The sequence below is a fragment of the Trachemys scripta genome, chromosome 1, assembly GCF_013100865.1.
Source record: "Trachemys scripta elegans isolate TJP31775 chromosome 1, CAS_Tse_1.0, whole genome shotgun sequence".
In the NCBI taxonomy this organism is placed as follows: Eukaryota; Metazoa; Chordata; order Testudines; family Emydidae; genus Trachemys; species Trachemys scripta.
The window spans coordinates 192,287,045-192,431,223 of NC_048298.1; the positions used below are offsets into that span (position 1 = coordinate 192,287,045).

General features: G+C 43.9%; 1 protein-coding gene across 4 annotated transcripts; it reads left to right on the forward strand.

The window, feature by feature from the left end:
- Positions 1-10,356: 10,356 nt before the first annotated feature.
- Positions 10,357-97,984, forward strand: PDE9A (phosphodiesterase 9A). 4 transcript variants are annotated; one of them, XM_034753485.1, is made up of 19 exons: positions 10,359-10,775; positions 25,592-25,662; positions 27,461-27,538; positions 31,421-31,464; positions 49,577-49,631; positions 50,487-50,557; positions 60,645-60,729; positions 69,514-69,595; positions 71,908-71,982; positions 79,310-79,396; positions 83,196-83,300; positions 86,467-86,549; positions 87,570-87,726; positions 88,785-88,898; positions 90,026-90,130; positions 92,843-92,971; positions 93,140-93,235; positions 96,980-97,066; positions 97,747-97,984. In XM_034753485.1, the coding sequence occupies exons 1-18, from the start codon at positions 10,707-10,709 to the stop codon at positions 97,028-97,030; spliced, it is 1,557 nt and encodes a 518-aa protein (XP_034609376.1). In that variant the 5' UTR covers positions 10,359-10,706; the 3' UTR covers positions 97,031-97,066; positions 97,747-97,984. The 4 variants fall into 4 exon arrangements, with proteins under 4 accessions (XP_034609395.1, XP_034609376.1, XP_034609386.1 ...); XM_034753495.1 differs by having other exon boundaries at positions 97,752-97,984; XM_034753504.1 differs by lacking the exon at positions 90,026-90,130 and having other exon boundaries at positions 10,357-10,775.
- Positions 97,985-144,179: the final 46,195 nt, after the last annotated feature.

Here is a 144,179-nt window from a genome sequence, read left to right on the forward strand (position 1 = left end):
CCTAGCCCAGTATCCTGTCTTCCGACAGTGGCCCGTGCCAGGTGCCCCAGAGGGAATGAACAGAATAGATAATCATCAAGTGATCCATCCCCTGTTGCTCACTCCCAGCTTCTGGTAAACAGAGGCTAGGGACACCATCCCTGCCTATCTTGGGTAATAGCCATTGATGGACCTATTCTCCATGAATTTATCTAGTTCTTTTTTGAACCCTGTTATGGTCTTGGCCTTCACAACATCTTCTGGCAAGGAGTTCCACAGGTTGACTGTGGATTGTGTGAAGAAATACTTCCTTTTATTTGTTTTAAACCTGCTGCCTATTAATTTAATTTGGTGACCCCTAGTTCTTGTGTTATGAGAAGTAGTAAACACTTCCTTATCTACTTTCTCTACACCAGTTATGATTTTATAGACCTCAATCATTTCTCCCCTTAGCCATCTCTTTTCCAAGCTGAAAAGTCCCAGTCTTATTAATTTCTCCTCATACAGAAGCCGTTCCATACCCCTAATCATTTTTGTTGCCCTTTTCTGAACCTTTTCCAATTCCAATATATCTTTTTTGAGATGGGGCCACAACATCTGCACACAGTATTCAAAATGTGGTAGAACCATGGATTTATATAGAGGCAACATGATATTTTCTGTCCCTTTCTTAATTATTCACAGCATTTTGTTCACTTTTTTGACTGCCGCTGCACATTGAGTGGATGTTTTTAGAGAACTATCCACAATGACTCCAAGATCTCTTTCTTGAGTGGTAACAGCTAATTTAGACCCCATCATTTTATATGTATAGTTGGGATTATACTTTCCAATGTGCATTACTTTGCATTTATCAACATTAAATTTCATCTGCCATTTTGTTGCCCAGTCACCCAGTTTTGAGAGATCCTTTTGTAGCTCTTTGCAATCTGCCTAGGTCTTAACTATCTTTAGTAATTTTGTATCATCTGCAAATTTTGCCACCTCACTGTTTACCCCTTTTTCCAGATCATTTATGAATATGTTGAATAGGACTGGTCCCAGAACAGACCCCTGGGGGACACCACTATTTACCTCTCTCCATTCTGAAAACTGACCATTTATACCTACCCTTTGTTTCCTATCTTTTAACCAGTTACCAATCCATGAGAGCACCTTCCCTCTTATCCCGTGGCAGCTTACTTTGCATAAGAGCCTTTGGCGAGGGACCTTGTCAAAGGCTTTCTGAAAATCTAAGTACATTATATCCACTGGATCCCCTGGGTCCACATGCTTGTTGACCCCCTCAAAGAATTCTAGTAGATTGGTGAGGCACGATTTCCCATTACTAAAACCATGTTGACTCTTCCTCAACAAATTATGTTCATCTATACGTCTGACAATATTGTTCTTTATTATAGTTTCAACCGGTTTCCCTGGTACTGAAGTCAGGCTTACAAGCCTGCAATTGCTGGTATCACCTCTGGAGCTCTTTTTAAAAATTGGTGTCAAATTAGCTATCCTCCGGTCATCTGGTACAGAAGCCGATTTAAATGATCGGTTATAGGCTACAGTTAGTAGTTCTGCAATTTCACATTTGAGTTCCTTCAGAACTCTTGGGTGAATACCATCTGGTCCTAGTGACTTATTGCTGTTTAATTATCAATTTGTTCCAAAACCTCCTCTAATGATACTTCAGTCTGGGACCGTTCCTCATGTCTATCCCCTAAAAAGAATGGCTCAGGTTTGGGAATCTCCCTCACATCCTCAGCCATGAAGACCAATGCAAAGAATTCATTTAGTTTCTTGGTAATGGCCTTATCATCCTGGAGTGCTCCTTTAGCACCTGGATCATCCAGTGGCCCCACTAATTGTTTAGCAGGCTTCATGCTTCTGATGTACCTAAAAAAAATTGCTATTACTTTTTGAATCTTTGGCTAACTGTTCCTCAAATTCTTTTTTTGGCCTTCCTAATTGTATTTTTACACTTCATTTGCCAGTGTTTATGCTCCTTTCTATTTTCCTCACTAGGGTTTAACTTCCACTTTTTAAAGGATGCCTTTTTGCCTCTCACTGCTTCTTTTACTTTGTTTAGCCACAGTGGCTCTTTTTTGGTTCTCTTACTAGGTTTTTTAATTTGGGCTATACATTTAAGTTGAGCCTCTATTATGGTATCTTTAAAAAGTTTCCACACAGCTTGCAGAGATTTAACTTTTGGCACTGTATCCTTTAATTTCTGTTTAACTAACCTCCTTATTTTTGTGTCGTTCCCCTTTCTGAAATTAAATGCTACAGTGTTGGGCGGCTGTGGTGTTTTTCCTGCCACAGGGATATTAAATTTAATTCTATTATGGTCACTATTACTAAGTGGTCCAGCTATATTCACCTCTTGGACCAGATCCTGTGCTCCACTTAGGACTAAATCAAGAATTGCGTCTCCTGTGGTGGGTTCCAGGACCAGTGTCTCCAAGAAGCAGTCATTTAAGGTGTCCAGAAATGTTATCTCTGCATCCTGTCCTGAGGTGACATGTACGCAGTCAATATGAGGATAATTGAAATCACCCATTTTTATTATTGAGTTTTTTATTTTAATAGCCTCTCTAATCTGCCTGAGCATTTCACAGTCATGATCACCATCCTGGTCAGGTGGCCGGTAATATAACCCTACCGCTATATTCTTGTTGTTAGAGCATGGAATTTCTATCCATAGGGATTCTATGGTACAGTTTGATTCATTTACGATTTTTACTTCATTTGATTCTACGCTTTCTTTCTCATATACTGCCACTCCCCCACCAGCACAACCTGTTCTGTCCTTCCGATATATTTTGTACCCTGGTATTACTGTATTCCATTGATTATCCTCATTCCACCAAGTTTCTGTGATGCCTATTATATTAATATCCTCATTTAATATGAGGCACTCTAGTTCACCCATTTTATTATTTAGACTCCTAGCATTGATATAAAAGCAGTTTAAAATCTTGTCTCCTTTTAGCTGTCTGCCATTACACAATGTAATTGAATGGGACTCTTCTTTTATTTGACTATTTCTGATCAGATCCTGCCTGTATTTTATCATTTTCCATCCTCACTAGGACATACAGATTCTCTCGGGTATTTTTTCTCCACACAAGGAGGGCTGGGTAGAGGGAACACACAAAGTTGCATAAGGAGGAAGCGGATTGAGGCTGGTATCATTGGTGGAGCAAAGGAGAGGGTGGATGTCTCAGTAAGTGAGTAGATCTGATCAATAATGGGGGACTAAGTGATGAAGCGCCTTCAAGGCAAAGACGAGGAGTTTGGATGGAGCAGGGAGAACTAGTGGAGGGGGGTACAAAGAGGAGGACAAGGAGGTCTAAGCAGTGAGCCAGGAAGATGATCCTGGCAGCAGCCCTTTGAATGGATTTTTGGCAGAGAGGGGGAAATGTGGCTGGTGCCAATAGTAGAGGTGCTAGAGGATGAAGGCTTGAACACACGCCTTGGCAACCTGGACGGACAGGTGCAATGATATCTTAGAAATGTTCTGTGATCATTGATTCAGCAGGGTGTAATCAGCATCAAATGTGATTGTTTCCAGTGCTGGCTAGGGGGGAAATGGCAAAGGTATCAAAGAAATGGGAGGAGAGAAAGCATAAGGGCTAGTCTACATGGGAAAGTTGTACTGGTATAAGTGAAGGTGTGAATTTAAAGGGGTTTAAACTAAACCAAAAAACCCTCTTTTATTCCAGAATAAGAGTATCCACACAGGGGGCAGGGGTGTGTGTTATGCCCAGTATCACTATCCCAGTATAATGTGTAAAACTTTCCTGTGAAGACAAGCTCTAAAACACAGATTAAGGGGGGAGGGGTGGAAATCTAGGAGAGTGGAGAAACTGAGGAGAAAAAAACCCCAAAGGAGAGGTGAGTGAGAAAAACAGATTTAGAGAGAGAGAACTGGGGGCGGGGGAGGACGGTGAGAGGAACATTTTTGAGCTTTGGGGCAGAGAAAATGACGCATTAGAATAAGTGGAAGAGTTAAAAAATATGGAAAAGTAAAGCAGTAAGACAAGGCCCTCAGGGGAGCCTGTGAAAGTCAGACCTGAGAGAAGCTTATAGTAGCAGTTTGGAAATTGGAAAAAGGACACAGGTGAGGCAGAGGAAGCAAAATGGGAGGCAGAGATACAAAATAGGCTAGAAAAATGTTTGATTTATTTTTAATAACCTCCCTGTTCTTTAGCCAAAGGGATGGCTAGGTAACCTAATCCCAAGAAATATCTAAGCTTCCTGAAACGGTTGGTTCAAATCATGCTAACACCAGCGTCTGGCCCTTCATGTTTCTGAGACCGATAATTACATTTCCATTTCCACTTCTCTGTGTCTCTCTTTCAGATGAAGCTTTAAAAACTGTGATCCTGTCTTTCCTGTATAAATGTTAGAGAACCAACTGTGCTTTCTGTAAGTACAGGGGTTTCCCCTTGATGAAAGCCTCCTTTGCCTCCCCTGGCAGGATCTAGTGCGCTGGATGGTTGAACCCAATGTCACAAAGGTCTGAGGTCCACACTAGAAAATGAAGTTGACTTAACTGTGTTGCTCAGGGATGTAAAAAATCCACACCTCTGAGCAGCATAGTTAAGCCGACCTAACACCCAGTGCAGACTGTGCACTAAAGCGATGATGAATCCTTCCATCAATTTAGCTACCACCTCTCGTGGAGATGAATTACCTATGCTGATGGGAGAACCTCTCCTGTCAGCGTGGGGAGTATCTACACTCAAGCACTGCAGTGGTGCCACTGTAGCATTTTAAACGTAGACAAGCCCAAAGTCTTATTCTCAAAATTACTTCTAATTGTCTGGGATAGGAATGCAGTCACATGGATTTGAAACTGGCTGGAGGCAGGGCCGGTGCTACCATTAAGGCGAACTAGGTGGTTGCCTAGGGCACCAAGATTTGGGGGCACCAAAAAGTGGTGCAACCAATTTTTTTTTACAGCATTCCTCCCTGAGCGCGTGGTTGCCGCTCCACTTCTCCCGCCTCCCAGGCTTGCAGCACCAATCAGCTGTTTGGTGCTGCAAGCCTGGGAGGGGAGGAGAATTAGAGCAGGGGCGGCGTGCTCCGGGAGGAGGTGGAGCAGAGGTGAGCTGGGGTGGGAAGCTGCCGCACGGCTCCGCTGGGGGGGAGCTGCCGCGTGGGGGGGAGGGCGCCTCAGGGCGGAGAACTGCCGCAGGGCTGGGGGGGGTGCAAGGTGAAAGTTTCGCCTAGGGCGCGAAACTTCCTTGCACCGGCCCTGGCTGGAGGACAAAACACTGGTAAATGTAGAGTAGGGAATAATATGCATGGGCCGGGAGCTGGATTAGATGGCTTTAGCAGTGCTTTAATTCTAGATCCACAAGAAAAGGACAATGGTACATGGCAATCCATCAAGTTGGAAGAGAGGTACAAAACGGGGTACAAAAGGGATTGGTGTTGGGTCCAGTCATGCTTATCATAGATTCCAAGGCCAAGATGTACCACGGTGGTCCTCTAGTCTGATCTCCTCACATCTTCATTAATGATCATGAAGAGAGAGTAAACAGCATGTTAAGGAAATTCACCAATAATTCTTAGTGTCTCTACAAAAATAGAAGTCAGGTTATAAAAACTAGGCTCAAAGGTAGATAGAAATACTATTGAAGTTGACTGAAGTTGCATGTGTAAGAGGACTGTTGTCCTCTTACTAAAACTCAGTTGGGGTGTTCTGATTGGCTAGCTCCCCGTATTAAAAGTAAGGGGAAGGGTCAATGGGAAATCAGGACCCTGAGACTGACAGTCCCCAGGGACAATGGGGAGAGGCCAATGCCCCAGGTTCTGTCCTCCATGTGAGCTGGAATTGCCTGGGTCAGACAGAGTGGGGCAGAGCTAAGGAGAAAGCAAGGGCCCAAGCTGAGCTGGGGAGCAGAGCAGACCCGGGCCAGAAAAGCAGCCCAGGAAGCAGGTCAGAGCTGGGAGCAGCCCACAGAGCAGACCTGGGCTGGGAGCAGAGCTGCAGCAACCGGAGCCAGAGGGGCCAGAGAAGCAGCCCAGGGAGCTGAAGGCAGAGCAGCAGCCGTGCTGAGGCAGAGTGGAGCGGGAGCTGAGGCAGAGTGGTGGAGCTGGGGCTGGGGCTGGAGCAGTCCGGAGCCGGGTATGGTGAGCAGCTGGAGAGAGCGAGGGGGACCCTGGGCAGCAGGCCCAATGCAGGGAGATGCCCCCAGCCAAGAGGCCTTGCAGGCCAGACTTGGAGGGGGATCATAACCCTGATGGGGCAGGGGCAACGCTGGGAAGAAGGGTCCTGCCACCTAGAGGCTGAGGGCGTGTGGCCACCGCCAGAGCAAGTGTCCAACCCACAGCATCCCTGCAGCACAGCCGGAGCCTGAGAAGGAGGCCTGGAACATGTGAGGAACAGACTGAACTTCCCTTATATTCATAGAATCATAGAATATCAGAGTTGGAAGGGACCTCAAGAGGTCATCTAGTCCAACCCCCTGCTCAAAGCAGGACCAATTCCCAGCTAAATCATCCCAGCCAGGGCTTTGTCAAGCCGGGCCTTAAAAACCTCCAAGGAAGGAGACTCCACCACCTCCCTAGGTAACGCATTCCAGTGTTTCACCACCCTCCTAGTGAAATAGTTTTTCCTGATATCCAACCTGGACCTCCCCCACTGCAACTTGAGACCATTGCTCCTTGTTCTGTCATCTGCCACCACTGAGAACAGCCGAGCTCCATCCTCTTTGGAACCCCCCTTCAGGTAGTTGAAGGCTGCTATCAAATCCCCCCTCATTCTTCTCTTCTGGAGACTAAACAATCCCAGTTCTCTCAGCCTCTCCTCATAAGTCATGTGCTCCAGACCCCTAATCATTTTTGTTGCCCTCCGCTGGACTCTTTCCAATTTTTCCACATCCTTCTTGTAGTGTGGGGCCCAAAACTGGACACAGTATTCCAGATGAGGCCTCACCAATGTCGAATAAAGGGGAACGATCACGTTCCTCGATCTGCTGGCAATGCCCCTACTTATACAGCCCAAAATGCCGTTAGCCTTCTTGGCAACAAGAGCACACTGTTGACTCATATCCAGCTTCTCGTCCACTGTGACCCCTAGGTCCTTTTCAGCAGAACTGCTACCTAGCCATTCGGTCCCTAGTCTGTAGCAGTGCATGGGATTCTTCCGTCCTAAGTGCAGGACTCTGCACTTGTCCTTGTTGAACCTCATCAGGTTTTTTTCTGCCCAATCCTCTAATTTGTCTAGGTCACTCTGTATCCGATCCCTACCCTCTAGTGTATCTACCACGCCTCCTAGTTTAGTGTCATCTGCAAACTTGCTGAGAGTGCAGTCCACACCATCCTCCAGATCATTAATAAAGATATTAAACAAAACCGGCCCCAGGACCGACCCTTGGGGCACTCCACTTGAAACCGGCTGCCAACTAGACATGGAGCCATTGATCACTACCCGTTGAGCCCGACGATCTAGCCAGCTTTCTATCCACCTTACAGTCCATTCATCCAGCCCATACTTCTTTAACTTGGTGGCAAGAATACTGTGGGAGACCGTATCAAAAGCTTTGCTAAAGTCAAGAAATAACACATCCACTGCTTTCCCCTCATCCACAGAGCCAGTTATCTCATCATAGAAGGCAATTAGGTTAGTCAGGCACGACTTCCCCTTCGTGAATCCATGCTGACTGTTCCTGATCACTTTCCTCTCCTCTAAATGTTTCATAATTGATTCCTTGAGGACCTGCTCCATAATTTTTCCAGGGACTGAGGTGAGGCTGACTGGCCTGTAGTTCCCCGGATCCTCCTTCTTCCCTTTTTTAAAGATGGGCACTACATTAGCCTTTTTCCAGTCATCTGGGACCTCCCCCGATTGCCATGAGTTTTCAAAAATAATATTCCAGAGACATTTCAGAGAGCACCCGGAGTGGGGACACCCTAGCCCCTGCCCTAAGTGACCATGACAAGGTTGGGGGTCGAGCCCCCCAGGAATCCTGGGACCAGCCTTGTCGGGTTACGAGGACTCTAACACACAGGAAAGTGGAAGGGGAGCCCTTGAGGTCAGGCAGGCCTCTGGGTAAAGGAAGTGGGAGCGAGGACTCAGATCAGGGATGGGTAAACGTTTTGGCCCGAGAGCCACATCTGGGTATGGAAATTGTATGACAGGCCATGAATGCTCACGAAATTGAGGGTTGGGGTGCGGGAGGGGGTGAGGGTTCCAGCTGGGGGTGGGGCTGGGGATAAGGGGTTTGGAGTGCAGGAGGGGGCTCCGGGTGGGACTGAGGGGTTTGGAGGGCAGGAGGGGAATCAGGGCTCGGGCAGGGAGTTGGGATGGGGGAGCAAGGGGGCAGGCTCCGGGCAGTGCTTACCTCTCCCGAAAGCAGCGGCCAGGCGGCTCTGCATGCTGACCCGTCCACAGGCACCACCCCTGCAGCTCCCATTGGCCATGGTTCCTGGCCAATGGGAGGTGTAGGGGCGACGCTTGGGGCAGGGGCAGCATGTAATGCCCCCTGGCTGCCCCTATGCGTAGGAGCCAGAGGGGGACATGCTGCTGCTGCTTCCAGGAGCCATGCGGAGTGGGGCAAGCTCTGGATCCCATTTCACCAGGGTAGTGTATAAGCCAGGAAAGTTCCCCACAATAGCGGGATCATTCCCCCACTTACACATGCATGGACAGAATTGAACCTGAAATGAGAACTGGAGGAACTTCTTGCATTTTTCTGAATGCTAACCTAGGCATGTTCCATTTGGTTGGGTGCTTGGGATAAGGAGTGGGTCTCTCCAGCTCAAAGTGCTAAGTGTTTTGAAAAGAACAGAGGACTGATCAAACTAGACAAACACAAAAACAGGTGAGTGATGTAACTAATACCCCAAGATTATTGGTTGAATATATGAAGATGCATGTGAGCCTCAGTAACAGAATAATGTGCTAAACAAATCAGCAGGGAAAGTGAAACATGTTGCTGAAGTGTGTGTCATGCCCCTTTCCTCTAGGAGTTACACTATAAATAACAACAGCCTATTACTGCGGCTATGTAATGGAGGTTTTCCTTTATTTCAAGTGTTGGAGTTGTATGGTTTGGTGCTAAATGGCCAGGATTCAAATCCTACTCCTGGCCTGTCATGAAGTTTGTTACAAGAGAATTTAAAAAATCTGCTTATCTTCAACCAACTTTTATAAATCTACAATGAGATTATGAAATAAGAGAGTAGACCTTCTAATAAAAGTGGTTTACTAAACTCTGAGATCTTATAAAGAGCTCTAGGTCATCATTTATAAAGATTGTCTGCCGACACTATTAGGGTGGTATTGATACAATTGTGGATCTGATTTGGACTTATTACTCGGGCAAAGCTCCCATTTAAATCCATGAGCATTCTGCTTGAATAAGGCCTGCAGGTTCTGACTCACTTTTGACTCTGTCCATGGTCCTCTTCCTCAGTTACTTAGGGCCCAATTCTTACACTTTACTCATACTGAGGAGTACCTCACTACACAAGTAGTCCCATTAACATCAGCTCATACAATAAGGGCTGTCATGTGAGTCAGAGAGGCAGATTTGGGCCCTCAGTGCATACACTGTTTCACATCTTCCATAGTTTCTCTCAGGCTGCCACACAAAAGAGTCAGGGAAATATTTTATTAACTCAGCTGCAGAAGCACTAAAAGCCGCAGAAAGCACTTAGAAATAAAAGTAACCTAATGTGCTATTTCCAGCAGCACTGCCTGCTCACAGCTTGCCTGATCATGTCTGCCTTGTGAAGTCAGAGGAATCGCTGTCTCAAAGTCTCTTCACACTATCACGAAGAATTACCAACCACTGTTCTTGTTCCCCATAGACACTGACAATGCAAAACAAGACAGACATTCAGCAGATGGCATTTGGAGTTCTCTTAGAATCAAACAGCAAATGTATTGCTCCCTCCAGTTTTTAGATTGTGTTTTCAAATATGGTACACGTTTCCCAGAGTACTTAACATTTACCTAAATTTATTTTAAACAGAGGAATTGCATTTAGGACATTGGTCAATAGCAACAGCAGGCTTTGTTTTCTTCAAACTTTATTACTGTAACTCTTTCTTGCCTGGCTTCTGTTCTACGCAATGATAACAAAGGCGGTATATAAATGAAACTGCTTAGTTTTAGCTGGGTCAGTCCCAGCTCTGGCTACATGGTGTTTTTAAAATGGGTTGGGTCAGCGTCCAGTGCAGCTGGGAGTCTGTCACACTTCTTAAAATGCATAGAAAGGCAACTGAAAGGATAGCTGTTAATTGATTATTCTGTTTCCATTTCACCATAAAATTAAGTGACACTGACTGCAGTCTAATGTAGAGGATTCTCCCAGTGATAAGTGGTACTTTGTCTTGTGTTTTGAAAGCAGCTAATCAAGCCCCGCTCTCCAGTACAGCATTACAGATTGATTGCCCACAGGCTCCCAGCTCTGAAGTCAAAGGGGGTTGCTATGGGAATCGTGAGGGCACTTGAAGACAGGATCTGAAGCTTGTGTTTCCCTGTCCAAGGCAGCTGGAGTCAGAGAAAAGAAAAACTAAGAGGAGGGGGCACACGCGCACACAGCCACAGCAAAATGCATGCATGTTAGAGGAGGGATCTTCATAGCATGAGACTGTGGTATATAGAAGAGCAAAGACACTAAAGGATCTGGCAGTGGTGCCTCAGTGTTGTTTGGCTAAACCTTTTTTCCTGCTCTATAGCTGACACTGAGAAAGTACAGTAAAAGTCCAATTGTAACAAGATGGGATCCGGCTCCTCAACTTACCGACCCAAGTGTATTTATTTGGATATTGATGGAAGAATTCAAAAGGTACTTTTTCTTATTTTTCACAAACTGGTGTCTCTTTCAGTAAGCAGCAGCAATAATGATGGCAGGCTGTATTTATTATGACAGGTTTCAGAGTAGCAGCCGTATGCTCTAATAAATTTGTTAGTCTCTAAGGTGCCACAAGTACTCCTGTTCTTTTTGTATTTATTATGTGATCTATAAGATATAAAAGGTGTTTATATTCAGCTCTGGCATGGATCTTGACTCTTTGTAAAATGCTCTTGAGGTACTTCTGTTTTGCAAATGAATATAGGGGTTGTTGTTTTTTTTAAGTGCAATTAGGACTCTCTGTGCTGCAGGGCTTTGTGTGTGTGTGTGTGTGTGTGTGTGTGTGTGTGTGTGTGTGTGTGTGTGTGTGTGTGTGTGTGTGTGTGTGTGAGAGAGAGAGAGAGAGAGAGAGAGAGAGAGAGAGAGAGAATTCCTGATTTAATAGTCTTCCAGGATTGCTCTACAAGAGCAGCCCATTATGTGTTTGCAAAGTTTTGCATGTGGAAAGGTGCTTTCCTGGTTTTCACATGATCACTAGTAACTGGAAAAGAAGCTATGTTGCATTATTTTGAGATTGTCTAGCACATGGATATTAACAGTAGGAAGACATTTTAAAATATATTTTAAATGGTATAGGAAGCTATTTCGTTATTATAGTGCCTTATGTATTTGTATCAGCAGGTAGGGATCCCCAATAACATTGGCAAAGTTCTTCTTTCATATCATTAAACTTTTATCAGAACTTCAGATATTGTTTATTGTGTGCTCAGTGCTACACAGAACATGGAGGAAGATGCTTTCCCTGCTCTGAGGAATGTTTAGTAACTAAAAAACATACAGCTCAGAATATGTGAAATATATTAGACATGCATTTTACATATAAACATCCTATTGTTTCTATTACTAATTTATCCTAGATCATCTTTCAGCCACAAATCTAGTGCCTTATCTTATACAGCAAATAGAAGACAGTAAGCTATTAAAGCGTGATCTCACTGTGGCTTGCAAAATTCAAAATAGCCAGCTTTTAAGATTCAAGCCTAAATTATTATTTTACCTAGCCTCAACTTTTCCTTAGGAAAGAAATAGCATTATGCATTTCCCCCCATGTTTTAAATGACCTTATAAACAGGTAATTTAGGATTAGCTGCCTACAGTCATATCAAAGTGTGTCACCTTTTCCTGCAGTTCTCCCACCTTCCCCCCGCCCCGACTGCTCTGATCACCTATTAGACTTAACCAATTCTCCTGCATAAGGCAAGCTCACAGAAGCATGCAAATAGAGAATCAGGAATGTAGTCAAAATAAGACCTTGGATAATGTAGAGCTGCACAAGTTTCCCCAGAGCAGAATATTATCACCTCATCAGTTTGGGGGCTTTGAGTTGAAGGTGAAATCTCTATTGCTGTCAGCTCTTCGTCACTAGCAGAAAGAAGCATCCAAACTCTGTTAAACAGGAGGGAGGATTTATGTTTTGCCACAGCGTAGCAGAAAGGTTTTAATTTTTATTTTAAAAAGATCAAGAGTATTTACATCATATTTACTTAATAATACTTGTCACTTCCTCCTGCTAAAAATTGAGCATTTCCCAGGATTAGTCTCTGGAGAGTAATTGTATCGCAGAAGAACACACCAGAGGCATGACTGCATGAAATAGTAATGCAAACTCAAGCAATATAAATTTTGCTCAATGAACATTATCTGTTTCTTTTGTCAGATGTGAAATTCCATCTGTGCAATGTTTGGAAGGATTCCTGCAGTAAAAATGTAGAGTAAATGGGGGTTCATTCAGGGTAAGCAGAGCATTTCGCAAAGCCTCATGCCTCCTAAGTAAAGACATAATTAGACGAAAGGAATCCATAATCTTCCAAGGAATGCAGTATTTGTGATTTCCAGAGGCAGCTCATTAATCTAATGCTGAACTACTCCTTACTTGACCCAGTACTGAAATACGATCATTATAAAATTGTTTGAGTCTGAAAGGATTTAGCCCCAAAGTCTGACTGTACCGATGAACATTTCAGAGTATTGTAATGGAGGAGGGCATCTGATGATAATGATAACAATAAATACTTTTGCATTTAAATGACTTGATTCTGACCTCACACCAGTTTTGCACTGGGGTACACCATTGACTTCTGTGGAGCTACTCCTCATTTACACGAGTTTGTCAGAGGACAATCAGACTCATTGAGTATTATGCCTGAGGATCTGTTATGTAGCACATTACACTTGAGGAGCTGTTAATGAAAACATTCACATTTAATTAAGCATCACATCCTAGCAGGTAAGTGTACTGTTAGGTAAACTGAGGCACAAAGCTGGTACGTGACCTGACTCGGTCTAACGGCTAGACCAGGGTGCTCAGTATATTGAGATCCTGGTAATCTGCAGAATGAAAGTGTTTGAGAACCCAGCAGTAGAATCATAGAATCGTAGGCTGGGAAGGAACCTCAAGATGTCATCTAGTCCAGTCCCTGGCACTCATAGCAGGACTACGTATTATCTAGACCATCCCTGATAAGTGTTTGTCTAACCTACTCTTAAAAATCTCCAGTGATGGAGAGTCCACATCCTCTCTGGGCAATTTATTCCAGTGCTTAACCACCCTGACAATTAGGAAGTGTTTTCCTTATTTCCACCTATACCTCCATTGCTGTAATTTAAGCCCATTGTTTCTTGCCCTATCCTCAGAGGTTAAGGAGAACTTTTTTTCTCCCTCCACCTTGTAACAACCTTTTACGTACTTGAAAACTGTTATCATGTCCCCTCTCATCTTCTTTTCACCAGACTAAACAAACCCAATTTTTTCAATCTTCCCTCGTAGGTGATGTTTTCTACACCATTAGTCATCTTTGTTGCTCTTCTCTGGACTGTCTCCAATTTGTCCACATCTTTCCTGAAATGTGGTGCCCAGAAATGAACACAATACTCCAGTTGAGGCCTAATCAGCACGGAGTAGAGCAGAAGAATTACTCCTCATGTCTTGCTTACAATACTCCTGCTAATACATCCCAGAATGATGTTTGCTTTTTTTGCAACTATGTTGACTCATATTTAGCTTGTGATCCACTCTGACCCCCAGATCTCTTTCTGAAGTACTCTGGCCAACTTTCACACACTCTTTATTCATATGAGTAGTCCTATATGAGTACCCATAGGATTACCGTTATGCAGTCTCTCTCAACCTTTCCAGATTATTGTATCCCTCTCAGGAATCTGATTTGTCTTGCATACCCCAACTTTCACCTCAGTTAAAAACGACTTGCTTACAAAATCAGACAGAAAAATACAGAAGTGTCACAGCACACTATTACTGAAAAATTGCTTAATTTCACATTTTTACTATATAATTATAAAATAAATTAATTGGAATATAAATATTGTACTTGCATTTCAGTGTATAGTATATAGAGATATATAAACAAGTCATTGTCTTTATGAATTTTTAGTTTGTACTGATGTCGCTAGTGCTTTTTCTGTAGCCTGTTGTAAACCTAGGCAAATCTCTAGAAGAGCTGATGTATCCCCTGGAAGACCTCTGTGTACCCCCAGTGATACACATACCCCTGGTTGAGAACCACTGCAGTTATGCATGGGAATAATTGTCTGCAGGATCAGGGCCATACTTCTTGATGGTAGACCCCTAAAGACAACAGCCTATGAAAAATAGTGCAGATCATGATTCATGTAATTTGTTTCAACTTTCCCTGTGACTCATCAAATTTCAGTGAATTCAAGGGAGCTGATAAAATAGTTTCTTGATGTCTAGTTATTAATGCAGCAAATTAAGCAATGCACATTCTAAAACACCCTGTCATGTTAAACTATTTGTACAGTACAGTTTAGTGAATATTTTTTAGAGTAAAGAATGGTTTAAAGCAGACTATTTAGAAATTTGGAAGAGGGGATCATATCAATAGTTAATGCTCCCCTCTGCATTCCTTTTAAAAGGTGGTATCTCTGTTTATGGTTGGGTATCTTCAGCATATTTCTTAGAGCTCCAAGCATTCCTCCAAACACTTCGAAGTTTAAGGCCACCATCCTTCTGTCCAGAAAGACTGCACAGGATAAATAAATATATGGAGATATACCTGTCTCATAGAGCTGGAAGGGATGACCTTGAAAGGTCATTGAGTCCAGCTCTACACCTTCACTAGCAGGACCAAATACTGATTTTGCCCTAGATCTCTAAGTGGCCCTCTCAAGGATTGAACTCACAACCTTGGGTTTAGCAGGCCAATGCTCAAACCACTGAGCTATACCTCCACCAGCTGTGAGTTCTTATCACTTCCTGTACCAGTCACTACATCTCTAAAAAGCACACAGCTTCTGCAGTACTCCTTCTTCCCAAGGCATTCCTGACCAGGAATCTAGCCTGGATCTCTCATGTGCCAGTGCTTAATTTGTTCCAGGGCTGAGCCCCGCGGGGCATTTGTCAGCTTGGCAGTTCAGAGCCCTGGCACTGTTGGACTTGCTGTGTCAGTTATGAAAGTAAAAAAATTGCTTGAACCCCAGCACCTAATTGCTTGAGCCCCGACCAGGGCCAGGGCCAGCTCCAGCTTTTTTGCCACCCCAAGCGGCAAAAAAAAAAAAGAAGAAAAACCCGATTGAGCTCCCGCCGAAGAGGAAGAGACGGAGTGAAGGACCCGCTGCCAAAGACTAAAGTGGGGCGCTTGAGCAGCTGCTGAACTGCCGCCGAAGACCCAGACGTGCCGCCCCAATTCCGGTCGGCATGCCGCCCCTTTCTATTGGCTGCCCCAGGCACTTGCTTCCTTAGCTGGTGCCTGGAGCCGGCCCTGGCCCCAGCACCTCTTTCATAACAAATTAAGCACTGATCAGTGCACATCGCCAAGTGCTCACCAGATAATTTCTCTTTACTGAGGGTTCCACCTGAAGATGTTTCTTTCAAACCTCTCAGTTTGTGGATATTAAGAAGTAGCAGAGGATAAAAAGTATGTTTGATCATACAGTTGTGTGCCTTGAAATCACAATATGCAGGATCTTTCTGGCTTCTGTGCTTCATTTCAGAATCACATGCTATCATTAGAAAAGTAATTATTTACTCTTCATCTGTGTACTGTGCTGAAGTGAATATCCTTAGAATCTGCCAATGTTCTTGAGACGAGACTGACCCATATAGGTGTTAGATCTCTGGCCCCAACTGATCTAACATCCACCTCTCTGTCTGATACACAGGCAATGTAAAAAGCTAGTGGAGGGTTTAAATTCTTGGACTGATGTTTCTCTCTCTTCCCCCACCCCCAACTAGAATTACACCTGCATAAACCAAGAATCAGGCATAACATTTTGAATAGAACATTTAAAACTTTAGTAGGATAGTAGCAAACACAAAATGAGCATCTTATCTCAGTGTTGTGTTGTATCCTAACCACGCTCAACAGGCATTGAAATCGTTTAGACAAGACTACCGATTATAATTATACCCTGCTCTTATTGGGTTTTTTTAATCAGTAGGTCACAAAGAACTTTACAAAAGAAGCAAGTATCATTATCCCCATTTTATAGATGGGGAAACTGAGGCACTGAGCGGTGAAGTTACTGGGCCAACTATTAATTAAGTTGGGAAATAAAGGAGAAACAACCTGATATTTTGGATAGGAATAGGCTCAAGTTACACTACTTGGAACTCAATTTCAAACACTAGTAAACTCTTGGTATTTAGAAGTGAGGTTTTAGATGGGGCTTATCTCTATGTTTGGAAAATATAACTGATAAGATAGGTAGTCCTATCAGTACTTTCTCAGCTTGTCAAGAACACCATTTGATTACAAAATTAGAAAAGAAAGTTTCTTCTTTCCCAGTGATTTCAACACAGTAGTATGGCGGATGGCACCGTTGAGGGGGACGCAATTCAGCCGGGCACGGTGTATAAACCGCCAGTTGGTGAACCAGGTGAAGCTGCCCGTGGGGAGGAAGTGGTTGCCGGAGTCCCACTTGCTGGTTACTTCGAAGGCCTTGCCCTGGTCCGGTTTTTTCTTCAGGGTGTCCACGTAGAGCACGTGGACGGCGGCCTTCAGGGATCTCTCCAGCACACCTCTGGCTCCGGGGGTGACGATGATGATGTCCTCCGTTCCGATCCGCAGTATTAGGACTCCCAGCTCCTCCCGTTCCTCACTCCATTCCCAGCGGCAGCCCAGTCGCTTCCCCAGCCGGCACGTGGCATTGCGGGCGCGGGACCACAGTGAGGTGAGATCGCCCCTGTCCCGGGCGAAGTCGCCGTCCAGGGAGCCGCTCAGGAAGGTGGCCACATCTCGGTTGGAGGGAGGTCTGCCGATTCGTTTCTTACTGGCGGTGTGCAGAGCGGTCGTTGCAACATTCTTCACCTTGGTGTCTGGGCACGTCAGGAGGCAGAAGGCGTGCGTGATGACCGCGATGTCACAGAGGTCTCCCATACGGGGGACGCCGGCAGCACCGTGCCTGTGCTTGATGTAGACGAGCTCGTTGCTAGCTCTCTGGGGCAGGGACAGCCATTTCTTGACCAACTGCCGGATGGTGTTGTCCGCCTTGTTTAGGGGCACCTTTGCCACGGCGGATCCTCTCAGGACGAAGGCGATGCGTGCTCCTGTTTCACATTGATATAGCCATGTAAGGCCATTGGAGAGGAAAGGATAATCATGATGAGAGAAGCGTTACATCAGACTTCTTATTTAGCAGTCCAAAATTCTTCTGTGAAAATTGTCGTTAAAGCAATTCAGTAACACTTTTCACAGCCTGGACAATAAACATTACACAATAAGGCATAATCGTATTGTGCCAACTTTGCACCCCTTCTCTGAGCTGGACACAGATGCTGTTAGATGTCCTAAGATAGCACGCACCTGAACCTATTTCTCTTTTTGGTTTGGGCATCAACCCCCTTTGCTTACATGGATCCAGGGGCCCCTAAAGCAAAGACTCAATTTCACACACAGGAATTCTGAGACCATTTATATAAAGAAATATAAGCAAGGGAATGGGTACAGACTGATGGGCCGAAAGGGGATGGGGGACTGAAGGGAATTAAACAACGACAGTGAAACAATAGTACCATCCCTCCCCTTTCTGCTCCCCCGCCTCCCAAGGTACCCAAAACCTTCACACACATGCACAGCCCACCTGAGGCCTCCAATCACAGGAGTGGTGCACATAAAGCAGAAATGCGCTAGCTTGGTGGGGTGTGCTGCTCGGTGACTGCTCAGTTTGGACCTCTGACCTGTCGGGGTACCCTTGCTCCTTGGCTACTCAGCTTCACCTGCCCTTGGGACATGTGAGTCTGAATCCAAAGTGTTCACCACCAGTTGCAGTCTAGCAGTGTTCATCACAGGCTTGTTCCCTGGGGTCACAGACACCCACACCCAGTGCAACACAGTCCTTCTCCCTTTCCACCGAGGCGCTTCTCACCCCTGCCTCTCCACCTACTCCTCCCAACTGTTCTGGAATCCTCCGGCTTCTTGCCCCTCTTGGCGACTGATCCACCAAAACTTGGCTGCTTGCTCTTAGGCACCATCTGCTGGCTTATTATGGTATGTTGTACAACACAAGCTATGCTGCAGTGTTATTCTACAGCAGTGGATCTCAAACTAAGGCTGCCGCTTGTTCAGGGAAAGCCTCTGGTGGGCCGGGCCCATTTGTTTACCTGCCACGTCCACAGGTTTGGCCGATCGCAGCTCCCAGTGGCTGCGGTTTGCCGCTCCAGGCCAATAGGAGCTGCTGGAAGCAGCGGCCAGTACGTCCCTCGGCCCATGCCGCTTCCTGCAGCTCCCATTGGCCTGGAGCAGCGAACCACAGCCACTGGGAGCTGCGATCGGCCAAACCTGCGGACGCGGCAGGTAAACAAACCGGCCCAGCCCACCAGGGGCTTTCCCTGAGCAAGCGGTGGCCCTAGTTTGAGAATCACTGTTCTACAGACACTAGCATTTTACATAGTTTTAAAAGGTTGCAAACCCTGTACTGTTTCACAGTGATCCTGACTATTTTACTGACTGAAAAAATACATCACCTAAGGGCTACTGTTGTCAGATCCAACAGGTTGATACTACCATGCAAAGGGCTGGAAGCCAAGCACAGGCTTGCTTCGAAAGTATTTTTTGCACTACTGAATTAGGAATTTTACCAGGAAAAAAAAATTCAAATGCTTGTTGAAAAATTGGAACAAAATCCAATGATCAACAAAAATTAATAAGGGATAGAATTCTGGACATGCGGAGGATGAGATACTCGAAGCTAAATATAGAACAGAATTTGGGTTTATACACTGTTTCCTACTCATGATATCCATATCCCAAAGTGAAATACAAAGTAATTAGTTGTAAACTGGTAGAGACTATGTGTAATCAGAGCAGTTATTGTGTCTTTAATAATAGCTCCTGTTCAGCCTTGAATATTAAAATGTGTTTTATTGAGTGGGAATATCGGGCAAGACACGGGTTATTAATCTCTACCCTCTCTGGAAAGTAGCATGAGATCTTTGACACACACCAGAGCTGTACAGAAGGGACTAAGATAGAAAGGACATTTGTCTAAAAATGTTACAGAAATATTAGCATTGTGGATATGACCCAAAATCCAGTCAATAAGCATTAGCGCTGACTCAGTGGCCTATTTCATACTCTTTGCACATTTAATCCAACTATTATTTCCACTCCAGAAAGTCTCAGTCATCTCATTAGTCACTCTGCTTTCTTTCCTTGCTTCATGTTACCCTCAGAAGCAAGTCGAGCATATTCTGTACTTAAATCAAATGGCTACATGTTAGCTTTGTTGGAGGCTTATTAATATGATTGTGCAAAATATTAAATGATGACCAGTTTCACTTTTTTCTAAGCCTATTGGAAATTCCTCTAAAGACAAGGGGGCAACAAACGTTAACCCTAAAACTGGGGAAGCAAACTATGCGCAATTGCTATAATGTTTTTGAGGATTATATTCCTTCCATTGCTGTCTGGCACATGCACGAGGGAGAGGCGGTTAACTGGATTTATATATGGTTGGGGATCTTGAAGTTAGCAATCTGCAAATTCAGACTAAACCCTCTAGCACTCTCTCCCCCACCTTTAGAGTGTTGTTAAAAGAGAACCAAAATAAAAATGACTAAACTGAGCTGGCTTTGATAGTTCAATAAAGAGAACTTTGTGACAGCATTTCTGCAGGGAACTGGACAGGGAAGGAAATAGCTGGTGAAATATAGAGCCTTCTATTTCAAGGTGGTGAGTTCAAGTCCAGTCCAAAATTGTAGTTATCAAAAGTTTCTACAACATGAGGTCTATTTGAAATTAACCTAGTGGCGCCAGTCTAGTTCCCAACAGGTAAGAATCCACACAATCATGTCACCCTTGCCAATGGAGTTAACAAAGAAACTAAGGACTGAATGGCTATATTGCCTCAACCCACCACTAAACCCTAGATGTCAGTTCTCCAGTGTGTTGCTGGGGCAGTGTATGGCAACCAGAATGGCCACTGCCTGTGCTATATCTTTTCCATGGATAAGTAGAAGAATTCAGTCAGAGTTCCAATCCAGCACCCTTCACTACAATCACATGATTTTGGTAACTCAAGTGATTGACACCCAGGTTGGCCTAGCAGCAGTGTGAGTGTCCACACTGCAAAGCCACAGTGGAATTGCTGCATCCACACTGGTACTGTGCTCATGCCTGTAAGGCCGTAGAACTTCTGGGAGCACATCCCATAGTTCTTAGTCCTGCTCTAAGCTGCGCCACTCTATGAATTATTTATTTTTTTTTGGAAGCGTATTTTGGGACGACCTGGGCACCTGTGTGGAAGTGGTCTTAGCCCACCAACTCAATGAAGTACTTCTTGTTTGACACTCTCTAGATTTCTGTCCAGGGTGGACCTCTGTCCCAATCTGTGGGTAACCATGGCTCCTACTCTGAGATGTTGGCATTAACGCAACTCAAAACGGATACAGGACATCAGACACAACAGAGGGCATTTCAGCAGCCGCTTGTCATCCTGAGAAAACGATGGCAGCAGGGCTTGTTTAGGAGATCATGCAGGCTGCATGCAGCTATGGAGCAGTGGAGACAGCTGATGCAGCTTTTAATAGCTGTGGAATCCCAGTAAAGCTGATTGGCAATTCTGGAGCAGGACCACAAGCATAGAGTGATGGGACTGCATTATCATGCGGACCTAGGACGATGATCGTCAGTGGTTCTAGAACTTCTGTATGAGGAAAGATGTCTTTCTGGAGTGTGTGATGAGCTTCCCTTGGCCCTTAAGTACCAGGACACGCAGTTGAGAGAGGCCAGAAGTGAGTTGCAATTGCCATCTGGAAGCAGGTTACCAAGACTGTGACAGGTCGGTGGGTAATCATTTTGCCATTGGCAACTAGGGTGACCAGATGTCCCAATTTTATAGGGAAAGTCCTAATATTCGGGGCTTTGCCAATTACCCCCCATCCACTGTCCAGGTTTTTCACACTTGCTATCTGGTCACCCTATGTGGCAATGGATGTTTGCAAGCTAATATTGCTGTGGTTCACTCCTAGATAGTGAAAATTGCTAATGTCTGTGTAATAAAAGCGGGCTTTGAGTGAATGGGCTTTTCAGACTGTGCTAGGGCTATAAATGGTGCACAAATGCCCAAAGTCCATCCCCCCACACCCCGCACAAGTTACACATAATGTAAAATAGAAAGGATACTACTAGCTCATTAATCAGGTCTTAGGGCAAAATAACTCACAACCTCAGTCTCAAAACAAAGGGCCCAACCCTTTTTCCACTGAGAAGTCACCAGGAAAACTCCCATTTACTTCACTGGGAGTAAGAATGTGCAGGCAATCACAGAAACAATTGTATATTTGCTGGGAAATGATTGCTTGCTGGCTGACTGCTTTGCTTGAAAAGAGAAGGAAGCCAATCAGAAGAGCTCAGCAGCTGACAAAGGAAAAGACCTTTTATAGCATAAAATCATTGGTTTAAAAAAAAAACCCTAAAGACAATCATTCAAATCACAGAATCATAGAATATCAAGGTTGGAAGGGACCTCAGGAGGTCATCTAGTCCAACCCCCTGCTCAAAGCAGGACCAATTCCCAACTAAATTTTGAGCTCCTTATCAAAATGCAACAAGTGATTTATGAATCACAGTTTCTATCAAACTTTTAAAAGACCAAGAAAATTAGGAATCTAGCCCATAGTCCACTTAAATATAACTTTGCACTCTTTCGTTATTATCTGGAACTTTTAAAAATTCATCCTGGCTTCATTGAAAGCCCTGTGTTTTCCTTCCTGAAACAGGCTGGCTTTCTGACCTTTAGTGCTTCCTGAATATTTTTTATCTTATCCCACTCTTATCCCAGTTTCTGGTCACTAATAACTGATTTCCAGAATGAGAACCCCGGACATCAGAAATAGCACTCCCAGTATGTCACAAAAGTTCATTCTGAGTTCAGCTGCAATTGCCATCATCTCCTAAATTATTGCATTTGTCAGTTGTTTGTACAATAATGGGCTTGTGATATTGTGTCGGACAGTTTTAGTAGCCAGCACCTCCGAAAGATGCTGTGTTTTGCTAAGAGCAGGATTTCAGCCATATCTAAATCTGATTAAAAATATATTTAAAACCTTGATTTATTGCTTTGATTGCAGCTGGACTGTAATAAACTAAGGTCCATCACTGTGGTGATTATCAAAATAGCCATATAGGATAAATTGACTCTTGATGCCAATTACTTTCTGAATAACGTGTAATAACTGGTAATGATCTGCCTCAGGTTTTTAATGATCTAATTGTTCAATCCTGTAAATTTAATCTAGATACCTGAATGAGTGGGGAAATGCACTAACATTTATCCCCTTCTCTTACTATTAAAAAACCCCACCAACAACAAAAACCACATGCCACCCACTACAATGAGGTTTTTTTAATTTCTCCCAGAGACTGGGAAATGAAACATTGGTTAAATATCTCCTCTAAAGATAGCATATCTTACCTAGTCTCTCACTTCCTGTGCATTGCCAACTCTTAAAATTCTATTACGACTTTTGTGATACTTGGTGTGTTTTCTTAAATCCCCAACTCCTGGAATCTTTTTATTATGTAAAATTCTCAACTTTCATTGTCTGGAGGGAAATGTTAAGTTTCTGCCCCAGGGTTGTGTAGAAAAGCTTGCTAACATGATGCTTGAAGGCTCAAAAACCAAAAGGCAAATAAGAACGCAATATCTGTATAGATACTTTTATCTCGTGATTTTGAAACCAATCTCATTTTTGGCCTAATTTATTATTTTTTGAGTGCTTAGGGTTGCAAGCATCAGTACAAGATTGAGTCCTGATATTATAGGTGGGGCTGGTAGCACCACCCATTATTAAGGTTGCCTGACACCTTTCATTATAAACCCTGTTTTCAGTTGCTTATAATTTTGCCAAACTTTGACAATATGGGTAGAAATGGTCCGTGTTGGATGTCTGCTTCAGGCTGAATTTATTTATTTAGTTTCATTTCAACCAAAACTGTTCAGCCATATCTGAGAACAAGACTAGGGAAACATAAATTTTGCCCAGGTTAAACAATTTCTGAGACCTTTTCTTTGAAATGATCTGGGGGTGGGGAAAGGGAGCTTGCTTTGGAGCAGGGACTTAAAATTTGGTCTTTGTGTCAGGGATGTGCCTTTTGCCATCAGTGTGAAAATCTGTCCAAATTTGGCCAAAGGTTTAAGCCTTTGAAAAATTTCAGTTTGCACGTGCTCAGTAGAGACTTCTTAGATTTTAGCGGCTAAATCCCCTGAAGGTTCCATGAGCACTGGGCACATTACAGCCTGGGTCTGAGCAGGACTTTTTCTGCAATTACAGCTCTGGGCTGCTACAGGCCAAGCTAAATCAGAGCCCAGGCACTGGAACTGAAAATAGACACTGGGCTCTTAATGGCCCCTCTGTTGGGTCCAGGCAGTGAGGAGGAGGGTGCTGCAAGGAAAGAGCCAGACCTGAGGGAGAATAGATAGAACAAGGAGCCTGAGTGAGGTTGCATGCTGATGGGGGGTGGGGAGAGGGAGGCCGGGCAGGCTGGTCAAGGAGACTGGCACTGGCTGAATAAAGATACTGGGTTTATGAGCTAGGGAAGGCCATGGGGGGAGACATGTTTCAGATCAGGAGTTGGGGCAGGAGGGAGACAAAGACTGTGAGCCAGAGAAGGTAATGGGAAGCAAGCCAGTAGGTGGGAGGAGACTGGAACTGAGTGGGAGCAGGGTAAAGGACCAGGGAAGGGAGAGAGATCTGATGAGGAGCTGGTGCAGAGGAGAAGTGGGACTGACTGGACAAAGAGAGGGGTTCAAAGAGTTGGGAAGCAAGAGAGAACAGTGAAGTTGGATGAGGAGACTAGGGAAGGAGACTGGGAATGTGGGTGGAGGGGACAACTGGAGGCCAGGGTGGGGGAGAGAGGCAGACTGGATGAGAAGCCAGGAGGGGAGAACTGGGACCGGCTGAGCAAGGAGGTTGGGACTGGGGTGAGAAGCCTGAGGCATGGAGACTGGGAGCTGCAAAGTGAAGAGAATGAGATTGGAAGAAGGAGCCAGGAGTGAGGAAGCAACGGGATTGGAACAGGCTGGAGAAGGGGTCATGCTTGGGGGGAATAAACAGAAGAATCCATGCCCAGTAGAGCACACTCCCCATTAGAGCCTGGCATGGAAAGCAAGATCCTCGAGTCTCACCATTCCTCTGCTGTCAGCAAATATGTGTGAAACCCACTGGCAAAGTGTCCTGTCCCCCCTCTAGTGCTGGGCCACATGCAGGATGACAACCTACTACTGACAAGTTTGCTATCAGTTATTCTGTTAACTCAAATGGCAGAGGTCTGAGTGGCAGAAGGAACGAGACAGGGGATTACAGGAAGACCATGAGTGTGTCCTTTCTCTTCCTGCAGTCCCCTTCCCCATACCTGCCAACTTCTGCAACAAATGAAGCAAGGGTCCGACAGACAACAGCCTTCTTTACTACACAATCATGATTCATCTCCAGAGCAGGTCTATCCTGTGGACTGAAAGAGGCAGGGGTCCAGTGGAAAAAATAGTATGTGATCATGTAATTAAAGACTGTATCATAATGCAAATACACAAAGGGGTGGCATGGAAAACCTAACTCCAGCATTTCCTGACTTTTGGAGATTTTTAAACTGACCTCTTTTAGGATTGTCTTTGCAACCTTAATAGTGTTTTTTTAACATCATTTTTTGTGTGTAAAAGGGAAAAGGGCATTCTTTGGGGGTCAACAGCAGTGGGAAAAATTAGAATTTGTCTCAAGTGGATTCAACTGCTAACTTAACAGTACTGCAATAGTGCCGTACATTACAGTGGGAAGTTTGGCATATTGGAAAACATTACATTCTGTCTAAATTATAGGACCAGATCCTCAGCGATATAAATCAGTGCAGCACTGTTGACTTGAATTAACCAATGCCTACTGACACTGAGGATCTAACCCATTATATAGACATCCTTCAGCACTTACAATTGTTTCTTTTTACAATGTGTGGTCATGATCATTAGCTAGATTAAGTGTATGATAAAGTTTCTTTGCTATCATTTCAGGTATCGTATGCTATATTTGTAGATAGTTGGGTTAGGATTGCAAAATCCCCTTTCCTCCTCTGCTTTCTCATTGAAAATAAATGAATTAGAAAAAGGGGAAGAGAAGAAAGGGAGGAAAGAATTCCAACATCCAGGGCAAATCAGATATTTCAAAAGCAAGGATGATCATTTACATAAAGCCAGTACATGAGGTTAATGTCCGATGGAATTTAACCGTACCTTATCTTCTTTGTCTTGTTTTTCTTCACTGCTGCTGTTTTGCTTGGAAGGTGGTCTTCAGTAAATACTGCAATTCCAGAGATATTGTGGACCTCTTCTGCATTGCAACTGGGTTACCAAGGTAGGTATCACTTGATACATTTGACAAGGGCTAATATACCTTTCACCTTGGTTCCTTCCCTCTTCAGAACAATTCAGAAGTCGCCTCAAAACAATCACCCTCACCTCACTCAACAATCCCTGAGTTTTGGGAAGAGGAGAAGATATTTCAGAATCCAGACCCTGAACCCAGATTTGAATTTTGCATCTCAGGCATATCTCAAGTTACAGTATGTGGGAATCTGAAATTGGGGCAACAGTAATTCATGCATAAATATCAATAGAAGAGGGCTTAATGCACTATTGGAAGGTGCTCAGATATCACAATATTGGTCTGGTATAAGGAATAGAATAGAAGCGAGGGGTGTTTTGAGAACTTGTGCACAGACAAATCCAGTCAAGGATACCAGTTTTACATCTGGGGCAGTGTCAGATAGAACTATACCAATCTTCTTCAAGGTTCCTGGTATCCAAACAGAGTACCCACTAGAATTGTGCACAAGTGGGACAAACAAACAAAAATGTCGCTGAGTCCAGGCCATGTTCTCCTTTATTTGGGTTATTTCTGTGGGAGGGGTGTGGTCTAAAAATTCCATGAGTCTCCACTCCTGGAGTTTCTTGTTAATTGTTTCATTTGGGATAGAGTTTGGTGTTCCTATCCTCCACAAAGGGACTTGGCTGGAGGTTTCACCCATGAATCTGGGTGAAACCTTTGTCTGTGCACTGGAGTCCAGTTCCCACTGCTCCCTGGACATCACAGAACCCTCGAAAAGGGGTATGCAGAGAGGAGTATGATGTCCCTTAGATGTACATGCCCACAGTACAAAACCCAAGAAAAACAACAACAGATCATTAAGTCACAGGGTTATTGAGTGTGGTTAACTCTGTGGGCATCTGGAGAATCCTACTGACTATTATTTACATAAAACTCTGGGATGGAATCCAATAAGCTTTGCTGTTTACCCTTGCTATTACCCCTCCTTCGATATTAGAGAGATCAACAATTGTCGTTTGCCTGTGATGTCAAACACTTCCACTGTCACTCAGAAAACCTTGTTTAACAACGTAAGGCATTCATGGACAATAACAGGAGGGTTTCAATTAAACAGGCTGGGTTATGGTTTGTTTTAAATAGGGCCATACAAAGGGCTGCTGAAGTTTCACTAATTTCAAACAAGCTTCTGGTGAGCCCATTTCAGTCTGTGGTGCCAAAACTAGCAAAATAATATTCAGAAAACATTGCCCTCTTTTCAGTTGCTGTTGGTGTTCTGTTTTTGTTTGTTGTGAAGGAGTTTCTTTAACAATTTCAGAATTCCCTTTTGTAAAAGAAGTGAATAACAACACTGATAATCACTTGTGTAGAATGAAGGGGGTTGGATTTTGTATGTATTATCTCAAGGTAAGTATTTTTATTGATTTTTAACTCAGTCAATATATATCTGCCAAGTCAATAAATCATGATACCTCCTCAGTGGAAGTCAGTATCTGATTATTCAACAGCACAGCATATGTGATTTTATAGGGAGCAAAGTTCCCTCTGGGGACAGACAAGACCATAGTTGCATTTTAATCACAAATGTCTCTTGTGGTTGTACTGTACAGAACATAGCCATTAAGGACCTAATTCTCCCCGGCCTTGCCCCTTGTGTAGTCATCATCTACACCAGTGCAAAATGGGTGTGATACAGTAGCTACTCAGAATGGGAGTGTTCTAAGCCCACTTAGCCAGTTATACCTGTGCAATGCAAGGTCTGAGGCAGCGCAGAATCAGGACCATCACTTTCTAGGTTAAATAAACCTCTTTGATTCGTGTCTTTCAGGAACACAACTATCTCACTTTTGACGGTTGATAATTGCATGGTATCCATCGATCCAACAATGCCAGCAAACTCAGAGAGGTAAGCCTGAGGCGGGCTCAATCCTGTAAAATAGCACCAAGCCAAGGGGAAAGGGTTTGCTTAGCCACAAACACCTTTCCTGTGCGATGTGGTAGCAGAGCCTGTGCAGTGGGAGATAGCTGTCAGCAGAAGTTGGGCACAAGATGATAACACAAATGCCTCTTCGGTTTTTAATTTTACCTATTATTAAAGTAGGCGGAGCTATCTGAGGAAAAACTACTGCACATAAGTATTTAGTATAGAACATCTTTTTACAACCCACTGTGTTTACTCCAAAGGCTCCCAGCTCCCTTAATTCACAGCCTTCTTTATTTCTCTATTAGAACGTAGGTATGCCATTATTTAGAAACTGGGGGTCCCAGCTTTTATGAGGTATGGATTCATATACATGCTGCTCCAAGCCCAACACGGCTCTAAACCCCATTTACTTTTGTTCCCTGGCATCTCATAGCTTGCTCTGCCTTGCTATTTTTTTCACTGTGGCCACTCTCATTATTCTTTCTTTATTTATGTATTTACTTGTATTACCGTAGTGCCTAGCCCCCATCCCAGTCATGGGCCAGGACCTCACTGTGCTAGGCACTGTACAAACAGAACAAAAAGACTATCCCTGCCCCAAGGAACAGGGCTGCCCAGGGGGGCAAGTGGGACAATTTGCCCCAGGCCCCGGGCCCCGCAGGGGCCCCCACAAGAATGGCTGAGGCTCGCTTCCGCCATCCCCCCAGCGCCTCAGTGCATCCTGGACAGCGCTGCAGCTGTGTGGCTCCGGCAGGCCTGAGCTCCTCCCCACTCAGAGCCGCGTGGTAAGGGGGTGAGGCTGCAAGCTCCGGGCCGAGCGGCTCCTCCCCTTACCACACGGCTCTGAGCGGGGAGGAGCTCAGGCCTTCCGGAGCCACGTGGCTGCAGCGCTGTCCAGGGCCACTCCTGGACGTGCGCGCTGAGACGCCGGGAGGCGGGGGTAAGCGGCCGGAACCAGGGGGGTTGGATAAGGGGCAGGGAGTCCCGGGGACAGGGAGGGGGGGTTGGATGGGGCAGAGGTTCTGGGGGGGGCAGTCAGGGGACAGGGAAGGGGGGATTGGATTTGGGAGGTCTCGGAGGTGGTAGTCGGGGGACAAGGAGCAGGATGGGTCAGGGATTCTAAAAAATTCTCATTTCATTTGAAATGTTTAGCAGGGTTTTTATTTGTTTGTTTGTTTGTTTTTCTGCTTCTTGGTGAAACAAGAACCAAAAAAGCCTCCAAGGTTTTCAATTTGTTGTTACCCCTCTACCCCGCCTCCTTTCTCTCCCTCTTTACCTTTTTGTCTCCCCGCCCGAGAGGGAAAAGGAGGCAAGGAGAAGGAAAGCCCAAGAGAGGAAAAGCTCAATGAAAACCATTTTTAAAGACTTTAATTTAAGTGGAAAACAAAAGTTCAATGAAACAACATTTTTCTACACATTTTTTTCTTAAATGTTGTTTTGATTGAACAAAAAAATCACTGCACAGGCTTCTGTATGCTCCTTATGCCTAGCCTGAATGGCCCACTGGCCTGAGTTCAGTCTCATAGGGGGCACCTGCTCAATATAGCTTGCTTACCTTAACTCTCAGCTTCTCACCCAGCCTCAGTCCCAGTGCCTAGATATCTGGCTGAAACTGTTACTTTTGCTGGATGGCATGAGCACATTCCTCCTTCTGACCTATCACTGAGTCACTCCTTGGGCAAAGAAGAAAAATAGTGTATTTCTGCTCTTCAGATTAACCACAAGATATTTCTACATTATTTTAGCCAAGTATGTGCTTGGCCTGCCTTCTATGGCTCAGTCATGTGCAGGTAGGTGAATTAGTGGGTGAAAAACTGGTTGAAGGACAGCAATCAAGGAATGGTTATCAATGATACACTTTCAAACTGGGGAAATGTGTCCAGCAGGTCCCACAGGGGTCCAGTACTATTCAATATTTTCATAAATCAGTTGGATAATGGAGTCGAAAGTTCACTTATGCAATTTGCAGATGACACCAGGCTGGGAGGGGTTGAAAGGACTTTGGAGGACAGGATTAGAATTTGAAATGCCCTTGATAAATTGGAGGATTGGTCTGAAATCAGCAGATGAAAATCAATAAAAACAAATGCAAAGTACTACACTTAGGAATGAAAAATCAAATGCATAACTACAAAATGGGGAATAACTAGCTAGGCAATAGTACTGCTGGAAAGGATCTGGGGATTATAGTGAATCACAAAGTGAATGTGTCAACAATATGATGCAGCTACAAAAGAAACTAATATCATACTAGGTTGTTATGACATACGTTGCAACCTTGCGCAGTATCTCTGGGGATACATATTGTATTAAGCTTATGAATGGTTTATGTATCACTGTGGGCCAGGGACTGTATGCAACTTGGGGCAGTGGAGGAGAGTGAGGGGGAATGATACCACAGCTCCTCCAGGAATTAAAAGCAGTGGATGGTGATTTAAGGTGAATCACTCAGGTTGTAAAGACCTCCAGAGAGGTACCATGCCTGGGGACGCTTGCATAAACCGGTTCAAACTAGGTTTTCCAGAGACCAACGGACTAAGAAAGTATGTTTGGCATAAAAAGTCTGCATTTAAACTGACTCAGGGCCTTCTTTTGATGCAGCAAGCAGACAAGTCCTTCTGACCAAAGAGGCAACCCTTCCAGAAGGGCTGGAAGGACTTTGGCTTACTAGGGCCCCCATCAGATTGAGCGGTGACATCTGATAAGCTTTTAGAGTGTGTCATAAATGTACAGTTAAGGGTTAATTCCTTTTTTATCTGTAAAGGGTTAAGAAGCTCACATAACCTAGCTGACACCTGACCAACAGGACTAATAAGGAGACTAAATACTTTCAAATCTGGGAGGGAGGAAAGTCTTTGTCTGTCTGTTGTTGTGTGTGCTTTTGCCGGAGAAGATCAAGGAGGCAAGCCATCTAACTCCATTAAAATTAAAAAGTTTTGGATTTTTTTTAAGCAGAATTTTTTTATTGTTTCTTTAAACTATCAAACACAGCAAGCAGCAAATATTTGGCCACACACTTCTGAAACCCCAAATCATGTTCAGGTTTTGGCAGACTTATTTCAGCTTTTCAATTAAAAAAACCTCAACAAATTTTGAAGGAAAGCAGACATTGTCAGTGATTTTTTTCTGCTTTTTAAAAACCCCTAGTTTTCGATCCAAAAAAAGTTTTGACGGAAAATATTTGTCCAACCCTTTTAATGAGCTTTAGTGTCTTTTAGCACTAGCTGATGCTGAGAACCACTGATACTTTGTAAAGGTGACTTGAAAAGAAATTTTCTCAAAACTGGGTTTGTGCTGAGATGCGGAAGGTTTTTAAATGTTTATTTTTCCCAGGGCCGCCTGGGGAGGGAGGGGGGGCAAGTGAGGCAATTTTCCCCGAGCCCTACAGTGGCTCCCAGGAGAATACAGTATTCTATAGTATTGCAACTTTTTTTTATGGAAGGGGCCCCCAAAATTGCTGTGTCCCAGGCCCCCGAATCCTCTGGGCGGCCCTGCCAAGGAACTTTCTTCTTCCCAGTGACCATTTCCTTGACACCCCTATTTCCAAGCTAACCTGACTCTCCTCAAAGGGGAAAGATTTCTGCTGTGCTTGCAGTGTGACAATGGTATATTCTGGTGGCACTAAAGCAACGTGACCAAGTCCTTTACCACCAATGCAGTGGCAAATTTGAAGGCAATAAATTCATAGAAAGTCCGTGTTCTTTATTTCCATGGGTAAATTTTCAACCCACAAATTTCAAGCCAGCTCAGAATGCATTCATATACTTCCTCCCGCTCTTCATGGCATGTACACCAGTCCTATACAGAAAACACAGCATTTTGTCAGTGTCATTGTAACCAGCCCTCTTTGATATTTTTTTTCAGTACACCATATAAAGTGAGACCTGTGGCCACTGGACAGTTATCAGGTAAAACACCTTTATTTTAGCCATATTTACTAAAACACCTTTGACTGAGCTGGTAGTTTGGGATTAAAAAAATCTGGAAAATGTATAACTTGTATGTTCTCTAGCTATAATGCAAAAAAAAAAAATTGATCTGACATGGCTGTAGCTATGCCATAATCAGGAACTGTGCAAAATATTTAACTCCCAAGTAAAAAGTGGTTAAAATCAGCTGGTATTCAAGTTGAAGACACATCTGTGAACATGTAGCATGGAATTTTCAAAAGTACTCACCATTGGTCTAACTCTGCTCCCACTGAGGTCAAAGCTAAAGGTATCAGGGTATGTCTATACAGCAACTAGACACCCATGGCTGGCCTGTGCCAGCCACTCAGGTTCAGGATGTGGGGCTGTTTCATTGCTGTGTAGATGTCTGGGCTCAGGTTGGAGCCCGGGATCTAGGACCCTGCAAGGTAGGAAAATCAGAAGTGTACAGAGCAATGAAACAGGCCTGCAACCCAAGCCCTGTGAGCCCGAGTCAGCTGGCACGGACCAGCCACAGGTGTCAGGTTGCAGTGTAGACCTACCATTCCCACCGAGGTCAATAAGGGTAAGGCCATTGCTGATCACTTTTGAAAATCCCATGTGTAGTATTTTGTCAGATTTTAAATTTTTTATGTTTTTTTACCTCTGCAAACATGTCATCAAAGTTGGGCACAACATTTGTACCCTAGGTAGCACTAACAGGCTGAGGAAAGGGTGTTGTTCTTCAAACATTTACTGGGTGCAGGTTCAGTAACTCTAAATAAATGCGACATGACTGAAGAAGCTCTGGGTGGACAACAACATTGCATATACCATGTGTGCTTTCAGGGGCCTGTTCTCCAAAGCAGCTAAGTTGTTCCCTCTCCAAAGGGAACAGAATTGGCACTTTCACTTCAATCTGATCTGCTTTTGAGCAACATGCTTAGGTCAGCAGCTCCCAGATTTTGGTGTGGGGTGCACAGGAGGTCCACAGAGCACTTGCTTGTGTTCAGCAGGGAGCCAGCTAGTCATGTGGTACTGGTTGCTTCTGTCTAGCTGGTTCTCGAGCAGTGGTTCTCAAGCTGTGGGTCGGAATCCCATTGTATTGGGATTGCCAGGGCTGGCGTTAGACTTGCTGGCTAAAGCCCAAACCCCTCCACCCAGGGCCAAAGCGCAAGAGCTTCAGCCCCAGGTGGCAGGGCTTAGGTTACAGGCGGCCCCACGCCTGGGGCTGAAGCCCTTGGGCTTCAGCTTTGGTCCTCCTGCCCGAGGCGGTGAGGCTCAGGTGGGCTCAGACTTCAGTCCCCCCTCCTGGAGTCATGTAGTAATTTTTGTTGTCCGAAGGGGATCGTGGTGCAATTAAGTTTGAGAACCCGTGCTCTAGAGGGATGCTGGCTTTGCACTGCAAAGAAGTGTGCAAAGGCCTGTAAAAGCAGCTGGAAACAAGGAAGAATAGCCTGGCCCTAGCTGCATCTGCTAGCTTCCATTGGGAGAGGAATGTCCAGAGGAAAAGGAAATGAGGCAGCCTGGCAGTATGTCCAGGGGAGATGGGAGGGCCAGGCAATTGAGAAGCATGTCCGGAGGGAGGGAACAGGTGATGGAGAAGCATGTGCAAGGGAGCAGGACAAGGGAAAGGAATAGAATAGATTGGAAGGGGGAAAGGATTGTATGACAGTAAAGAGACAAAAGACTTCACATAGCAGTGACTGCTGAAGACTGAGGAAGGCTATCCAAATGAGAGGAGAGGGGTCCATGTGATAGCAAATGGGAAGGGAGCAAGCCTGTGAGACACTCTTCTTATTAAAATGTGCTCCACACTGAAAAAGTGTCAGAACTTTTGGTTTAGGAGCTAAATACTTGCATTATTAAGTGAGAAGGAAAGGGGTTTTAGGAGGTGTGACCTTCCTTACATACTGACTAGTATCATTGTTTGCTTGCCTTATCTACAAAAAGGGACAGATCCTCATTTGGTGTGCATAAGTATGGCTCTGCAGTCGAGCTACACTGATTTACACTGGCTGAGAATCTGACCCAATGGCTCCGGGTAGCTTGGCTTTATTTACATGAAGCTCACTTTGTATTTTCCAATTTGCCTTTTCACACTTTCTGATAGTCATGTTTTTTTGGCCAGCTGAGGTGGGCGGGGGGACGGGAGGAGGGGAGAATGCTTTGTTTAGAGTACTGCTCATCACTTTAATACTGTCTGTGGCTTCTTGATTCATTTTATGAAGTAGGGATTCCCAAAGATCTAAGCTGAAAAGGGCTGGAAATTCCTGGTGGTTTAGTAGCCAAAGCAGGCAAACAGTTTCTGTTTTGGAAAAAGGAAGCAAGTTGGACTGTATGCAAGGGAATTAATGTTTCTTTCGTTTCTGTTTCTCATTTACATTGGTTGCCATTAATTTTCAACATTCCTGACCTTTTGCAGGGCATAAAAAGAATTGAGAGTGGGAAATTGTTCTTTTTTGTAAAAAAGTTCAGTTCTAGTTCTTTCTTTTTAAACAAACCGGACTGCATGAAAGGAGGATGCAACCACATTCTGCTTTCAAGAGCAACTAGCTGGTAGTCAAATAGATGCCAAAAAAGGGTCACAGCAATTTCCACAAGGGGTGTAGCTAGCACTACTCTTTTCACTGCTCTCTGACATAGCTGGAAAACGGTCAAGTATGGGTAAATGGAGCAAAGAAGAGCATGAAAGATGAGATTGGAAAGTTTGACCCTAAGAAAGGACTATACAAGCAGCAGCTTCACTACAGTGACGCCTGGTCTACACTACAAAGTTAAGTCGACGTAAACCATTTTGCATTGACCTAGTTGCGCATGTGTCTACATTTAAATTTGTGTCCCACCAATGTAAGCGCCCCGTTACAGCAATGCTGTTACACTGCCTCCCCAAGTGGCATTGAGCTATGGTTGATGTACAGAGGTCAATGCTGTGCAAGCAAAGACACTGAGTTACCTGTGTTGACCCTAGCAGTCCTCCAGCAGCTGTCCCACAATCCCAACATTGACTGCTCTGGTATCTCAGTTGTGAACTCCACTGCCCAGGAGTCACAGAGACCAGAAGGCCCCTCCTTCCTTTTAATTCTCCATGAATATTTAAAATGCCTTTTCCTGATTGTCCAGCCTGGTGAGCACACTTGGAAGCTCTCCACTGTTGTGCACAACTGCCCAGCAGACCATGCTGGCTACATGCTCCAGATGAGCTCCAGCTTGGCATAGACAAGAGATACTGGATCTCCTAGGCCTGTGACGAGAAAAGGCTGTGCAAGCACAGCTATGGATCTGCCATAGAAATGTGGCCATCTATGAGCAGATTGCAGGGGGGGTTGCAGGAGAAGGTGTACGACCGACAGGGACCAGCAGCAGGGCCATGTGAAAGCAAAGGAAATGTGTCAGGCATGCCAGGGAGGCCAACAGTCAATGCACAGGCCTTCTGATTTTACAAAGAGCTGCATGACATACTTAGAGGAGAACCCACCACCATGGATACCTCCAGGGAGCCTGAGCCACAGATCCCTGACCGGAACAGCAAGGAGGATGAGGATGGGAGACAAGCGACCATTAGCCATGACCTGTTTGAAACTCCAATGCATCTAGTCAGTCCTGGCAATCAAGAACAAGTGAGCCCAGTGGACGGAAGGATCTTCTGGTAAGTGTGTAAATTTATTTCCCATTACAGTGATGGCACCCCCGACTTAACAGGACACATTTATGGATTTTGCATTATTTTACCTGTACTAGAAGAGGTAGCAGTACAAAAAAGAGAAATAATGTTATCTGCTTTTCATTCCCCTGTAGAGTTAGGCAAGATTGGAGCCATGAGGAGAAATTTGTTTATATATATCCTTCTGAGAGATCTCGATGAAAGTTTCATGGAGGTACTTTGCAGTCCCTTCCTGAAGGTTTCTAGGGATGGCAACCTTATTTCTTCCTCTGCGGTAGGACACTTTCCCATGCCAGCCAGCAGTAACTTCAGCAGGCCATTGTAGTACACAGACTAGCAGCATACAGGCCTAAGCGACTTTAGGTCACCAGTAGCAGCTGTGATCTCTGTGTCTTTGTTACCCTCACTAGTGAGATATCAGCTAAAATCACCATAGTCTGTGGAAAATGGTGCCAGTATTCAGTGCCACTGCCCTAGTTTCATGCAACTGAGCAATTTCCCGCCTCATTTCTCAAGCCTTATTCACCACGGCTGGTGCTTAGTGGTGCTGTACACATAGGGTGACCAGATGAGAGGAAGAAAATATCGGGACTGGGAGGGGCGGGACTCACAAAAAAAAAAAAAAAAAAAAAAAAAAAAAAGCCAAGTGCTGCCGGCAGAGCAGGAGAGAAAAAAACTCAAACGTCTCTTCTGAGCACCCTCAAGCAGAGCCTGCTGCTTCCCCTGCCAAACGTCCCAGCCCAGGAGTAGCAACTCCCCCCCCCGGGGCTGCACAGCTGGGGGTTGTTCGGGACCACAGACACTGGCTGGATGCCCAGTTTCTTTCGGCCTCCCCTGCATGTGTCCTAGCAGCTTGACCCGAGGCCTCTCTCTGTTCTGCTTTCGCCGGCTCAGCCCAGCGCCTGGCCCTCAGGCAGCCTGGCCGGACCCATCCCTGACGTGAAGCGGACGCGTGATTCCCACAGGGCTTCTCCGGGGTCCGCCCACCCAGAGCTCTCCGCGATTCACTGCTCCGGGGCTCTGCCACGGCCTCACGCCCTGGGGAGCCAGTGATGTTACTGCGGGGCTCTGCTATGGCCCCGCACTGCGCCCGGGAGCCACCGGAGCCCAGCCGGCCCTGCCCCACGGCCCCCCCCCCCATGGCACGCAATGCTCTTGGCAAAGTCCTACAAGCGGGGTGGGGGAACCGGCGGCTCCCCTCCGGCCACAGTGTCACTTCCAACCGAGTGGCCAGTAATAACCCCTTCCAGATCCGGCGGGGGAGGCTGGCTCGTGCCGGCTGAGCAGGAGAGAGAGGGAAAAAAAAAAAAAAGCCGAGTGCTGCCGGCAAAGCAAATATCAGGACAAAGTGCGTCCCGACCAAAGATCGGTCAGGACATGGGACAAACACTTAAATATCGGGATGGTCCCGATTTTATCGGGACATCTGGTCACCCTACGTACACAAGCACTCCAAAGCAGAAGTATCAATAGGCATGGCTTGTTTAAAACTTTGGGGGAGCAAGGGGTCTGAGTTCTGAACCTTAACTTTTGCTTTCTGTTGTGATTATACTGACAAGGGTACCTCTGTGTTTTATCTGTAGCTGCTGCTCTTGCAGCCTTGAGGGGTTCCCCCTTCACACCCATGAAATGCCTCAACCAGATAAGGTGGAAAAATAAGAGGACTTGGGATGACATGTTCAGTGAGATCCTACAAGCCAGTGCTGCATAAGGTTGGGAGCAGACGGCCTGGAAGGTGAACACTGCAGACAGCCTGGAGAAAGAAAGTGTGGACAGGAGAAAGGCCCAGGATTCCCGGCAGGAAAAGGAAAGGGAGATGCATCAGGACATAATGGGGCTTTTCTGGCAGCAAACACAGATGCTGCAGACTCTTGTGGATCTACGGGTTCAACAATTCTGGGGCTACGTCCCTTTGCAGTCCATGGCGAACTCCGTTACAGCACTTCCCTGCAGCCCCCCCCCGCCAACATCCCACATGGCACCGGGGACTACAGCCCTACCACCCCGGGGGACGTTCAGGACAACCATTGCTTCACATGCACTGACCTGTGAAAGCCACGGTAGCTGTATGTGTAGCATAAATAGATATGAATGTTCTTTCCCCTTACACATTCTGTTCTATTAATTTATTAAAGTTTTGAGTGTATTTGCTTTTAAATTGCACAGATTTTTCTCTGCACTAGTTTTGTTACTGAATAAAATTCAGTTATTTGGAACATCTTCATCAGTTCATAACATACGCTGCAGAACGCTAGCAGTTCTGAAAGCACCCACTTATTACTTGTTTCTGCATAGTGTGACACAACTCACAGGATCAGTGACAAACATGCACAGTGTAATAATCATAAATGTACAGCAAGCAGCACAAAATGAATAGGTACATTGACAGTGTTATATGTATAGATGTACACCAAGCATCACACAATTCCTAACAGGCCCCCACACAGTAGGGCCAGGAGAGCACAGCTCACCATACCACGTTACTGTGGCTCACTGATAAAAAAGTGCTCTTTCAAAGCCTCCCTGAGCCATATAGCTCCACCTTGAGATCTTCTAATAGCCCTTGTGTCTGGCTGTTTAAACTCAGCAGACAGCTGTTTCACCCTCCACTCCAGCAGCATTTTCCCCCTTTGCTTCACAGCTATTATGCAGGGCACAGTAGGCAGCTATAACTGTTGGGATGTTTTTCTCACTGAAATCCAATCTTGGCATAACTTGCATCTCTGACATAACTTGCATCAGCCAAAGTTTGTAATGTAGACATGGTGTAAACGTGTGATGCACAGGAGTACTGGTAAGAGGTCAGTGTTTGTCCTGGCCATAGTCACATGGGTCAAGACTGCAGAAGATTACCCCAGTCACATGATAGGGGCATCCTCCATTAACTCCAGTAGGTACTGTTCTACACAAGTGGCTTAGATTTCTGCGATGTGAAGACAGCAGCCTCATTCCTGAAGTTAAAATGGTCTTAGGACTCACAGTTTCATGACCGTAGTGTTGTGCAACAACTAAAGTTCAAGCACTTCGTAATATGATAGATGCCTGTTAAATTATGCTGAAGAGCAAATCCTACAGAATTTTGACCCTTGAGGAAAACAATAAAACTAAATTCCTCTAGCATTTTCTTTTTGAGGCCTCTGCTCTGTCATTGCTTAGCTGCACCGAATTCACTTCTGAGCTTTTCCTAATGCCGTTGTTACTAACTCAGTCAGACAGGTCCTTGGGAAAAGAGTAACAAAGTAACCACATGCCAAATTTGGACTGCATATTGAAATACAAAGAGGTCAGTAGCCTCTTTGTCTTATCAACTGAGATGAGATCTAGACCAACACACAGGGCAATCAGTGCCTTTTACCACTTCTTTCTACAGAGCCTCAGCATTAGGAACAGTTACCAGTGCATTTCATAGTCTGTTGACCAGACAAAGGGCGAAGAATGCATCTTTGCCTCCAACTTCAGTTGCCCTTTATTTGCCTTTTCAATTAGCTTGTTATCAACCACTCATATGGAAGAAAGCCCATGATTTCTCCCCTGAGATACCAGTATGAATCGGAAGAGTTGGATCTACATAAATTAATGTAGCTTCCTGGTAGGAGACTTGTGTGCAAATCTATTTATATACCTGCCTTGCTGATTGATGAGCCCATTGATGATATATAAGTGAGACCCACAGATTTTTTTGAATGGTTATATAGACACTATCTTCCTTGTACCTATTCGTTATTTGTGAAATGACAGAAACTTGTCACAATGCCTGAATCTACATATATGATGATCTATTTTCATTTAGGAGCCAAGATAACTCTTAAAACTTATGCAAGAGTGTGACATGCTCGTTCTAAACAATGTCTTCAAGAAAAAGATCCCCATCCTGCAAAGCTGTTTCCTACATAACTTACTCACACAAGTAGCCTGTGGGCTGGACTCTGATCTCGGGTATGCCAGTGTAAATCCAACAGCAGCTACTGTAACTTGCAAAGAGATTACTCACCCGAGTAAGGGTTTGCAAGTTTCAGCCCTAATGAACTTGTAGAGCAATCTTAGATGATTAACTGCAATGGATTTGGGGTCAGAATTAGAGCTGCCTACAAAACAAGAATTTCGTTTTGTGACAAATGTCAAGGTTTCGGAATTTGTTTTTGTTCTGCAGTGGAACAAAATTATGACCTTTTAATAATTTTCAGAGAGGCAGCGCAAGAGACCCTTAGGAAGAGCAAGAGAATAGCCTAGTGGTTAGGGCCCTCTCCTGGGATGTGGGAGATGCAGGTTTAAGCCTGTGCTCTGCCTGAGTTCTCTGGTCCTGTGATTATTAATTATTTCTGCAAAGTCCAATAGAAGAAATTGAGACTGACTCTATAGTCCAGAGGTTGGGAGACTTAGCTGGAATGTGGGAGGCATCTCTACCTCAGAACAGGCACTTGAACCTGGGTCTTCCACATCCCAAGTGAGGGCCCTAATCAATTGACTATTATGCGGAGGGTCTCTTTTGTTCCCAGAAATTCCAGCTTATACCTCAGCAACATTCCCATCCAAAGGTTTGCAAAACCAATACACTTCCATGGAAAGTTTTGGTTTTGATGAATTGGCATTTTCCAATGAAAAAACATTTTGTCAAAAATTTCCCAACCAGCTCTCGTTGTGCCCGTTTCTAAGGCTTTTGTTCTTTGGATCTTTTACATTTGGAAGGACCAGCCTCCTTATCAAAACAAAATGCTTAGAGATAAATCCTGACTGTGAGCTGGGCAGAGGCACAAGCTCGGGTAGGTGTGCTGAGGATGGGTCCATGGGACAGAAATTATCCAGCCTGATTCTGCTCCTTAGGGCGAGATTATCACAGGCCTTGCTTGGCCACCTAGGGAAGTGTGGTGCAGTAAGCCAGCCAGTCTGCCCCCCACCCCCTGCTTTGACCTGCTCAGATTGCAATTCTGACTGTTTTTCAGGGGAACAGGACCGAATTGCCTGCTATTCCTCCCGCCCAGTGAGCAAGTCAGTGGGAAGGGGTGGGAAGTGGTAAGATCCCTACTTCTGCCTCCCCATACCTGTAGGCTGTAATAGCTGTCTGGGGCCAGAGGGAGGAATAAGGCCCTCCACAAATAGGCTATGTCTAACTACCGCAGGATTGATGCTGCTGTGATCGATGCACTGGGGGGCGATTTAGCGGGTCTAGAGAAGACCCGCTAAATCGATGGCAGAGCGACCCAGTGCTGTGTAGACACCCCAGTAAGTCAACTTAAGATGCATTGACTCCAGCTACGTTATTCATGTAACTGGAGTAGCGTAATTTAGGTCAATTTACTGCGGTAGTGTAGACATAACCATAGAGCAAAGTAACTTACTCCTCCTTCACCAGAGCAAGGGGTGAAGCAGGGGAGGGACTGTAACTCGACATTCAAAGGAAGGCACCGAGGGGTTATTGGGATATGAGCCCACCTATTTTAGTGTGTGTGTAACCTAATCAGCCCAGCATATACCTGTCCCACTCTAATTTCTCCTGATTCTGGCAGGAAAAATCTGTGCATGGCAGCCATCTGGCACAGTACACATGACAAAGAAAGTGCTTTTACAGCATTGGTATGCACCTGTTTTCTGGCCAAACCTGAAGACTGCTGGAATTTGGCCTTTAAAGAAAAAGAGCAAAATCCTCCTCTCTGACCTTATATTGCAGATCTCATATCTGTGCTGTGGAAGCACTGCTGAGTATCATGCCCTCATTTAGGGATGAATTCCCATTGTCGTCATACAAGAAACCTTGCCAAGAATGCTACACAGAGCAAGTGAAGAATAGGCAACAGATAGCTGCAGGAAGAGTTGAATTTTGCCTGTAAACTGTGCAGCACTAGTTTACTGCAATATCATTGGGTGGGTGTAAACCTTCTGATTTTCACTTGCAAAATGCTGGGGAGCAAAACTGAAGTCCTTTGCAAATTATTTTGTCTTGCAAAACCATATCCACTTTTGTAAATGTGAATTTCAGAACGAAGATGACAATTACATTTCATGTTTGTGTTCCAGTAGGAGCTAGAGGCCCTATTGAAGCCTGGGACACCATTGTGCTATGCAGTGTGCATGCGTGTAAGGTCAGATTGTGATATCCTGATGCACATTGAGTTACACCAGGAGTTGCAATGAAATCAATGAGATTACTGATGGCATAAAGCAGTACTCAGCATGAGCAGGGAGATTGCAATCTGGCCCATAGTAAGAGCCATGCCCTGCCCCAAAGAGCTCAATAGAGACAACAAACAGAGGATAGGAGAATGGGAGGATTATTATTATCCTCATTTTACAGATGGGAAACTGAGGCACAGAAGTGCAGATCCTCAAAGGTTTTTAGGCATCTAATGCCCATTGATTTCAATGGGAGCTAGAGTCTTAAATGCCTTTGAGGATTATAAATGGTGTCTGCACAAATCTCAATTTTTTTTGCCACAAGCAGTTATAGCATTCTTGATTAAAATGTTGAAAAGAAAAGGTGCTTTGTCTCTTTAAGATGAGAGGAAGTGCCGTTGTTAGTCATATATCTTTACTGCACTCTAGGGTTATAAAAACATACATTTTTATTTTGAAAGTCATTTATTACATCTATAAACATCACATTGTAGTTGACTGTTCCCTGGATTAGAATGTCCTGGTACTTTTAGTGAGTTTTGACAGGCGGAAGGAGTGAAAGTAGAACATCTAGTTTTGTTACTGAGTTGGTTTTTAAAAGCAACTTGTCACTCTCTTGTATGCTACAGCCATTGAGACCGATCTGAGAGGCGTTTAATTCAGGGTACGGGTTTCTGTGTTTATTCTTACTGCTGGACTTGTAGCATTCCAGGCATTGTATACGGTAAGCAGAGATGAAGCTTTCCTGGTATTTTAAATAAGTATTATTTGTTTTGTTTCAGCTCTTTGATTTTCAAAAGCAGTTTAAAACCCTTTCTAAGATAACTGAAAACTATTCCCTGTAATGGAACAAATCTTTTTATTTGCTCTTCGGGTCACTGTCACCGAATCTGGGAATTGAATAAAATAAAAACACAATAGAGCATGAATTAGATCCTAGACTTTCAGAATACTATGTGCTTGTCCCATTTTAGAGTCACAATCATGTAATAATCAAATCATTTGGAAAATAAAAGCAAATGTTCCTGACAAGTATTACTGGTCTCTCTCATAATTAACTGTAATATTTTGAAGAGTAGCGTAATAATAATGGGTGCTCTCAAAGGAAACAGAAGCTGTTGTAAAGAAATATTTTAAATGTTCGGTATCTATTTCTTACATGTGTATACAACTGATTCTTTTCCAAAACGTATTTGCATTGTGTATGTTATATTCATGATACATTTTGATATATCAGAAAAGTACAAGAGGCAGCTGTTAGAAATGCCAATATGTTGTTTATGCTTAAGGTATAAATGTGTGTGTGCCAATATATTAAAAAATATATTTAAAACATATAAGAGAATATAAAATGTTTATCTTGCATTTCCAGGAGAGATTGAGAGAAATATAGCACAGGGGTCGGCAACCTCTGGCACATGACTCACCAGGGTAAGCACCCTGGCGGGCTGGGCCAGTTTGTTAACCTGCCGAGTCGGCAGGTTCGTCCAATCGCGGCTCCCACTGGCCGTGGTTCGCCGTCCTAAGCCAATGGGGGCGGCGGGAAGCCGCAGCCAGCACATCCCTCAGCCGCACCACTTTCCACAGCCCCCATTGGCCTGGGACGGCAAACCGTGGCCAGTGGGAGCCGTGATCGGACAAACCTGCCGACGCGGCAGGTAAACAAACTGGCCCAGCCCGCCAGGGTGCTTACCCTGGTGAGCCGCGTGCCAGAGGTTGCCGACCCCTGATATAGCATATTGCTACTGGACTTCATTTGTGGAAGACAGGAGATTATATTAGCACCATTTTGTCATTTTACTTTTTTAAAACTAACTAAAAGAACCTATTTCTTAAAATCTAGCTTCTTGTTTAAGAAGCACTTGCTGTTTCAAACACTAATTGCATGGTCTTGTGGTTAATCTCAGCAAAGAGTCTGGGGATTTACTAGATAAAGGAGACATGAATTACTCTGCTGAGCAAGTTTAATTGACACAGCTACTGGAGACAGAGAGCTGTCTACACTAGGACTTCCAAAGTTGCTAACAGTGCAGCTGAACCAGTGCTGGCAATGGTGGGATTTTTACATTTTAATTCCCTACTGTAGACAAGGCTGCAGAGATGGGTTAGGTTTGATTTTTCAGGGGAAAGTACTTGGGAAGTTTGTACTGCAAATGCCAATGCTCTCCCTGTCCTTGGATACTCAGAGGACTCCGTTCTCCAGAGCTGTGAACCTGGCACTTCATATTAGCACTTCATGCACTTACATTTTTTAAAGGTTAGCACTTTTTAAAGTATACTAAGGATTTTTTAAAGAAAGACTGTTTTTTTTTTTAAATAAATCAATTAATATATTACCATATAATATAAATTTAGTGGCCTGATCCTGCCATCCTTATGTAGGCAAGATTCCCATCACTCCATTATGAGCTTTTCCTGTGTAGAGACTACTCCTGGGTGAATTCTGCACCACTGCGTACACACAGAATTCGTGTGTGGTGCAGAATATTTTTTTCTCAGCAGAAAACATTCTGCCAAGAAGTGCTGCAGTTATGCCTTTCACCCGCTAGGGGCCACTGTGTGCCAGAACAGAGAGCAGCCACTCTGAGGTGGGAGCAGCCCCAACTGCGGATAGGGAAAAGAAGAGGCTGCGTTCCTCACAGTGTGCTGTCCAGGGGGGGCAGGTCAGGAGGCAAGGGGTATGGAGGAATGGATAGGGTGTGGCACATGGAGCTGCTGGGGGGGTCACAGATTGGGGTTCAGAAGGGCTAGTGGGGGGCATAGACTGGGGTGGGGGCTGAATAAGGATGGGGGTACAGGAACATATGGGGCAGAGGGAGAGAGCTGCAGAGACATGGCGGGGGGAGCTGGCTGAGTGCGGGTGCAGGGACACATGCAGACAGGGGCAGATGTGCCTGAATGAATGAGAGAAGATAGGAGTCAGCCAGGGTCTGCATGGGGAACGCTCCCCAACAATCCCTCCCTCACAAAAAAAACCTGTTCCATACTTCTCCCACCCACACCCAACAACCCTCCAAGTTCACACCCAGCCTCCTCCTTCTCCAGCACTTACTTCCCTCTCCCTCAGCTCCCCCAAACCTTTGCACTGCTTCTGAGGAGTGTGGGAAATACGTTTCTGTATTGTAGTTTAAATTAATTATTACTCAGAGTTCTGTATTAATTTGCCTAGTAATGAATCTATTTGTCAGAAAGCATTTCCTGAATAATTTTTGTTATCTGTATTGTTACAGACATATTTGCTGACAGGCATTCTCAAATAAATTACCAAAATAATTGAAACTGGCATGATTATATCGTGTTATTTTGACAAATAAAATATGCAGAATTTTAAAATATTGTGTGCAGAATTTTTAATTTTTTTGGCAGAGAATGCACCCAGGAGTAAGACTTCAGGATTATGCACTTATCTGCTTTATCCTAAGGATGCTTGTGCAGTACAAGGCAAGTTGCTCACTGCAACTTTGCTGTCCTGCTGCATTATCAATGGTTTAGAGCACAGCTCTGTGACTGGGATTTTACTTGAAAATACTGATACTATGATTGGTCCTTGACTGGGGCTGCTGGGCCCTATGATAATACAAGGAATAAATTATTGCCTGTAGCATATTGGTAAAGCAGAATGTATGGACTAGTGAGGTGGTCTCTACTGCAGGTGGGATGCATAAATGTTAATGATTCTTACTTAAGTCCATGCTTGAACTGGGAAGAAGGCATAAGCCATGTGCACAGAGGTAAAAATTAAAGCTTGAGTAGAAAAATCTAATGTAGAAGTAGGTTATCTCCCAAGCAATGTCAACAACAAATACATCTTCCATGTTTACTTTTTAGATTTATCTCACTTAATCCAAAACGTTGGACACATTTATGTTTAATATTATTTCAAATGCTCCATCTTACTTTAATTTGCATTTGCACCACAGACTCTTATCCAGTCAAAGTTCTTTCTTTTTCATATATATTTATAGTTTTACTGAATGTCAGTAAATACAGCCTAAAAACCAAACCAAATGCCGGCAAAGGATATCAGGGCTAGTGAGGATCATAACATTTCTGACAAAAGAGTTAAGGGGTACCATTTTTAATAGTACACATTACATGCATCCGACGAAGTGGGCATTCACCCACGAAAGCTTATGCTCCAATACATCTGTTAGTCTCAAAGGTGCCACAGGACTCTCTGTTGCTTTTTACAGATCCAGACTAACACCGCTACCCCTCTGACAATAGTACCTAAGTTACTTTTGAAAATGATGCTTAGACGCATAAGTCATTTAAATGCTTTAAAAATGTTTACCCAAGATTTCCTTTTAGAATTATAGGCCTGTTCTACTTTAAAATGTCTATTGCTGATTCCTTCTCTATTGGTTACATTACATTTGGCTAAATAGCGCAAAACTAAGAGTTTGGGACAGATCCTCAATTGGTGTAAACTGTCATAGGTCCATTGATTTCTATGGAGCTATGACACTTTATATCAGCTGAGGATCTACCCTTAGACATTTATATAATGTCTGTGTATGTATATGTGCATGTGTGGGTGTACATATAGATGATAGAGATAAATGATAGATCTATGTGTGTAGATATAGGTGATGGATATAGCTTCTGCAGCTATACTGGGGAGGATATAATTTGGCTGTCACTTTTCAGGCTTCAGGGCATAAGTATAAATAAAAAATAATGTCCCTATAGTATGGCATTTCATAACTAGAGCAGTTACCCACTGTCAGAAATAAAAAGGATACTAGACAAGTTGGATCAAGGGTCTTCCCCAGTATGGTAGTTATTAGTTGTTATTGCAAGGATTATTTACTGGAAACTGTCAAAGGCAATTATATCCTGAATGTCTTTCATTCTGTCAAACATCAGCGTCCTGGAAAGTTGCTCCTTACTTATCTGTCTTAAGGTTTGCTATCATGTCAACCACCGCAGTACTAAGCATTGTAAAGCCAAGGTATAGTGTGAACCTTTCCTATGTGTCTAAAGTGTACTTGCTGTAGTTGTCTTGTCACAAAGAACAGTAAAGGGCTAGAATTCTCTCCTGTATTGCTTTCCTGCCATTGCAGAATTAGCAATGTGGTTTACTTGTGAACATGGACACCACTTCTGTAGGTTTTAAGCTGTTTTTTAATATGTACAAAATCAAGGAATTTTACTTGCTGTTTTCTAGCTACCTGATAAAATCACTCAGTGCTGTCTAGGGTTGCCAACTTTTTACTCGCACAAAACCAAACACCCTAGCCCCACCCCTTTCCCAGGCCCCGGCCCCGCTCACTACATTCCCCCTCTCTCAGTGGCTCACTCTCCTCCACCCTCACTCACTTTCACTGGGCTGGGGCAGGAGGTTGGTTTGTGGGAGGGGGTGAAGGCTCTGGCTGGGGGGTGAGAGCTCTGGGTGGGGCTGGGGATGAGGGGCTTGGGGTGCAGGAGGGGGCTCCAGGCTGGGGCCGAGGGATTTGGAGTGTGGGAGGGGGCTGTGGGTTGAGGCAAGGGGTTGGGGTGCAGGAGGGGGTGAGGGCTCTGGCTGGGGGTGTAGGCTCTGGGGTGGGGCCGTGGATGAGGGGTTCAGGTTGTGGGAGGGGGCTCTGAGCTGGGGCATGGGGTTGGGGTTCAGGGTGTGGCGGGGCTCTGTGTTGGGGCAGAAGGTTGAGGGAGCTGTGGGTTTGGGGGGGCTTAGGGCTGGGGTAGGGACTTAGGGTTCGGGGTTGGGGCACGGGCTTACCTCAGGTGGCTCCCAGTCAGTGGCGCAGCGGGGCTAAGGCAGGCTCCCTGCCTGTCCTGGCTTCATGCTGCGCTGCGCCCCAGAAGCAGCCAGGAGGTCCGGGTCCTAGGTGGGAGGGCCAGGAGGCACCATACACTGCTCTCGCCTGCAGGCACCACTCCCTCCGTTCTATTGGCCATGGTTCCCAGCCAATGGGAGTGCGGAGTTAGTGTTCAGGGCGGGGGCAGCACGCTGAGCCCCCTGGCCGACCAGCCTAGGACCTGCTGGCCGTTTGCGGGGTGCAGCACTGAGCCAGGACAGGTAGGGACTAGCCTGCCTTAGCCCCGCAGCACCATCAACCGGACTTTTAATGGCCCTGTCGGCGGTGCTGACCAGAGCCACCAGGGTCCCTTTTCGACCGGGCGTTCTGGTCGAAATCTGGACGCCTGGCAACCCTAGTGCTATCCTATCATTTATAGCTTGACTTCCTTTTCAATGTCATGTGTCGGGCGCTCTAGAAAATTAAAATGGGATTCTTGGAGTAAAGCTAATAGAGTAAGTTAATACAGTGACTGGCCTTTCTTGTTTGGGGACCTGAATTTTAATCCTAGTTTGGATTACAAAGGCAAATGAATATGGTGGTCTCCTCTCCTCCTGCAGACAAGTTTAAAAAACAAAACCACTGCAGAACTGGCAGTCTCTGGGGAAGTAAGTAAAAGAGATTTGCAGGTTAGGCATGAGGTACATTTACTGTGCTGTGTGGGAGAAATTTTCACAACAGCTGTTTGCACTCTACCTGATTTAAGATCATACTACTAGTCTCTAACTTTCATGAGCACTAAATTTACCTGAAAAATTTTAAAGAAAAAACAAACAAACTAGAGGATCTAGTGGTTTCCTAGGTCTCCAGAAAGGTCAAGATTTTATATTTCCTGTAATGCAGTTTATTTCCACATTGTAGTTAAGCACAATGGAGGACAGGGAGTAGGCCAATATCTGGGGAGTGTTTTTGCAGGCAGTGGGTGAAATGAACTACAGACTCCACAGTCAACCAGCCAGCTCCGACTCTGCAAAATCACCTTATTTAGCAATGGTGTGTTATGCCCTTGTAAAGAAGACACTTCTGATACTATTACCTACCCTAGAATACAACACGGTTATGGAATGACAGTTCCTAGATTTAAGAAGTACTGAACTTTTCTGCTTTTTACAGTCAGTGCCAAAGATAGGACTACAGCGTGATCCCAAGCTGTGCTTTAGCCACGTTGGGGCATTAACATGTTGTTACTGGGTTCTTCAGATGGTGTGTTTATAGTGTAAATGCAACCTGTGTGAACCAGAAGGAGGAAAGTGGGCCACGATTTTCAAAAGCGATTAGTGATTTTGGGTGCCTCCAGTTTTGGGTGTCCACTCTGAGACACCTGAAAGGGGCCTAATCATCAGAGGATAGGTGCAGAATTCTTTCTGGAAATCAGATATTTTTCAGATATCTCAAGTTGGGTGTCCAAAATGACCAGCCTTTCTTGAAAACCTTGGCTGTAATCTGTAGCCAGGGGACATGAGACTGGTAGAACCAAGGAAGTAGCAAGTACAGTGAAAGGTACCATCACTGGCATATCTACGTTCCAAAATGAATGGTTACATTCAAGGCACCAGAATAGCTGCTTTGCTATATGTTTCTTTGATGCAGACCCACAGCGAAAACAGGACAGACACGTGGCTGGATTTTAAGCTGAAGGCTACAAATCTTATTAAACTTTAACACAGGGGAGGGATGCTACTCACCATCACCCCTGCTCGCCTATACCAGGCATTTAGTTGATTCCAGTGCAAGATTTCCAGGGCTCCTACCACATCACTCATAACTCAGCATAGGCACTCCTCAGCCTACCCCCCGGGACTCAGCTCATTCTGAGTCCCAGCACAATGTACCCCCACAAGGGGAACACAGGGTGCAGCAGGGTGGGGACTCTGCCCGCAATGGCCCCAAGGTCTCACTTTGTCCCAAAAACCCATCGCCAAAATCCTAGGTCTCTTATCTCTGGGAACTGTTCGTTTTATCCTTGTAACCATGCTGGAAACCAGCTGCAAATTGTGACGAATCAACAACTCAATCAAAGTACCCCTGTTAGGTACCAAATGCATTCCTACTTAATCCACTGTGGCTTGAAGGTGCTGCAAAGAAGGCAAAAAATTCTCTGGTCCTCTGCTAGTTGGCCCCTGGGAGAAAAAAAAAATCTTTCCTGACCCCCCTAAACAGATGATCAGCTCACAGGCCAGGTTCCTATTCCTAGTTCTGGGTGGATAGCGTGGGGCTGCAGGAATGAAGTCCCATGGCTCCCCATTCCAGGTTAAATCCTGGGAGCTGGGGAATGCTAGCCAATCAGCACCCTTTCCCCCTCCAACTGGCCAATATGTGCTAGAGACTCCCAAGGGAGAGGTCCTTCAGTGAGTAGCTCCTTACCTCCCTGCTGAGACTGTCCCCCTTCACTGATGGCTCCATCAAGTTCCCCCACATGTTGCAGCAGGTGGGTGGCATTTGCCAAGCCCTAAAGTTGAAGTAATGCATACAGTGTCAGACTTCACCGCTTTCTCTTTCTGTGTCGTGTACTATGTTTTCCCATTATTTTGTTTTTTAGAGAAAGAGGAATTGTTCCAGAGTGTACTGACGCAGGTTGCTGAACAATTCTCAAGGTAAAAACTTTACATCATTGTTATGAATGCAAAGTTCTATTTCTTTTATTGAGACCAGCTGAGGCTTTCAAAGGGAGCTAAAGAAGTGAGGCACCCAACTTCCACAGGAATTCAAAGTGAGTCGGGCACTTCACGCCCTTCAAACTCTTGACAATTCCAGCCTTACTGCCGGACTCAGCCCATACAACTCCCATTGACTGCAACGAGGAGATGTACAAGGCTTATGCCAAGATGGAATTTGGACAGTATTTGCACAAGAAAAGAAAGGTTAATTGATTTAATTGTGCTTCCATCATCGTATTGGCAGCAAAAAAAGTGCATCTTTGTTTAGGTTTGTAGGCTCAGCATTTGTTTATCAATTTTAATGTGCACATTTTTCTTCCCTCAGATAACAATTCTGAATGTTTTTACGGATGCTTATTTTATCCTCACTGGCTTCAGTAAGAAGGATCAATTCTGTTATATCTCTGTAAGCCACCAATATGATTGAAAGAAAAAAGAGCTTCAAAGGTGTACAAATACCTGTATGCTGGCCTTGAAGCACCATCAATTTAGTTTTGCTTCCCTAAAGGGCATGATAACAAGTATCTGCTGAAAGATGGGGTGATGACTTCATTCTCTCAGAGCCAAAACAATAGCATTCTCTTTTAATTTTCATGGACTCTCTATAGCCTTTGAATGTGCACATCTTTCTTCAAGGTTGTACATTCAGCACAGATTTTGCTGTTCTTTACTTGATATTAAATGTCATTCCTTGGTCCTTTGAAACTGGTGTGCGGTTTCTAGTACAAAATCTTTTCTTTATTGTATACATATAGATACAAATGTATATTTCATATCTGATTTTTTCCCCAGGGTGTTTAAAATCAATGAACTGAAAACTGAAGTAGCAAATCACTTGGCAATGCTGGAGAAAAAAGTTGAACGTAAGTGTCCTTTATTTTTTAACAAAATTAGGAATTACTATATATAAAATCAACATCTGTTTAATTATAATACAAGGGACTGGTAGCATTGCCCATTATTCAAGTCTCCTGACACTTCTCATTATATCACCCTGTTTTCAATTACCTACAACTTGACAAGACTTCAGATATTTGGGCTGAAATTTTCCATGCTGGGTCTTTGCCTGAGGCTGAATTGTTCTGGAAAATTTTAGCCAAAAAGTTCATTCATTTCCAAGAAGGCTAGGGGAAAATATGGTGTTTTGTCCACGTTAAAAAATTCTGATGACCTTTTCTTTGACAAGCTCTGGCGCCCCTATGCTTTGGAGAAGGGACTTGAAAGTTGGCAAGGGAGGTGGTCTTTAAAATTTATAAATATATATATATATATATATTTAAAAAAATTATTTAATAAAATTTTATTTAAATGTATGGCAGGATGTGCCTTTTTCTGTCCCTATGAATATTTGCCCAAATTTGGACAAGTAATAAGCCTTTGAAAAATCACAGTTTGCACATGCTCAGTAAAGACTGCTTCAATTTTAGCTGCTAAATTCCCCAAATATCCCATCTGTACTGAGCACGCTCCAGTCCAGTAATTAGCAGGATTTTCTGTACAATTGTAGTTCTGAGCTGCCATGGGCCAGAACACGGCCAGACATTGAAACTGAGGGCAGACAGCTTGTCTCTCCACGCCCTTCTGCTGCTGATGACAAGGTAGCGTGTAGGAAGAAGCTGCCTAATTTGAATGCAGAGGGGACAAGAGCCTCACCTGCAGGGGAGGCAGAGGGAGCAGATGTTGACAAGGAGCCTGTGGGAAGACTGGGGCTGTTGACTGGCAGGGGGAAGAGGGAAACGGAGACTGGAAGTTGAGAGGGGCACTGATGGCTAGGGAGGGAAACAGGAGGGTACTGGGAGCCAGCAGATTTAGGGGCTGCTGAGATTGGAAGAGAAGCTGGGGCGGGGGGACTGGATGGACAAGAAGACTGGGCCTGAGAACCAATGGAACCAGGCTAAGGAGATGTGGGAGGAGGGGAGACAGATCTGACAATGAACTGGGCTATGGAGGAGAACTGGGAGTGGCCCCGGGAGTGGGGGAGAGACTGGTACAGAGAGTCCAAAGAGTTGAGACTTGGAGTCGCTAGGCAAGGAGACTGGGCCTGGGAGGAGAAGCTGGAGGGGTGGAGGCTGGGATGGGAATGAGGAGCAAGGGATGGGGAAGAGAGGGCTGGGACAGGGACATGTTGGAGGGGATGGGGTAGAAGGGTCATGTTTATGGGGGGACGGACATAAGTCTGTGCTCACCACAGCACACTCCCGTCCAGAGCCTGACATGGAACCAAGGATTCCTGAGTCTCACCTTTCCTCTTCTGTCAGCAAATATCTGTGAAACCCATTGGCAAAGTGTCCTGTCCCCCTCTTCTGCTGGTCCACATGGAAGATGACAACCTACCACTATTGGTTAGTCTATCAACTCAAGTGGCAGAGTTCTGTGAGGTGGATCTAAAGGTTCCAATCCTGCTAATGACCCATGTTGGTGTCAATAAGATGCCACATGATGGAATTTCTGTTTTTTCTGTTGGCTTTTTTAAAAACCTAGGAAATTACACACACACAAAACTGCGTTAGCAGAACAATATAAGGTTGCAAAATCAAGCACTCAAAAGTTAGGAAATGCCAGAATTAAGGTGGCTTGTGCTACCTTAATTCAGCCCCCTTATGTGTATGCGTTATGATACAGTCCTTAATTACATGATCACATTTTATTTTTTTTCTGCAGGACCCCTGCCTCATTTAGTACATGGGATAAACCTGCTCTGGAGAGGAATCAGGGCTGTGTAGTAAAAGAAAATGTTGTCCGTTGGATGTCTGCTTTATTTGTTACAGTACTTGGAAGGTTTGTAGTGAATGAGGCAGGGGACTGCAGGAAGAGGAAGGATGGTTTCGTGGTTACAGTAGTTGAATGCTGGCTTGGAGAATTAGATTCTGTCCCTGCCTCTGCCACAGAGCTCCTATGAGATGCTGAGCAAGTCCCTTAAACCACACTTTTCAAAGGTGGTCACCAATAGTGTGTCCCTCCTTTTCTGGATTCCGGACTTGAGACCTTGGGATCTGATTTACAGAAGTGCTGAGAATTCAGAGCTGCAACAGCAGTCAATGGGAGGTGTGAGGTGAACATATAAAGTGGTATAGAATGCTAAGCACTCTGAAAAATGAGGTCCTGGGCATCTCAAACTGGGCACCGAAACGTAGTGGACCTTAATGAAACTTTTTACCTTAATCTTGCTGTGCTTCCGTTCTCCATCTGTAAAATGGAGATAATAATATCCCACTCTCTCACCTTACAGGGGATTGGGAAGATAAAGTAATGTTTGTGAAGCACTCAGATAACCTAGTGATGAGTGTGAAAACCAATGAGGAAATTAATAATTGTATATTCAGAGCAGGGTTTAAATAATGTGCAGTAAATCAGGCCTGGGGCCACATATTGAACAATGAAAAGAAAACAAAATATCGAATAGCTGCTCATTAAATGAGCACTGCCCATCCTGTGCACTAAACGAGGAAGAGCGCCTGTGGAAAAAATAGTATGTGATCATGTAATTGAAGACTGTATCATAATGCATACACACAAGGGAGCAGAATTAATTCTGGAATTTCCTATCTTTTAATGCTTGACTGTTCAACCTTAAAACTGTACTTTTAAAATATGTTGGCTGTGTGGATGTGGCTGTGATAGATATATTTTTATAGTGGTGTTTTCACTTTTATGTGATGTACAATTCCAAAGGATAAGTGCCTACACTCAATAAAGACAGGTTTCAGAGTAGCAGCCGTGTTAGTCTGTATCCGTAAAAAGAACAGGAGTACTTGTGGCACCTTAGAGACTAACAAATTTATTAGAGCATAAGCTTTCGTGGGCTACTGCCCACTTCTNCCTTACGATGCTTTGCTGCTGTAGCTCCCAGCCTGGGATGCTCACAAGCAGCCTACAAGCAAGCAGGTCACACCATAAAGAGTTTATGTGCTAGATAGCCCTGATTCAGCAGCTCTGACCCCCGCACCCTGTCTACAGCCCCACTCTAGCTTCCTTCAGCCTTGTTTCCACAAAACTGTGCGCTCTGCAACATCTATCCTTTCCTGGATAGTTCAGAGAAATGATAAGGTTTCTGTGTTCTTCTGAAGACACAAAAGCACATCACAACTTATTAATTTAACAAGGGTAAATGCACTTCTCCATTTAAACACAGATCTGAGTTGGTTTATAGTTAAAAATTGAAGTAACAGTAATCCACACCATGTAGAGTCAAGCACAGGAGTTTATTACGCACAATGCTGGCGGAGTGTCACTTTGCTTATTAGGCTCAGAGACACTGCAGAACAATCAATTACAATAGATTATATAGGGTGCTCATTGGGCAGAGAGAAGTGACGGCAATGGGTTTCCCCAAGCCCTGGATAGGTTCTAGCAGCAAGACAAGATAAGTCCAATAAGCCAATGGTCTAAAAGATTACATAATGGCTCTGCCCAAGGCTGAAATTAACATATTGCTGACACACTGGTAATTATCCCCAAACTATGTCTATTAAAGTGTATAGGTTAAATCCTAATTTTGGGGCCCAGGGGAATGAGGTAGCAGCTCTCCTCGTTGACCAACAGGTACATTCCTGGAGATTTAAAGCAAAAAAAGCAGAAATTAGTATTTAACAATAACAATTGTTTATAAGTTTACCCTTGCATTTCTGTGGGCTAGAATTGGCATAAACTGGTGAGGCGAAGGTGTCAATTATATTAGGCCTCTCCCTGAACTCTGTCTGGGATCTGAGGGGTATTGTACCACTATCTCCTCCCTGCATTAGGGAGTAACCGTGAGACCTTTTTCAGCGCTTCATGTGTCTATAACTCATGATAAGGATGCCCAATTACATTCGGAGTTATGCTGACTTCGCTCATAGACTTGAAACACACAAGGTTATCTGTTTACCCCAGCTTTCTCTTAGCCATGTATTGTTCTTTGTTAGCTGGTCCTCATCCGGGCCTATATGAAAAGTTCTTAGAAGAAACTGTAGTTAAGATTTTACATGCACAACAAATGGATTTTGGCCCTTCAAAAATAAATCAACTTTATTAACAACAGGACATAGGTTAAGTGATGCCAAGTAAAAGGAACAAAGTTAAAAAGGGTTATAAGCAAATAAAGGTGAAAACACGCATCTAGAAGTCTAAAACTTAATTTAGCACATTTCTCTCACCAGACATTCTTCTCCCCATTCATGACTGATTTTCCCTCAGTCAGGACCTTCCACAAAAGTATAAGATGCTGGCTTCCCTTTTCTTCCTAGGTAAAACATCTTTGCCTAAGCAGGTTTCTAACCTGTATTCAGTTTCCAGAGACTTCAAACCCCACCATCTTGGTTGAAGGACCCATCTTTCTCAGCTTGCAAGAGCTCTGTCTTCTTGTGTCTGTCTAGTGATGGGTGCCAAAGATGGCTTCTGTCTTTGCTTATATCTTGCCAAGTTCAATGAATTTGTTTCAAGAGGAAGGATGGCTTCATGCTGTTCTTCCCTTCCTGTGGGCTTCCCATCCCTCTGTCTGTAAATGGGGCTTCCGTTGTTTTGCTTCCACCATGCTTAATTTACATAGGCCACAGGTAAATAGCTGTCTTCTCTCCTGTCTGGGAGGGGCGGGGGGGAGGGAAGGGGCAGGAGTACCTGTTTCTCCCTGTTTGTCCACAGACTGTAAAGCATAATATCATTAAATATCCAAATTTCCTCATATATTGTAAATATGTACATTTCACAATGATATTAATCACCAGTGTCATTAGCTTTCAGAAAAGACTTTACTCTATACACTTTTATAATACAGTAATATTCTATATAATCAGTTGATTCAATTGCTTATGACTTGAGGTTCAGCCCCCCTGTCTTTATAGACAAGTAAAACTTTACAATGTGTTCTTTGAAAAGTAAAACCTGGACCAAGCTTCTCTCTCCTGCTGGGGCATAGACACCATCCTATCTCCTCCCCTATTACTCGGCTCAAGAGCCCTGTATACCTAATATGTAACTATGGACTTTCACGGTCTTTGCCTGAAGACCTGTCTGGTCAGAGAATCAAATACACATTCCTTTGTCTGAGGCAGCCTGTGCTTATGCATTTTTTACCAAACACATGGTATTGACCAATGGGAAATCTTGGCAAGTGATCGTAACAAGTGGCGGCATTGTCTCCATCGGGGTATCAAAGTCCATGACAGAAGCTGGCTCCTACAGCTTGAAGAGAAAAGAGCCTGTAGGAAGCAAGCAGCTCCCAACCCAGATACATCCATTTGCAATAACTGCCAAAGATCATGCAAATCTCGGATCGGACTGTTCAGTCACATGAGATATTGCAAACCGTCTTCAACGTAGGCTATAATTCCCACCATCTCTCGCAGACGAAAGGATGCCAACATGCACCAAACACATGTTAAGAATATAATTCTAGAACATACTCATAACTTTTTGTCCACACCCTTTGCATACACCATGACAGAATATTAATGATCAGTGAGTTATTAGTTTTCCAATGACGTATTGCATGATACCTTTTAGATACAGATTATAACCATAGTGAGTTGGGGCACACTGAATTGGTTGTGTCAGCTGAAACTCATTACCTGATACCAGCGAGTCCCTTTTCCTCTGACACTGGGATGCTTTTAGAGTCACAGTTGCAAACTGTATTATTTCAGCTACATGGTGAAATAAGTTCCATATCTGCAGTACATGCAGCTTGGTAGTTGGATTTGGGAAGCCAGCATTCACAGAGCTGACAAATTTTCCCCAAACAAGGCTCCTCCTTAAACTGGGTCTCGCTACTGATAGAAATAACAACAGATGTGGCTATCCAGGGCTATTTCTGCCTGAATGGATCAGATCGCATCTCCAACAGCCAGTGTTGGTGACGAGGTGCTCATTTTTTCCTGTCTACGAGTGCATACATCTGCTCAGAATTTGACCGCAAGATCTTACAACTGTGCCAAGTATGCAACATTTTGAAATAATTCCAGGTCTTCGTGTTTTAAGTGTATAAGTGCAATGAGCTGGATCCTGAACTCCTTACTTAGGCAAACTCCCACTGAGTTCAATAAGAGTTATGATCCAGTGCAGAATTCAGGATTTGGCCCAATGCCTTTTTAAACTACCGGGTCTTTTAAAAATGTATTTGTTGCTGCAAATTAATGTTAAGGGCCTTGATCTATGTGCATAAACAAGGCAGTTTATCATATACAAGTAGTGTATTACACTTTTTTCAGCTGTTTCTTTTGATCTTGACTTCTGCAATGGAGACCAGGTGCTGGCATACAAGGGATGTGAAACGTATCAATGAGTGCCAAGTGGACACCTACAGGGTGAAACTGACTGAAGTGTGTAAGGCCTTGTCTACACAGGAAAATTTTCTCAGTATAATCCAATGTATTTATACTTGGGCAACCCTCACTGGGACACTCTTATTCTGGTATAAGAATGACTTTTCCTTTTCTTACATTGCTTGGGAAGGGTTTACAGCTAACCCCCACTCCCTACCCCCAAACCATTTTTATGCTGAAATAAAAGTGGGGAGTAACATCTCTAAAATTATACCTGTAAAACTTCCCCGTGTAGATAAGTGCTTAGTTAAGACAGCAAAGCATCCTGCAGTAGAATAAATGGCCTTAAACGAGGGGTGTAACAAGGGTGAATCCCAAAGGAGTATGACCCAGGGTGCACCTGAACAAAATACACAACCACATCTTGCCAGGAGGAAGAAAAATGACCCTTTTGTCAATGTCCTCCTCCCCTGCTCAAAAGTCTATCATGTCACAGTAGTTATTAGACAGGTCGGCAACCATAGCTGAAATTCATTATCTGAAAAGGACACCTAAAGGAATGACATCTGAGGCCATGAGTGAGCTCAAACCACTTTACCTATCTATCTTTCATTGGTGCATGGTTGATGGCATTACATTTAAGGACCACAAAGTATTTCACAAATGTAAAGTGAGGGCAGAATCTGGCCCTGCCTCTCAACTTAACCCATTGTTACATGTGATTGTACAATGCTAACAACATTAATTTCATGACCACAAATTAATTTCATGACCGTTTCAGGCCTGTCCAAATGTTCTTCCTAAACCTCTGTAAGGAAGGAGAAGAACACTTAATTTTTTTTTTAATTTTAAAAACACTCTTTTAAAAAATAATTCTATTAGTTTTCTGCTCCAGTGTTGATGGTGAGCAGGTTTGAGGAAAGCTGAAGAGCAACTGTGATTGGGGTCCCAGGGAAGCCAACTGAGGTCAGTCAATTAGGGTGAACTGCAAAGAATGGGGCAGACAATCCGCAAAGCTGGTGGATAATTCAATACTTAGATTTACCCAGCCAGCACAAAATAGCTCCTATAATACCTCACTGGTTACCCAGAAGCCAACAACGCAGTTCCCTTATAGTAACCCAGCCTCAGGCTCCACCCAGATACCCAAGTCAAGTATGATGAGGGTTACTGAAAATCTTATTCATCATATAAAAAAGTTCTACCAATCCCAAAGGATCAGACACATTACCTCCCAGGTTAATGAATATTCCAGATCTTACCCAAATACACACTTCCAGCCAATTCTTATTAACTAAACTAAAATTATTAAAAAAGAAAACAGAGAGAGTATTGGTTAAAAGATCAGTATACAAACAGACATGAGTACAATTCTTGAGATTCAGATTCATAGCAGAGATGGTGAGCTTTGTAGTTGCAAAGAGTTCTTTCAGAATTAGTTCACGGGTTATAATCCAGTGTTTATATTCAGGGCTGTCCAATCAGAACTGGGATTTCAGTCCTTATGGCTTAGGCTTCTCCTGCATGAAGCCTCAAGCAGATCTGAGATAAAAAGGATTGGGACCCAGATATCTTTATATAGTTTCAGGCCTTCTTGTGACAGCTCAGAATCCTTAGGCGAACAATAGGCACTCATAAAGAAGAACAGGAGTACTTGTGGCACCTGTACTGGGCTATCTTGATTATCACTTCAAAAGTTTTTTTTCTCTTAATTAATTGGCCTCTCAGAGTTGGTAAGACAACTCCCACCTGTTTATGCTCTCTGTATGTGTGTATATATATCTCCTCAATGTATGTTCCATTCTATATGCATCCGAAGAAGTGGGCTGTAGTCCACGAAAGCTTATGCTCTAATAAATTTGTTAGTCTCTAAGGTGCCACAAGTACTCCTGTTCTTCTTTTTGCGGATACAGACTAACACGGCTGCTACTCTGAAACCTGAAATAGGCACTCATGGGGACTTTGAAGTGGACCCAGTTCCTACGCATCATTGGAATTATCCACACAGATTAACATAAGGCAATTTCCTGATTTTCCACCATTCGCAAATAAGTTGCTATACATTTCAAAGAAAGATGAATACAGTGATATCCTATGTTTACAGTTCATTTAAATGTTAAGATGTCCTTTTGATCTCTGAATTAACAGAATACAGCATAGGCAGGGACTGTTTGATTACATTGTTGACCTCTACCAATATATATGTAAAAACACAAACACTATCTCCCCATATGTTGTTAAGGGTTGAATTTGAGTCATTTATCCTGCAGGATGCTTAACCCTTTCCAGCATCACAGAGGTCATCATACCAGTGTATGAGACAGGAAGTGCAACTGACTACCAACAAAGCAGTAAAATTGAGCATACACCAAGTGTTGTCAAAAGCACATAAAAAAAAAACACTGAATAAATAAACCTTTTTCTCTCATCCCTATCAGCTCTAATCGTCTTAAGAGTTACTCCTAACAATATTAAGTACAAAATGTTCAGATGGAAATGTGATTTTCAGGTCCCTTTCATCAAACCTGAATTATTTTCAGAACCCTCTCCTTTTCCTCTTCTCTTATGTAATAGTCTAGATTGAGTTTGTGTATCCCTTGTGTTTTTCCCCTTCCCACACCCAAAAGCAATAACTGTAGTTACTAGCAATTAGATGAAATCTGAGTTCTCTGCTGATCTATAGGGTTATGTCTCTCCCAAGCAATTTTTCATCACTTGCATGTTATGCTATGGGTGGGTAGCATGATGACTATTTTAAGAGAGAGTGAATGAATACTGATCCTACAGTTAAAAGTTCCCTTGAGTTTCCTGCACATCAGCTCGTCTACGTAAGCAGTGAGTACAGTAAATAAATGAGCTGTGGCATGATCACACTGTGAATGATATACACTTAATAAATGGTTTAATATTATGTCCTTGAGTATGTTGGTGGCCTGAGAGTGAGAAGGGAGGAAGATCCACACATTGGACCTGTGTGAGGCTCTCAAGGCTGCATGGAATGAAACAAGCTGCGACATAAGGACAAACTTTCTGCCTTGTGGCACTTATAATACATACAGATGAGAGTATAGTATTTCCTGTGCTGTATGCAACAATAACCCTGGATTGCACAACAATTTATCTGCAAGGAATTATGACATATTTTAGGTACTTAACTGAAATAAAATTATTTCTAAGTGCCAAGACATTTTTTAAATGTCTATTTTTGGTTTCTCTGTATCCAGGCATGCCTCTCAAAGTCTCCTATTGCTCCTTGGGGAACTTTTTAAATTAAAACCTTTTATCTTAATGGGAATTTGAATTCTAGCAGGACACTTTTGTGACTGTGCTGTCCGGCAATCTTATATCACTGGAGCATTTCTTTGCCAACTAGTTCCTTTGATTAGTGGTCTAAGGAAGAGGGGGTGAAAAAGGTAACAGAGCTGTAGACTGTTGCTAACTATTCTGAAAAGATCAGATGCTATGGCCATTTTGTGAATTAAAACACTTGAGCTCACTTCAAAAATTGGCAACAGAAAATTCCTACGGATTTTAAAGCTACATGGTGTCAGTAGCTCCTGCACGTATGGGAACTGGTGCAGCATGTAAGAACCTGTTGACTCACTGGATAACCCCACTGTTACAAGCCTTTTGAAATTCTGCACAATTAATGAAATAAGATCCTTCATGTTTCTCCATGGTAACACCCCTGTTGTTTTTGCTTTGTTGACAGTGGAAGGACTGAAAGTAGTAGAGATCGAGAAATGCAAGAGTGACATTAAAAAGATGAGGGAGGAAATGGCAGCAAGAAGCACCAGGTAAGTTCTGCTTCAGTTACCATTGGGGAAAAGAAAAATCCAGCCGGATTTCTGGATTCAAACTCCGGTGAAGTAATTCCGTTGAATTTAGTCATTCTGTTTTTTTAAACACAGAAGCAAAGCAGCAGCTCAGTGCTGCGCAAGGCATTGGCTTAATTTGCAAAGACTGTGGTTTCATTTAAGAATTTATGGAAATTCAGTAGTTAAAAAAGCTGGTTCCAGATGACTGAAAGAAAAATCTTCTTGCAGACAGAGATTAATGTCTTGTTTTTTCTGTGTTCAGCCATCCAGTCATAGGAATTTTGCAACAAGTTTTATGCAGCAAGAGAAACTTCTGTCAAAGAAAACATTTATTTTGCAAGAGGCTAGTGTTCTAATTAGCTCCACTAAGTTTTAAAATGTAAGTTGGGAAAATATCACAATAAATACATAACAGTTCTTCTAATTATGATCTCACACTTCTGCAAAATGTTGACTTCCAATTTCAACTAGCAACGAGGGATTTCCTTCTAAATTCAAGGAGTCACCCTACTGATCAGCTATTACAAAGTTTAGACTTGCTGTAATTAAAACAACAGCAGAGGGAATTGTATCTTGTTGTGGTACACTGAATCAACTTTAGAGTTGGACCTTTCTGTCTCCGGAATACATCATTAAGATAAACATATCGGCAACTAAGAGATTATTAACACTGCTGGTAGAGTTATTAAAGAGAAATACATCAGACAATTCAGACTTGTGCTAAAAAAGGTATCTCCTAAGCAGGGATTTTGGAGCAATTCAAAATTTGAATTGCTCCGCTCCGGCTCCACTCCAGCTCCGGGCAAAAACCTACTGGTCCGCGCTCCAGCTCCAGGCTCCGCTCCAAAGCCCTGCTCCTAAGCGAAGTTAACTATGTGTGTTGTCTTGAAAATCTTTCTATAGGGTTTGTTCTATAGGGTCACACTTTTTGGTCTTTAAGCAGACAAATCTTTCATTGAAGTAGATGGGAGATTTGTTTAAACACCATGGAACCTGGCTATATAATAATTTGGTTTTATAATGTTTTGATTATCCAGATGAATGGGATGCAAGAATTCAAAAAACACATTTGTATTGATACAGTCTTAGGGCCAAATTCTGCCCTGTCATTCTGGTATAAATCTGGAGTAACCCATTAACCTCAGTGGAACTACTCCAGATTTACAGCAGCGTGACAGACACAAATTTGCCCTGCCGGTTACATAGTGACTTGTTAAGGCAGCTGAGGGAATTTCATTAGCATGGCTAGGAATGAATTTGACAGCAAAATAAAAAAAATTGTATTCTAATATATGTTAGATTCAATTTGCATACTGGGCGTGGGGGGGCAGAGGTGGTTTGATTCTTGACTTTTTGTAGAATATGTGAGTGTGTGCATGCAGGCATGCATAGAGAAACAGAGAGAGACAGAACAAAAAATTATGTTAATGCTACATTAAGATTGCACAGTTAATATCACACCAAAATTAGGAAATGCAAAACGCATTGTTCTAACCCCAGCCTTGACTCGTTCGTGCTGCACATCCTGTTGATTTGTGGTCTATATTTTGTAATATGAGCAGCAATGTAGTAAGCTATCCATTTAACCAGAAAATCAGAAATAGAAAATACTACATACATTCAATGTAGTCACATTAACATTGCTGTGGGACCGAAATGTTGTATTTTTGTGGTTTTACCTGGGCAGTCATCAGGTTGATTTAACACAGGTTTTTTGCATTTAAGTAACTAGGCTTTATAAGAGAGAACGAACTTGCCTGTGCTTAATAATGTGACCATTTAAATGCATCCAGTTAAAATGTGGAGTTCACACCTCCTCGAGGTCAGTGGTGCACTGGAGAAGTGAGATCCCATCTTTGCTGCTGCGGTTGTTCTACAAGGCTGCGGATCTGTTTACACTGTAATAGCGGCATCTTTGCAGTGGAAAAAGATAGAAACTTGGGACCTGCCTCACCACTGCAAAATTCCAGTTTTATGTTGATGTGATGCCATTGAAATCAATGTGTTAAAGAGTGTGAAAGGTGAAAAACAAAAAAATAAAATTGCTGATTGATTGTGGTTGGTCAAGCCACCCTGGTTCCCCTAAGGTCAGAGGGACCTGTGCCACAGAAGCCATTATTCAGAAATAGTGGTAACTATAGTCAGCGACTGTTGCTCTTCTTGAGTTCTTTTTGGTTGATCTTGGGCTAATCCCAGCTGATTCTTTTTTCTCCCACATGGGTAGAGGAGTCTTTATTCCCAGCGAGGTGTAGGCAGCAGCTTTAATTACCTGGTTATTGACAAATTCCAGTTACATTTAAACTTGAAGCCCTCTGCTTCAAAAGCATGGGCTCCTAGCCAATTCACTGCACTGTTATCACCATTTTACAGATGAGGAAGATCTGCCAGGTTCATGTAGTTAATCTGGGTATGTCTATACAGCAAAGAAAAACCCATGGCTTGCCCATGCCAGTCAACTCAGGCATGCAGGGCTAGGGCTGCAGGGCTGTTTCATTGCTGTATAGACTGCCAGGCTCTGGCTGGAGCCCATGCTCTAGGACCCTTCCACCTGTCAGTGTTCTAGAGCCAGACCACAACCCGAGCCTGGAAGCATATGCAGCAATGAAACAGCCCCACAGCCTGAGCCCTGCAAGCCTGAATTGGCTGGCACGGGCCAGCCACAGGTTTTTCTTTGCAGTGTAGACATATGCGCAGTGGCAGGGCCAGGATTAAAATCCAGGTCTCCTGATTCTCCATCTTGTACTTTAACCACAAGATCATCCTTCCTACCATAATACTTACTTACCTTACATGAGTATTATGAGACTTGATGAGTGGAGTTGACCACTTTGACATCTTCAGGAGAAAAACGCTGTAAACGTGGAAAATTAATTCTTTGTATTTATTCATTGATTTTACTTTAATTGAGACCGCTCCCATCTCAGATTCTCCATTAAACTTACAGCTGCAGCCAGGAATCCCACAAACACACATACTCCCTCTCCCACATTATCAAGGTAAAAGAAAAGTATCAGCTTATTCATTCTTATTTTTAAAGTGAAGACTGAGGTCCAAGCCGAATGACCTAAAAGCCTTCATAAGAAGCCACCCACTGTAGTCAGCCTAAACAGATGGCTCTTGAATCAGCAGCTGGAGCTGAGCCATGCAGAATATAATCAGTGATCCCAGTGAATTGCTTTGGTTTTCTAAAGCAAGGAAAGTCTGCTCCTTGTGTGGCATTGTCCTTAAGAAGGACCCCCATTGAAGTTGTTGAGTAATTACAAGTAGCTACCGGTTTCCCTAGAAACCATGGCTCAGCTTGAGCAATGGCAGGAAGGAGTGTTGACTCAATGCAAGAGGAGCTTCATCCTTGAGTTGCTAAGCAAACAAGCCCTCCCCACTGCACGAGGGGTCTAAAAAAGACATCCAAGAGCAACGTAGTGGTTTTCTTTGCACTTCATCCAGCCTTTGTACCACAGTATTTCATTCACTACACAGCTTATTAAAAAGTATATAGACATACTGTAATATTTGAATGGAATAGAATAGAATAGTAATGCTCAAAGTATATGTTTTTAAAATGCCCCTTTTGGAGTGTCATCACATACAGTTAGAAGCACATCAGCTTCTTCAAAGAAGAGGAGCAAAGCTTCCTTCCCCTTACCCACACATTAAGGGTCAGATTGTTAATGCTCGCCTCTATTTTTTGCACCTGCAGCTTGTAGAGGCTAATAACATGAGGGTGCTTGTGGGATATAATTTAGGTAATGCACATATCTAAGTGCCTGATTACGTCCTGGCACTGGTGCAAGTTACAGCAACATGAAGGCTGCTCCATGCTGCTCTGCCCTCCGCCCACAGTAGCTAGTTTCAGCCAGGTGCAGGGATGACCTGGCCACACCACCTTTTCTCCTATCATACCACCCCTAGCACAGGGGGGCTTGGAGGAGTGTGGCTTATGAGCTATTAATGTACCTGTCCTCCACCTGGGGATTCCCCCTACACTAGACAGGAGAAACTGACTGGTTAAGCTGAGTGTACAGAGTTTAGTACCCCTCCCCCTCAAAGCAGCATAAATCAGCTGTGGGCTAGTGATGAATCTGGCCCAGAGATTCCCTTTTCTCTAGCCGGCTCTGATAATGAGGAAGGCTGTTCTTGTGGTTAATGCATTGGACTGTATCTCAAGAGATGTGGGGTCAGTTCCACGTTCTGCCACAGGCTTTCTCTGTGACCTTTGGCAAGTCACTTAAGATTAGATCCACAAAGAGATTTAGGCACCTAACTGCTACTTCAGGTGCTTAAGTCCAAAATTTAGATCCTCAAAACCCACACTTAGCTACTGCTTAACCCTGTAGGTACCTCAATTTCCAAAGTGCCTAAAAATCTGGCAGCGGGCATGTGCACAGCTGCTGAAGTTCTGACACCTCACTCACACTTAAACCCTGATGGGATCCTCAAACCAGGTGTCCCCCCACTATCTTGCCTATGGAGCCCAACCCTGTAGGTGTGCTCAGATGGTGCCTTGGAGCTGGCCTACCATAGAATCATAGAAGATTAGGGTTGGAAGAGACCTCAGGAGGTCACCTAGTCCAACCTGCTGCTCAAAGCAGGACCAACACCAATTAAATCATCCCAGCCAGGGCTTTGTCAAGCGGGCCTTAAAAACCTCTAAGGAAGGAGATTCCAGCACCTCCCTAGGTAACCCATTCCAGTGCTTCACCACTCTCCTAGTGAAATAGTGTTTCCTAATATCCAACCTAAACCTCCCCCACTGCAACTTGAGACCATTGCTCCTTGTTCTGTCATCTGCCACCACTGAGAACAGCCGACTCCATCCTCTTTGGAACCTCATTTCAGGTAGTTGTAGGCTGCTATCAAATCCCCCCCCCCCCGCTCTTCTCTTCTGCAGACTAAACAAACCCAGTTCCCTCAGCCTCACCTCGTAAGTCATCTGCCCCAGCCCCCTGATCATTTTCGTTCTGTAGTGGGGAGCCCAAAACTGGACGCAATACTCCAGATGTGGCCTCACCAGTGCCAAATAGAGGAGAATAATCACTTCCCTCGATCTGCTGGCAATGCTCCTACAGGTCAGGCCCTGCACAAAACACAATTTATAGACAATAGCCCAATGGTTGGGACACCTGGGAGTAGGAGACTTGGGTTTCAATCCCCATTCTACCTCAGAAGAGCAGGGACATGAGCCCAGGTCTCCCACTTCAGTGCCCTAACCACTGGGTTATGAGGCATTCTGGGATTGGACTTTCTCAGTCTCTGTCATTGAAACTGTTCCACTTTATAAAAAATACTTAATATCCATTGAAGCCGGAACTGGCACCTGACTCTCCCACATCCCCGCTGAGTGCCCTAGCCACTGGGCTCTCTCTGGCCCAGCAAAGATGACTGATAGACACACACTCGCCCCCCCCCTTTCAGAAATACCTCATAGCCCAGTGGCACAGGCGCACACCTGGGAGAATTGAGGGCCTGGGTTCAATTTCTTGCTCTTCTCAGGCAGATGGAGGATTTGAACTCAGGTTTCCTACATCTGGGGCGAGTGCTCATGTAACAGGTGATCTCCCCATTTAATAGCCCAGGGTGGTGGGGGGAAGAGGGAGCAGCCATCCCTACCCCAGAGAGAAGCCCAGCGGACATGTGGTGGGGTCAAGCTGACACAGCCGATCAGCACCTTAGGATTAGCCCATACTCTTGTCTGGAATATAAAGGAGAGCTCAAGCCATGAACAGGGTGGGGGATGAGAGAGGATATTGTCCAGCAAACAGAGCAGGTGGGCCAGCTGGCCCTTTGGAACTCTGCTGGGGTCAGAAAGGGCCCTACCCTATAGCCACTGGAGGCCAGAGGACCCCAGTCCGAACCCTTAAGCAGACTGTTATTGCTGTTGCTTTCTGTATACTTTTCTTGCTTTGTTTGGAAAGACAATAAACAGAGCCCTGAAGATAAGGACAGAAACCTAACCTGGGTGTGGCTGGCTGTCTATCCCCAGCTGGTGATTAGGGCCACCAGCCTACAGTTCTAATGACTGGGCAATTGGGTAGAAGGGGGCTGGCAGAACTTCTTCCTCAATTTTTTGCAAGGAAGGGCTGACCTGGCTTAGGTACCTAACTCTGGGAGCAGGCATAGGTGCCGACTCCATGGGTGCTCCAGGGCTGGAGCACCCATGGAAAAAAATTAGTGGGTGCTTAGCACCCACCGGCAGCCAAGCTCCTCCCAGTGCCTCCCGCCCATCAGCGACCCAGCCTATCAACTCTTCCCCCTCCCTCCCAGCGCCTTCTGCCTGCTATGATCAGCTGTTTCATGGCATGCAGGAGGCATTGGGGGGAGTGGGAGCAGCAGGGATGGGGTGTGCACAGATGAGGAGGTGGAACTGGGCGGGAAGGGGGATGGAGCAGGAGTGGGAAGAGGCAGGGTGGAGGTAGGGCCTTGGGGGAAGGGGTGGGGTGGAGCCTGGGCCGGAGAGGGGGTGAGGAAGGGGTGGTGCTTGAGGGAAGGGGTGGATGGGGGAGGAGCGGGGGGTTGAGCACCCCTGTGGGAGCAGGATCACAGCTGTGAGTTCCAAGTGGAGATCGGTACCACCTCTGGGCCAGAGTTAGGCACCTAAATCCCTGAGAGAGGTAGGGTTGAGGCCACACCCCTCTCCTTGGTATTTCCTATTGGCTAGCTTAGGCAGCTCCCTATTCAATATGCTGGCTTTTGTAGATCCCATTTCTGGGCACCTAACTCTCCTCATGTATTGTATAGGGAGCCTGAGCGCCTGACTCGGAGCTGTGGGTTCCAGTAGGAGGCAGAGCACCTGAACTTAGGAGATGCAATGCTAAGCCTAAATCCCCTTTGTGGATCTAGCCATTGGCTTCTCTGTGCCTCAGCACCCTGCCTTTTAAACTGGGATAATAGTTCCTTTTTTCCGTACTTTGTCCGTCTTGTGTATTTAGATTGTAAACTCTTTGGAGCAAAGACTGTCTTATTCAATGTCTGTACAATGCCATCACCATGGAGTCCCAGTCTCAGCTGGGACCTCTATGAGCTACTGCAATACAAAGAGTAATACTATCACTGTTCATGAACTGATTGATTTCTTAGGACTGTTTTGGACAATCTCTGACCTCACCAGTGATACTGCTAATGCATAAAGCCCTTGTTAGATGGTGTTCAGTACTGATCACCTTCAACCAAAAGCCAAAATTGCTTTGCAAAGAATACAAAATACAGCAACAGAGATGATAGCAAACATCAAAGTTACAAGGAAGAAATTAGAGGGTTGGGATATTCACACCAGAATAGAGGAAACGTTGTGACATAATAGAAATTTCCAAAATTATGAAAGGAGGAAATAAAGTTGATAGGTTGTTTTGATTTTGTTGGGTTTGGGTTTCTTAGTTTTCTTTGTTTTTTGCTTGACTATTGGGTGTTTTTAAAATAAAGGGGGATAATCTAAACATTAGGACTCTAGGAATGAATGCTAAACTCAAGCAGAACTATTTTACACAAAAGATAATAAACGTATCAAATCAGTTGAATGGAAAGATGATAAAATTAAAGAGTATGAATGAATTTCAGATACACCTACATTTATTTCCAGAGAGTTTCTTGGATATTATGGTGGCCTCAATTATATATTGCCTCATACAGGGGTAAGAGTGACTTGGCCCTGATGGTTTCTTATGATTAGAGAAAATGAGATTGTTAGGAGAGATTGAGAAGCAGTGTAATTCTAAGGGTATGTCTCACTGCATTGTAAACCCAGGTCTTTGGGACCTTGGCTTGTGGGTTTGGTGTTTCCAAGCCTACGCTTCAGCTTCCACACTGCATTGTAAACCTGGGTTTACATTGCTGGACCCAGGTCTCACAGACATTCTAACGCATCCATACGGCACCACACAGACCTTCTGACTTGAGTCTGCAGCTTGAGCTTCATCCACACTGCAAAATCACAGGGCTTGGACCTCAGTCACAGCAGGACTTGGGCTCGGAGCCACCCCCTAGTGCAGTGGTTCTCTAACTTTTGTATTGGTGACTGTAGTGAGGCGGCCTGGCTCCCAGTCACCTCTGCGAGGGACGAGCCAGAACAGCTGCCAGAGTGGGTGGAGTCAAGGGCCTGAGCCCCTGAACGACTGTTTGTTTGCTCAGCCCCTGCCTGAGGGCCTGAGCCCCTGAACGACTGTTTGTTTGTTTGCTCAGCCCCTGCCTGAGGGCCTGAGCCCGGGACTACTGGTTGCTCGCGACCCCGCCCCGACTTAGGGCTTGGACCTGCGAGACTGATCTGTTCCCCAGCCTTGTGTAGAGAGGCGGCCTGGCTCCCACTCGCCCCTGCGAGGGACGAGCCCCACCCCGGACGTCTACAGTGACCCCTTTCACATAGCAAGCCTCTGAGTGCGACCCCCCTTATAAATGAAAAACACTTTTTAATAGATTTAACACCATTATAAATGCTGGAGGCAAAGCGGGGTTTGGGGTGGAGGCTGACAGCTTGTGACCCCTCATGTAATAACCTCGTGACCCCCTGAGGGGTCCCGACCCCCAGTTTGAGAACCCCTGCACTAGTGGGTCCTAAAACCCAGGCACCAAGTGCTTGCTAACCCGAGATAGACTGATTTGTGTGTGAATGGAAGTGGGGCTTGGGCTCAACCTGAGTTAGAACTCAGGCTTAAGATGCAGTGTAGACAAACCCTCTATGTGACCTCATACCAAGATATTTAATATAGTCAATGCTACTCAAGACAATGCACCTGCTGTTGTCCCAGTGTTGAGGGCTGAATTTTTCATTTGCAGGACCAGCTGTCCCTGTAAGTACAGCTTCATAGATGAAAACAAGAAGTTGACACCCCGAAGAGACGTACCATCCTATCCAAAGGTACCATAAGATGCACTTTGTTATCAGGATATTAATTTATAGAGCATGCCTTCCCATGAGGAGCTGGAATACAATGCATGACTTCCCATCACTCTTTAGCTTAATCGTTTAGATCACGGATTCCCAAACTTTTTCCCACCAAGGACTCCTTTGGCATCCGACTGACTGTCTGGGACCCCTTTCATTTCCTGTACTATTGGAACAACCCCACCAGCGTGAGAACACTCCTGCCAACATGACCACTCACGCACAGTGTGTGAACGGTCACGCTGTGCTGAGGATGTCATGTTGAATACAAAATAGCATCCTCCATGCAGCAAAAATACCAGAATGCTGTTCCAGCATGTTCCGGCCCTGGCTCAAGGGACGGACCCCCACATGACCCACAGCAAATCCCCCAGAGTCCAGGGACACCACTTTGGGAACCACTGGTGTAGATGGAGGGCCTAATCCAAAGACCCTGGAAGCCAATAGAAAGACTCGCATTGATTTCAATGGGTTTGAAATCCAACCCTCAATAACCTTTAATATTCGGAATCTCATTAATGCTGAAAATGTTACTGAATTCCTGAAATTTGTCAAACATTTAGTGTTCTGTTTTATTTAATGATACTTAGTCTGCCGGCTCAGAGCAAGATTTATTATAGTCTATAACTTTATTCTCTATTCTGTAATGGCGCTTCTACTTTTTTTCCTCTCAGTGAAGTATTTTTCAGTTAAAGTAATTTATGTAGTCCTGGCATCTGTCTCTTGAAAATGGATTTAATGAGCTATAAAATGTCATTTCCATTTTGGCTTTGCTTAAATTTATATGTGTTGTTGACATTACTAACACATGCTTTTTCAAACTGGTCTACATTCCTTTGTTCCACGATATGTAGACGGCAACTATGCCTTAACCTTTTACCCACTGCTAGAATGCTTGGCTTCTGAGATTAACTATTACTGTTGAGAGCTGCACTAACTGAACACAGTGGTAAGATGTTGTTCCTTTCTGCTAGGGCCAAAGGCTTTTAATTTCTTGGTTTTAGGAGAAGTTTCAGTTTTGTTTGCTCTGTGTGTGACATTTGTTATGGCTGTAAATACTGGATTTGTGTGACCTCAGGCGTGTTAGGAGGTGGCAGTTCACTTGAAACAGATTTGGTAATTACAGTGCTGTTATTAATTAATACATCAATATTGCTAATTTAAAGCTGTCTAGCAAAACTCTATACTACAAATAAAGTATCATGCAAACACAAGATTACTGCCTTCCGGAGATGGAGAATTAATCCTCAAATGTAATTCTTGCTTGAATTAAATAAGAATGTAGTGGCTCAGATAATTTCATTTATATTCTCAGTATAGAATACCAAAACTAATTACAGCCAACTTTGGTAAGTGGACCAATTAAGCTACTAGGTTTACGTATTCCAAGAATATTTTGATCACGTGATCTCAAAAACACAGTTCAATAGTGGTTAGATACCTTACATATCTTCTAATACTCTAGAATTTTTTACAATTGCCAGCGATTGTTACCAACCCAGTACAACCCAGAACACTGGGGGTCAAATGTTTAAAGTGCTGTGAAAAAAATGTGTGTGGGGGGGAGAGGTCTGTGATCCCCTCCACATCTGCCCATCCCCTGCCCCCAACCTCCAAATCAATCCTGTCTCCCCAACCCCACCACCACGACCACCAGCCCTGAGCTGCTGGTCTCTTTCTACTCCCTCCTCCCCTTCCCCTTCTCTGAGAACAGTGTCAGCTCCTGAGGGGAGAGGGAAAGAGCCTTGCCTGCTTCCTGCAGCAGCTCTGATTGGCTGCACTTCCGCAGGATGCAGGCAAGCAGGGAAAGCAAGTAATCAGAGGGGCTTTACCCCCAGGGGTACTAAAAATGTGCACCCTTGGTGACCCACCTTGCTTTTTAGAAATGTTATTTCCAGGGTCTATGTCCTGTGCCAGCCCAGCACACTTTAAGTCCTGCTGGAGGTTGAGTTGGATTTTGTTTTGGAGCTCTGAGTAAACAATAAACAATCACTTTGCTGCCTGGCACCTGATTGAAATGTGGGAACCCTTGAGAAAAACAGCTGTTCAAAATAACAATATAAATCACCTGCAGTTAACTATTTCATCCCCAAAATATGAAGAATTTAAGATTAAAACCAACAAAAGACAATGCATTTTACCCAATCATGGCTGAGGCACTACATTTTGGAAAATTAATTAATGGCATGCCGGAGAACTTCTGATGAGGGCAGAATGCAGCTCCCACAAAGACATGAGGGGAACTCAGTAGTGGTTAATAATAGACACTGTCTTTTTGTCTACAGTACATGCTGTCTCAGGAGACCATAGAAGCACTTCGGAAACCAACGTTTGACGTCTGGCTGTGGGAGCCCAATGAGGTAAAGAGGCAATGAGTAAACAAGTTGTTGGTACTTGTGGCTTATCCCGTGACAGCACTGAGACGGTCAGGAAAGCCGTCTTCAGTATCTAGCAATGGAAGCCTAACGAAGGCAATGCAGAACAAAGACCTGGCCTACACTCAGGAATACCCTCCGTTCATCGACTGGCAGCCAGAAGTCAATGAGGCCACCTGGGTGCTGACCCCAAAGTATAGAAATGAACATGCAAAGGATTGCACTGTCTGAGCAAATCATGCTTTATCCCACTTACAAGTAGGGGTGCGCCTCATTTGCTCAGTCGGTACAAACCCCTGCATGCCCTTCTCTACACTGTCTTCACTGCTTAAAAGGGGGTGTTTTTACATGGCGATAGCTAACTCGAGCTAGCTATAATCCTAGTGGAGACAAGGCACCATAGTTCTTACCTTGATGCAGTTAGTGAAGCTAAACCCCAGGTGGAGGGCATAGGGATGACCTCATCTAGCTAAACAGAGGTAAACACTGCCTGTGCCTTCACTCCACTAGGATTTTACAGCAAGATAAACATACCTTTTTTTGCAATGAAGATATAGCCTTTGAGTATGTCTACACTGCAATTAAAAACCCAAGGTTGGCCCATGCCAGCTGACTCAGGCTCACAGGGCTTAGGGACTGTTTAATTGCAGTGTAGACATTCAGGCTCGGGCATGAGCCCAGGCTCTAGGACTCAGCGAGGTTGAAGGGTCCCAGAGCTCAAGCTCCAACCTGAGCCCAAATGTCTACATCGCAATTAAACAGCCCCTTAGCCGGAGCCCTCTGAGCCCGAGTCAGCTGGCACTGGCCAGGCATGAGCATCTAATTGCAGTGTAGACATATCCTTAGAGGTCAGCACCTGGCTGGCTACACCAATTGCTGGATCGATGCTATTCCCAAAGGTAGATGAGGCCAAAAATATCCATTCAAGAAAGTTTTGTTTTTTCCTTTTCAGATCCTCTTATCTAATATATATTTTCATGATTCCTCAGCTTTTAAATTGAAACTTGCTGTTTTAAACACAGAATTGGTGGAGCCAGGTAATATGCCTGAAATGTAATTCTTTACTCAGTGAAGCATTCTGGAGTGCAATAATTTGTGTTCCCGAAAGGTGCCAAATAGATTGTCCTTATTATAGAACTCCTTGTTTATTTCTTCATAGTCCAAATATTGGTAATGTCATTCAAGGACAAGTGCAACAAAGTGAATGCCAGCCTGTGTTTTTTCATGCCATCTAATATGAGTGAGTCTATGCCTATTCAGCAAAGCGCTTAAGCACATGCTTAACTTTAAGCAAGTGATCAATCCCACTGAAATCAATGGCACTATTTACCTGCTCAATATTAAACAAGTATTCAGGTGCTTTGCTGAATCAGGGCCTGGGTGCAGACATTGATTTGTATGTTCCTGTACAGGGATGTTGGTGTGCAATACATTCAGAGGAGATGCAAATCTATGTGCACAGCATATTATTATTATTATTATTATTATTATTTAATTATTAATCATCATCTATGTTATGGAAGCTCCCAGGGTCCCCATTGTGCCAGCTGCTGTAGAAACACAAAGGAAGAGGATAACCCTTTTGTGGAAAGTTATAATGTGAAACATGATTCAACAAATGGATGTAACAAATGATAGCACAGAAAGGGAGAAGAAGGATGTAACTAGATCAGTACAATAGCAACAAAAAAAGGAGAAAGAGGAGTTGCAAACCAGCAGTACAAATTACATCTTCAGAGAAGTGTTATGCGAACAGGAGCCATTCTGCTTCAAAATCGCTAGATGAACATATTCCATGACGAAGCAAATTTCCAAAGATTAAAAAACCCCAACATGAATAATGTTCTTCATTCAGTTTTATTTGTTAACATACTTCCAATTGGTAGGACTAACTGGAGGACTTTTATGTGGTTCAGAGTTCAGTCTCCTGTTGGTTGTTAGAATATATGGCCATGCACATTCACATAGAAGGTAACAGAATTTTCACTGCACGCTTCTTGCCAGTTTGAGGGAGATTCTTTATGGTTATTTTTTTTCCAGGCACCCATAGTTAAGCATCAAAGTCATTTACTAGTCAGGCAAAACGACTTACCCACCATCTTTCAAATATCTAGCCTGTGATGTCTTTACTGCCCTAAGAAATACAACATGCCAGGCGGATCATAAAAATGTTGGCAGATTGTTTAGCAGACCATTAATAAAGAGTAGGACTAGGGAAAAAAGCATTATCCATGGATTTTTGTACACTGAAGCACAGTATTTTAACAGCCTAACTCATTCATCGTAATGGGAACCATTACATTGTGGCATGCACACTGATAGCATGAGGATATGGAGATTAGGAACATACCATATGTGGGACTTTAGGCTCAGAAACAATCACACAAACCATTGTGAGCACAATACCATATGGTAATGTCTGTTGACATTTTCACCCTTTTGACTCTGTTTTATGTTTACATGAACCATTTCAATTATGTTAACACTTACTTAACAGTAAGTGGTGGTTTATGTGGCTGATTTTGAGCAAGTGGGTTATAAATCACCATGCTAGAGTGTAACCAGTGCATAAGGCAATAACGTAATGGTTTGCTCTACAGTATTTCATCAACCCACCTGGAGAATCTCTTGCTCCCTGAGGAATATATGACAATATAATCCTATTTTGTCCACTGGGACTAAAACCTAACCTTCTCTTATGCAGTAGTAAGTGGGGTTCCCTTCTAAAGCAGCTTATCTGATCAGTCCTGCGTACAGTCGAGCTACGTGCAGAAGGAGGACAAAGAAACAAGGTGACCACTTTCTATTTGGATTTATGGAGCTGCTCAGGAGATAGGGCACACTCATAAATTGACTTCCTGCCCCACTTTCTCCTCATATTGAGTATCTCTGTGAATCTGTTGTCCCATCTCTCCCCAGACAGGGCTAGCAGACTATCAGAAGTTACTGCAGCCATAGGGCTGCAAATACCTCACAAGGAGCTTCCCCATGGAGATTGAGAGGAACCAGAATGGCTCCTCACTCCAAGCCTTTAATGGTCCATGTCTTTGGAGAGGGGTACCATGCTGCATATATATTTTTAAACCCATGTTACTCCTTACATCCTTGAACTGGTCCATAAAGGTCAGTATCTTTTTCAAATCCCTCCTCAAAAGCCACCGCTTCCACAGTGCTTACAATGTATCTGCCAACAGATGATGCCTAAGCTCAGCCCTGAAGGGAAAGAAAGGAAGGAAAGAAGCTTACCATATACCTGTACATTAACATATCATATGTGAAAATTGTATATATTTTCAGTGTTGCCAACCCCAAATGTTCAAAAACCATAAGGCCCTCCCAAATCATAAGATTTTTAAATTAATAAATGGGGGAGGAGGGATGTTATTTTCCTTCTGGCTTAACTCCCCTCCCCGAGATTCTCATGGTTTCACCTGATTCCAGGAGCTGGGGCTTTAAGAAAAACTCCAAACATTGTGAGACTCACAATAAAATCACAAAAAGTAGTCAACATTGTATTTTAGTATTTCCTTCTCCCCCACATTTTGTTTGCCACTTGTCTTCTTTGATCCCAGTGCTTCAAGCTATTCCATGCTGTCAAACTCCTGTGTCCAATGACTTCAATGGGGCTCTGTGCCAGCATCACTGTGTCCCTTCCGCCACCCCACCCCTGTTTACCAGCTAGCAGAATCAGGGCCTTAGCCTGTAAACTCTGCAGGACAAGGTGTGTGTCTATATCTGTGTTTGGACAGTCCCTTGTACAGTGGAACTCTGATCCGTATTTGGCCTCCAGGTGCTATCATAATGAGTAATTGAACCTAAATAATGTGCCAGCTTTTCAAAAGTACTCCGCATCTAGCAGCTCCTCAAGGGAGCTTGTCATTAACCTTAATGGAGCTACTGGGTATATATTTGCAGATCTGGCCACTTCATTTAGGTGCCTCAATTGAAGCTGAGCACTTGAAAATCTGGCCCAATTATAATAACCTGTAAATTGGCAAATTGGTTAGGCAGGGGTGGGGACAGGAAGGGCCGGCTCCAGGCACCAGGCACCCAAGCACATGCTTGGGGCGGCACCTGGTAAGGGGCGGCAGGGGGGGAGCGCGGCGCGGCATTCCACGGGGAGGGGGGGGCGCTCCGATGGCGCGGCCCGGCGCTCGGCGGGGGGGTCGGGCTCCGGGGGCCCGGCGCTCAGCGGGGGGACGGCGGGGGGACGGCGGGGGGGGCAGCGCTTTTTTTTGCTGCTTGGGGCAGCAAAAAAGCTAGAGCCGGCCCTGGGGACAGGCTGTGCAGCATCTCCATAATGTCATCATCCAGGCCCAAACTGTGACAGGCAGACATAAAATATATATAAGATGTGCAGTATTTATAAATTAAAATGTTTCTGTTGGTACTAAAAGTTTGAATGTTCTGAATTTTGTACCTGCAGAATTTCAACCATAATGTTGTCATTTTGCATTATATTTCCCTTATTTTATTATTATTCAGACAAAATAGAAAAGGAAATATAAGAAAAAATGATGGGGATCCTATACTGAACCATAAGATTTAATTTGCCAAGATCCAAATATACGCCTGCTGAATAGTTGCACAAGATGCAGTTAAATCATTAAGGAAAATGAAGCTCAGCAAATGTGAAGTATGCTGCTTGTTTCATTAGCAAAGAGTGAAGTGGAATGCAGGTCAAGTTGAATAAATTGAACTTTATTAAACTTTGTGCCCTGCTCTGTCCATGTGGCTGAGCAGCTTCCAGCCAACCTCCCTGCATTGTCTGTTCTACTGGTGTCTCATCTATAACAGTCCCTCCAGGGAACATGGGACCTCTGACTCCAGTTCTACTGATAATGATGCCCTGCTTTCAATTTCTTAAGAACATAAGAACAGCCATACTGGGTCAGACCAAAGGTCCATCTAGCCCAGTATCCTGTCTTCTGACAGTGGCCAGTGCCAGTTGCCCCACAGTGAATGGACAGAACAGGTAATCATCAAATGATCAATCCCCTGTCGCCCGTTCCCAGCTTCTGGCAAACAGAGGGTAGGGACACCATCCCTGCCCATCCTGGCTAATAGCCATTGATGGACCTATCCTCCATGAATTCATCTAGTTCTTTTTTGAACCCTGTTCTAGTCTTGGCCTTCACAACATCCTCTCGACTTCTCATAAAATGTTCTACCTTGTTAATTAAATCCTAGCATGAGTGCAGTCATATTGATGATTTATGCTGGTATAGCTATACCAGTATGGGAAGGGAAATAAGCTGCACTTTATACCATTATAACTGCATCTACACTAGCAGCTGTACAGGTATAACTATTTTGGTAATAAATCACAACCCTAACTGACAAAATTATACTAGTATAACTTTTCAGTGTAGACCAGGCCTAAATCTTTGTTTCAGTAACAGGCTTTGTTTTGTTTGTTTGTTTTTTAATGTATCAACACTATGTTCTGGCCTTGGGTACCAGGGAACGAAGCATAATGCTGTAAAGCAAAATTGTGATGGTATTATCTGAGCACCCATCAGTCTTCTGAGATTTTTCTTGCAGTTTTGCGAGGAAACCTTTTTAATTCACATTGGAATGACCCAAAGCCAGCCATAATGGAATTTTACTAAACATGTTATTAAATTAAATATGAGCTGACAAACATAGGAAATTTCACTAAAGGAAGCAATTTTTCCAGGAAGCTACGCGTGCCTAAAAAATAGGGCTTTAAAATTCAAATATATCCTAGGACATATTTATAACATTATTCCAATGTCACTATAATTGAGATGCAAAAACTGGGTCAGGTAGTCTTAAACCAAGACTTAAGTAGCATATAAATAAGTTATTTTCTATAATATTTCCAGACACAACAAAATCTAGACTTGGAATAGCATAGCTGATCTAGTTGTGTTCTGTTCCGAAAACATGAATGAATGTCATATGCTGTTGTCTTAAACAATATTTTGCCTTTGTGTTTTGGGATTCATAGAATCATAGATACACAGTTGTGGGAGGGAATATGCACAAACCTGCTCTAATTTTGTAATTTTACAGTCTAAGGGTTTTTTTATCTGTTTAGTCTATTGAGGCTACTTGATTTTTTAAAAATTCCAGGAAGTCACACATGAATTAGATGTGCCCACTTATCTAGAATGCACTCTACCTCCAGCCACTCTTATCTTCCGTTGTCATATTTCTGTGCACTTGGGTCCTAATACAAAGTCCGTTGAAGTCAATGGAAAGGCCATCATTGACTTCAATGGGCTTTGAATCAGGCCCATAAATCAGTTCCATTAGCAAAATCAAATTACTTCTTCATGAGGTGATATAGTTTTGATTTTTATGAGCAATGATTACTAAGGAGCTCTGGGATGAATTAGAGCCCAATCCAAATCATATTGAAGTCAATAGAAGGTTTTATTTTGTCTTCAGTGGGCTTTGGATCTGGTCCTTAGTGAACTGGTTTTGATCTTGCAATCTTTGAACAGCTTTGTTTCATGATTAACAATAGGGCTCCATTAGACATCAGTGTTTGTAGGGTTACCATACGTCCGGATTTTCCCGGACATGTCCGGCTTTTGGGGGCTCAAATCCCCGTCCGGGGGGAAATCCCCAAAAGCCGGGCATGTCCGGGAAAATCGGGAGGCTCGGCCGGGGCCTCTTTGTCTGGGGCCGGGTGCATGGTGCCGGGCCGGGCTGGGCGCGGGGCCGGGCCCGCGGGGCCGGGAGCCGGGGTCGGGGAGTGAGCCGGGGGGTGCGCCGGGCCGGGAGCCGGGGTCGGGGAGTGAGCCGGGGGGTGCGCCGGGGTCGGGGGGTGCACCGAGCCGGGAGCCGGGGTCGGGGAGTGAGCCGGGGGGTGCGCCGGGCCGGGAGCCGGGGTCGGGGAGTGAGCCGGGGGGTGCGCTGGGGTCGGGGGGTGCGCCGGGCCGGGAGCCGGGCCTGCGGGGCTGGGAGCCGGGAGCCGGGCCCGCGGGGGGTGGTCGGTCAGGGCCGGCACCCCAGGGCCCGAGCCGACCCAGGCTGGAGCCGCCGGGGGGGCCAGCCTGGGCCGCGCCTCCTCCCCCGCCCGCCCCCCTTACCTGCTTCAGGCTTCCCGCGAATTAAATGTTCGCGGGAAGCAGGGGAGGGGACGGAGACTTTGGGAGGGGGCGGAGTTGGGGCGGAGGCGTGGGCGGGGCTGGGGGCGGGGCCGGAGCCCCGGGGAGTGTCCTCCATTTGGAGGCACAAAATATGGTAACCCTAGTGTTTGTAGATTTACATTACATTGTACTTTGTGCTTTATAAACAACAGTGATTAAAACAATATCCTGTCTATTCATCATTACAGATGCTGAGTTGTTTGGAACATATGTACCATGATCTCGGATTGGTGAAAGACTTTAATATCAACCCCATCACGCTGAAGAGATGGTTGGTAAGTATTTCTTTAAAGTTCCCAGTATTTGTAATTTTTAAAATACAGCCTCGAATCCTGCAAATACTTCCTCATGGCATTACTTTATTCAGATGAGTAATCCCACTAAAGGCAGTGGAACTACTCACATGTTTAAAGTTAAGCACTTGTCCCAGTGTTTGCATGATCAGGGTCACAGATGACATGTTTTAGAATAGCTCTGTATTTGTTTACTTAATTCTTGATTCTGAGCTTTCTCTGGACTCACTGTGGCCAAATTTATTCCTGGAGTAACTCAATTGTTAACATGGAAAAAATGGATTAACACAGGATGCTTCAAGGCTAGATACTAGGTACAGTGTTTAATATTAATGATCCGAAAAGGGAAGTGAGTAGTGAGATGACAAAATTTACAGATGAGACAAAGTTATATAAATTAGTCAAGACTGGGTACACTGAAGAACTTCAGAGAGACCTAAATAAATGAATTGGCAAATGAAATTCAGTGTCAATAAATTCAAAGTAATACACATTGGAAGGAAAAAATTAAGCTACTGTACACTTCAAAAGGTTCTAAATTAGATTGTCACCTTAGGAAAACATCCTGGGCGTTATTGCAGACAGTTCAATGAAGACCTCTGCAAAATGTGCTGCTGTGGTCAAAAAAGTTAACAAGATATAAGAATTCCTAAGGATTGGGATGGAGAATAACACAGAAAATAGTATGGTGCCATTATGTGAATCAATTATGTGACCTTATTTGGAATACCTTGTGTAGTACTGGTCACTATATCTCAAAAAGGATATTGCAGAATTAGAGAGGTTTCAGAGAAGGGTCACCGGAATGATTAGAATACATTCTATTAAATTAAAAGGTGGTAAATTCAAAATAGAAAATGCAATGCATAATTAGACTCTGGAACTCATTGCCACAGGAAGTTGTTGAGACCAAGAATTTAACAAGATTCAGAAAGAGATTCGACACCTATATAGATATCAAGAATACCCAGAGTTATCATGATAAATGCTAATACATTTTTTTTGGAAGAGACATTAAATCTCATGTTTCAGGGCTTAAGCCAATCTGTAACATTATAGATGAGGTAGACCTAATTGGGGAGGGGCAGATTATTCCACATTTTCCTGTGGGGTTCTTACATTTTCCTCTGAAGCATCTGGTACTAGATGGACGTTGGGTTTGATCCAGTATCAGTGGCGCTGGAACAGTTTTTGGAGTGGGGGTGCTGAGCTGCACCCCTCTTTCCCGTCTGCGCCCCTCACGGCCCCCAGAGCTGGGGCCGAGAGCAGGGCCATGGCTCTGGGAGGGGGAGGACGCGGACAGAGGTAAGGCGGCAGAGGCTAGGGCCACAGATAGGGGCGGGGGCGAAGCCCCAGGCGTGGGGCTGGCAGCCAGAACCCTGCATGTGGGGCCGGTGGCCAGGAGCCTGGGACTGGCAGCACCTCCCACATCCCTACTTCCTACGCCTATGTCAAGTATGGCATTTTCTGTGTTCCTATATTATACATTGGTTTAGCCTGAAATTACTAGTACTGGAAGTGGTGTGACTCACGATACCTCTGTGTGTAGGCTGTTTGACTGTTTTTCACAAACACGGCATTCCCCTGCACTTCTACGCACAGCGGAAAATGTACTGTCTTTTAAGTGTATGTCATGTAGCACGTTGCTCTGCAGGATTATATCATTTTTGTCTGGAGGATGCAATGAAAACTATTGGATTGCTCTTTCTCTGGCCAAAAGTAGTAAATGTCGGTAAAATGGCACTTGCTGCAAGAATGATTCAAGGACTGGAAAACATGCTTTACTGTGAGAGACTTAAGGAGATGAATTTAGTTATCTTACTGAAAAAAAATTCAAGAGGTGACTTGAGTGTGATCTATAAGAATCTAAACAGGGGGAAGATTTGTGGTAGTAGGTAGGTCTTTAAACTATTAGAGAAAAACATAGCAAGAGTCAGCGGCTGAAAGGTGAAGCTAGAAATTCAAACTGGGAATAAAGTGCAGATTTTTAAGAGTGAGGGTATTTAATCGTTGGAACAACTTACCTAGCAATGTGGTGGATTCTTCATCACTTGAAATCTTTAAGACAGGATTGGCTGTCTTTTTAAGATACACTCTTGTTCAACCACAAATTGTCGAGCAAAATTCAGGAATTACGGGGTGATATTCTATGGCCTGTGTTATACAGGAGGTCAGATTAGATGATCACAGTGGTCCCTTTTAAAATTAAAAACTATGAATCTGTGCCACCTACAATATGTGTAGAGATGCATTCACATCAGTTCAAATTTCCCTGAGTAATTCAAAGTGCTACCATTAATAGTTAATACAATCTCATTCTGAACTATGTGTGTGGCTCCTTATTTATTCTATAAAAATCGGAGTGTTACAAAAATTCCTTTGCAAATATTGGCTTTTCCAAAAGGGATGATAAAAAGAGACCCACAGTCCCTACTTCCAGGTGCTGATATTTTCCCAAAGCCTACAGTGTGCTTAGGGTTGAACTCAGGTGGACAAGAAAGAGCTACCTCACTTTACTTGAACATTTCCTTTCTCAGTCCCACATTCGCCTGCCTTAAAAATACCACCGAGAAACTGAGGAACAAGATGACTGTTGCAACCAAATATTTTTAATAGCTCAACATAAAGGGCTGATACAACTTCTGAATCAGGAATCACATTTAATGTTCTGACTTCCACTGATCAATGCATGCATTGCAATCATGTTACCTTGCATAACGAATGTGTATGACCCACATTTCAGTGCTGAAGTTGTATGAGATGATGTTTATAACATTTGAGGAGATCGTCAACGTATAATTTTTAAAGTTATTTTCAAAAGTCCTTCTCTACTGAAATAGAAGCCAAACAACACAGGCCTGGTTTTTCAGAAGTGCTGAGCCTTCCCAGCTCCCATTGACTCAGGCTGGAGGTTTGGATGCTTAGAAATCTGAAAATCAAGCCCAAGAACAAGCGGCTTGATCCTGCAGGGTGCTGAGGACTCTGGTCCTGATCCAGCAATGCACTTAGACTCAGTTGAACTTTAAGAATGTATGTAATCCCACATGTGGCGCAATGGGGCTAGTCCCGTGCTTAAAGTTAAGCACATGCTGGAGACCAGAGTGCTGAGTACCTTGCAAAATCAAGCCCTAAGTGTGTGGAGCTCAGTAGAACTGGGGACGATTGGCTGTCTGATAAGATGTCTTCAGTATATATTTGTAAATTAAATAAATATGACATTCTTGCCTTTGAAGACCTCAGGGTTGACATTCAAATTATGTCAGAAATGAGTTATGTGACTCTGTATATTCCTAAGTGGGCCTTTGTCCCCAGCACAGTTTGGCAGACTTGGTGGTGTCTGCTCAGGAGAGATGCAAGACCAGAGCACGTGTTGTGCATCAGGACTGGGAAAGCTTGCTGTTGCCTGCCTATTCTACTGGGTGAGGCAGATAACAAAGAGAGGGACTACTGACAATCTCTGGCCTCATATTGCTCATGTGGCTGGGGAAGGAATGCCCCCTGGTGCTTTTCAGTGACTTCATTAGATGGTTCAGGGATTCTGTTAATGAAATCTTCATAGGGAACCATATCTAGTTCTCCTCAGCCAAAAGGAGGAGGGTGCTGTTGCAGGGCTGTGGGTTGTGATTTTGAAGGGGCAAAAGTGGAGAATGATGTGGGGCTCCATATGTCTCACATAGCGACATGCAGTGCCTTGAGGGAAAGCGAGAAGAGCATGAACTCAGATGTTTCCATTCAGAAACAATTCTACGGTCATTAACTGTTTTACTCCCTCTTTTTGTAGCTGTGTATTCATGACAATTACAGAAACAACCCGTTCCATAATTTCCGGCACTGCTTCTGTGTGACTCAGATGATGTACAGTATGATCTCACTCTGCAATCTCCAGGTGTGTCTCTAGTTTGTCCACATAGCTATCTGTATTTCTGCTTCTATCGCCAGATAAATATTCATCCACTAAGGGTCATAAAACCCAGGACATTTTCTTTCCAAAAAGGACCATGATTTTGTTTGTACGTGACTCATTAATTTATTGAAAGCAAGCAAGAAACTTTAGGAAACCTAACTACAATTAGGTATAGTGGAAAGAAAGGCTGGTCAATGGTTGGGGAACTAGCCTACGGCTTGGGAGACCTGGGTTCAAGTCCCTGTTCTGATGCAGATTTCCTGTGTGACCTTGAGCAAGTCCCTTACCCTCTCTGTGCCTCAGTTCTCCGCCTGTAAAATGGAGATAATAGCACTGCCATACCTCACAGGGGTGTTGTGAAGATAAATACATTAAGATAGTGAGATGACAGTAATGGGGGCCATGTAAGTACCTAGGATGGGTCTCAAAAGTTTAGATAAGTATCCATAAGCATAAGAGCTTTACCAAAAATGACCTAAACTTCTGGAAACTCTCAGCTTTGGATAGTCCCCTGCTGGCTCCCTCCCCATGAAACAAGTCTCGGCTCCTCTATCTTTGCTGATCAATGCTCCTTCCTCTTTGCTGCTCTTCAAGGGAAGAGGACTTCTCCACTCCTCCTGTGTGGTACTCTTTTCAGTGGAAAGCCATGCAGCAGCCCTCCCCTCTCTCTCTCCCTTTCACCAGAAGCAGCAGCTGAGGACAGGACCTAGTAGTGTCTCCACTGAGTGCTCCTTCACACTCCATTCATTCTGGCTCTTCCCCCGTACTTGTGTCCCAGACTACACCATCACCTTCTGAACCCCTGAGCCAATTAAACCTTGTGCCTGCCTGTGCTCCAACAGGGCATTCTGGGGAGCATGTACCAGGGAAACTCTAGACTCTCTGGAAGCTTGACAAGAGCTGCAGCAGCAGTGGCCAGTACAGAGGCTAAGCTGCCACCCAAGGAAGGAAGGAGTTTTACAGTCTTCCTCAAAAGAGGATCTGCCACTGTAGATAAGTGGTTGGGCTGTTCACAGGACATGGTGAAGAGACTTACCGAACAGATCGAGCCATGAAAAGGAGGTTGTGTTTTGTTCTGAAATAAAAAATGTTTCCAGTGAGTTCTTATTTCACCCCGATTGGTTCATCTATGTCTAATTATAATGAGAACCTATAGCCCTAGATTATATGAAAAGTCATTATTTAAATCACTGAATAAAATGCTCAGTCATTTCAGAGACTTTTATTTAGTCATCTAGGCCTGAATCAGCAAAGCACTTAAGCACATGCTTAACATTAGGAAAGTGACAGAGTAATCCCATGGAGACAAGGGATAGTCCAAGGTGCTGCACCCTAGAGCTCTACTAACTTCTTTGGAATTTGTGAGCACTCAACACCTCTGAAAATCAACAAGACAGCTGGCTGACTGGCATTGCCCATGGAATGAATTCAGCTTTAGTTCTAATATAATAGAATCCTACAAATAGGAAGACTAGAAAACATCTCCTTCTCTCATCCTGTCAAAGATATCAGTGATCCAGGGATGTAGTAATATGCCAGATTTCCAGACGGGAGTTATGACTGAAGTATATCTTTCAGAGGGGTAGCCATGTTAGTCTGTATCAGCAAAAACAACGAGGAGTCGTTGTGGCACCTTAGAGATTAAGAAATTTATTTGGGCATAAGCTTTCGTGGGCTAGAACCCATTGGATGCATGAAGTGAAAAATACAGGAGCAGATATAATTCCATGAAAGGATGGGGGTTGCTTTACCAAGTGTGAGGTCAGTCTAACGAGATAAATCAATTAACAGCAGGATACCAAGGGAGAAAAAATAACTTTTGAAGTGGTAAGAGAGTGGCCCGTTACAAACAGTTGACAAGAAGGTGTGAGTAACAGTAGGGAGAAATTAGTATTGGGGAAATTAAGTTTAGGTTTTGTAATGACCCAACCACTCCCAGTCTTTATTCAGGCCTACTCTGATGGTATCCAGTTTGCAAATTAATTCCAGTTCTGCAGCTTCACGTTGGAGTCTGTTTTTGAAGTTTTTTTGTTGAAGAATTGCCACTTTTAGGTCTGTCATTGAGTGACTAGAGAGACTGAAGTATAATCTGACCTTCAACAGCCCAAGGGCTGGCCTCTTTGATTTTAATCTCAAATTTAGGTCTCCCCATTTAAATTGACCAAGAAGTAGAAAGAGGCATCAAGCTAAAGTTGTCTCTTCCATGTCACTACTTCCCCAGAAGACCCCCAAATCAGACTGCGGCTCAAAGAAAGAGCGCTTATTAAATCTGGAAGAACCATTCACAATGTATTAATTGTAACCCTTTCCCTGGATGCAGGTAGTCTGACATTTGTATGAATTTGGGGCCTGGTCAAAATCCCAGTGACTTTCATGGTCTATGAATTGGGACTTAATTCACTATATAAAATATTTCAACAAATGTTTTTTGCAAACTAGATTCAGCCTATGGGTTCCTCATGAACCGCTCACTGAAAATATTGCTTTGCATATTCTATGTTCACGATTCAGATTTATTCTGTATGGTCACCTTAGCCTGGAGTATTTTTCCCTCACTGGATGACCTAACATTTCTAAACTGCTTTCACTTCCACACAAAATAAATTTAATTTCATCATGAACCACATTTTGTTCCATGGTAAAATGAATCCCAGGTACTGGCAAGAATTTGTGTTCTTGTGGATATACATATGAGCAAAACTGCTTCCACAAACATTCATCCTGTTTGGAAGTTTCATATTTATGAAAAATTTTCCTCACCCTCTTCCCATCTCTAGTTAGTGTGAAAGATAATGGTATGTAAATTGTCTTCCAACCCTCCCTCAGCTAGTGTAGACACTGGAATGATTTCTAAAGGCCTGAGTATTAACATCTTTGTGCTTTAAAACATAATATGAATATGAATAACTCTCAGACAAAATTCCACTGGCCTCCTCCAAACTGCTTCTATTTCCTGCGTCAAAGCCAAATCTGAGTCATTTGTTGCTGTAGTGAACAGTGGAATCTTCTTTCTTATCTGCAGTACATTTAATTAATGAATAATGGTTAATTTTACCCAGATGATTTGTTTTTCTGAAATGTGAATGTGTTAGGGGAAAAAAAGTATAGAAATTGTGAGACACTATCTTATTATTTTTTTCTATTGCAGGAGAAATTTCCCCAAGTTGATATCTTAATTCTAATGACTGCCGCAGTATGCCATGATTTGGATCATCCAGGATACAACAACACGTATGTGTGCCCTTTATTTTTTGTTCCTTTCAAATATATTGGGAAAACAATGCAGATCAGCATTTTCTTCTCATGCCCAGAGCAGAGAGTAGGGCAGCTGAGTAGGAATCTACTCACAATGCTCTACTATCATGGTCAAATACCGACAAGGACAGAGCCACCACTGGTTAGGCTATATGCAACGCTAGCCATTAGCTTACTCAGTCCTGAGCTGAGGCTGCTAACTGTGCTAAACTCTGAAAGGAAAATGGCTCCCTCTTCAATTTTCTCATAAAACTTACGTATTTTCCATTAAAGGAAATTGGCAGCTAGAAAACATTCTCAGGTCATATTCTTTTGTTAATTAACCTATGTAGCAGAAGAATGGTCATATGGTTGAGGCTCAATAACATGGGAAGAGTTTTTGGGTCTTTTCCCAACTCTGCCAAAAACCTTAAACAAAGCATTTAACCACTGTCTATCTCCATTTGCCCATCTATACAATGGAGATAACAGCAGCTAGCTGGCAGGGGTGATCTGAAGGTTACTTCATAAATGTCTGTAAAGCACGGTATGAGCCTCGGATGGAAGGGGCTCTAGAAGTGCTAAGCATTATTACTTCTGTGTGCTTGTGTGAACTATATATAAACTCTAATTTACTTGTATTCAGCTATTAAATAAGGGCCTGATCCAATTTGCGTTGAGCTCCGTGAGCATCTTTCCATTGACTTTACTGGGAGTTAGTGGGAGTCAAGCCTGTGAGCTAAAAAGAAAAGTCCCTTCTATCCTTCCCACATATGTTCTTAAGTTATAGAAATTCAGTAATAACAAGTAAATAATAAGAGTCTTTGAAACTATGTGGAAGTATGATCATTTTATCAAAAACAAATATTTGGATTTAATATTAACTGTTGCCATAATTAATTAATTAGGTATTTACAACAATATACATAAAAATAACCAATGTCTAATGTGTAATGTATGTTTTTAAGTGTTGGGTGTAGGCAACATGTGAGACCTCACTATTTTCCTTCACATCAGCTACCAGATTAATGCCCGAACAGAGCTTGCAGTGCGCTACAATGACATCTCGCCACTGGAGAACCATCACTGTGCTGTGGCTTTCCAGATCATTGCCCAGCCAGAATGCAACATTTTCTCCAATGTCACCCAGGAACAATTCAAACGAATAAGACAGGTATGAACGTTGATCCAAAAGGGAGGCTATGGCATGCAAACGGCTCTTGAAGATTGTGTGCACAAATCTACCTTCTGTACAGAATAATTCCATCAAGAGGTTAGAACTGATCTCAAATAATCTCAAACTTGAAGTAACACAGAGAGATTCCTGGGCTATTTCTTTAGCAACTCTTGTTGAACTGTTGAGCTGACCTTCTTTGGGTACCAATGAGCGAAGTTTGACTATTAAACTTATACTCTTCTGTGTAGAAACTTACATTATGAAAGGAGTTGTTGGGATGTGACTGTAACTAGGCCAACATGCTCATATGGTAACAACTTAACCATTAGAAGAACATTATGCTGAACTTAGTTCAAACTGGAGAAAATTTGTAAAGACATAAACAAATATTCACCTTCTACACATTTTATCATCTTTTTCCCCCACATTTTTCATCATTATTAAAAATATTTGTGTTTATACAAAAGCTTCAACCTGTGGAGCCCATCTCTTTTTTTGTTGTGTGAGGCAATGAAGTCATAAGAATAAATTCTGTGACATCACAATATTTTCCATGACAACAAACTAAAATGTAATTCGCATAGCATTATGGGCCAAATTCTGCTCTCAGATTCATGGGTGCAACTCCCATCCATATTAAATGAAAATGCAGAAATGCAAAACTGCCATTGACTTCTGTGGAACCAATCTTGGGCCTCAGCACGTAGAACTGAGCTTTTAGTTTATTTCTTTCTGCACTTTGCATTCATACTAAAAATCAAACAAAGCTCAGAACAAGAAGCAGCAGTTTCTCCAGCATATAATTATACACAAACCATTTACATAGTTAGTCATTCTCTTATGTCACTGTGAATTCTTTAAATTAATGGTCTAGTTTGTCAAGTGGCCTCAAGTTTGAAAGTTCCTCTTTCACTGGTGCTGATGTGATGATGCAGCTGTTCTTCTTGTCTGTGTTATAAGGTATTTGTGTTAATTTAAGCACATGTGTTTACACAGCAATAGCTATGTCTTGTGAGACATGTTAAATCAATGTATTATTATGTTTGTTTTAATAGGGGATAATTACATTAATCCTGGCAACAGACATGGCAAGACATGCAGAAATACTGGACTCTTTCAAGGAAAAAATGGATAATTTTGATTACTCAAATGAGGAACATGTGACCTGTGTAAGAAGACTATGTGTTTATCATTTTTCAGTGCCTAGCATGGTTCATAGTGATACTGCTACATTCTAAACTTTGGTTTTGGCCTGATCATGCAAGGTGTTGAGCAGAAGTGGTCAGAATTTTTCTGTCAAAATCATTTTTTTTTTTTTTTTTTTTTTTATAGAAAGTGCAGTTTGTGCAAACTTGAAATTTTGTGTGGGGAAAATTTTGATTTTGACAAGAAAAAAATCCAAATAGTTTGTTTTGGGTTGGATCAATTTGAATTGAATACTTGGATAGCTCCCCAAAGTGTAGTATATAAGTGCCTCCAACACTCCTGTGAGGTAGAGAAGTACTTCTTTTACAGCTGGAGAAGTGAGACCCAGAGAGACTAAGTGACTTGCTCCAGGTCTCACAGGAGATCCTTGGCGGAGCAGGGTATTGAGCCCAGCTCTCCCTAGTCCCAGCCTAGCTACCTAACTATGGAACCAACCTTCCTCCCCTTTTTGGGTGGCACTGTGAGTGGGTACCAAATACTGCAGGGAATTGTGTGCCTAAAAACAACGGTTTGCACTGTAACGTTAACAGAAACGTCAAAGTATTTCTTGTAGATGTTTATAAAAGCTTTCCCCCAAAAAAACAATGATAAGTCTGGGAGCACTTGATATAAACAAAGTCTAGATCCCTCTTTCGGATTTTGAAATCCTAGAGTCATCTGAGCAAGAAATAATTACTGTATCTGTCAGGATATAAATTCTTAGTTTCATTCTAGTCTCCATTACGTCCATCATAACAATACTTTGTTCTAGACCTAAACCAATCCCCATTGAACTCAGTGGGAATCTTTCCATTGACATTAATGAGGATGGGATTGTGTCCCTATAGTGCCTTCCCTCCAAGAACATCAAAGCCCTTTACAATCATTCATGGATTAAGCCTCAGAATCCTCCCATGGAGTAGGTAACTATTATAGGAGGAAGAGAAAGTAGATCAGTCTTGTGCCTTAGCTATAAGACTATCCTTCTTGTCTGAGATCATTCCCCTCTGCCTCTCTAAAAATGAAGGACTCATGGCTTTTATGTCTTCTATAAAGACAAAGAGACAGGCTTCTATATTACCAGAGTGTTAAAATATTTTTCCTCCTTCAGTTGAAGATGGTACTTATAAAATGTTGTGATATCTCGAATGAAGTCCGCCCAATGGAAGTAGCGGAACCATGGGTAGACTGCTTATTAGAGGAATATTTTATGCAGGTAAGAATGAGAAACAGAGACACAGATACACAATCATCATCATAATAATAGTAGTAGTAATTCCTATTTTAACTATAGCTGACAGCTGACTGGCAATACTGTATGACATTCCAGGGCCATAAGGATGAGGAGGTTTCTTTTGCATAAGGTGACAGAAGTGTGGCATAAGACAATATGTTCAGAATAAAAGTGACTGTAATTGACTGCAATTTGTAAGATAAATGACAATAACGTAGAAATGGTAATGTCATTTGGCTGCAGCTTGTTCTTACTAATAGGGCTGCCTAGTGAGTTTATATGGCATGTTAAACCCTTGTCAAGTCAAAAGGGCAAGAAGCGTGAGTATAGAAAAAGTCAATTAAGTGGGCAGTATTAAATGGGCCAAGTTTAAATTATATCTGTGATGATTTGAAATGACCGAGTCTGCATAGGATGAACATTTGCTTTAAAAATGAAAACATTCTGATTATTTCCAAAGGACACCATCAACTTCATTAGTCCTGAAAAGTCAGCTTATGCTCCCAAAACAGTTGCTTCTTTCTGGATTCCCCCATCTCTCTCTAGTGTGGTTTCTTGAAATATAAAGCAACATTAAAACTATCAGCAATCCTCTGCTCTCTCCCACCTAAGCCAAGCTGTCTGTACAGCAGCTGGCAGCATGCAAAGCTTTATTGTGATTGGAGGAACAAGATGCCAGAGTTTTCTTCTTTCTATTTTTTTTTTTTTTAACATTTTCCCTGTGCTGAAGGAATCAGTTTAACAAAGAAATTACATTAGACGTATCTAACGGGGAAGGCTTGACAACAGAGAATCTTAATAACAAAATGTTAAAGGCATCTTTAGCTCATTGTCTCTGCAATATTTTTATGCACAATAAAATGATCTGTCTCTGCACTTTATTGTGTTCCTTACCTAATATCTGACACAAGGTACTACGGTGCACACATTATTAAAGCAAGTCTGACAGATGAGAGTAAATGCTGGCAATGAAGTTAAAGGGGTGTAAATTTTTGGCATATTCTGTGCCCTTCTTACTAACTATGCACTTACAGGAATAATGGTTCAGACGGACAGCTGATTCCAATCTCTGTAGACCCATTTAAGTCAATGGAGCTAAGCTGACTTATACTAGCTGAGAATCCGGCCCATTATTTGTAAAAATCTTTCCAAAGTTTGGAACGCAGAGATATATCCGTCCTTGAATCTGTATGTACTAGGAGCCACTTGATAGACTAGAAAAAAAAACATTTTTGACCATGGTTGGCTAGTCCTAGATTAATACCTAAAAGAATAATTCTCCAGAGGAGAAGGAAGTCAAGGACCCTTTCCCTCCTAGGTAGAATGGCTAAGGGCTAGATTCTGCTACTTTGTCTCACACTGAGTAGTGCTTTACTCCACAAGAAGTCCAATGGATTTGGGGTGGCTGCCTAACTGCCTTGTACGTCTCTGAGTATCTCCCTCCTACGGTATGTCTACACTATAGCAGGGAGCAAGTGCAACCCATGCCTAGTTGGTGTGGCACTCTGTCCCCCTCTAGTGGCAGCTAAAGATTGATGAGTCTGCTACAGCCTGGGCTAAGAGACATGTCTTTTGGCTCATGCATTAAGCTCCAGAGGTCCCAGGTTTGATCCTGGCTGACAACGACCAGGTCTATTGGCATTACTCAAGCCTCTTAAGCCAGGCAGACAGACTTGTGCTAGTGGGCTTACACCAGGGGTGAAAGTAAGTTAGACCACTTACTGGTATGGGCCGGGAGGGGGACCCCGGCCCCCGGAAGGGGCACGGCCTCAGGCGGAAGGGGTGGGGCTGGGGGTCAGCATCCCCCAAACAGCCCTTTCAGGCCACCTGGCCCGCACCACCCGTGGATCCCATGTTGATTTAAAGGGCCCGGGTCTCCGGACGCCGCTGCTGCACTAGTGGCAGCGGCATCCGGAGCCCTGGGCCCTTTTAAATCGCCAGCCCCAGGGCAACTGCTCCCTTTGCCCCCCCCACCCGTCGGAGGCTGCGGGGGAGGGGAGGACCAAAGGGGCAGGGACATTAAATCGCTGCAGGGCCCTTTGCCGCGACAGAGCTTTAACCTCGCTGCCCATCCCCCACCCTCTGGCAGCGGCGGCCCTGCGCTGCTGACAGGGGAGGCAAAAGGGGCAGGGACAATAAAGTGCTGCCGATGCGGGTTCTTACCGGTACGGAGTACCAGCCCGTACCAGCTCACTTTCACCCCTGGCTTACGCTAAAATATAGCTATGTGGACATTGCACTACCAGAGGCTTGAGCTAACCACTTGAGCAAAAGCCCACCCTGGGTTCGAGGTGGGGTGGCTGGCCTCCTCCAGTGCCGAAACATCCCCACAGCTATTTTAGCACTCTAGCTCGAGTCCCACTAGTGTGAGTCAGTCTACATGGGCTGTGAGGCTCGCTCCTGACTGCATACATACTCTCATGGGCTTGTTACAATATGATACTTTTCTGTACATGCAGCATTTGTGAAAAACCAAAAGAAACAACAATACAAAGGTTATTAAAACAATAAGAGTCAGCTTCTAAAATGTATAACACACAGTTTCCCTTTCATTTGCTGTTGTCACATATACCATTGAGGCATGTGTACAGAATATCAGTGATCTAGTTGCTGGCCTGCAAACAGTTTGTGTTTTGCTGCCCTCACAGTCTCCCTGTTGATAATAATCTTTGTTAACTGTTGAATCTGTCCCAGAGTGACCGAGAAAAGTCTGAGGGACTTCCAGTGGCACCTTTCATGGACCGAGATAAAGTGACCAAACCAACAGCACAGATCGGGTTCCTTAAGTTTGTCCTGATCCCAATGTTTGAAACAGTAACAAAGGTAAGTTTTTACAGTTCTAAGATGCCTCCTGGAGCTGAGAACATTTCAGCTTTGATTTTGATAAATGTTTAGTCAGCCAGTGACACCTGCTCTCGCTCCATTTCTATCATTTACAGATAAATAAATATTTAAAGAAATGGTCATTTGACTTTTCTCACTTTTGTTTAGCTTTTTCCAGAAGTTGACGAAGTGATGCTCCAACCTCTTTGGGAATCCAGAGACCGCTACGAGGAATTAAAACAACTAGATGATGCTATGAAAGAGGCAAGTTATACATACCCAGAACTGAGTGACATATTTCAGTCAAATATTAAATTGGCTCAAAAATTCAGTGAGGAGTGACCAAAACTATTCGTGAATATGGGTTGAATTCAGCAAATAGTTTTGGCTGAATAAAATTTTCTTTAAAAAGTTGAAAAAGTCTAAAGGGTTTATTTTGGCTTTTTAAAGGCAAAATGTTTTGACTTTTCATGTCAAAACATTTCTTTTTGAAATCTAGCTCCATGTGTTCACATTTTTATTTAAAAGGGTAAAACACCGAAAATGTAACAAAATGAAAATAATTGTTTCACTCAAATTACATATTTTGTTCAAGTAAAAATTATTTTTTTCAGCCTTTTTGTTTCATCAAGAAAAAAAAATCTGTTTCAGTTCAAAACAAACTGATTTTGTGGATTTGAACTGAAAAATCAATTATTCTCTTTGCTCTATACATATGCTCTGGGTGGTACTAAGAAGTGAAACAGACAATTCAAGTTCTTCTTCATGTTGATGATATTTATTGCTTTTGATTATATCTATGGTCACTTTTTCTTCCTATATATTTGTAAAGCCCCAGACATACCTATGGATAAGTAATAATAATAATAAATAGAAAGAGCAAGAGAAGCAGTCATGATACCTAACCACAGAAAAGAAAATGGCAAAAAAAATTCTGGGTGCACAGAATGAGTAATTAAAAAGAGCCTGCAGAGATATTACCAGATGTCATTGGCATTACACCAGGAATTGCTCTCGCTCTCTCTCTTATACTGCACACACACGCATACCATACAATACGATTAAACAAACGACCACATTAATTCATTTTATGGCCCAGGTTAAACTATCTATCAATGGTATTTACCAAATGTCTCCCCCTTTGGCATGTAAGACCTCTGAGAGCTTCGATGATATCTGTAACCAGGCGTCAGGTCTTTCAGCTCTCTCTAACCTTTGCCAAATCCTTTTCAGCACTGTGCAAGCAAGAGAATCACAGTGTTGTGCTTGGTCCTGCTCCCATTGAAGTCAATGACATAGCTCCCATTGACTTCAGGGATACAGAATGATGCTCTTAGTGGTCAGACTGTGACCTCTACTCCTGAGTCATCTCCCTCTGAGGTCAGAGTTTAGGTTTCTTTTCGTCTCGTCAATTATGCCCAACAGCAGGTAACCCCAAATGCACTACATCCAAATCCAGTTACCTTACATAAAAGCAGAGTTTATGGGCTCAAGAGAGAAAACAGAGAAAAATCCGAAAATAAATTAAGCTCATCTAGGTGGATGCTCTGATAAAAGCACTGATTGAGGGGCACAAAGCTGGTGGTACAAAGTATGGAAATGTTACTTACCGTATAGTTAGAAAAACTTTTTTTGGTCTGCCTTAAGATTCTTTTCCTACTGTGTTAGATTAATGTCACCCTGTTTTAGGAAGTCTGTATGTATGTATATGTATGTGTGTGTGTGTGGTGTGATCTCAAATTCTTTTTCCTCTTCCATTCAGTCTAATTTAAGTGATCTTTCTGTTGACAGAGTCATTTTTCCCTTTGGGTATGATGGTGAAGAGAGTATCCAACTCTCAACACCATTATCTGAGTCAGTATCCAGTAATACAGTAAAAAGAACAGGAGCACTTGTGGCACCTTAGAGACTAACAAATTTATTAGAGCATAAGCTTCCGTGGGCTACAGCCCACTTCTTCGGTTGCATATAGAATGGAACATATATTGAGGAGATATATATACACATACAGAGAGCATGAACAGGTGGGAGTTGTCTTACCAACTCTGAGAGGCCAATTAAGTAAGTGAAAAAAGCCTTTTGAAGTGATAATCAAGATAGCCCAGTACAGACAGTTTGATAAGAAGTGTGAGAATACTTACAAGGGGAGATAGATTCAATGTTTGTAATGGCTCAGCTATTCCCAGTCCTTATTCAATCCTAAATTGATTGTATCTAGTTTGCATATCAATTCCAGCTCAGCAGTCTCTTGTTGGAGTCTGTTTTTGAAGTTTTTCTGTTGTAAGATAGCCACCCGCAGGTCTGTCAGTGAATGACCCGACAGGTTAAAGTGTCCTCCCACTGATTTTTGAGTATTATGATTCCTGATGTCAGATTTGTGTCCATTAATTCTTTTGCGTAGAGACAGTCCGGTTTGGCCAATGTACATGGCAGAGGGGCATTGCTGGCACATGGTGGCATATATCACAATGTTCCCCTCTGCTCTAATAAATTTGTTAGTCTCTAAGGTGCCACAAGTGCTCCTGTTCTTTTTGCGGATACAGACTAACACGGCTGCTACTCAGAAACCTGTCAGTAATACAGTGTAATTCTTCCTGTTGCACAACCCAAGTTACTTTTTCATATAACACCAATGTGCTTCCTATATGGTTAGATGCTAGCTTTTCTGTTTGGTTTTGTCTTTTCCTGTTTCAAAGTTTATAAGAAACTGATCTGTATTTAATACAAACATTTTCTGATTTCCTCCAAAGACATTGGATCTAAGGGCTTATCTACACTGGGGAGTTTTACACTGACATAAAATTGCACTAGTGTTGCACTAGTGAAAACATGTTCTGTGCACACCTTGCACTGGGGTAGAAAGAGGATTGCATCAGTGTAGCTTTCCTGGCTTTGACAACAAGGTATATTGCACGAGTGCACATCGCTTGTTTACCCTAGTGTGGTGTGTGTGCAGTATCATCTCTGTAGTTATATTAGTACAGAATACCCCAGTGTAGACCAGCCTTATAAGGAAACGTGACCAGCAGGCCATTCCCATAACATCTTGTTAGCTTATTGAGTCCCTTTAATAGCTCTTTGAGAGAATGTTTCATTGTCATGCAAATGAAAATTAGTTTCCAAGCAAGCTAATTTCTACATAGCAAAACATACAGAGCACAGTATTCCACTCCCCAGGATTTATATAGCACATACAGTTTATATCACACAGACAAGACACTAACCCTCACATGGTTACTAAAGGAAAGTGAAAGAAAGTTTGCCTCTGGTGGTCTAGTAGTGTTGATATGCACTGACATGTGAGAGATGCAGATTTATTTACCAGGCCTAGTCCCTCACTCCCTGGGTGGTGGTGGTGATTATTTGCCATCGCACCACTAGAGATAGGCACTTTCCAAACACATAGGAAGGACAATTCCTTCTCCAAGGAGCTCAATTCTAATTCTGATTGAGAGTGGACAGGAAGAGAAGATGGGCCTTGTAGGGGGAGTTATAAAAGGGCAAAGAAAATCTTATGGAAATTCTCAAGTCTATGACAGAAACATGAAACATTCCTTAACGAAACCAAAAATAGGTTCAAGATGATAGTGGGGGCTTGTTGACACTTTGAGAAGTTTCAAAGTGAAGTGAATTTTTATACTGAAATGTAAAGCTGTCAAAAACAGAGTTTCTATGGAAACAAATAGAGCCTTAATTACGGTATATCGGCACAGGAGTGCTGGTATAATGAGAACTGTGTAAACTCAGAAATCCCGTCAAATAATAGCAGGTAGCGAATGATCTCAGATATTAACTCAACAGATAATGAGAAATACTGAGGTGCACTTTCTCCAGACAAGTACCATAGTTATTTTGGATGGAATGGGGCCTTTGATGACCAAATTGGTGTATCCAATTGCATTAGCGATTCAGCTGATCCTTTATTGAGGATTAGTGATCAGCTAGCGGTGGCAGTCTGTCTGTGATGTGCCAGTGGTGATATTTGTTCTGCTTTGCTCTTTATTCTAGTTGCAAAAGAAGAAAAGCACAAGTCTGACAACTGACAGCACAGAGAAGTGAAAAGAAAAACACTCTGAGCTACACAAAAGTCACAAGGTGAGTTTGTTTGTTTTTTAAATATTTTAAAAGAAGACACACATGGACAGAAGATGGTGCAGCTCAACTGACTTCAGCGAACTTTTCCCTTCTTGTGCCCATAGAGAATTTGGCTGGAAGTCCATAGACATATGATGAAGTTTTAACAACCACCCTTTTCTGGAAAATGATTCACAGAAGTCCCCCCCCAAAAAAGTAATTCTGATTAATGCACTAAATACCTGTAGAGTAGCAGCCGTGTTAGTCTGTATCCGCAAAAAGAAGAACAGGAGTACTTGTGGCACCTTAGAGACTAACAAATTTATTAGAGCATAAGCTTTCGTGGACTACAGCCCACTTCTTTGGATGCATATAGAATGGAGCATATGCATCCGAAGAAGTGGGCTGTAGTCCACGAAAGCTTATGCTCTAATAAATTTGTTAGTCTCTAAGGTGCCACAAGTACTCCTGTTCTTCTTTTTGTAAATACCTGTAGGCAGCCATATGACAATTACAGCATAATCTAACTAATCTTTGTATCCTAATATTTATGGGTCAGTGGGTGTAGCAGCACATGCTTTGTTTACCTAGCAATATTCCAGAGATTATGACCTAACAGTATTTATCTATATAATCATCTGAATTGTATTATGTTTAGTTGACATTTAATATATTTGATCTGAATTTTCCTTCTGTACCAGAACAGAACTGATGAGACCATAAAGGTCTGTTGTGTTTGTTCACGGAGTGGATTGATGCAGCTAAGTATCATGGGATCCTTCAGCCCGGAGGAAAGATGGTAGAAAGCCGCTGAGACCATGGCAAGAACATATTTTCTAAGAACTGTTGCTATCCTCATGGATGCAAAAAAAGGAAACTTTGATGTATAGATTTTTTTATTTTTCAACTGCTCTTCTAAATAATATATTCTTATACAAACTTGGGTGCTGTAATTATTTCCTTTCATAGATGTGTCTATAAAGAACTGCTCCTGTTCCCAAAGAAAAATGTTTTCATAATATGTATATGGAGGAAGAGGTTGGGTGTCGGACTTTTTAAAGGAGCCATTTTGTAAACATTTGTGTGTAGTATAGTGTGTGTCATAACAGTAAGAACAGAAAAATGCTTTATTATTCATGTATGGTTATGTAAATATTCGGAGGAAAATCCTGCCCTGGTGTATACCCACAGGACACTACCCCTCACATGGTTATTAAAGGAAAGGGAGAAAAAGTTTGACTCTGGTGGTCTAGTAGTGTTGATACGCACTGACATGTGGGAGAGGCAGGTTTATTTACAAGGCCTAGTCCCTCCCGCCCCTGCCACCCTACTGAGGGCCAGATTGTGACTGATCCCTGTGGAGGAGTACAAGAGAGGAGGAGGAGGGGTAAGGAACCATTGTTTCTTGTGCCCCTGCTGCAGGCGTTAGCCACAATCGTAGTCCTGGAGCAATCCTGAGTGCAGGAACTGGTCCCTGCTAGCACTGGCTGGGACACTAGCTGCCAGAGTTGGCCAGCTGCACAATGGAGTCCCCCTGCTGAGGTGTATCCATAGGTGTGCTCTGTCTGTGTGACAACGGCCCTCTTGGCTGACACATGGGGAACTGAACAGGAGATGTCCAAACTAAAAACATGAGCTGCTACAGCTTGAGCTAAATAGCCAAAGCTCTGTAGTTAGGGACTGCAACAACTCCTATCCTCTGTGTATCGACACAGAGGGGCAGATGTAGCACAGGTTCACCCAGGGTTACATCTGCACACAAGGGAATTCCAAGCAGCATGCACAATAGTGCCAGTGCTGGAGTGGTGCTCCTCCATTCCACTCCCAATGAAGTTCATGGCTAGAAGCCTCAATAGAGCCTGGAACGGGGTTCCACATGTATTACCGAGGGCAGAATTTGGCCCTAGCTTTTTAAATCTTCACATGACAGAAGTGTAAGAAGTATTGCACTGTAGCTTTCACATAGGTATGCTTTTAATCAGACTCTTTTGGTGGAAGAAAACAGGCTGCCATTTCTGTGCTTTGTCTCCTAGGTTATTCTGTGGTTGTGCTATAAATATGCAGAGTAGCACATAAGGAAGGCATGGTGCCCGCGAATGCTCGTGTTTCTCTTTGAAGGGCACACACACTGAAGCCATATGTCTGCAAGCTCCAAAGCTGCATGTGAAGTCTTAGCTCATTTTAAAAAGAAAGAAGAAGGTGGGTGGCTAGTCCTTCTTCCTCATGACACAGGCAACACTTGGGGAATCTCAGGCTTTCCTTTCTAGGAGTACCAAGTGACTAACACTTGCTCTTTTCAGCCTTGAATAATAATCCTTACCTCCTTTTTGTATAGTGCTCTGGCATTTCAAAGCCTTTATTCTTCTCTAGTTTGTGTTTAATTCTCAGCTTAACATTGTTTCTCCTGGGGTGGATATCCCAGTATTGTGATCTGCTCTCCAGTCCTCCACAGTCTGGACACCTCCTTGAAATTTCCAATTCTTTCCCGTCTTCCTGCTTGGCTGCCCCACTGGCAGAACCACAGTGGGTGGTGCTGACTTTTTCTGTTGCAAATTGGATGATAGCCAGAAGCAAAGCCTGGATTTGAACACCCCAACAAGGAAAGCTTCTAAACCCAGATTCAGATGCAAGTTATACAAATACCTTCATAATACAATGATCCAAATACCCCTGAACTCTGTGATGTTTGAGAACTGAATCTGAATTTTCCAGCTACCTGTCTTTACTAAATATTATACTCCAGAATTCATGATGAACCAGATTCATTTTGCTGTGGAGTTCCTGGTTTCTTTTCACAAGAGAATCAAATTTACCATCTCCAGCTAAGTGGATTTCCTCCACAAATCAGCCCCCAAAGCAGATGTGCTGTGTAGTAATTACAAACAATTGCTTTAGGATATACCAAGTCCTGCATTCAACCAGAGCATTAAATGCAAAAATCTCTTGTAATAAGACCACCTCACCCAACTCATAATAAAGATTTTTAAGTGTTTATTATTATGTTGTGTTACCTCCGAGATTTCATTTCAACTGAAAGGCTCTTCAGCAAACCAAAGCTCTGACTCTCCAAGCATTTGCTTAACTTTACACACATGATAGTCTCATAGACATAAATGTAACTCCACACATGCATAAAGTTAAGCGTGTGCATAAGGATCAGGGGTCATCATGAGCTTGAGCCTTCTCCCATTGAAATCAATGAGAGTTTTGTAATTGACTTAAGTGGGACCAAGCTAATTCCCCATCGCGTTTAAGGGTAGCCTGAAATCTCGGATTTACTTCTGAAGGGAGATCACTATAAAGGACACTGGTGCAACGCTTCTGGCTTTAATGTAGGTGCATCAGTATTACTGAGAGGAGAATTTGGCTCTTACTTACTCAAGCATATGCTAATACCTATAATATATGTGTATGTGTGTATGTGTGTTGTGTGAGCTCAAATTCTTTTTCCTCTTCCATGCACTCTCATTTAGGTGATCTTTCTGTTGACAGAGTCATTTTTCCCTTTGGGTATGATGGTGAAGAGAGTATCCAACTCTCTCTATATTGTAACATATACTGCAGTTAACTAAAGGAACATACAAAGTGCAGGCAGTGTTTAGACAAAATGAAAACAAAACCCCTTGTTTTATTAACCAGCTACTGATATAAACTGGAAGGCCCCATCACTTATTTTGCACCCTCGGCATTTGTAGTGTTTTCCAAGCAGTCCCTGTCCAATTTATGTTTAAACATGGGGATTGGAAGGCATCCTCTCTTAATTCTAGTTTTCACCTGTCTTTCCATAATATTTGATATTGTGATTCATATGTAAATGAATGGATTTGATAAATCCTGGCAATCAGCCCTTTCAATTGTCATGCATTTTCAGTCTGACATTTGAAATCTATACTTAGCATAAAAATGGAGCTTTTGGAGACATCCAAACAGGCATCTGAAGTGTGATTTAGTCTTTTTTTTTTTCTAACCCAGTCAAGTATATATCTATGAATATTATATTGTAATATTATTTTTGACTCTGTGATATGTGCCTTACAAAATGTTACATTGTCTTCTGCTCATATCCTTTGAGCATCATTATTATCCTGAATGCATTTTTACCATTATCCTTAGAGCATAGGCAAATACAAAAGAATTTATATCTGTTCCACATTTTTGGCTTGGAAAACCAAGCTAGGGCTCTGTTTTGTTTTTAAATAGAGAGATTTCCCCCGAGTCCTGTACACACTTCACTCTTGGGCAGAATATTTCTAATCAGATCAAAGTAAGGTCATATATCATAACTACATAGCTGGGAAAGAGACAGCTTTAAAAACTTGAATACTCCACAGCAGTCAATTTTAAAGGAAAGTTTAGTGCATGTTAAATACATGGACTATGTAATGCCAAATAAATATCTGTACATGGAAATTGCTAATATCAGAGCTGCCTCTGCGGTGTAATAATAATAGCATCTGTTCCCTATGGCAGTGAAACACAATACTGGGTACTGAGGATGAACCCATCGTGAAAAGAAATGTCAGACAGTATTTAATTTTCCCATTTAAATCATGGGCTATTGTTCCAACCTGCCTCTCTGCTCCAGAAACATTGGAAGCTAGAGAAAGTCTTTGTGCCTGAGTTGTAATATTAAAAAATTCATACACTTTTTATTACTCTCCTAATCTTATTGTTTTGTTACAATAATAACAATAATTAATAAATAATAAAAATAATTAAAGGTTTCAGGAGAAATACCCTAATTCTGGAACAAATTTTTCATAGAGTTGGGCAAAATCTTCCCTAGCTTGCTTATACCCCGTGTCATTTCATTGACTTCATTGGGGTTGGATGGGGGGGTAAGATTGGGCAGAATGAAGCTAGCTGCCACTGATTCCCTGGTGTAACATTAGAGGCACTTAATGCAAGGCTGGAGGGAGACTGCAAGAATTTTACACCTCTGATCCTGGGGCCCTTGTGGGCTGACTGGTCCTCAAAATAAACACTGGTTTCTAGAGGCCCCCAGGGGCTGTTCATGCAGCTGGGAATCGGGCAGGAATAAGGTAACCTTGGCCACATGGTGTGTCCCTCCCCTCACCTGTTATCTGGCCAAATCCAGAAAGGGTGGCATACAAGGCTCTATATCACCTAAAGATTCCGCTGTGCATGGGGAATACTCCAGTGTCTAGATCCGCTGGGTAGGGCTGTTTTTTGCTGCCAAAGTGATGCAATCTTTTCCACATACTGCCGAATCAAGGCCTGCTGTGTTTAAAACATTGTTAATGTTTTCCCAGACAACAAAGAAGTGAGTGGGAAGGTCTGTTCTTCTCAATTCCCCAGGTAAGCACAAAGTAAAAGTTAGTGACTGGGCTCTGAAGAACTGCACTAGAAAGCGGGCAATAAGTGCACCTATCACAGGAGAAAGGCCAACAGCCATAAATATGGCGGGCCCAAAATGTGCCCTCCCCTTCCTTAAAATATAGTTACATTTATAACGTTCCTCTGCACCCCTCATTTAGCAAAAATTAAAAGTTTACCAAAAACCTTCAAAAATCAGAGCTGCAATAGTGTCAGTATAGCTTCCTGTCCCATTGCATTCTGCCCCGACTAAACTGAATGCAAGAAGCGGGGGTTGGCATGTGGTGCAGTTATGCACAGGAGTCTGACTTACGTTCCCACCTCACTGCCTTTCCCAGTGGTTTTCTTTGCATGGGGTGGCATGGGAGTGAAGTTATTCCCAGCTAGTATCCAATAAGTGTCATGTGCTTAGGGCTCAATTGTTTTGTTAAGGCCAAGTCCTGATCCCCTGCCCCAGGGGAGCTGTGGGATGGAGCACCCAGCCACACAGGGACAGTGGATGATGCACTGTCCTGTCAGCATGCTCGAGTCACCTTGACCTGTCAGCTCAGCAGGCCAGTACACTGGGAGTGAGGGGAGGAGACCATGCTCCCATCTCCTCCCTGGCATTTCTGGGATGTCTTGTGACTCCAGGGGCAGTCCCTGTACTTCCCTAGCACCTTGTCCTCGTTGAGTACCACGGTGAGTTATATGTTCTGTGAAAATATATTACCTTTTAGCATCTTTGCTGCCTTTCAGTTTCATTGATTGGCCCCTCATTCTTGTGGAGGGTAAACAGTAATGCCTGGTTTACCATTTTTATGCCCGTTGTTATTTTGTATAACCTATGTCATGCCTTGTTTTATTTATGTTCTTTCTAATTATGTACACTCACATTAATATTAATAATATATTACTGTATGTATATATCATGTATCCTATTTATAATTAAGAATAGCCTAATAATCCTATTACATATCTGAAAAAATATATATAAAGTTTGAGTGAAAAAGCATAATCCCTAGATGGGAGGCTTGTGGTTCTAGTTGGGGGCTAGATATCAGGGTCTCCAGGTTATATTCCCAGCTGGACCTGGACCTGTGATGCTTATACTGGCGGGTGTACAGGCCTCACACACACTCTTGCTATCTGTAGATGTTTTTATAATGCTGGACTTTCTCTGTTACAAGGGAAACTTAGAATCGGGAGGGTTTGGCAAATATGAACTGATTCTGTCTCAGCCAAAACTCGCTATAATTCTTCTTTTGAGGAAAAATCTTCCCCTTCCAAATGTTGTTGCTCCATGCTCCCTGCCCTGTCTGATAGAGACAGCAGATCTTCCCCGAAGGGGAGCTGCTCAATAGAAGGAATTTGGAATAGCTATATTTCTTTCTTGAGTAAATCAATTTGCTGTCAGCAGGGCCAGCTCCAGGCACCAGCACACCAAGCGCATGCCTGGGGCGGCAAGACGCGGGGGACAGCCTGCCGGTTGCTGTGGGGGAAGCAGTGAGAGAGCCTTCGGCGGCATGCCTGCGGGAGGTCCACCGGTCCCGCGGCTTCGGCGGCAATTCTGCGGCCGGTACGCTGAAGCCGCGGGACCGGCGGACCTCCCGCAGGCATTCCGCCGAAAACCTCCTGATTGCCGTGCTTGGGGTGCCAAAATACATAGAGCCGCCCCTGGCTGTCAGACCATCAGTGGTAATTCTGCTATTAAGATAGCTGGGGCATTTCTGCAGTCAGAAAAATGCAAAAATAAAATAAAAGTAAAATATATGTACCCTAGTCTGTGTGCTCAGAGCACAGCTGCTAACAACAGAAAACTTTCCCAGGCAACCAGGCCATATGGGGTCAGCTGCTCCAGCCATATTGCTCCACACTCATTCCAGCAGAGACCTGCAAAGCCTGCCAGCCACAGCAGCGGAGTGAGGGGTGCTTTCAAAGTGCCCTTAACTAATGCTGAGCTACGGAGCGCTGTTAGACACACATCCTCCATCTGACAGGCTGATCCACTGCAAACCACAGTTTTGGGGCTCTGGATAGTTCATAGCCAGGGACACTGGCCAACTGTTTATCTGCTGTTAGCCTGCCTAACATTTCCTGTTTGGTCTTAACTAACATTAGCTAGAGAGCAGTTAAAAAGTCCCACATGATGAAAAGTGACATGGGGATACATAATAAATGCCTGATGGACCAAGTTCAGGTCACTGTGGCTGGAGTGCTCAGCAGATATCACTAAGCTGAATAGCAGGCAGTAGGAAGGGTTCTAAGCACATACAAATAAATTGCCAAGTCAATGCAGCATGAAAGCCGCTAACATTTCCCTTTCCCAGCTTGGTTCTGAAACTTGTTTTGCTCATTCCAATGTTTCCAATTCTTTTGTTGTGTTTTAAACAAACTTCCAGCTGGCTATAGAAAGAGTTTGATCTGCTTTTCAAATCATCAGGCTGACAACCTAGTCTAGTGGCAGTGTTTGGATCCTGCTAACATTAGTGCTGGCGGGTCTGTCTGCCTTTCCATTGTAAAAAGCCTTGTAGTGGGACTTTATAACTCAGGCTGTGGAAAGGATCATGTAGGATTGCAATTCTTTCTTAAAATGAAATTTTGAATGCAATTAACCTGAAACCCTTCGCGTAATCACTTTTAAAAAAAATAAAATTTCTCTCCCACAGCCCCCCTCACTCCTTACTTCCCATCCATTTGCTTCTCCTGCTCACTCCTGGTGCACCCTTTCCCACTCCACAGTCCCTATGGTCTTTCAGCCTGTTTCACACACCTAGGCTTTGCTGTCTCCATAGCTGCAATTCTTCACCATTGCACCTCTGCCGGCATTAGGAATGGTGGAAGCTGTTGTGTCAGCAAGACTCGGGCATTTTTATTTCTGTGTCATCTGACCCTGATCAGCTGATCCATTCTGCTTCCCATATTGGTTATCTGCTTTTTGGCTGCTTATTGCTAATCAGGCTTGTTCTACTAGACGCTGTGGTTCTAGACTGATGCTTGGAAATTTCACCAAAGTGTCCTCGCGAAGTGAAAGAAACCTTTGACACTGAAGAAGAGGTAAGGAAAGAAAGGTCAGGAGGTGGCCCAATAAGGATGCGTGGTGAAAAGGGCATGGACTAAAGGGTCGTCTCCGACCAGGGCTATTGTAGGCAGAGCTGTGGGCCTCTGGATGCACAAGAAACATCTGATGACTGAGGCCCAGATTTGTAAAGGTGTTTAGATGTTGCAGCACTCAACATTGTAACATCTAACTGATGTACGCGCCCAAATCACATTTTCAAAGGGGATTTAGGCACTTATGAGCCAATATGTCCTGGACAGTCAGGACCTAAATCTCTTTTGAAAATAAGATTGAGACTTCAAAATCGCTGCCACGCTGAGAATCTCAGTGCCAAAATGCCTTTGAAAATCTGGGCCGTAGAGCTTGGTCCTGCCCTCACTGAAGTCAACGGCAAAACTCCCATTAGCTTCCAGAGTGTAGGATCAAGCCACTGAGGAACAAGATTTAACAATTATAAGGTGACAGTCCTCAAGGGATATTATTATTTGTTTAGCACAGTTCAATTACTGTAAACTGGCATGTTCACTTGCCGTATAGTGCTACTGAACTAACAAATAAAAATCTAGTAGCCAGGGAAGTGGTGACTAACAGCTTTGGTTTGAACAGGGCATAGCATGATCAGCTGTTGTGCAAGCTTCCCCACACAGCTCTGCCTATGTTCCTTAATCCCACCCAACACCTCCCTGCTACTCAAGTCCTACACCTACCAATTTAATTCCCATGTGAATGGGTCCTTCTAACTTCCAAGGACACGAGCAACTTTCTAGGGCAGCTGTCCAGGGATTCTGCCTTGAAGAGCTCGTCCACCGTACCACCTTTAGAGTTGTGATTCTTACACTACCAACGTTTTCTTGTGCTGGCTCACAACAGATGTCGCTGCGGCTGCCTCTACTGGATTGTTGACAAGCTCAGGAAGCCCAACGACAGGATGGCTAGACTAATAAGGGGGAGGGCAACAGAGTTAAGACTTTTATAAATTAATGGGAAAAAATCAGCATCGGTCCTATGAGAAATAGCTCCATCTATTCTCCTCCAAGTGCTCTGCACTGGGGCTGCCACCAGATCTGGCTCTAAGGGCCTGATTTACAGAGGAGCTGAGTTGAAGTCAGTAGGAGCTGAGGATACTTAGCACCTCTGAAAATTGTGTCTATATCATTGCCGACTACGTTCTGCTCAAGATGGCTAAATTGGGTCCTGATCCCGCCAACCCTCCATGTTCAGAACTCCCATTGCTTTCAATAGGAGTTCGGCTCACAGAAGACTGGCAAGACCTGGCCTTTGATCTCAGCCATTTGTTCAGGTCAGTGGGAAGAAATGGCTCATTTTTCACTTCCTGAAGGAGGCTTTGTGGACCACGATCAGCATCCAGGCTCAGCTGAAGTTGCAACAGTCTTTTCACGAAGCCAAGGCGATAACTACTTTGTATTTTCATGGGTGATTTGACTGTTGAGCAGTTAAGACCGCTCTGTGATGAAGTGTGTATTGCTGTGAGATGACAGGTATTTATACAGTATGTTCCAGTTAAGACTGACCACGTAAAACTAATCTCTGATTTAATTTTCTCCCAATGATTTACAATTCTGTTTATTGTGTCATCCTTCACACGCATACTTTGCCCTTATACAGTCCTTTCCATCTCCGAATCTCAGAGGGCTCTACAAACATTACGTAAAACTCACAATACCCTGTGAGGTGGGGAAAGCTTATCACCGCTCTTTTACAGACCGGTAAACTGACAGAAAAATTAAGGGACTTCCCCAAGGCTGCAGATCCATTCAAATGCAGAGCCTGGAATAGAAGCCAGGAGCCTTAGCTCTCTGCTCCTCGCTCTAGCCACGATAGAGAATACTTGACCCTGACAATCCTCATCAATCTTCTCTCGTCTTAATCCTCCTCTCCCCCTAGACCCATGGTTTCCTTTTGATTCTACTCATGCAGGGCCTTAACTAGCCATCAGAACTAAGAGGACCCTGGCGACTCTGCAAGCTTTTGCTCAGATCTCTCCCATGTGGATAGCTTCAGTTGTTAGTTCCCCCTCTCAGGTTGCTAGAGCAAATATCGCAGTAGTGTATAAGGTTAACTCAGGTGGAGAAACAGTGCTAGATAAGAGCACCTTTATGAGCATAAATGTTTTGTACCTGTCCCATGAGGCAATGAGAGGCCAATGTAACCCATCCAGAGCTAGAGAAATATGTTTCTAGACCATATAAGACAAAAAGTCTAAAACACTAAGTACCTGCAGGAGGGTCATTAGGTTTATATGCACATGTTGTAAATTAAAATGTTATTTCTTCCAGGCTGTTTTTAAGGACTTTGTTCTTCCTAGTCATAGTTACCATTCTCTATACAGAAAGGGGCAGATCCTCAGTGGGTATAGGCCTAGCTCTGTTGTCTTCAATGGATATAAACAGATTTACATTTGCTGATGATCAGCCCCATTGATTTTTTTTTCAAGATAATTAATTTGATTAAATGAAAAGTTTTCCTTTTTTTAAATATTTCTCTCCCCATTGCCCCCATCTCCTCCTTTTTCAGTGGCAAAATGGAAAAAGGACAAAGGGGGGACAAAAAATTGTTGGTTAAAAAAAATCATGAAAAATGTAGGAAACAAACAAAAAGAGTTGATCTTTTTTAAAATTTTCAGAATGAAAATAACAGGCAAGCAGCCCACACGCTGTTCCCACACGCTGCCCCTTCATTCTGCCATAACTGACACATAAGCAGCTCTACTGGATGTGAAAGGCTATTTCATTCACCACGCCGATTCAGTCTGGTCCTCTCTGCTGAGACTGTCAAACAAGGTGACAACTGTGTGGTGAGATATTTTTTGTGCTACAGATCTGTGTTCACTTTAGGATTTGAACCAAGTTCACCAGCTCAGTTTAACATATACACTGACAATGCCGAGTTGTTCTGAACAAATGTAGCAGAGTTTCAGATAAGTTATGGTTTGCCTTCACAGCTTTTGTCAAGGAAAGAATCTGAAAGTGGGAATGGATTGAGGGAGAACCTCCATTTGCAGCACACATTTTAGTAAGTTGAAAAGTTCAGGCATCCCCCTTGTTTATTCTTTTGAACTTTATGACACCAGTCATTTTATTTCTTAATTCATCCTTTAATTATGTGGGAGGAATGTTGCACCCTCAAATAATGGCCCCCTCCATTTTGCACCTGCAATGAATTGCAGGCATTTGTATATCTGCACTGAGTCCCTTTACAGCAGTCAGGCCCAGTGTATGCCCTAGACCTAAATACATGCAAATAAAGTAAATGCTACACACACATTAAAAATGTATTAAACTTGATTAAAATAAATTCTGTTTTATTCCTTTCCCTTTGTATCAAAGAGTTTGGGGGAGAAGGTTCTTATTTTTCCATAACAACAATCATCAACAGCAGAAGAGTCCTCAATGAGCTTACTTTATTCCTTCTTCTTCTTTTATAAATGAGGTTAAATATATTATTCACAATGTAATAAGCTTATAACACCTCCGAACTTATCTCTGGGACAAAGGTCTCTTCTCATCCCTAGTTGTTAAAGTTTAACTGGAGAGATAATAGTTATCTTTGAAGACATATTGCACAGGGAGGGGGATTCTGTGGCATGACTTGCAAGAGGAATTCAGTGTTTGCAGAGTAAGAATGGTATTTACAGACTGTAAAGCGAATAACAACCGACTGCCCATTGTTACAAAAGAGGGAGAATTCTTCATAGTGTTACAGGAGATGATTCACTCTCCATGTTGTGGAGGTCAAGTTCTAAGCCTGTGAGTTGGAAGAAGCTTGCTTGCTGTATTAATTTGATCCCTGTGTCATTTTAGGGTCCTGTAAAATGTAAACTATCACCAATAAAAACAACATAGAAATTAGCCCACTTGGTTGCAGAGACAGACTTTGCAGTATGAAGTGATGCAACGTAGACTTCCTGAGACAACAGACAGACATCTTGAACCAATCACCCTAAAGAGTGGATGACTTGGCCCCATTCATTTCAGTTCATTACATTAGCTCTGAAGCCTAATGGTAATGTTATAAACGTCAACAATGATAACTGTTTAACTGGTGATTATTTTAACAGAAACACCCAGCTAATGTGCTTAGTTCCGTGGCACCATCTTTTCTGTCCCAGGCTCTTGGGCCAAGATCCTCAAAGGTATTTAGGCACCTAACTCCCACTGAAGTTCGGCACCTAAAAAACATTGAGGATCTGATCCTTAGTGCCTGTGCCTTCCTTCTGACTCAGTCCTCATCAAGAGGATTGAGCAGGGGGGAGCTAAATCAACTACTGCTGGACTTCCCCACTCCCTGTTCAGAAGAAGGGGAAGAATAAAAATAACAACATTTTTTTCCTGTACTTCTGCGCCCCCACTCCAGCCCCATCAGAAATGTCGTTATCTGTTTCTGAGTCACTGATAACTCAGAATAAATTGATCTTGAATTTTTACAGATCAGTGTCCTGACAGATAAAGCATAAGATGGGGGTACAGACCACCAACTAACACTAGGGAACAGGATGACTGATTCCTATACTTGGTACTTTAAAAGGATCAGTTTCACAAAGCTGCAAACAATTATGGGCCGAGTCAGCTGAGAGGAAGAATTGAATTAGAAAAATGTGAATCATAATTAGAAATCATTTAATAACACCTTACTAGATGCCCAAAAATCCACAATCCCACAACTGAGGAAGAAGGCTGTGCTGGTTAAAAACACAACTTGGTTTAGAAGGAAAGTGAAGGCAGCTATTAAAAAATAACAAAATAATATATAATAAATGGAAGAAAGGGGAAGTTGAGAGTAATGAATATAAATCAGAAGTTAGAAATTGTAGAAAATTGACAAGGGAAGCAAAGGAACATCAGGAGAAATCTATGGCTGGCAGAGTTAAGGACAATAAGAAGGTTTTTTTTTTTTGTTTTTTGTTTTTTTTAAATAGAACAAAAAGAATCCTGACAATGATATTGGTCCATAACTAGTTGGAAATGATAGAATTATCAGTAATAATGCAGAAAAGGCAGAAGAGTTCAATAAATATTTGTGTTGTGTATTTGGTGGGGGGAAACAGATGATATAGTTGCATGATATGATGATGATAATGCTTTTTCCTTGCCATTAGTATCACTAGTGAATGTTAAACAATAGCTACTAAAGTTGAACTTTTTAAAATCAGAAGGTCCAGATAACTTGCATCTAAGAACTTTAAAACAGCTGGCTGAGGAGCTCACTGGACCATGAATGTTGATGTTCAATAAGTATTGGAACATTGGGAAAGTTCCAGAAGACTGGAAGAAAGCTAATGTTATGCCAATTTTTAAAAGGGGTAAATGGGATGATCCATGTAATTATTGGCCTGTCTGCCAGATATCGCTCCCAGGCAAAATCAGGGAGCAGCTGATATGGGACTCAATTCCTAAAGAATTAAAGGAAGATAATTTAATTAATGCAAATCAACATGGGTTTACAGAAAATAGTTCCTGTCAAACTAACTTGATATATTTTTGATGAGATTACAAATTTGGTTGATAAAGCTAATAGCATTGCGTTAATATACTTGGACTTCTATATGGCATTTGACTTGGTACTGGCTGACACTTTGATTAAAAAATTATAATGATATAGAATTACCATGGCACACGTTAAATGGATTATAAACTTGTTCACTCACAAGTGTCAAATTGTAATTGTAAATGAGAAATTGTCATTGAGTGGCTGCATTTTCAGTAGGGTCCACAAGGATCGGTTCTTGGCCCTATGCTCTTTAACATGCTTATCAGTGACCTTGAAGAAACATAATATCATCACTGATAAAGTTTGCAGATGACTCAAAAAATTGGGTAGTGGTAAATAATGAAAATGAGAGGTTACTGAGACAAAGCGATCTGGATTGCTTGGTAAACTGGGCACAAGAAAACAGTATGCATTTTAATACTGCTAAATGTAAATGTATACATCTAGGAACAAGGACTGTAGGCCATACTTACAGAATCGGGGACACTATCCTGAGAAGCAGTGACTCTGAAAAAGATTTTGGGGTTTTGGTGGATAATCAGCTGAACATGAGTTCCCAGTGACTCTGTGGCTAAAAGGGCTAATGCAATCCTGGGATGAATAAACAGGGGAATCTCAAGTAGGAATAGAGAGGTTATTTTACTTCTGTATTTGGCACTGGTGCAACCACTGCTGGAATACTGTGTCCAGTTCTGGAGCCCACAATTCAAGAAGGATATTGATAAATTGGAGAGGGTTCAGAGAAGAGCCATGAGAATGGTTAAAGGATTAGAAACATGCCTTTGGCCTGGTCTACACTACGACTTTAATTCGGATTTATCAGCTTTAATTCGAATTAACCCTGTAACCGTCCACACAACGACGCCATTTAATTCGATGTAAAGGGCCCTTTAAATCGATTTCTGTACTCCACCCCAACGAGCGGAGTAGCGCCAAAATCGATTTTAGCAATTCGAATTAGGGTTAGTGTGGTCGCAATTCGATGGTATTGGCCTCCGGGAGCTATCCCACAGTGCATCATTGTGACCGCTCTGGACAGCAATCCGAACTCGGATGCACTGGCCAGGTAGACAGGAAAAGCCCCGCGAACATTTGAACTTCATTTCCTGTTTGCCCAGCGTGGAGAGCACAGGTGACCACAGATACCTCATCAGCACAGGTAACCATGCAGGCTGATAATCGAAAAAGAGCACCAGCATGGACCGTGAGGGAGGTACTGGATCTGATCGCTGTATGGGGAGAGGATTCAGTGCTTGCAGAACTTCGTTCTAAAAGACGAAATGCAAAAACTTTTGAAAAAATTTCCAAGGGCATGATGGAGAGAGGCCACAATAGGGACTCTGAGCAGTGCCGCGTGAAGGTCAAGGAGCTCAGACAAGCCTATCAAAAAACAAAGGAGGCAAACGGTCGCTCCGGGTCAGAGCCACGGACATGCCGCTACTACGCCGAGCTGCATGCAATTCTAGGGGGGGCTGCCACCACTACCCCACCTTTGTTCGTGGATTCTGGGTCGGGGATAGTCTCGACGCCTGAGGATTCTGCCGAGGGGGTAGAGGAGGAGGAGGAGGAGGAGGAGGATGAGCTTGCAGAGAGCACACAGCACTCCATTCTCCCCAACAGCCAGGATCTTTTTATCACCCTGACTGAAGTACCCTCCCAAGCCTCCCAAGCCAGTACCCAAGACTCTGACCCCATGGAAGGGACCTCAGGTGAGTTTACCTTTTAAAATATAAAACTTGTTTTAAAAGCAAACAGTTTTTAATGATTACTTTGCCTGACTTTGCATTCGCGGTCAGTTCAGCTACTGGAAAAGTCTGTAGCTACTGGAAAAGTCTGTTAACGTGTATGGGGATGGAGCGGAAATCCTCCAGGGACATCTCCATGAAGCTCTCCTGGAGGTACTCCGAAAGCCTTGCCAGAAGGTTTCTGGGCAGTGCATCCTTATTCCCTCCTCCATGGTAGGACACTTGACCACGCCATGCTTGCAGCAAGTAATCTGGTATCATTGCCTGACAGAGCCTGGCAGCGTATGGTCCCGGTGTTTGCTGGCATTCAAGCAACATCCGTTCTTTATCTTGTTGTGTAATCCTCAGGAGAGTGATATCACTCCTGGTAACCTGGTTGAAATACAGGAACTTAATTAAGGGGACAGAGGTGACCGTTCCTACTGGGCTGTTTGCCTGTGGCGGAAAATAAATCCTTCCCTGCAGTTAGCCAAGCGCAGATGGGAAATTGGCCCTGAGTTTTTCGCGTTTGGCTAGCAGGGATCTTCCCTGTTACCAGCCACGCGGTGGGGGGAGGGTACTGTGATCATCCCAGAGAATTCATGGCGAAGGGGGGGGTCGGAGGCGGGGGGGTGGGTAGTTTGGTGCCTGCAGGGATCTTCCTGCAGGGTTAGTTTGTTTTCTGGTGCTGCTGAATGTTAACAGAAAAACCGCAGCACTCTACTTGCCTGAAGGGGCCCAGACAAGCCCCACCACACTGCCCCCCCCCCCCCCCAACTGGCTGAGATTGGCCAGGCTTCTGCAGCACTCTACAAGCTATGCTTGGTATGTTGGAAAGCACGGACGGCGCTGAAGCTTACCATGGCCGCATGCAAGCCGAATTCTGTTGCCCAGACCTGTGATTGATCTCTAGCAGCAAAGCCACAGGCACTCAGCATTAAGAGGCAAAATGCGACCTTGCACAGAAATCACATGTGCTATGTAATGTGAACAGTGTTGGTCACCGTGAAAGAGTATAAGCATTGTTCTGCAAAATGTAGCTTTTAAAACAATTCTCTCTTTTTTCCCCTCCCTACAGCAGCTGCAAATTCCTCAAGCCTCCCTCCTCCATCCCGAAGGTTATCACAGATAAGGCGTCGTAAGAAGAAGACGCGGGAGGACATGTTTTCTGAAATTATGCAATCCAGCAGGAGTGACAGAGCTCATCTGAATGAGTGGAAGGAAACAGTTTCAAAGTATAGGAAAGAAGTCAGTGAACGTGAGGACAGGAGGGACCAACGTGAGGAGAGGAGGGACCAACGTGAGGAGAGGAGAGACGATCGAGATGAGAGATGGCGGCAGGAAGACCAGAGGATGAAGGATGCAACGCTGGGGCTGCTCCGGCGTCTGGTGGAGGTTCAGGAACGGCTGCTGGAAAACAGACTGCCGCTTCAGCCCCTGTTCCACCCTCCCCCCTCCCCATGTTCCGTATCCTCCTCACCCAGACGTGTAAGAACGCGGGGGGGGAGGCTCCGTACACCTTCCCATTCCACCCCAGTAGACAGCCCAAGCAAAAGGCTGTCATTTTTTTAACCTTTTCTTTGTGGCTTTTTCCTTCCCAGCAATCCTCCTCCCAAATACCACCCGGGTTCCCTCCCTCTTTTTCTAATCTATTAATAAAGAATAAATGATTTTTAAATGATAGTGACTTTATTTGGTTTGAAAGAAAGCTGGGGGAAGGGGCAGGGTGGGTTCCTTACAGAAAATCAGTCAGTAAAGGGGGAGGGTTTTCATGAAGGAGAAACAAACAGATATTTCACACGGTAGCCTGGCCAGCCATGAAACTGGTTTTCAAAGCTTCTCTGATGCACAGCGCTTCATGGTGTGATCTTCTAATCGCCCTGGTGTCTGGCTGCGCGTAATCAGCAGCCAGGCGATTTGCCTCAGCCTCCCACCCCGCCATAAAGGTCTCCCCCTTACTTTCACAGAGATTGTGGAGCACACAGCAAGCAGAAATAACAATGGGGAGATTTCTTTGGCTGAGGTCAGAGCGAGTCAATAATGAACGCCAGCGGCCTTTTAAACGGCCAAATGCACATTCTACCACCATTCTGCACTTGCTTAGCCTGTAGTTAAACAGCTCCTGACTCCTGTCCAGGCTGCCTGTGTATGGCTTCATAAGCCATGGCATTAAGGGGTAGGCTGGGTCCCCAAGAATAACTATGGGCATTTCAACATCCCCAACGGTTATTTTCTGGTCCGGAAAGTAAGTCCCTTGCTGCAGCCCTTTAAACAGAGTAGTGTTCCTGAAGACGCGAGCGTCATGAACCCTTCCCGCCCAGCCCGCGTTGATGTTGGTGAAACGTCCCTTGTGATCCACAAGTGCTTGCAGCACCATTGAAAAGTACCCCTTGCGGTTTATGTACTCGGTGGCTTGGTGCTCCGGTGCCAAGATAGGGATATGGGTTCCGTCTATTGCCCCACCACAGTTAGGGAATCCCATTGCAGCAAAACCATCCACTATAGCCTGCACATTTCCCAGAATCACTAACTTTCGTAGCAGCACCTGAGTGATTGCTTTGGCTACTTGCATCACAGCAGCCCCCACAGTAGATTTGCCCACTCCAAATTGATTCCCGACTGACCGGTAGCTGTCTGGCGTTGCAAGCTTCCACAGGGCTATCGCCACGCGCTTCTCAACTGTGAGGGCTGCTCTCATCTTGGTATTCTGGCGTTTCAGGGCAGGGGACAGCAAGTCACAAAGTTCCATGAAAGTGCCCTTACGCATGCGAAAGTTCCGCAGCCACTGGGAATCGTCCCAGACCTGCAACACTATGCGGTCCCACCAGTCTGTGCTTGTTTCCCGGGCCCAGAATCGGCGTTCCATGGATAGAATCTGCCCCATTAACAACATGATCTCCAAAGCACCGGGGCCTGTGGTTTCACTGAATTCTGTATCCGTGTCTGTGTCCATGTCCTCATCATGCTGCCGCCGCCGCTGCCTCCTCTCCTCGTTTTTCTGGTCCTGGCTGAGCATAAACTCCACGAGAACGCGCGAGGTGTTTGCAATATTCATGAGTGCTGTCTTGACCTCAGCGGGCTCCATGCTTGCCGTGGTATGGAGTCTGCAGTGTTCACCCACCCAGGAAAAAAGGCGCGAAAATGGTTGTCTGCCATCCGTTGCTTTCATGCAGGGAGGGAGGGAGGGAGGAAGTGAGACTGTACCCAGAACCACCTGCGACGATGTTTTTTGTCCCATCAGGCACTGGGATCTTAACCCACAATCCCAATGGGCGCGGGAGACTGCGGGAACTATGGGATAGCTATGGATTTGCTACCCACAGTGCAACGGTGCAGAAATCGACGCTAGCCCCGGTACTTGGACGCACACCACCGAATTACTGTGCTAGTGTGGCCGCACTCATTTCGACTTTATACAACCTGTATCTCAAATCCGAATTATCTAAATTCGGATTAATCCCGTAGTGTAGACATACCCTTACAGTGATAGATTCAAGAAGCTCACTCTATTTAGCTTAACAAAGAGTAGGTTAAGCTTGGGTGATCTGTCATCTGTAACCAATCTCTGGAGACTTGATCACATTCGATTAATATCTACATGGAACACAAATATTTAATAATGGGCTCTTCAATCTAGCCGAGAAAGGTATAACATGATCCAATGACTAGAAGTTGAAGCTAGACAAATTCAGCCTGGATATAAGGCATAAATTTTTGACAATGAGGATAATTAACCACTGGAACACTTTACCAAGGGCTGTGGGTGTTTCTTCATCACTGGCCATTTTTAAATCAAGATTGGCTGTTTTTCTAAAAGCTATTCTCAATTAATTACTTTGGGGAAGTTCTGTGCCTGTGTTACACAGGAGGTCAGACTGGATTATCCCTTCTGGCCTTGGAATCTATGAATCACTGAAGTCTGCTGGTGCAGCTGGTGAGGAGCAGCTGTCTCTGAATCAGCTCCCTTTTAAATGCTCCACCTGCCAGTGCTCTAAGAGAGGTGGTGGAGGAGAACAGTATTCATTATGGTAGAGCCACCACAGAGTCTGGGCAGCTCTCTGTGGAAGATTTCCCACTGGAGTCTGCACTGAGGTGAGACTGGGGAGGAGAACTCTTCCTTGGCCCCTTTTGGGTAGTTAGCACCCACAGGGTGATAGAAGACTGTAATGCTGGTGTACCCAGAGGGATTATACCCAGAAGCTTCTTGCGCCCTCTCACTTGAGCACCACTCAGATCCCATTGTATAACAACTATAGTAACTATATAAAGGCCCCATTCTAACCTCAGTCCTTGTGCAAAGTTCCCATTGACATCAGTGAGTTCTGGTGTGCTAGGACCCATATCTTATGCTACACTTATAGCCATGGTGCCAGCCCCCTCTTCAAAATGAAATATGGATCTCCCATAGAATGTGTCTGATGCCCCTGCCCTACAATTTGTCACACCTAGGATACTAAAGGCCCTACAGAACTAAACCAAATTCTCTCAGTCACAACCAAGCTCTAGGAATTCTAGAATAACCAGGTTACAGTAGGGTGACCTGCTGGGCAAGGTCAAAAGAGCCTACATCCTCTACAAGCTGCCATGGAGATGGTGGAGGACTGTTTTCCACAGCTGTGCCCCAGGAAAGGGAGGTGTGAATGAGTGCCCATGCACTCTGTAACTTGCAGTAATGTGGCAACAGATATCAGCTTTGTGAAGTGTTACTGTGTATCCAAAGGGAAGTTTGTACAGCCATACATGCCCCTCCCTGTTCAGAATTAGTTGAGTCCATGGTAGACAGGGAGTGAAAGGAAATTGGTGTCAGTCACTGAGCATTGCATCTTAAACCTAGCAAGTAAAATTAAGGAACATATTGCACCTAATTAAGGAACAGATGCTAATAGAAAGGAAACAATCCAGAAAACCAGGAACACTTGGTCACTCTAACTCTTGGCTAAATGCTATTTTGAAGTCACAATATAGCATCTGAGAAATACTCTTAGCTGTTAAATTTGTATCCAAACTTTTTGCCTTTAAAAATTCATTCTCCAAGTCTAAAGAACATTAGATGTGCCAATTAGCATGGAACAGAAGAGAAGGAAAAGAAAACATATAACTGGCAAACTTGCTTGTTCCCTCTGCCAGTGTTGCTTGCTACAAAAGGATTCCAATTAAATATTCACTGTATACAAGGCAGCAGATATTTAGTCCTGATAGAAAAATTGCCTAAAACAGCATGTATTTCTATCTTCAGAGGTGGTAATATCCCTTTCTGTTCATATATAGATCATCCTACTTGTGTAGGCCCCATCCATTCCCAAAGGAAGCCGCAATACTGCAACAAATCTAAAAGCCTCTCATCTTCTACAATTTTTTGTCTTTTCAAGGTTCTTTTATTCTCTGTTACATAACACCAGAGGATCCTTTTTACTAAATGGCATGAATAAATGCATTCAATTTTATGTAAAAGCAGCACCTATTAGCAAGCAAAATACAGGACCCTGCAATTCTTTTTATGTCTGTTACTCACTGTTTAAAATGTCATGGAAAAGTGATATTTAGGTATCTTACTTCTCATGAATACAAGGGACTTATATAAGAAGTCCAGTGCATTAACTAGGTTATTATATTATCTAACAAAGGACATTGAAATCCGTAATGGCTATCATCTACATCCAATTACCTCACTCCCCTTACTACACAGCTACTGTGTTCAACAATTCTCAGTGAACAGCAAGAGAAAGAAGCAGCACAAAACTTTCATAGTCCCTGGTTCAAAATATCTTGGGTTATGGGTTTTTTAATTTTTTGTCACCAAATAGGAATGACCTTCACGGGACTGGATTATGTTTACAATAAAAAGCTTTTCCAGGCATTTGACAATCACAAAAGCTATTTATCACCTCATATACTCCTCTGCCAAGAATATTTTCTCAGAGATAATGCATGTCATCAGTTATTAGAATTCAATTTATTAGTGGTTTTCCAGTCACAGCTCCCCTCAGAAACATGCAAGATTTAAACACTATTACAATCATAACTACTGCATGTGGGCCCAGTTTTTAAATCCTTGGATCCAAGCCTGACATTCATTTTGGTTATGGGATGGATCCCAAACTAGATGAGGCCTATTTTCTGAATCCAACTCAGATTCAGATGCAGATGGTGACAATTTCACTAAAATGGCTGATTGTAGCAGATTACAACCATCTTGAACTCAAATGTCACAGGCTCAAACTCTGGATCTAGAATAATTTTAGGCTAAACACTGTCTCTTTGGCCTATCTCTAATACGAACTCTCCTACAGTATTTATCTACATAAACATATAGAATGGTAGCATTTCACTAGAAGCCTATTACAGTATTTTGGAATATAGCTAGCCTTGCCCAGGAACAATTACACTTCAGCTGGAAGGCAGAGGCTCTGAAGGTAAAAGTAAAAGTTACTGTCTTAGACTGTATATACTAAATGGATTTGTCTTGGACTCCAAGCAGAAATTCCAATAGACTTCATTAGAACCCCTCAGCGGATATCTTGATTTCTACTTGTTTCTGTACCTTTCTAGTGGAGGAACAGTCTTATTATATGTATTTATGGTAACACCTAAGGTCCTCAATGAGGACTAAAGATGAGTGGGAGAGGGGTTGTTTTGTTAGGCACTCTGAAAACATAAAGAAAAACAGACTCCATCCCAAAGAGCTCGCAGCTTCACTGGACATGGCATGCAAATAAGTTCAACAAACAATAGGAGGAGAGAGAGGACAAGAGCTACAGTAAAAGATTATGTGGTTTCCTGACAAGGCAAGCATCTTGATGATGCTGAATTAGTAAATTTGTTTTTTTCTTCGTCCATTCTTACTACAAATTATGCCTATTTACATTTGGATGTGGAGAGAAGGGGTTGTGTGGTCTTTGTTTATTTGGTGACTGACATGAAGGAGAGAGGTGGTGATAGTTATAGGAACTGATCATTTAACGAACCCTAGACTACAGAACCTATTGCATTGCTCCAAAACTTAGTTGCCAGTTAGAACCAACTGAAATTTTTCACCTGGAATTTCCACTAGGGTTTGGCTCACTTTTTGGCAACGATGGTCACAGCATGTTCCATCTCCAGCGGTTGGAGGAGTGGTTGCCTGCCTAACATGGCAGTCTGCAGCACTGATCGGATTAACTAACTGATAGAGCTGTTTTCTGGTTGGTAGAGCTCTGCTAGATAATTTAGCAGACATCTTGGTATATATTGGTTGTTTGCTGCTCAAAGGAGCAAAACTCTAATCCAAATATCCCCACTGGATCCACCACCAATTTTGTGCCTTGAACTTACCTATTTTCAAGAACACTTTTAATAATGTTTTGTACTGAATTTTATAGGATCATTACAAGTGCAACCTCTAAGCTTTTTATTGCCATGATCAGTTCAATTAGCAGCACAGAGAACACTGAACTAATAATGAAACAGAACAAAGTGCAGTGAAGTGAAAATGTGGTTCCTTTATTCCACCCAACAAAGGATCCTCCTGTAGCTTGCCTGTAAGTGTGGGTGTAACTAACTAGACAATGAGCAGATGACCTAGAAATCAGTGGTTACTATACAAATAGCAATGAGGAGGAGGCGAGAGACAGAACAGTATTATAACAGGGCCATACCTTTGTTCTTTGTCAGGTCTCTTCAATTGGAAGTTAAGGGCTCGTTAATGTACAGCCCTCAGTTGTGGGTGATGTAGGTATTCACTGCTCCAGCAGGAGTTCCAGGAAGGCTGGGGGCATATTCTTCCCTTCCCTGCACTGGTCCTGGGATTGATGGGAAATGGCTGATACCTACTCAGTTCTGGGACAAAACTAGCCACCAGCACAGGTTAGAAATTGTGCCTGGGGCTGCCCAAGACTAGAGGTGCTAGAACTAGGGGTGCGGGGGATGCAGCAGCACCCTCTGGCTGGAAGTGGTTTCCATTATATACAGGGTTTACAGTTCGGTCAATGGCTCTCAGCTCTCAATTATACAGATTGTTCCAGCACCCCCTGCCCATGGCCCTTAAGAGCCTTCTGCAGCTGGTTAACAGCCATAGACACAAATCATTCCCATTTCCACCTGCCTTAGAATGTGTTCTGCGCTGAGGGCTTCAGGGTAGGGTTGGGAGCTAGGGTGCAGAGATGAGGAATCCTACTGTCAGGAATATCTTCCCGGGGGGATTTTCTAGCTAGCACAAAGAGGCTGCAGTGCAGAGACGCATACTTCCCACTGTGTCTCACTGACTCACAAGAGAGACTGTGTGCATAGACGCTGACTCCGTGTGTGCTTCGGGGCTGCAGCACCCCGGGAAAAATTAGTGGGTGCTCTGCACCCATTGGCAGCCAAGCTCCCCTCCCCCTCTGCCCCACCTCCTCCTCTCCCCTGAGCTCGCCACATCCCTGCTCCTCCACCCTACCTCCCAGTGTTTCCTGCCAAACAGCTGTAGCAAGCTCCAGGAGGCAGGGGGGAGGAGTGGGAATGTGGCACACTCAGGGGAGGAGGTGGGGCCAGGGCGGGGATTTGGGGAGGGAGTGGAGTTGGGGCAGGGACTTTGGGGAAGGGGTTGGAATGGGGGCGGGGAAGGGATGGGAAGAGGTGGGGTGGTGGCGGGGCATCATGGAAGGGGTGGACTGGGGGCAGGGCCAGGGGCAGAGAGTGGGGTCAAGCACCCAGGGAAAAGAGGGGAAGTCGGTGCCTATGACTGTGTGATCACAACATCCCTTAAGGGGGTGTAGTGTATGCTCCCATCCTCATCCAGCCATAGCACTGACTTCTCCCTGTCTCTTTTGAGTAGCTAGCACAAGCCTTTCTGCTCAGGAGAGCACAAGAATTGCAGTAACAGCCATCACTTTGAATCCTTCTCAGGGGCTGGCTGCAATCTTCCCTTTTGCCTTTGTTACTTTAACTCTCCAATCAGTATCCTGTTATATAGGGAACTCCGCTCACCACTTAGTGAATAAGACAGGTGGCTGTGTCACAAAAATATCCCAGAGTAATTGGCAGGCTGGCTGACAGTCTCTGGAGAAGGCTCAAGGATTGAATGGGTATGGAGAATTAAATACCTTCTCAGCTCAGGGCTGGTCCCTCTAGCTCAGGAGTGAGAGAGAGCAGGTGGGCGCTTACACTGCTGCTGATTGCATTCTGTTTGTCTTATAGGCAGAGAACTTCATTTACTGCTTCCATTTCATATCCCACAGCTTTCCTGAGCACAACTTTTTAACAGAGAGCTCCACTGTGACAAATTTAGAGCTGAAGCCAACAACCTTTACTCATGCAAGTAATATTTACTTAAGTAAATCCTATTGACTTCACCTGCAGTGGAGAAGGAACAAACTCATCCATGAGGCATGTAGAGCTGATTCCTCTTTCCTTGCAACAAATGGGGGATTTCTTCATTTCTCATCTTTCATCGAGTCATTGTCTTGTCTATGTGCTCCATAATTTGCTTCTAATTACTTATGTCATATAATAATATCATCTCTGGAGTGAGACCCTGGCATACTCTGAAGTGCTGCTCCATATTCTTCTTAGGGCTGGTCTACACTGGGGGAGGGGGAGATCGATCTAAGATATGCAACTTCAGCTATGCGAATAGTGTAGCTGAAGTCGAAGTATCTTGGATCGAATTACCTGGGGTCCACACGGCGTGGGATCGATGGCCGTGGCTCCCCCGTCGACTGCGCTACCGCCACTCGCTTTGGTGGAGTTCCGGAGTCGACGGTGAGCGCGTTCGGGGATCGATATATCGCGTCTTAACGAGATGCGATATATCGATTCCGGATAAATCGATTGCTACCCGCCAATACGGCGGATAGTGAAGACGTACCCTTAGAAAACAACACAGATGCATGATTTAAAATAGCTTAAAGCTTCACTTAGCTAATCTCAAGACTCTCAATGCAGACCTTTCAAAGTGGAGGGCAGCTATGAGGGCTGATTCATGTTTTGAATGACTGCCAGCAAAATGATATACCTGTCTCATCAGTGACATTTTCTGTGAAATGAGGATTTGGGTGGGAGGGGTTGGTCATGATATAAAAAAATTTATTGTTGTTGATTTTGCTAGTGAGTATATATTTTATAGGTGTGGGGGTGGGTTTTAGCAATATTGATTATGATTTTATTAGATATTTTTAACATTGCAGAGTTTATATTAGCACTAAGATTTTTTTAATAGGGAATTATTTATTTTTATTTTAAAGTTTAGAGGCATAAGTTATGGACTGGAGCTCTGTATTATGGTTTTGATTTAGCTTTGTTTTGTTTTTTTGTAGTTAATTGCAGTATAAATTGCACAGTCAACTTGTGGAACTCCTTACCTGAGGTGGTTGTGAAGGCTAGGACTATAACAGAGTTTAAAAAGAACTGGATAAATTCATGGTGGTTAAGTCCATTAATGGCTATTAGCCAGGACGGGTAAGGAATGGTGTCCCTAGCCTCTGTCTGTCAGAGGATGGAGATGGATGGCAGGAGAGAGATCACTTGATCATTACCTGCTAGGTTCACTCCCTCTGGGGCACCTGGCATTGGCCACTGTCAGTAGACAGGATACTGGGCTAGATGGACCTTTGGTCTGACCCAGTGTGGCCGTTCTCATGTTCTTATGTTCTTATAAATGGCAGTTTTATTTTTGGATAGATTAAGGCTGGGGCTTGAGCTAAAACTTGTTTTAATTGGCTTATGGCTCTTTGTTGTTTTATTTATTTTTAAGTGTGTGTAGTGGGGTTGAGGCGGTTTTGAAAAGTTTTTAATAACATTTTGAAAAGATTATTTTTAGAAATGATTTGAGAGTGGTTATATTTGTGGGAGCTGGGAGTTAGGGGAATCTTTTTTTTTTTTAATTTTAAATTAGATCATTTGTTGTGACCATAATTGGTTTTTTGAGGGGCTTAAGTTTTTAAATTTACAAGAGCTGTTGAATTTTTGGGGTTTTTTTGGATTTTTTTGTAATTTTGTTTAGGACTTTTAAATTTGCTTGGTTTGGGTATAAATTAAAATGTTTATGTAGGAGATTATATTGTTTTAGGTATTTTATTTTATATTTTGTTTATATGGGTGTGATAATAATAGCGGTATTAGGTTTATTGGTATTTTTGTAAAACATAGTTGGTGTTTGAAAAGTGAAAGTAAATTTATAATTGTTTTGATGTAAAGGAATAGTAAAGAAAATATTGGTTAAATTACAAATAGAAATGATTGGGGGTTTTATAATGGAGGTTATTTTTTAATATATGGATTTTTTTGTTTTGGGTGTTTGCTTTTTGTTTTTGGATAGTTGTCTGAAAAGATTTATACAAATTAGTTATCATTACTTTGTTTCTTAACTGAGCAAATACCATCACTTCTATTAAAATTAGCATTCTGTATAAAACAGCTTTTCTAGAAAGCTGAGAAATGTCTAATTTGAAGGTATGGATACTATGGGAAATAGGACTAGTTAAAGTCAGTTTTGATCTCTAAATAAGTTAGGAACTTTCTTTACTGAATAGCTGGCCAATCATGTATATTCCATAGCACTCCCAGTCTTTAAAGCTCTTTCGTTAGTGATCTGAGTTAAGATCTGGATTATTTGCAATGGGTATCATTGGCAAGGGAAGAGAACTCCTCTTAGGCCGTGTCTACACTACAGACTAAGTCGATTTCAATTATGCCGACGATCATAAGTTTCTTTAATAACATCAGTGGAGCACATCCACATAATGCTCCTTGTGTCCGCTGAGCATGTCCACAGTCGTTGCGCTTGCATTGACAGAGCGTTGCATCGTGGGTAGCTATCCCACTATGCAATTTGTCATGCTTTGCCTCTGAGAGCTCTGGGAACTGATAGTGGCGCATCATGGGGACTGATGCAGTTCTTTCCATCCCATCATTCCATGGGCTTCCTACTTCGTTTTGTGCAGTTTTTCAACAGCCCTTGTAAACTGTGCACCCACCATCTCTGCCTGACAGCATGGATCCTGAGCTGCTGACCATTCTGGTGATGAGCGTTATGAACGCAACACAGCTGATCTTGCAGTATTTCATGAGCTGTGAAACAGAAAGTGAATTGGTGGTGCCTGCCGTGGTGTCTGCCATGGAAACAAATAATTGAAGATTGCTGCTGGTGTTCACAGACCAACTTGCCAGGGTGGACTGTCGGTACTGGACTTGGGAAACAAGCACTGAGGGGTGGGATCACATCGTGATGCACGTATGAGATGACGAGCAGTGGCTGTAGAACTTTCAGATGTGCAAATCCACCTTCCTGGAACTGTGTGTGGAGCTCACCCTAGCCCTGCTCCGCAAGGATACCAGAGTGAGAGCTGCCCTCATTGTGGAAAAGCAAATGGCAATTGCTGTGTGAAAGCTGGCAACTCCAGACTGCTACCAATTAGTCGCAAATCAGTTTGGAGTTGGAAAGTCCACCATGGGGGTTTCGGTGATGTAAGTGTGCAGGGCCATTAATCACTTCCTGCTACAAAGGACTGACTCTCGGTAATGTGCAGGAAATAATTGATGGCCACCACTTCCTCATCGGGGTTGAGTCCACTGGCCGCTGCCTCCAGTCCCCCCAGAGTATCCATGTGGCTCTTGACAGTGGAGGTGGGGTTGCCTCCGATCATAGCGTGCAGCTCTTTATAGAAGCGGCATGTCTTCAGCGCTGCACCAGAGCTATGGTTGGCCTCCCTTGCCTTCTGGCACACCTGCCTCACCTCCTTGATTTTAGCACTACACTGCTGCGCGTCCCTGTCGTGCCCCTTTTCCTGCAAGCCACTAGCAATCAGCCTATAGATACCAAAATTCCTATGGCTGGTGCAAAGCTGCAACTGCACAGCCTCCTCTCCCCATATACTCATGCGATCAACACCTCCAGTGTGCTCTACACGTGAGCACGTCTGCTGCATAAAGCTGGCACAGTCAGCTGGGAAGGTGCTATGTGAACCGTGTAGGCCCAGCTAACAGGAAAAGGAATTTCAAACATTCCTGAGCCTTTGAAGGCAGGAGGGGCCACATACCTGTGTCCCTTCAGGGCAGCAGAGTTCAAACTGCTGACCAGAGTGGTCATGATGGGCATTGTGGGACACCTCCTGGAGGCCAGTTAGGGTGATATAACCAAACGAGGTGTCTATACTGTTGTTGTATCACTCTAACTATGTCGCAAAAAGCTCTATGCTGCTCATCGAAGTGGTTTTATTATGTCTGCATAGCAGGGGAGTTACATCAGCAGGAGGAGCATTTCGGTGTGTACTCCTCCACTGTTTTGTCGATTAAACTGTGTGTGTAGATAAGGCATCTAGTTCTATCCCACAGAGTAGCCTTTGCTAAACAATGTTTATGGAGGGTGTGAATTTTGTTACTAATCCATTTTGATTGGGTTAGAGCACCGCCCAGTCCACTACTGCTTTGAGCTGGCTGTCTTGATAATACCATAAAACAGGGGTGGGCAAACTACAGCCCACGGGCCAGATCCAGCCCACAAGCCATTTTAAGGCAGCCCCGAGTTCCCACTTGAGAGCAGGGGCTGGAGCTTGCCCCACTTTGGTGCTCCAGCCGGGGCGCTGGGTCAGGGAGCTGCTCCGGCACTCCAGCTGGGGCACTGGGGCGGGGGTCGCGCCACGCTGCTCCTAGAAACCGTAGCATGGCTCCGCTCTGGCTCCTATGTGCTCCAATGTCCCCCTCCAGGGCTCCAATGGGAGCTGCAGGGGCGTTGCCTATGGATGGGACAGCGTGCAGAGCCACCTGGCTGCGCCTCCGCGTAGGAACTGGAGAAGGGACATACTACTGCTTCTGGGAGATGCTTGAGATAAGCACTGCTCAGAGCCTGCACCCCTGAGCCTCTCCCCATTCCCCAACCCTCTGCCCCAGTCCTGATCCCCCTCCTGCTCTCCAAACCCCTCGATCCCAGCCCGGACCTCTCATCCTCAGCACTACCCCAGAGCCTGCACCCCCAGCCAGAACCTGCACCCCTGCCCTAGCTCTGATCCCCCCTCCCACCCTCCAAACCCCTTGGTCCCAGCCCAAAGCACCCTCCTACACCCCAGAGCCTGCACCCCCAACCAGAGCCTTCACCCTCTCCTGCACCCCAACCCCAATTTTGTGAGCATTCATGACCCACCATACAATTTCTATTCCCCGATTTGGTCCTCAGGCCAAAAAGTTTGCCCACCCTCGCCATAGAATATTTGGAACAGCCAGTCTGCCTGTTTAATGGGTGTCCATAGTATCTATATTCACTCTTGGTTTTCTTTTCTTCTTCTATATAAATTCTAACATCCTCTGTATTCCTGCTACGTTCATGGAAAGATTTTGTAACAAGAAAAATATCCTTGGCAACATGTTCATTTTTACTGTAGCTATTCTTCCCAACCAAGAAATTGCATACTTCCTCCAGCACTCAAGATCTTTTTTTTTTTTCATTTGCTGAAGTAATAGTTTGACATTTAAATCCTAGAGCTCTTCTAGGTTGTTTGAGATTTGAATGCCCGGGTATCTTATAAAATTTGTTGCCATCTGTACCCAGTGTTTTCTGGAGGGATGACTTCTCAGAGTCTGGCAAATGTATAGCTAGCATTTCAGCTTTGGCATAATTTACTCTAAATCCATATGCTTTTCCAAAGTCTTTAGATACTAATTTTAAGAAAATATTTGGTTTAGATAAAAATATTACATCTGCTTTATAATACTATTTTCTGATGTGTTCCTTCAAGTTTTATTTCTGTGAAAGATTCATGGTTTCTTACCCTGCGTGAACGGCTCCAGGGCCAGTGCAAACTGTAAAGGAGACCGTGGACATCCCTTCTTAGTCCCTCTGAGTAATTCAAAAAGAGATTTAACCCCATTAACTCACACAGCTGCTCTTAGGCTGGTGTAAAGAGCAGTTATCCATTTAAGGAACTGGGGACCATAGTTCGTACGTTACAGGACTTGACACAAGCAAGCTCCACTCTATTGTATCAAAAGCTTTCTCTTTGTCAAGTGGTGATAAAAGAAATAGTTTTTTTGATCTGGCATTATGGATGATACCAAATACTCCCCAAAGACTGTCTGACATTTAATTAATTAATTTTCGTTTGAGCTAGATTTATATAAACTGAGAGCATGAACTGCAATTGGCTACCTAGTATTTTTGCTAAAATCTTTGTCATGATTCAGCAATGAAAGTCTACTGAAAGCAATCATTTTCATGCCCATCATTTGACGCTTCTCAGTTTCTTAGAGTGGAATAGTCTGAGAGTGGGTTTTGTAAATTCTTCTAGGGCTTTTTTTCCCTTTTGATGACGTTATTTAGCCCTTTGACATTCAAAGATGGCATTTTAGAAGTAGACTTGGCAGAATTCAACTTTTTTCTAATTTTGGTGGATACTGATTATTTTTAGGCATTTTTAATTTTTAGCTATTTAAATTTTCATGGTTACAGGAAATTGGGGGGGGGGGGGCTCAGCCAATAATTATTTAATTATAGACATTGTGATTCAAAACGTTAAAGTTTTATAACCTCTAAAACACAAATTATCAACATCACATGTTAAAATAGGCAAAGTAAGCAAATGCTGCTTGAGAACTTATTAGAGTTTGATTTTAAAGATATTTACTTTGCCTATCTGTAAATTTCAATGATCACAATGGAAATAATTTTTCATGGGTTTGGAGAGGAGTATGAAATTGGTGTTTACCAACATTTACGGATAAAAAGCGAATCCTTCCAACCCTATTTAAAAGGACGCGCCACTGAGAATAACTACTTATCTTATTGAAAAACTCAAAATTATTGTGATTCTTTAGCTGTGTGAAGGCATGAACCCCTGAGTGGTCAATATCTACCTTATTTCTAATTACGTTGTGTTCCTGAATATGGTTTAGTTTCTGTTTATAAGCTTCCATATCCATATCTTGTAGTCATTTCCCCCAACCCTCATGCGTCCCTCCCCTTTCTGGCATTCCCCTTATTTAACTCCAGAAATAAAATACCAACATAGCATATAAATCAGTCCCCAAACTCCCATACTCTCCCCATGAACACTTGTAATCCAAAGGAGGCACATTTTCCACATAGGGGACCTCAAACCTCAGCATTAGGGATAGACGATCATCTGATAATTTTGAAGGGGTAGGATTTACATACAACCTCTAATGGATCTTCCCCATCTCCTCTCTATTTTCTCCAGTCTCGTCTATCCCTGGGGCCACTCCTGCATTTTACACTTTCACACACTCACACACACACACACACACACCGCCCTACCCCCCACTTATCCTTTATTAAGAAACAAGGTTTTTATTCAAAAGTATTTTTCCTCTTATTTTCTACATAAAGCCATATTGTAGCTGTTCTCTCAAATATGGAAGACGTGAAGGTGCAAAAAGCTTTGTTTTTGATTCACTAAATCCATTTTCACTGCATTCCTAAATCAGTCTGTCACTTGAGGAAAGTACACTTATAATTACCACCCCAAACTGTTTGCCAAAGCTGCACAGTCTAACATTCTCCTTAAGGTTTCTGACCTGTTACCCTTTCACCTAAATGACTTTCCCTCATCATCCCAAAGCCGAAGGGCCCAGGTTAATCTCCATCTTTGCACTGTAGAACCTCCAGTGTTAAGCACACATCATTCAAAAAGGAGAAGGCTGATCCTGGAAACCAGCCAATGGAGGAAGGTTTGAGGGTTCATGGAGCACCAGCATGCCTTGCATGATGGGAGACAATTTTTGATCAGCAACAACAAATCTTGCAGGGCTGGTTTTAAATTAAGTGAGAAGGGCCATGGGGGAGTCTTTAACAAGGAAAATCAGTTGCAAAGGACAGAACAGAAACAATGTCTCATAATTTCATCTTGTGGCCGAACAACTAAAGCTTATCTGGTGTTAGGTTAAGAATGTAGCATTTAAAACAAAGATACCTTCTCTGTCTCTAGAAACTTGACAGATTTGGGGAGAGACAAGAGAACTCTCTGAAATTTCTACTGTTCCTGCTAGAAGTCGCACCAAACAAAAGCATTTTTGGCTTAGCTTAGTGAAGTGGATTTCCTTGGCAAAGTATTCAGGAAACTGATTGTGTGAATGTTGTTCCTGGACTGTAGAAAATAAAGGATATATTTTAAAAGATATTTGGTTACTTTTTAAAATTAAAATCTTTTTTTTTTTTAATGATTTGTAGTTCCTGGACACAGTATGGATCATTGTTGCAGGTAAATCTAAATAATACACAGGAGACACCATGAATTGCTGGCTAGATTATGACATTTTAAAAGCAGTCCAACATTTTTTAAATGTAAGAAGTCCATATGCAAGTCCATATGCCTTGTCTTAATTTTCTTCTGTTGTGGACCATTACAAAGCCTTTCCCCATTAATGTAAAAGATTTGAGTCATAAAGGAGAGTTAGGGTACTGAAGATAGAGACGCTAAACATTACAAATAAAATTATCTAAACCTCAAATAGGGAGATGCTATCTTGATAACGTGCTGATGTAAGATTCTGGGACTGCAATTCCTATTTAAATGCAGGACAAAAAATTAGGTTTCCAATGCATTGACAAAACAAGTGGGTTTCAGCATTGATGCTAAGAGTTAGTTTAACATATACTCTGCTCCTAATAAATCTGCAGAAATGTAATGCTGAAATGGACGGATTAATAAGCACACCTCAGATTAGATGCTTTGCTGTTTCATGCCTGCCTTCCCTTAGGGTATGTCTACACTGCAATTAAAAACTCACAGCTGGCCTGTGCCAGCCGACTCAGGCTCACTGAGCTTGGGCTAAGGAGCTGTTTATTTGCAGTGTAGACATTTGAGCTTGGACTGGAGCATGGGCTGTAGGACCCTGTGAGGTGGGCATATCCCAGAGCTCAGGCTGCAGCATGAGCCTGGAGAACTACACTGCAATTAAACAGCCCCACAGCCCTAGCCCAACGAGCCCAGGTCAGCTGGCACAGGCCAGCTCTGGCTGTCTAATTGCAATGTAGGCATATGCTTAGTGTGCTACTTTGGAAGAGACTATTAGCAATTATGAATTTCTTACATAACAGCCCCCCTTTGGCCTTTTTAATCGAAGACACAAGAAATCTCTGGCAATGAAAATGTATATTGGATATCTTTCAACCAACTAGCGTACAGCTCTTTCTATATATCTCCTAGGCCAATGCTGTTTTGAAAATTGTTGATGTAATTTTGGTCTGGGAACATTAAGATGGAATTATGGTTGAAAATAAGTAATAGGAATTTAGGGTAAAACACATTACACAGCTGGTGAGATTATCCAATACATAAGCCTGGGAACATACTCAGGAAAACCAATGTTGTTAAAGCTCCCTGTTGTGACAACATACAATATCTAGATTTATGTTTATTAAGGCATATTAGTATTTGTGGTGCCAGATTAGATTGATTTTTTTTAAAAAGACACATTAGATTTTTTTTCTCTTTTTCTCCTCATGATGTAACCATTCACCCTTGAAGTAGAATGTTATTCAGCAGTGGCTGAAGAAAACACTTTCATTTAGAAAAAATAATGGCAAAAGTGACCATTAATCCTGAAAAAAAGCTTCTTTATATGCAGCCAACACACACAAGTGTTCAGTGACCTTTACCTAAATGCAAAGTTTGAAGAGTTTGCATTATTCTGTTAAGATCATATGGAATAACAACAACAAAAAAGGTCTAACTTTCTTAAAGGAGCCATTTTGGAGTCTCAGAAAATTAATTCTATACTCAGAGTACTTGCTGTGATTTTGCAGGGAAGATATGTGGCTTTTTTCATACGTAACCAAGAGGCGGAGGTCCAGCTCCTCAAAGATTCCTAAATACCTTTGAGGATCTGGGCCTAAATTTCTAGTTTGTTTTTCACTTAACCTGAACTATAGATCTGTGCCCAGATAATGATTACAGTAGTGCCCCTGAAATGCTATGGTATGTGGGACCAATTTCTTCTGCAGGGTTAAGAGTGATTCAGTGCTAAAAGTTCAGTAACATTAGGGGCACATCAGTGACTACATAAGACTGTCAACAAATTCACACTTCTATAAACTATTTTGATGGCTGCCAATGAAGAGGCCTGGTTTTGAACAACTCAGTGCCATGAAATCACTCTCCAACCACATACAGTCAATGAGCTATGCTCCCTGTCCCCCATCCTCCTTCCAATGGGAACAAGATAGGGCCACATTTCTGTTATGGGACCTGGAATTCCTTTTCAACCATCCTTTTCATTCTCTCAATAGAGGAAAATGAGCTTATTTTCATATTTCAGTCCAAGCTTACTTATGTATTTAAGGCTTTTATTTAACATTATCTGACTAAAGGAACATTGCCTGCGATTTGTCTTTGTAACTCCAGCACACTCCTCCCATTTTTGAGTGGGTAAGACAATGATTCAAGTGTATGAACCCATGTGTATGTGTGATTGGGAAAGTGTTGTATGTATATAGTTCCATTTGTGGTAGCCTGTGTATTCATTATTATTGCTAATCCTGTGGTAGCACCTAAAAGCCAGGTCCCCGTGGTGCTGGGCACTGTAGAGCAAAGAGCTGGGTTACAATGGGTTACAAGCTAACGTAGAGACAATACACACATACAACAGACAGCAGAAATACAAGGTACCGTAATCGTCAGACCCTTGGAGACATCCCTTCACTATACACATTAGCACAAAGTTCTTAGTTTCTACACATGCAAAATTTACATCACCTTCTCGAAACAAGCCCATTATGTCTGAACCTACCTGACTTCAAAGAAATAGCAGCCACTAGGGACAACCACATTCCCTGTGCATCTCTGTCTCTAATGATAATATGATTAATAGATTCCAAGCCCAGAAGGGACCATTCTGATCATCTAGTCTGACCTCTTGTGTAACATAGGCCATAGAATTTCCCCAAAATTATTTCTAGAGCACAGCTTTCAGCAAAACCTCCAATCTTGATTTAAAAATTGTCAGTGATGAAAAATCCACCATGACTGTTGGTAATTTGTCCGAATGATTAAAAGCGACAAAGAGTCCCGTGGCAGCTTATAGACTAACAGACGTATTGGAGCATGAGCTTTCCGCGTCTGATGAAGTGGGTATTCACCCACAAAAGCTTATGCTCCAATACGTCTGTTAGTCTATAAGGTGCCACAGGACTCTTTGTCGCTTTTTACAGATCCAGACTACCCCTCTGATACTCTGAATGATTAATTACTCTCACTGTTAAGAATTTACATCTTAGTTCCGATCTGAATTTGTCTAGCTTCAACTTCCAGCCATTGGATTCTTTCTCTGCTAGAGTGAAGAGTCCATTTGTTCTCCACGTTGGTACTTATAGACTGTAATCAACTCACCCCTTAACCTTCTCTTTTGGTTAAGCTAAATAGATTGAGCTTCTTGAGTCTGTCATTATAAGGCAGGTTTCTAATCCTTTAATCATTCTCGTGGCTCTCTGAACCCTCTCCAATTTATCAACACCCTTTTTTGAATTCTGGACACCAGGACTGGACACCATATTCCAGGCACACCAATGCCAAATACAGAGGTAAAATAACCTCTCTACTCCTACTCAAGATTCCCCTGTTCAATCAGCCAAGGATCGCATTAGGCTTTTGGGCCACAGTGTTGCACTGGGAGCTCATGTTCAGCTGATTATTCACTCCCAGTCTTTCAGAGCCACTGCGTCCCAGGATAGTCTCCCATCCTGTGAGTATGGCCTACCTTCTTTGGCCCCAGAAGTATACATTTATACTTAGCCATATTAAAATGCCCATTGTTTGCCTGAAACCACCTTACCAAGCGATCCAGATTGCGCTGTATCAGTGACTTGTCCCCTTCATTATTTACCAGTCCTCTAATTTTGTGTCATCTGCAAACTTTAACAGTGACAATTTTGTTTTCTTCCATATCATTGATAAAAATATAAAATAGCATAGGGCAGGACTTCATTACACACCTATTTGATATACTTAGGCAGCAGCTCCTATTTGCTGAAGTATATCTCCTGACAAATCTCTGTCAACCTGATAAGTTTGTCTTTTCCTGGGAAATCTTAGACTTACTATCAATATTAACAATACCGGGCCAGTTACTCCATGATTCATGTGTATTAATGTCCTATCTGTTTCTGCCCAATTGTATTCTTTGAAGCAGGAAAACTTTAAAATGTAGCTCAGATTTTAGCACTAAGAGATGGATTTGATGAGTAAAACTTTCAAAAGCTCCAAAATCCCACTTTCAAAAGTGATTTAGGGCTTGTCTACATGAACAGTTAGATCACAGCAAGCTGGGGTGTAAACCTACCCTGCACAGCAGGCTAGTGCACCAACTGTCTGGGTGGACCTTGCTGATGTACACTAACAGTTCCTTGGCGTGCTTTGATCTACTACCCTGCTTTGAAATGGGACTAGATCAAAGCATACTAAGGAACTGGTAGTGCACATAAGCTGCATCCACACTGATGTTGAGTGCATGACAGGCTAGTTTGGAGTAGATTTACATCCCAGTTCATCACAAACTAAATGTTTGAAGGAACAGAAATGGACACCGTGTAGAGTCAAGCACAGGAGTTTATTATGCACAGTGCTGGCGGAGTGTCACTTTGCTTATTAGGCTCAGAGACACTGCAGAACAATTGATTACAATAGATTACATAGGGTGCTTATTGGGCGGAGAGAAGTGAAGGGGATGGGATTTCCCAAGCACTGGATAGGTTCTAGCCGCAAAACAAGACAAACACAATAAGCCAATGGTCTAAAAGATTACATAATGGCTGCACCCATGGTTCAAATTAACATATTGCTAACACACAGGTAATTACCCTTAAACTATTTCTAATAAAATAGATAGGTTAAATCCTAATTTTGGGGTCCAGGGGAATGAGGTAGCAGCTCTCCCAGTTGACCAACAGGAACATTCCTGGAGATTTAAAGTAAAAAAGCAGTAATTAGTATCTAACAATAACAATTGTTTATAGTTTTATTCTTCCATTTCTGTGAACTGGGATTGGCATACATCTGTGAGGGGAAGGTGTCATTACTCACATCAATCATGTTAGGCCTCTCCCTGAACTCTGTTCTGGCATCTGTACCAGGAATTTAACTTGGAGGCCCTTCTCAGCCGTTTGTGTGTCTATAACTTGTGATAAGGACACCCAGTTACAACTCACAATCTGGAGTCATGCTGACTCCGCTCATTGACTTGAAACACACAAGGTTATCTGTTTACCCCAGCTTTCTCTTAGCCAGGTATTGTTCTTTGTTAGCTAGTCCTCATCCGGGCCTCTATGAAAAGTTCTTAACAGAAACTGTAGTTAAGATTTTACATGCACAGCAAATGGATTTGGGCCCTTCAGTGGTCATGTAGAGAAGCCTTTAGGCATTTAGAAGTGTGAATCCAATTGACTTTCAGTTTGACTTTGTCTCTAAAGGTTCATCTACATGGAGACAAAGCCTGGAATAGCTAGCGTGAAATAGTGCAGGATAACTATTCAGCAACAGCTAACGCTCCATGTGGACACTCTTATTCCACACTAAAGAGTGCCTTTTTTGCAGATTCGGTTAATCCATTTGCAAAGTGGCTTTGTGCGTTTAGCTTAATCCATAAGAGCACCCACAAGGGGAGCTAGTGCACCATATGTAGAGTGTAAATTTAAACCACACTAGCTATTCTACACCAACTCCCCATGACTCTTTCATGTAGACAATCCCTAAGGCACTTCAGTGCTATTGGAATCTGTACCTACCATATCATATTCACATTCAAATTCATACCAAGGAAAGAGAAAGGAACTGAATTACTGTAATATTAGTATTTGAAAAGCAATGGTGTTGTGAGATTTCTTACACAGAGGAAGAATCAGGAAAGCATTCAGTACAACAGGCTAAATAGATCATGTTATTAAAGAATAGAACTCCAAGGGTAGATTTACACTGCAGCTTATGTCGGCATAAGTTATGTCGCTCACTCCCCAAAAGAAACCACGCCCCTGAGCAACATAAGTTACGCCACCATAAGAGCCGGTGTGGACTGTGCTATATCGGTGGGAGAGTTTTTCCCACCAACATAGCTGCCACCTCTTGCAGGGGTGATTTTATTATGCCGACGGCAGAGCTCTCTCCTATCGGCATAGAGCATCTTCACCAGATGTGGTGCAGCTGCATCCATGCAGCTGCAGTGCTGTATGTGTAGACAAGCCCTTAGAAGAGTAAGTCCTTTTACTGAAGAATTAAAGCTGCTTTTTACATTTCTCTAAAATTGTCCAGAATCTGAGCTTTCACAAAGAGCTATGATATAAGCAATAGATTGGGAGCCAAGACCTCCTGGTTCCTAAGCCCATTTCTACCATTAGCTCCCATCCTCATCCTTCTTTTGAGGCCTAGGACAAGTCACATAGGCCCAGATTCACAAAAGGACTTAGGTACCTGACCCACACTTTAGGCCAAAATGTATGTACCATGGAAAAAAGACAGTTACCTTTTCCGTAACTGGTTTTCTTCAAGATGTGTTGCTCATGTCTATTCCACAATAGGTGTGCGTGCTTGCCACATGCACCGGTGCTGGAAGTTTTTCCCCTAGCAGTACCCATAAGGGAGTGCCCCAGCGATGCCTGGAGTGGTGCCTCCATGGTGCGGTATAAGGGGCGCTGCGCGCTCCTCGCACCCTCAGTTCCTTCTTGCCAGACAACTCCGACAGAGAGGAAGGAGGGCGGGATGTGGAATAGACATGAGCAACACATCTCGAAGAACACCAGTTACGGAAAAGGTAACTGTCTTTTCTTCTTCGAGTGATTGCTCATGTGTATTCCACAATAGGTGATTCCAAGCTATAGCTGTTGGAGGTGGGAAGGAGTTCACAAACTCTCGGGACAGAGAACGGCCCTGCCAAACCCGGCCCTGTCCTCCCTGGTCTGAGACACAATCGCATAATGTGAGGTGAACGTGTGAACTGAAGACCACATGGCAGCCCTACAAATGTCCTAAATGGGAACATGGGCCAAAAAGGCAGCCGATGAGGCCTGCGCCCTAGTCGAGTGCACCCTCACAATTGGTGGCAGAGGGATTCCCGCCAGGTCATAACAGGTACGGATGCACGAGGTGATCTAGTTGGAGATTGGCTGAGTGGAGATCGACCGACCTTTCATGCACTTGGCCGAGGCGATGAACAATTGTGAGGACTTTCTGAATGGTTTAGTCCACTCCAGGTAGAAAGCCAGACCCCGTCTCACATCCAGTGTGTGGAGGCAGCGCTCCTCACTGGACGCATGGGGCTTGGGGCAGAGGACAGGCAGAAAAATGTAATGACCCATGTGATAGGTGGAGACCATCTTTTGGTGTGGGTGGAGCTGGACCTTATCTTTATGAAACACCGTGTATGGGGGCTCGGAGGTCAGCCCTGAGTTCCGAGACCCAACTAGCCAACGTGACCACAACCAGGAAGGCCACCTTCCACGAGAGGTGTGACCAGGAGCATGTGGCTAGCAGCATAAACAGGGGCCCCGCGAGATGGGCCAACACCAGGTTTAGGTCCCACTGCGGGACAGGGGGCCTAACATATGGGAAGAGGCGATCCAACCCCTTAAGGAATCGGCCAGTCATAGCATGGGAGAATACCGTGTGGCCCTGTACCGGCAGATCGAAGGCCGATATGGTCACCAGGTTCACCTTGACTGACGAGGACGCCAGGCCCTGGGATCTAAGGTGAAGGAGGTAATCCAGAATAAGCTGGATCGGGGAGGCCACAGCGGAAACGCCCCGTCCGCCCATCTGGAAAACCAAGACCACTTTGCCAAGTAGGCTCGGCGCATGGAGGGCCGCCTGCTTTCTAGGAGGACGTGCTGAACCGCTTCCAAGCATGTACTTTCCTCCCTACCTAACCATTGAGCAGCCACGCCATGAGGTGGAATGCCGCTAGGTTGGGGTGGAGAAGGCGGCCCTCGTCCTGGGAGAGCAGGTCCAGGCAGGATGGCAACGGCCACAGCAGGGTGACCACCAGGCCTGTGAGGGTACCGTACTAATGCTGCCTGTACCATGCCAGGGCAATCAGAAGGACCTGGGCCTTGTCCGTCTTTATCTTTTCCAGGACCTTGCCGATCAGTGGGAACAGGGAAAAGGCATAGAGAAACTGGCTTGACCAGGACAGGAGGAAGGCATCAGAGATAGCGCCCCGTCCCAGAACCGGGGACAGCGACGGTTCTGCTGAGTCACGAACAGGTCCTTCTGGGGAGTTCCCCACACTTGGAAAAATCTGTGCACCACCTCTGGGTGGAGAGACCACTCGTGCTGAGAGGAGAAGTCCCAGCTCAAGTGATCCACCCATGCGTTCCAGGTGCCCGGTAGATGGAAGGACTATAGACAGATGTCGTGGGCTATATAAAGTCCCACAGCCTGAGGGTTTCGCGGCAGAGGGCAGAGGATCGGGCCCCGCCTTGCCTGTTGATGTAGAACATCGAGGCCGCGTTGTCTGTGAGGACCCTGACCACCCGGCACTGCAGGTGCGAGTGGAAGGCTATACATGCCAACCGTACCGCTCTGATCTCCTTGACGTTTATGTGGAGGGTCAGATCCTGAGCCGACCACGGAACTTGGGTCTGACTATTCCCCACATGGGCCCCCCATCCCAGGTCCGACACGTCAGACACCAGTTCCAGTCACAGGATCCTGCCCCTGAACAGGACCCCTTGGAGCATGTTTCTCAGGGAGGACCACCACTGTAGGGAGGTGATCACTGGCTCGGGCACCAGGAGGACTTTGTCCATCCTGTCCCTGGCCTGGGAGAACTCCGAGGCCAACCAGAGCTGGAGGGGCCTCATCCTGAGTCTGGCATGACAGACCACATATGTGCACGCCGACATGTGACCCAAGAGCTGGAGGCACGCTCTGGCTGTTGTCACCGGAAACCTTATGACCGTGTCGATGAGCCCCTTCAGGGTCTCAAACCTGTCTGGTAGGAGGGAGGCTCTGGCCAACAAGGCATCCAGGACTGCCCCGCAAAACTCTATGAGTTGTACTGGGACTAACGTGGACTTGGTGTTGTTTACCAACAGGACCAAAGTGGTGCACATGGACAGAAGGAGCGCCACATGATCCTGTACCTGCGACCGGGAGCTGCCTTTGACCAACCAGCCTTCCAGATAGGGGAAGATGTGGACCCCCCAGCACCTGAGGTAGGCTGCCACCACGGACATACATTTTGTGAATACCCTGGGGGCAGTGGACAGGCCAAACAGGAGGACCGTAAATTGGTAGTGCTCCTGCCCTACTGTGAAATGGAGGAAGCGTCTGTGCCCCTCGAATATATGAATGTGGAAGTATGTGTCCTGCAGATCGAGGGCGGCATACCAGTCCCTGGGATCCAGGGAGGGGATGATGGAGGCCAGGGAGACCATGCAGAACTTGAGCTTCACCATGTACTGGTTCAGGCCTCGCAGGTCCAAGATGGGCCTGAGCCCCCCTTTGGCCTTAGGGATAAGAAAATAGCGGGAGTAGTACCCCTTGCCTTTGAACTCCTCCGATACCACTTCCACCATTCCTAGGCCCAGGAGCCGCCCCACCTCCTGCTCAAGCAGAGCCTCATGCGAGGCGTCCCCCAGGAGGGACGGGGGCGGAGGGTGGTTGGGCAGGGAGGAAGTAAACTGGAGGGTGTAGCCTCGGGAGATGATGTTGTGAACCCATCAGTCTAAGGTCAGCTACAACCACTCCAGGAGAAAAGCACACAACTGAATGGAGAAAGGAAGCTTTATTGAGGGTGGATCCCTGATGAGAACTGACAGGGCGTCCCATCAAAACCGCCTTTTTTCCGCTTGCTTGCCCTTGGAGGACCCAGCTGGAGAGCAGGCCAAGACTGCCTCTGTGGGCACCTCTAAAAGTCCTGCGACTTCTTATAAGCAGTCTCGTATTTTGACTGGGTGGTCTGAGCGGGAATCTGCTCCGGCTTGAACTTAGGTTTAGCTGGAGCTGAAACATAGAGACCCAGAGTCTGGAAAGTCGTGCGGGAGTCTTTCAGGCCATGCAGCCTTGTATTCGTTTGTTCCGCATACAGAGCTTTGCTGTCAAACGGGAGGTCCTGCAGGGAGGTCTGTGGCTCGCTGGACAGCCTCGAGAGCAGGAGCCATGACGCCCTTCTCATGGACACCGCGGAGGCCATGGACCGCACGGCCGTGTCTGCTGCATACGAAGCTGACTGCAGGGTTGCCCTGGCAACCGCTGTGCCCTCTCCACCAGCGCTTTGAACTCCTTCCTGTCACGCTCCTGGAGGGAGTCCTCGAACTTGGGCAGGGAGCCCACTAGATTGAACTCATACCGGCCCAGGAGAGCCTGGTGGTTCGCCACACGTAACTGGAAGCTCGAGGACGAATAAATTTTTCTTCCAAATGAGTCCAGCCTCCTTGAATCTTTATTTTTTGGGGTAGGGACTGGTTGGCCCTGCCATTCCCTGTGATTGACCGATTTGACCACCAGGGAGTTAGGAGCAGGGTGGGTGTATAAGTATTCATGCCCCTTGGCGGGTAGAAAATACTTGCGTTCTGCACTCTTAGAGATGGGGACCAATGAGGCCAGGATTTGCCACAGGGCATTTGAAATTTTCACCACCCCTTCGTGGAGAGGCAAGGCCACCCTGCTCAGTGCCAAGGAGGTCAGCACATTAAACAGGGAGGCCGAGGGCTCCTCCATCTCCTCTGCTTGGAGGTGGATGCTTGATGCCACCCTTTTTAAGAGTTCTTGGTGGACCCTAAAGTCCTCCTGCGGGTCGGAGGGAGGAGGGGCTGCAATCGCCTCAACCGGGGAAGGCGAGGAGGCTGGCGCGGTACTTTGTGAGTCCACCAGCACCAGAGGGTCTCCGGGCACAGTGCCAAGGACGTAGTTCCACCGACTCCTTCCGTGGAGGACTGGAGAGGGAGGCCGATGGTTTTCCTGAGGCTCCGGCCACAGAGCGAGCCCCCACTGGAGGCTGCATCGGAGGTCACGGTGCCCACTGGTGCCACGGGGCCAGGTGCCACTGCACCTGCTGTGGCACCAGCAGAGCTGGCTGTTCGGCCTTGCTGGCTGGCGCATCAATGGACAACTACGAAGGGAGGCCGGACTGACATACGACCTGCCACTGCCCCTGGACAGGGAGAAGCAGCGGCGCCAGGAGCGATGCTGACCACAGGACCATGAGCCCAATGTGAAGGACTGGTACCATCGGTAACAGCTGCTCCACGATCGGCTCTTCCTAGCCTTCTTGGCGTGCACCGTGGATGGGGAGTGGTGCCGACTAGTTGATGGTGCCGAAGGGTCACCGCACACCGACACCACAGTGCACAGTGCTGACTCGTTGCTGCGTGCCAGAGCTGGGGTCAGGGCCGACTCCATCAGAGTAGCCTGGAGCCTAGTGTCCCTTTCTCTCTTGGTCTGAGGCTTAAACGACTTGCAAATCTTGCAGCGATCGCTGAGATGGGTTTCCCCAAACAGCTTAGGCAGTCAGCATGCGGATCATTCAGTGGCATAGATCGCCTACAAGTGTCGCACGATTTAAAACCCGGGGCATGGGGCATGCCCCGGCCCAGGTGCTCTACCTAAACTAACTAACTAACTAACTACAGGTACCATACACTGAACGAACAAGCAGTTTTGGAGACGAGCCACAGCAAAGCTGGAGCAGAGCAGTTCCAAAGCATCTTCACTGGTGGCAAGAAGGAACTGAGGGTGGGGGGAGCGCGCAGCTCCCCTTATACTGCGCCATGGAGGTGCCACTCCAGGGGTCGCTAGGGGCACTCCCCTACGGGTACTGCTAGGGGAAAAACTTCTGGCACTGGTGCACGTGGCGAGCATGCACACCTATTGGGGAATAGACATGAGCAATCACTTGAAGAAGAACTTCCAAAACCTCTGTTCAACTGCTGCCTAACCCTAAAAGTGGCTACATTTCCACTGCTAAAGTCCCCCCAAGGTTCGGCCTCTGGGCATGCAAGCTGCTGCCTCAGTCCTGACAGCCAGTGCCTATCTCACGCATAAGCCCCAGCAGGATCCTCCAACCTGGTGAAACTAGGCATTGACCTGCCTATCTCAGCTGGGGGGCCCAATTTGACAGGTGTGCTCTGAGCATGCCTAGCTCCATATAAAACAGCCTGGGGTGGGTGGGTGAGAGGATGTCTTATAACCTTTAAGCCCAGTGGTTCTGGCACTCACCTGAGATGTGGGAGATTCGGGCTCAATTTCCCCCCGCCTGATGAGAAGGGATGTGAATGGGGGTTTCCTTGCCTCTCAGGTGGATGTCCTAGGCACTGGGCTACAGGATATTCGAAAGTGGTTCTCTCATGATCTCCTGTCTGAAGCTGTCCTACTGTATATAATTTAAATATGCATTGGCCAAAAGGGTGAGTGACTGTACAGTCTCTAGGGCACTCTGCCAGGAAGACCATGTTCAAATCCTCTCCCCAAATGGCAGAAGGGGGATTAAAGCAGGGTGAGCAAAAGGTTATAAGGGAGTCTTTCTCTTCCTCCCCCATCTTGTGTGGGGCAAGGTGTGTGCCACTGCCGTTCTTGCAAGAAACGGTTTAGTCTCCTCATTGCAAGAAAGGGCTCTTATCTGTGGATCCTAAGCAGAGATGGCATCTTCCTCCAGCCCAGGTTTAGAGTGCTTAACAATGAGGGGTGGAGCTTAGGACACATCCCTCTTCAGCATGTGCTACTGGCTATGTAAAGCAGATCCCTGCCTAGTTTGCTGGCTTTTGTGGGTCCCATTCTTAAGCACCTATCTTTCCCCATACGTTATACTAGGCACCTAACTCAGATTTTGTGCATTCCACTAGGTGGCTAGCAACCTCAAAGTTAGGCATAGCAACACCTAAGTTCCTTGGTAGCTTTGAGCCTTAACCTCTCCACCTGTTTTTTCCCCTATCTATAAAATACCTACGGTCACAGGTCAGGGCAACCGCAGCTGTATTTCCCCTCAGTGGTTCAGCAAGAGCACTTTCTCTTGGCTTCCAACTCTCCAAATATTGCCTTTCCGGGTTGAGACCTGTGTGTGTGTGTCTCCTGTGTGACCAGGGTGGGTATTCCTAGGTTGCATAGTTCCCTGCCTTCACTGTGTATTTCCCAGCACAGACAGCTTGCCCAAGGACACTTGCTTATTTTCTCTTCAGAGAATAACCGGGATTATCAACAGACACCAGTACCACCCACATCTTTCTAAGCAAGCCTACTTTATACATAAGGTAAAAAGCATGACAGAGAGATCATTAAAAACAATAAAAGAACCTAGATGCACCCCCATCCTAACATGGATTCTGGCAGGAGCAGTCCTTCAAACCCCACACCAGGCAATTCAGTGTGGTTACAAGTTTATCACAGCTTCAGCTCAGACCAAGCACAGTCCACCCTTTATACAAATCAGGGTTCTTTGATCTAGAGTTTTCCGAAGCAGGTAATTAGTACACAGTAGGTCTCACTCCCCAGAACATACCATCAAAAGGTTTTGCATTCCCCTCATGTCAAGGTACTTTCTAGAAAAATCCACTTCACATGTATTGTTCCAAAACGCCCTGAATGAGATTGCATTCATCTTGTCTTCTGCTAAAGAGATTCCATACTATCTCACAATAGTACATTTAAAAAATTGCATTTCTAATGCACTATACATCTAAGGTATTACCCCTAATTCAGTAAGGTTTTAACTTAAAATTTCATTCAGGGTATTTGAGTATATTGTCAGTCTGTCACAACGTACCTCAGGTCAAATCCTTCTTGCATGGCACATACCAGTAGTCATGTTGACAGCAGTGAAACTACATGCATGAGTAAGGTATGCATGATTTACCCCTGCAGGTCAGCGTCTCACATTAAAGCTTCTATAGAAAAGTGAGCAAAACTTATGACTTTTTGTCATCTTGGTTTTAGCGCAGGGGTTCAAACTGGGGCTTGTGACTCCTCAAGGGGGCATGAGGTTATTACATGGGGGAGGGTGGGGTCAGAAGCTGTCAGCTGCCACCCCAACCCCTACTTGACCTCCAGCATTTATAATAGTGTTAAATATTTAAAAAGTGTTTTTAATTTATAAAGGGGGTCACACTCAGAGACTTGCTATGTGACAGGGATCATCAGCAAAAAAGTTTGAGAGCCACTGTATTAGAGCAAACAGATTGCCCCAGTGACCTTTTTTTTTTTTTTTAAAGGCCCTATTGATTTTTTAATTTTCCTAAACTTTGCTATATATATAAAAAAAGGGTATTCTAAAATGGGTTACTATAAGGTCCTGCTTGCTCGAACTGGAAGGAATCATATTATATTGCTTTTTTTTTTTTTTTTTTTGAAAGGCCACAATTCCATGAAACCATGTGCATTAGAAGTTCCCAAACTGGTATGCGTACCCCTGGGGTTACACAAGACATCACTGGGTTGGGGGAGGAGGGTATATGGGAGAAATTGCATAATGGTGGCTTTATTTTATTTATTGCATTTTCATAATCGGCTACTCAGATGAAGCTTTAAAACTCTGGGAATTTGTTATATGAAATACGGTAGTTAACTTACTTCAAGATGTACCCGTGAGAACACAGATACAGAGATGCTGACATAGAGAGCCTTCAATAATTTTACAGCATAGGTTT

Coding starts and splice junctions, on each gene's coding strand:
- PDE9A (XM_034753485.1), top strand. CDS start 10,707: ATGGGATCCGGCTCCTCAACTTACCGACCCAAGTGTATTTATTTGGAT. Junction 25,663..27,460: donor ATTGCAACTGGGTTACCAAG/GTAGGTATCACT, acceptor CGTGTCTTTCAG/GAACACAACTATCTCACTTT. Junction 71,983..79,309: donor GGCTGTGGGAGCCCAATGAG/GTAAAGAGGCAA, acceptor TCATCATTACAG/ATGCTGAGTTGTTTGGAACA.